At 47.6% G+C, this 125,301-nt stretch overlaps 2 protein-coding genes across 2 annotated transcripts; one reads left to right on the forward strand and one right to left on the reverse strand.

Moving 5' to 3' along the window:
* Positions 1–242: 242 nt before the first annotated feature.
* Positions 243–25,982, forward strand: LOC104140438 (zinc finger protein 850-like). Its single transcript, XM_068934604.1, has 5 exons — positions 243–570; positions 2,527–4,733; positions 7,948–8,000; positions 8,690–8,796; positions 19,991–25,982. The coding sequence occupies exons 2-5, from the start codon at positions 2,852–2,854 to the stop codon at positions 22,530–22,532; spliced, it is 4,584 nt and encodes a 1,527-aa protein (XP_068790705.1). The 5' UTR covers positions 243–570; positions 2,527–2,851; the 3' UTR covers positions 22,533–25,982.
* A 7,807-nt stretch (positions 25,983–33,789) lies between these two features.
* Positions 33,790–66,006, reverse strand: GARS1 (glycyl-tRNA synthetase 1). Its single transcript, XM_068934150.1, has 17 exons — positions 65,796–66,006; positions 59,509–59,610; positions 56,395–56,497; positions 55,121–55,262; positions 53,778–53,866; positions 52,157–52,233; positions 50,039–50,184; positions 48,848–48,997; positions 47,067–47,229; positions 46,103–46,267; positions 43,347–43,454; positions 42,655–42,800; positions 40,307–40,392; positions 37,803–37,912; positions 36,296–36,389; positions 35,487–35,677; positions 33,790–34,136 (listed from the first exon to the last, which is right to left on the reverse strand). The coding sequence occupies exons 1-17, from the start codon at positions 65,976–65,978 to the stop codon at positions 34,011–34,013; spliced, it is 2,181 nt and encodes a 726-aa protein (XP_068790251.1). The 5' UTR covers positions 65,979–66,006; the 3' UTR covers positions 33,790–34,010.
* Between the last annotated feature and the right edge of the window lie 59,295 nt (positions 66,007–125,301).

Here is a 125,301-nt window from a genome sequence, read left to right on the forward strand (position 1 = left end):
TGAGTCCCAGACACACAGAGCCCAGGAGGAAAGAAGGGTGATTGTAGCACTGCAAGCTTTTTTCCTTCCTGCAGCAAAAAAACAATGCTCTCAGCAAGGATCAGACAGAACTAGCCTAATCCTGTCCAACTGGCATCCAGGGCAGCGAGGGCACGATCGGGGACCAAGGTTTCTCAGGAGAACTACAATTCCCAGAAGGCAGTGCGAGTTTGGGACCCTTCCAGCTTCCCACAAATATAGCAGCGCAGAAGAAAGACGCGTCAGGGAGAATTTCCCTTCCTCTCCTTCCCTGCAAGCCTAGGAACACCATCGCGGTTGTGTGAAAACGCATTTTGGCAGCACAAATCAAGAGCATCTTCTCCATCCTCCCCCTGCTCGTTCAACCTTTGCTCTTTGTCTTTGTTTCGCTTCACCCTTCCTCCGGTAGCTCTCACTGCACTGGCCACAGACTTCCTTTAGGTCAGCTCAGCTGCCGTTACAACACAACTTGCAACCCAGTCGCAAACACTGTAGTGCTGCTGACTCCCCAGGAGGAGAGAAATGCCTTCCAGAGATTAATGGCTCACTCAGGTAAGATGCTTCCAGCCAACCTCTTGTCTATTTGTCCAGCTTAGCTGAAATAAAGAAAAGGCAACTCCCTGAGACCTTACTCTGCCCTTGATTCAAACCCTGAGTCTGGGAGATTGCAGAGTTGGGAGTGAAAGCAGGATTTGAAACTGTAGGATCCGGATGCTAAAAAATAAAGGAAGAAAGCAGGGAGGAATTTCTTCTTCTACAATGATCTGTGGTCCTTTTGCCAAAACTCAGAGGGAGTTTAAAAGCTGCCGTGAATTTCCTGGCAGGCAAGTTGTTTCCTCTAAGAGATGGGTCTGAGCACCCAGTGTGCGGAGACAAGCCGTGATACGTTCGCAGCAAACCTGTCACCAGCCTACCCACCTGCGACTGCTTCTGAGAGTGTCACTCAGAAAGCAGCCAGATTTGGCAGAAAGATCCATGGCAGGGAGGCTACCGCTGCAAGCTGCTCAGAGGGTTAATTACCTTCCTCTATACAAATACGCTTTTGAACTTTTCTTTCAAGCCTAGCTGATGTTAAGGCTTTGTTGACTTAAAACCCATTGCTAGTGTCAGCTGTCTGACCCCTGGGAGGTGGTCTCAGTGCTCCTCAGGGTCTCCCCTCTGCTAGCAAACACTAGACCAAGATCCTGCTCCAAGCGTACGTGCTTCATCTCTCCTGACTCAGTAAAGCTTTGCAGGTAGATTTTTTCTCTGTGATTTTTCTGTAACAATATGGCAAGTTTAGCTGGGAGAGCAGCACCACTGTGCTTCAGTGATGGCTCTTACTGGCTTCGGTGGGAATCCAGATGGGTTAGCTGAAGGGGGAACACAAGCAGAACGAGTTCGAAATAGCTTTCCCTATCTTTATCTTCATTTTCCCCTCTGACCCTTGTTATCTGAGGAGTGCATTGCTGTAAATTCTGTGTCATAGCATTATTTAGATATTTAGATAGCTACACAGCTTCTTATTTACAGTTTTCCAAATCACCCATCCCACTAAGAACCACATCTCTCACCCCTGAGCCAGGCACATCCCCATCTTCCCAAACACCTATACCTTAGCGACAGGCTCTCCAGGGACTCAGCTTCTCAGCCACAGCCTCCCCCACAGCCAAGAACCCCAGTGAAGATCTCACTGGCAACCCGTATCATTGCTGACAGCTTGTCCTGTAACTGGTGTTTTTTGGCAGCAGCCTCTTCAGCCATGACAGCCTCCCCAGCCGTGTATATCCTGTGCTGATGGGCACCTTGCACATCCAAATGTTTCTCCTCTCAGTCTTTTAGGCTCCTTCCTCATGGGAATTCACAGCCTTGATAGGAGATGGTGTTTGTGCTGCTCACGTGTCTGATGTGACACAATGTTTTATTAATGGAAAATATGGGTCCCAGACTATTGGTTCAATCTGCTGTGACCAGGACAAAGTTACTTAAGCTTCCCGTGCTTCAGTTCTCCAGCTGCAAAAGGAGGACATCACTGACATGCCATTCCCTGCGCAAGGAGGTCTGACAACACAAAGCCGCACATCCCAGTTTTGCAAGGGGTGCCAAGGTTGTTTTTCTTCTAGGTTTGGAAAATTTTGGCTGCTCCACAGTCACTTCTCAGAAATGGGACTAGTTGCAACAGTCATTGCAAAGTGCATTAACTAATTAGCTTGTTAACTTATAAATCTTCTCAGTAGAAGGACTGTAAAAGCATAGGCAGTTATGCTGAAGGTAAGTCACTGGAGGAGCAACAGTACGGCCAAAACCTCAGTGTCGTTGCAGGTCTGAGTACATTACAGATTCTCCCTGTAGCCAGGAGAAATTAATCTGTTCCAACTCTCTCTGTTGGAGTCCCCCTTAGACTGCGACTTCAAAAGTCTCAGGTTCAGTCTCCCACATAGCAGCCAAGGTGCCACGCAGTGTACTCACACCATGCATGATGCTAGTGGAGAAGAAATAATGCCTTAATTTGCTCTTTGTTTTTTGCAGTCCAACAATCCAAGTTTCCATGATTGCCTGGGAAACTTCTCCAGGAGGGTAGAGAAAGCAGGAGATGGAGTTATAAACATTATGCCTGCAGCTAAGATAAAAGGTGACCGAGAAATGAGGAAGACCAGACACTCCTGGAGCACAGTAGCACCACCTTTTTCCTATGGGGAGTAAAGTGCATCCATTAAAGTACACTTTGATGTGTGACTGCTGAGGGTTTTTATATCCTCCCAGACAGTCCATCCCCATAACACTGTGGCTTTTTCGTACCTGCTGGCTGCTTGGCACCTTCATCATACACTGCTAGGCCCAGGGCACTGCTGTCATGAAGGACTTGGTTAAGCGCATGGTGTTGAAGATGCACTCGTGTCTGGAGTGTGGTAAATCCTTCAGCAAGAAGGGAAACCTGAAGAGACACCAGAGGATCCACACAGCAGAGGAGCTCTTCACTTGTGGGGAGTGTGGGAGGCGCTTCACAACCCGGGGCCACCTCACAACCCACCAGAGCATCCACACAGGAGAGAGGCCCTTCCGCTGCGGGGAGTGCGGGCGCTGCTTCCGCCTGGAGATATGCCTGGCCGCCCACCAGAAGACGCACACCAAGGGTGGGCCCTACCTTTGCGCCCACTGCGGGAAGAGCCTGAGCACTAAGATATACTTCAACATCCACATGCGGACTCACACGGAGAAGAGACCATTTGCCTGCACAGAGTGTGGGAAGAGCTTTGTGAAGAAGGGGACTCTCACTGCACACAAGGAGATCCACAAGCGGGAGAAGCCCTTCAAATGCCCTGATTGCAGCAGGTGCTTCGGGCAAAGTGCCATGCTGCTGGCACACCAGAAGATACACCTCCGCGGGGGGCCCTTCATTTGTACCGAGTGCGGGAAGAGTTTGAGCACCAAGCGGTACTTCAACGTCCACCAGAGGAACCATGTTAAGCAAAAGCCACTTGAGGGACACATCAAAGGTATGCCTCCCCGGATCGTTCAGCTTAAAGAAGAGCCTGACTTGGCCTTCAAATTGGAAGAGAATGTGTTGGAGAACATGTCTTGTGATGGAGATAGAGCTCAGGGGTATAGTATACGCAGAAACTCATCTGATCCAAAGAGCCCTCCTTGGAAAACCCAGATGAAGGAAGAATCAGAACCAGCCATTGAAGGTGAAGTAAACATTACTGCAATAGCCTGCCAAAAACTCTGTATCAAAGAAGAGCCACCAGAAAACCTAGACTATGGAAAGCTCTTTGATCCAAAGATCCCACTGACGGCTTTATGTGGAAGTCAGGTTAAAAAGGAAGGAGATGCTGATATGCAGCATGAGCGGGAAGTCCCCACGGTCGGCAACCAAGTGCTCCAGGTGAAGGAAGAACTACAGGAGAGCACTGAATATGGGATCCACTCTGGGCAGAAGACAAGCCTCAGTGCCATTCAGAGGATCCAAATTAAAGAAGAAGCTGGTGTGGAGGCCAACCACAAGGAAAGCCAGAGCCCAAAGAGGAAGCAGAAGAAATATCATCAGCCTGCTAAAGAAGGGCTGCTGAAGAACCAGCAGAAATCCGAGCCCAAGAAAGGTCCCTCAGCAAAGGGAGTTCACAAAGGTGAACGGATATTCCCTTGTCCTGAGTGCGGGAAGATTTTCAATCAGAAATCAAACCTGACCAGACACCGGAAGATCCACACGAGCGAGGGGCCGTACAAGTGCAGTGAGTGCGGGGAAAGCTTCCGCATGAACAGGAAACTGATCCGACACCAGCGACTCCACGTGAGTGAGCCGTTCAAATGCACTGAGTGTGGGAAGAGCTTCACCCAGCGATCGAATCTGGTTCGGCATCAGAGGATCCATACCAAGGAGGAGCCCTACCAGTGCCCTGAGTGCGAGAAGACCTTCAACCAGAAGGCCAATCTCTTCCGTCACCAAACAATCCACATTCGTATGGGACCTTGCAAATGCACCAAGTGTGGGAAATGCTTCCCCCAGAGGCGGCACCTCATTAAACACCAGCTGCTCCACTCTCGAGGTGGGGCCTACAAGTGTGGGGTGTGTGGGAAACGCTATCGGCTGAAGAAGTACCTGAGAAGGCATCAGAAAATCCACATGCGGGAAGGAACTGCCCCCTACATGAAATGGGGGGACGCCACAAGGGGCAGTAGCAGTCCCCACCACGCCGAACAGAGAGTGCTGGTCCCTGCGAAGAGCGAAGATGAGAGTTGATCTGTCCTGGCCCCCGTGCCTGGAGGAAAGTCCTTTGGAGAAGGGGGATGGGAGCAAACTCTGCTGGCCTTACATGTGCAGAACTTCTGATGGGATTTAACCTGAGTGAGGTAGCAGGTGCAGAGCACTGCTGGAAACCAGTCTTCTGCCACTGTTTTCTGAGGATCACCTGCAGGGTATCTTTTGTTCAGAGAGCTCTTGAAGATGGAGGGATCCTGGTAAAAAGATGCCTGTCTCTCTAAAGCATGTGGAAGGTGTGGTTACCAAAATTGTCTTGTGTGGGCAAAATGTAGTCAAGAGGACTGGAAAGTATCTATTTTGATTATATCACAGTGTTTCTGAGAAAGCTGGAGAGAGCCTATCCCATCTAGGAGAGGGTTTAAAGTAAGGGCCCCCTCTCTTCTTCCCCCCTCCTGTAGCTGTAATTCACACCTTGCTCTCACTAAGCTAACAGACCTGAATTGCAAGTCAACCTGGTAATACAGATTTGGGAGAAATAGCTGCCAGCCAGTGGGCCCAGGGCTCTAAGCCTTGAATGCCCCAGACCAGGCTCCCAAATTGGTTTAAGCCAAGTCCCTAAAAGTAAGTTATGCAAAATCAATGACTGTTTTCCAAAGCTAGCCAAGAAGCCAGCAGATTATATTCTGCCTTGTACGCCTACAGCCCCACTGCCTGGGTGCAAATGAGAATGGCTTTTCTTAGCATCAAGGAGTTTCACATCTCTCATGTCTCAGGGACTGCCTTTGCCACCATGAGTCCCAACGTCATCAGTGACTTCACCAGTTTGGAGTAACGACTGAACACTGGTGCGATTCTCAACTACCTGCTCTACTTGCCTTTTACTGTGAAGCTGGGTTTTGACTTTACTGGGCATTATTTATGGAATTCAAAACAAGCAACGGGAATAGCTGAAAAGAGCTTCAGGCTTTATGGACTAGACCAGAAGACCAGAAACTCTTTTCCTGCTGAGATGTTTTCCCATTCTCTTGCTGGTGTGAAGGGGACTGTGCAGCTCCTCAAAAGCGTGGACAGTTCAATGGTCTTTATTGCTCACTGCTAATGTTTTTGTTTGAGTGTTCCCTGGTAAGAGGGATCTTTATGTCTTGAAAGTCTCTGGTGAAGCAGAGCTGTGGAGGGAGTCCGGGATCTCCTGAGTTACTCTCAAAGACTTCTCTGCAACATTGCTATGTAACCATCAGAACATTGCAGAACAAAGCCAGATATTAGGGTTCTGCATGTTTCTGTAATATGTAGAATACAAGAGACAAGGGGAGAAGCATGGTGAAACAGGGGATCTGCCTCTCTGCTTTGTACAGAAAAGGAAACCCCATCCCCATGCCCCAAGGCACACATGGCCTACTTCTGCCAGGGCATGTTCAAAATGTGTCCTCTTGGAGGCATCTGAAAGTCACAGACATGGCTTTGGGCAACTACCTGCTGTGACACTTCAGACCTGAACTTCTTTGCACCGTCTACTCTGGAGCAGGCAAGTTATCTCTGCAGGCAGGGAAAGTGAGGCATGAAGCGAGAGGAGAGAACAGGACAAATTATACTTAAGCTTTGCCTTTACCAACAGCATGGGCACAATTATGTTGAGCAGTTTTGTTGTGATAACTCAAGCCTAATGCTGAGGACGACTGCCAAAGCCTAAAAGCACAGTAATTTTGGTGTTTAGACTCCCTTAGCTTTCAAAATAGTCTGTATGTAACAGGCAGCTCCACAAGGTGATTTCAAATGCCAAAGCAAGCTCTGAGTCAACCTCTGAAGGAGCCTATCTCTGTCCAAGGTCTATCCAAGCCCTTACCTATGAACCTTAGCCAAATTGATTGATATGAAACCCCCTGTCAAATCCCTCTGGCCAGGTGGAGACTCATCTCTGAGGAGGAGAAGGCAGATATACAAGGGAAAATAACAACTTTAGGACATGGTAGGGGAGCTCCAAGGGATATCCTTGTTAGAAGAATGGGTTTGGGCAAAATATGGTGGTTAGGTGCTTTACTGCAAGGTTAGTAAACTGTCTTCCTCTGGAGAAATATGTCTGAGCCCAGCCAGAAAAGCAAAACAACCTCTACTGGGCTTGCTGAGGGGTAGAGGTACAACAGAGCCCTTCAGTGGGAAGAATGTAATCATCAGATGGATGGGATTTGTTTCCTTTGTGTTAGCCTAGTTTAGTGCAATTGAGGTTTTTACCAGGAAGAGGTAGTGGTATCAGAGGTCTGCCAGTTGTATTATTGTTTACTTTCACATAGACAGGACAGTGAGTCAGTGAGTTAGTAGCTTTCCTGCACATCATTGGACGTTGCACCATTGACCATTGACTATGGTCTGTGTGGGTATCCCAGCTTCTGGGGAAAATCAGGGCTGAGCTCAATAAAGTAAGTATTTAAAGAACAAAAGTAGAGCGTCTTTTCTGTTGTTTTTTTTTTTTTTTCCTTTCATCTGTTATCACTGAGAGAACCTCATTACTTTCTACCTGGAATGCAACAGGTAAATAATGTCAGAATGAGATGCATATTATATGCAGCAGCAACCAGATGCACCTGGTTGGTGAAGAGCCCTCTTGGCTTTCCTGACTGTATTGACCAGCTCTCCACTGACTTTGCTACATATAGACTGTGGGGCTCCATTCAGTGGCATTCAGTACCATGCAAAGATACCTAAGGTATCTGCACAGGGCTGGCAGATATTGGCACAGGCCTTACGGGAGACCTTGGCCTTTGTGGATGAGCAACTGCAGGCCAGGTCAGACACCTTAGGGTGTTTCAAATGAAAGTGGACCCCATGGTGTGGGAAACTGAACCGAACCTCTAAACGGAGGTGTCTATCTGTGAGCTGAACTCCACGCTCAGTGTCCCATCCCTGGGAGCACAATGCTTGAAGTAGGAAGAGGGTCTTCCTATTAACATCCTCTCTTGAGTACTGCCAGGATCTGCCAGGCAGTGGAACATCACACTGCGGCTTCCTCAAACAACCCTCCAAAGATATGATTCGCAGGCAGATCAGGCTGCCAAGCCTGGTGTCTGCTGATGATGGTCATGTTGATGATCATGACCCTGCTTCCTGAGGGAAGGAGAACTGAACAATGCCAAATCCTCACTCTCCCTTGTAGCAAAATAATCTTCATCCCCTTCTCCCTAAATCCTTTAAAATGGCTCCCAGATGATAATCTAAATTATTGCCTCATTCTCCACTGCATGGATTTTATGCAGAAAACGACAGCTCTGAGCAGCCTCAGTTATCCAGTGAAAATGATGACCAAAAGGTCTGATTTTGCCTTCAGGTCTCTACAGAAAATTCCTTGTGGTCAGGCTGAAACCAGCGGAGTTAAATCAAAATAAAAGCAGTGCTAATGGAGAGAGCTCCAAGCCCTGCTGACTTTTAAAAAGAAACTTTCCAGTGTTGCACAGTGGGTCAGATAGGCCTTGTTATCCCATTGTCATATTTCTAGCCATGCAGGATGTTTCTGCAGATTTTAGGAGGAATTTGGCTGTGGGACATTTCAGATAATCACTGAGTCATTAACTATCTCTGAATATCAGCTTAACATCATTTCTGGTTCAAGCATTCAGGATGGCCTTGCTGAAGGAGAGGGGGAGACAGGCTGTGTAATGGAGCACTTGTGCAAGAGTCTGTATTTTGTGCTAGTGATGGAAAGCATGGAGCTGATTGGTGCTCAGCCTGTTATTGTATGGTGGGAATGACAGGGTGCTTGGGGCCAGAGCAAACATCTGCTTGGACATAAGTGCCGTGGGATGTTTACTTGCCCTTTGAGAACATGACGGTTCCCGTGAGAACCTACTTGAGAATCCCAGGCTTCAGGGAGCTTGGTGTCCCCATGGATGGGGAATGAAGCACAGGAAAAGACCAGGGTGAAACTTGGTGAGATAAGAGACAGCAACAGGAGACACAGCATCATATACTCCCACAGACCCTTTGTCTGCTCACTTTCAGCTAGCAGCTTCTGTGGAGGATGAGTATTTACCTCCTGTCACCTTAGCCACCTCTCATCCCACCCAGGAGCAGTGTGGCACCACGGGATACTACCAGCAAGGGTCCAGGTGAGTGATGGGTGATCAAGCTGAACTGCCACATCAGCAAGGCTCAGCCACTGCCTCCACCTCCTGACCCTGCCTCAAAAGGGGTTTCACGTGCTGGAACAAAGCAAATGAGAGATCATCACTGAAGGAACATGTACAATATGTGCTCCTGACTAGTTCCACCTACATGTTTTCTGAATCAGGTCATTGAAAGATCTATGATCTTCTTTCCTAGTGCCAGTGTTAGCCTGAAAATAACAAAGAATAAGAGTGGCTCCTGAGATCGGGCTGGGTGAGGGGGAAAACGCTGGCCTAATCAAGCAGGAGACAACTACAACCCATTGCTATCCTCTGTAAAAGGACTGCCACTCCAAGCAGGGCATTGCAGAGACCTGCTGCTTGCTCCTTTTTCTGCCCCAAACTGATTTCTGTCTCTTTCACTTCTGTCTGGTCTCTTCCCTGGGGAGCTGCTGTTTCAAACACAACAACTTCCTCCAAGTCAACAGAGCACGCTGAAGACAGCAAACTGAAGGCAGAGGTAGGAAGCAGAGATGTGGAGTTCCTTCCCTGTCAAGTCACAGGTTTTCTCACGGAATCACAGAATCACAGAATGGCTGAGGTTGGAAGGGACCTCTGGAGATCATCTAGTCCAATCCCAGCAGGGTCCTCTAGAGCACGTTGCACAGGATTGGGTCCAGGCACATTTTGAATATCTCCAGCAAAGGAGACTCCACAACCTCCCTGGGCAACCTGTGCCAGTGCTCTGTCACCCTCACAGTCAAGAAGTTTTTCCTCAGCTTCAGACGGAACTTCCTGTGGTTCAGTTTGTGCCTGTTGCCTCTTGTCCTATCACTGGGCAACACTGAGAAGAGTCTGGCCTCATCCTCTTGACAACCTACCTCCCTTCAGATACTTGTACACATTGATGAGATCATCTCTCAGTCTTCTCTTCTCCAGGCTGAACAGGCCCAGCTCTCACAGCCTTTCCTCAGAGGAGAGAAGCTCCAGTCCCCTCATCATCTTTGTAGCCCTCCGCTGGACTCTCTCCTGGAGCGCCATGTCTCTCTTGTCCTGGGGAGCCCAGAAGTGGACACAGTACTGCAGGTGAGGCCTCCCCAGGGCTGAGTAGAGGGGCAGGATCACCTCCCTCGACCTGCTGCCAACACTCTTGCCTAATCTTGCCCAGGATCCCATTGGCCTTCTTGGCCACAAGGGCACATTGTTGGCTCAGGGTTAACTTGTTGTCCACCAGGAGTTTTTCTTGGTTAATCTTTGCATTAGAAGGAGTCAAACCTATCCTAAAACAAAATGAGTCATTCTAGGGTGAAAGTAAAAGATATTCAAAGGATTTTTTTAGGCTTTTTGTTTGTTTTCTAGGGAAAGAAGTAGAATAAAAAATTTTATTTAAGTTTACCTGGAACACACTCTTGGTTTAGACAGTAGATCAGACATGACCACATATTCATACAGGTCTACTTGAAACAAAAGACTCTTGAGACTTCCTAACTGCTGAATCAAAATGCATGAATAAATAAGGAAGATAAGTGCTTTGGATGGAAATACTAATGTGCATGTTCCTGAGAGTGTAACAAGAAGAGAAAGGATAGTGGCTATGACCAGGAATGCTGCATTCCTGTGGTTGCCTGTAACCAGAATAGAGGTCAGAACTGAAACAGGCGGTAGCACAAGCAGTCTCTCCCCTTGCCCTCCTCCCCGTCCCAAACCCTTTTAAATGGACAAAAAGTGTTGTAACTTGTAAGTAAACTGAAGCAGAGGCAGGGGCAGGGACAGAGAGGATATATGACTCTCTAGAAGTCAAACGATAATTCCATGCCAGAGTTCAGAGCTGAACCCAGGAGGCCTGATGTCTAGCTCTGTTTGGCACTTTCTACAGCAAGGCCCAGTTCCTACTCTTCATTCTACCTAGGGCAGTTCCAAAGCTTCCTCCAAAAACGATAGCTCTGAATATGCTTTTTCTCCAGCTTTGGCACTGAGGTCCAATTTCATGCCTTGACCAGCAAGTTACAGTGTGGTGTTTTGAAAAATGTAGAAGCATCATGAAGGGGATGCTAAAAATGAGAACCACACCAGGAATTGAAATGAAGAAGGAGAAGTGAGAGCTGCCTCCTCACTGATTACATCTCTGTGAAGCTGAATAAAGCTAAGAATAAATAAATACTGGCTGAAAATATGGGTAGCAACTCATTCCTTGCCAGCAAAGCACCCAGCTCTGCACATCAGCCTCATCTCCTAATAACAGCCAGGGGCCAAGAATGTGGCTGCATAGCCTCCCCAGACGCTCCAGACACACACTCATGTCAATACATCCCACATGGGAAAAAGAAGGAGGAGAGCACAACCCACCAGCAAAGCCTGTGGGGCACGCACGAAGGAAAATTAAAAAAAAAACCTTGTGTTGTGAGGAGCTACCCTCTACCAAGTCCTGAAGACACCCAGGCACATCAGTATGGTACATGTGGAAAGAGCTTCTTGAAGAAGAACAATCTCATGGCCCACCAAGAAAGGTCCAGAGGCATCCACAGGAGTGGAAGGAGATGCAATGGGAGGATTTGAAGCCCACTAGAGGCCCCAGTGCCCAGAGAGACCCAACAAGACCAAGGGGACGCCAACAGCATCACTTGCAAGGAACAAGACAAGTAAGGCTAAGGGTGTTGTATCCCTTGGTCAGGGAGATCCATGCCTTATGATACCCTTGCTGTGGTGTACCATGTGGTCTTATAGGTGCCCCTACAAGAGTAGGCTAAAAAGCTGCTCTGAAAGGTGGCCCAGGGTGCTCATCTCTACAAGAGGCTGTGCCTTCTCCTCTCCATAGTCACCTTGTGGGTGACCAGAGGGTAGCCAGAGTGAACACAGACATATAGGTCACATAAGGTCCCTGTTGGCAGCCAAAGCCACAGGGGTGGTGAAAACTAGTATATATAGGGTATAAACACCCTGCCTCTCTTCAGATCTTGAGACATGCTTCCAATTTTCCTAAATTCTGCCCCCACCCCCTGCTGCCAAAAGAGAGAGAAAAAGTTCCTTGAGATGCAATCCAGAGGATCTGACTACTGTTTTAACCTCTGAATAAGCTTCTGGAGAAACACATCCCTCTCCAGGGACCCAAAGGGAACCTGAGGGCTCAGCCTGGGCTCTCCAGCTTGGAGCTTCATCACCTCTGGGCCTCTTCTAGTCCATAGGTGGAGATAGGCACCATTGTGGGGCACTTCTGAACTGAAAGGGAGTGACTGTCCAGCAAAGCGGGCAGGAGACCTGCATGGATGAGCAAGGAACTCCTGGCAAAACTCCAACAGAAGAAGGAAGTGTACAGAATGTGGAAAAGGGGACAGGCCACTTGGGAGGAATACAGGGACATTGTCAGAGCGTGCAGGGATGCGACAAGGAAGGCTAAGGCCCAGTTGGAACTAAATCTGGCAAGGGATGTCAAGGACAACAAGAAGGCCTTCTTCAAATACATCAATAGCAAAAGGAAGACTAGGGAAAATGTGGGCCCGCTGCTGAATGGGGCAGGTGCCCTGGTGACAAAAGATACAGAGAAGGCAGAGTTATTGAATGCTGCCTTTGTTTCAGTCTTCACTGCTAAGGCCAGTCCTCAGGAATTCCAGACCTTGGAGACAAGAGAGGAAGGCTGGAGAAAGGAAGACTCTCCCTTGGTGGAGGAGGATCAGGTTAGAGATCTTTTGTCTAAACTTGACATCCATAAATCCATGGGCCCCGATGGGATGCACCCACGAGTGCTGAGGGAGCTGGCGGATGTTATCGCTAGGCCACTCTCCATCATCTTGGAAAGGTCCTGGAGATCAGGAGAGGTGCCTGAGGACTGGAAGAAAGCCAATGTCACCCCAGTCTTCCAAAAGGGCAAGAAGGAGGAGCCAGGAAACTACAGGCCTGTCAGCCTCACCTCCATCCCTGGAAAGGTGATGGAACAGCTCCTCCTGAAGGTCATCACTAAGCATCTGGAGGACAAGAAGGTGATCAGGAGTAGTCAGCATGGATTCACCAAAGGGAAATCATGCTTGACCAATCTGATAGCCTTCTCTGATGGGATGCCTGGCTGGGGAGATGAGGGGAGAGCAGTGGATGTGGTCTCCCTGGACTTGAGCAAGGCTTTGGACACTGTCTCCCATCACATCCTCCTAGGTAAGCTCAGGAAGTGTGGGCTAGACGAGTGGACGGTGAGGTGGCTTGAGAACTGGCTGGATGGCCGAGCTCAGAGGGTTGTGGTGAATGGCGCAGAGTCAAGTTGGAGGCCTGTGGCTAGTGGTGTCCCCCAGGGCTCAGTCCTGGGTCCAGTCTTGTTCAATATATTCATCAATGACCTGGAGGAAGGGACAGAGTGCACCCTCAGCAAGTTTGCTGATGATACTAAACTGGGGGGAGTGGCTGACACACCAGAAGGCTGTGCTGCCATTCAGAGGGACCTGGACAGGCTGGAGAGGTGGGCGGAGAGGAACCTCCTGAAGTTCAACAAAGGCAAGTGCAAGGTCCTGCACCTAGGCAGGAATAATCCCATGCACCAGTACAGGCTGGTAGAGGGGTTGACCTGCTGGAAAGTAGCTCTGCCGAGAAGGACCTGGGAGTGCTGGTGGACAACAAGTTAAACATGAGCCAGCAGTGTGCCCTTGTGGCCAAGAAGGCCAACGGTCTCCTGGGGTGCATTAGGCAGAGTGTTGCCAGCAGGTGGAGGGAGGTGATCCTGCCCCTCTACTCAGCCCTGGGGAGGCCTCACCTGGAGTACTGTGTCCAGTTCTGGGCTCCCCAGTACAAGAGAGATGTGGCACTCCTGGAGAGAGTCCAGCGGAGGACTACCAAGAGGATTAGAGGGCTGGAGCATCTCTCCTCTGAAGAAAGATTGCAAGAGCTGGGCCTGTTCAGCCTGGAGAAGAGAAGATTGAGAGGGGATCTCATCAACGTGTACAAGTATCTGAAGGGGGAGTGTCAAGAGGATGAGGCCAGCCTCTTCTCCGTGGTGCCCAGCAACAGGACAAGAGGCAATGGGCAGAAACTGAACCACAGGAAGTTCCATCTGAACCTGAGAAAAAACTTCTTCACTGTGAGGGTGACAGAGCATTGGAACAGGTTGCCCAGAGAGGTGGTGGAGTCTCCTTCGCTGGAGATATTCAAAAGCCGTCTGGATGTGATCCTGGGCAATATGCTCTAGGTGACCCTGCTTGAGCAGGGAGGTTGGACTAGATGATCTCCAGAGGTCCCTTCCAACCTAAACGATTCTGTGATTCTGTGATTCTGTGACTGACCGGACACGCATTGTTAGGCAAACCCCAGGTGACCAGGCAGACTGAAGAACCCTTTGCCATGTACAACAGGGACCAGGCTGCCCATCAAGCCCTGCACAGTACTGAGCACAGAGACCAGCAATTTACACTGGCCAAGCGTAACAAAAAAATCCTACCCTTGCCCAGGACCCAGTTGACTTAGTTAGGCCCACCTGTATTTTTACTGTTACATTTTGTTTTTCTTGTGTTGTAATAAAAACCAAGAGCACCTTGATCTGTACCTTATTTTCTGTGATAAAGTTCACAAAGTTTGGAAGAAAGCTGTTCCCAGATCAAAGCCAGCTACGGTGTACCCAGCCCTTGCCCCTTGTGTCTGTCCCCCCAGCAAAGTAGCTGTGTCCTTGCTGCCCAGTTGCATGGTAGGTAGCCCTTAACCCTCCTTTGCTCTTCCATCCCATCCCAGGGTGTCTTCACCTGGCCCAGACCATCTATAACATATGCTTGGTAAAAAGCATTAGAAATCTGACTGTATCCATAAAAACATCTTTGAAAATCCTGGGGTTTTCTTGGATCTGATTTAAGCCACTAGCACTGGGGCCTAGAAGTCTATATAAATTTCTGATCTACCCCTGATTATTTAGGCTGGATTAAGCAAAAATTCTGTGCTCTGATACAGGGAACAGTTTATACTCACCAGTAACTCAAACATCTGTCCCTGTTTTGGCTGCCGGTGGCCTGTACAGTTGAACTCACAGAAGAAGACTCAGCTGGAAAAGCTCTTAAAGGATTTTTTCCCCCCCAGGGTGCTTTCCACCAAGTCATCCAGCTAAACTGACTCATCCTGCTACTACACTCACTTGGTCCCATGCAAGGGAGCACATGCACAGGCAGCGGCAGAAAGTGGCAGGGAGCAGGACTTCACCTCCTGCTAAACCAGCCTAACAGTGGCATGAAGCCTCATCCACTCACAGAGGGAGCAAAGATGTCTACAAACCTGATCCTCACCAGGAAAATTTGTCAGTCAAGTGACTGGATATCACACCCCTAAGGACAAGAGAGGTGATCTGCTGGCCGAGGCATTAGATCACCAACACCAGAAACTTTCTCCTTTGCCTGAGGCTTCCCTTTTGACTAGTCAAGTGGTTTAATCAGCCCATGTCACCTCACTTCCTTAACTGAAAAAATAAAAGAGAACACAAAACCATTTACTTTGCCCTGATTTTTGTCTATCTATCTATCTTCTCTATTTTGTAACTGGAAGAATAGAAACAAAGAGAATGTGTTACGCATATTCATGGTCACTCACAAGGTCAGCTGTGAGCCAGGAATATGACATGGGGCGACCCAGAAGGTCCAATTTCCTACCCAAAGAAGCAAGAAAAAATGGAACTTTTTTTTCCACATTTTCAAAAATGGGACAATTCTTTCTGATGTATTAAGTCTCTGTAAAGGCCAGAAATAAGACAGTTCTGGTAAGAGAACCCAATTTTAGAGATGGAGATACTGAGGAAAAACTTTAGATCATGTAAAATCCCACAGGCAACCTATATCAGATGCACACCCTCATCCTTCCCTTCTGATCCCCCATGTTGTGCTTTGAAACAGTTGTGGACTCATTTCGTCTGAATAACATCAGAAGTTTTTTGGTTTGGCTTCTAAGTGATCCCTGAGAGTACATACTCAAAATCAGAAAACATGAAGAGCACAAAACATGCTACTACCCACACACAGTGAACTCCCTTTTTACAGTAATTTTCCATAAAAAACATATTTTTTAAAATAGAAGTCCTAATTCTGGAAATGCATCCCCTAAAACACTTTAACTGTACTACTTGAGGTACTTTCTGCAAAGCGCTAGTGACGAACAGCCAAACAACTTAGCTGTGTCCATATGAGTAAATTAAACAAAGTGAGGACAGTTCTCTGGCCCTGAGGGCACTGGCCTGGCTTGTGTCCATATGCTAAACTCCATGTAGAGTGGCCTCATCCAGCCTGCGCATGGAGACTCATTCTCGGCCCCAGCCAGGTCTGGACATTGTCTTAGGCTAAATGTGTTAGGTAACAACCAAGAGTTGGGGCAATCGTGCATGCTCCAGTGCCCAGGAACATAAGCAGTCACCTCGTTTGCTTCAGAGACATGACTTTGGTTTTTCCATCGCCCAGATGAGCAATGCCCAGCAGCCCCCAAATGCTCCAGGACCTGTGATATGACCCATACTGGCAGGGGTAAACATTTACTGTGGGCCTCTGCAGGCATCGGTGCTCCTGGTCATAACCAGGACCCAGTCTAGTCAAGCTCGCTAACTGCTACAAAACGTCCAGCAGCAAGCAGTCCAAGCCTCCCCAGGAGCTGGACACTCTCAGTAAGACTCATAGCCACTTTGAGGAAACAATTTCCTTGGACTAACTGGCTGGAGACCCCTCCACTGCGTCTAGCAGAGGGTGCAGATCTGGGCTCCACCACCACTCACCAAATGTCCCCTTCAGGTTATCTCATTTAATTTCCCATTTGCAAAGTGCTTTGAGATCTACACACAAAAAGGGCCATAGAAGAAGTGGATACGATCGTTTTCCCTGCTCACACAGCTCTAGTGGAGTTGGCACAAGCAGAGGGTAAAAGGACCCCACCACCGAGGGCTAAGAGATACTCTTTCAGTGGAGACTTCTAATGCAAAGCAGTGCAGTTCAATCACCTAAAAATAGTAATTAAAAAGGAGAACTAATGTAAAACAAAAGCTATTTCCAGCCCACTGCAGCATGAGCACAACATTTCCCTAAAACGATACCCAGCCACCAGAAGAAGGCAATCAACAAAGCAAAAGGGCGAGCAAGCATCCCTGCTGAGGACTACAGTTCCCAGGAGCCTGCAGCCCAGGCAGCATGTGTGCGAGAACCAGGATCTGGGCAGCCAAGCAGAGCTACCTGCAGGGATGTAAACGCTGGTGAGGGATCCCCGTGCCTATGCCCAGGAGGTTTTTGGGCAGCTATTTCCTACTCCCAAGCCACTTCCTTCCCTGACCCAGCTTCTCTTTCTCGGTCTCTCCTCCCCCTGTAGCTTTTACATCACTGACACAGACTTCCTGTGAGTCAGCACCAAGCGGACGTTGGAGAAGTAAGTGGAAGAAGATGAGCTCAAAGTAGGTAGAAATAAGAAAATTTGGCCAATGACACTTGGACACTTTCAGAGCTGTGATTGCTGAGGGAGATGGGAGACAGGTCAGTACATAGCTGAGCTGGGCTGTCGGGGGCCAGCATGGGGAGGCTCAGGGCTTAACTCCTCTGTGGCATTTGCATGTGTCCTGCAGGAAATGGCTGGAAGTTTAGGTCGCTGTTGTGAAACTGAGAGTGTTTGGAAAGATTGGCTTTCGGTGAGCAATCTTTCCTATCTGGAAAAATCTCCTTGGTTGTCTTTCTCAGGCTGAATCCTGCCTGATAGATTTTGTACGCTCCCCTGGCTGGAGGTGACCTCTGAAGTTAAGAGGTACAGCTGACCCTGCTCAGCCCGGGAGCACAAAACACAGGGGCACTGAAATTGCTAAATGCAGGGAATAAAAGCAGCAGTAGAAGCACAGGAAGGGGTGTTGGTCCTTGAAAATTTGCCGTAAAAACAATGCTTCTGGAACATCTGTCCTGCCCAGCAAGTGTCTGCAGGAGTGATGGAGGCACAGGCAGGAATGGGTTAATTACTCCAGCCTCTGCCTTGCAAGGAGGGTGTGTGTGTGTGTGTATATGTGTGGGTTTTTCCTGATGAAAGGCAGTGGAGCAACACCTGGAGTGCTGAGAACGGTGCTCACATCAATGTGTTTCACAAATGACGTCCAGGCAGCTCGGCTGACATGCAGCCACCTCTGAGGTGGAAGGGAGAAACAGCCAACTGCATAAAACAGCTCGGAGGTGGTGGGGGGAGTTTGCCTGGGGCCATCTCTAGGCTTGGAAAAGTGTCTCAGGAATCCTGGGTCTTCACAGAAAGTAAAGCAGCTTCCATTTCTCAGTCTAACTGAAGGTCCCTGAGGGAACAACATGCACAGCATCCATTATTTCTCCTGGTACCTTTGCCAGGGAGTGCTGGGAGTGCAGTGCTGGGGTGCCTGGCAGGTTGCTAGAGGTGTTACAAATGCCCTGGCAGCCAGGCAGGGTAGCCAGATTAGGGCCCTCTTTGCCCAGCCAAGGGATAGAGCAAGTGCTTCTCAGGACCCCTTGTCACTTCAGGATACTCAGGAGTCAAGGAGCACGGGGAGGCCAGGATTTTGGCCCCAGAGACCAGCTGGCCCAGGCCACCACCAGGGACCCCTTCTCATGAACTTCCCCCAGGTGAGTTCCTGGGGTTGTAAGTGCTGGGTTCTCCAGGTTCCCCTCTTTGGTTCACCTATGAGGAAGATCTATGGCAAATGGGGCTGTTCTCCACCTCGTGTGTTAGTGTCCTGGGCTTTTCACAAGGGTAGGTCACTAAAGGTGATGGTGTTGCTGTGCCTTTCATGGATCAGATGTGAGAGCCCAAAAACTGAAGGGTGCACTAGGGCAAAGTTGGTCTTTTGGCAACTCTCCGCAGGACGAGGGAAAGGTGGAGAAGGAGTTGGCTCCTTGCTGTCCTCCCCAGATACTGACAGGAGGTCTCTGTCCCTTCAGGCATCCTCCCAGCAGCCTTGCACACGCTCTAGAGTCTGCCCCAGCGTTGCACTGGGAAGTGAGGATGTCGGTGCGAGTTTCACTTCTCCCTCCAGCCTGTCCGGCTGCAGCTGTGACCCAGATGCTGCTGTCCCCTTGCCGAGGTGGACGTGACATCCCTGAGCGGTTTAATTCCCCTTTACCTCTTTGCTGGGTCAGGGCAGAGGATGAGGCCCCTCTGCAGAGTGATTGAGAGGGGTCAAGAGAGGAGCTAAGTAGCAGGATGGCAACAAAGGCAGGAACTCAGGCAGAGTTTAGCCTGTTTGGACAGAGCACAAACTATCTCGAGAAATGCATAGGCACACAGCAAGGGAAGTAAACCACAAGGGAGAGGCACAGCCAGACGAGCCTCAGATCATACTTGGGCAGTTTGGTTTCACAGCTGTGAGATTTCACTGCTGCCTGGGGGCCATAAAGCATGACGTGACGTGTCCCAGAGACAAGAAGCTGTTTGCTTGTCCCAAAAGTTTCCCCTTGCAGAGCTGGGGGAAGCCCCGTCTCTGCTTGCACACTAAACGAGACGTAGCTGATCGTAACAGCCGGTCTCAGCTTGGGACATGTCTGGCTCCATCTGAGTCTTGGGCTGCTGGAGTCGTCCTGGCTCAGTGCTGGGCTTTGCACACCACCAGGGACAAGCTGGTGTATACTGGGCACGGGCGGTTAGATGGCAGTGCAGCACTGCCTCCCATCCGCTCTGAAGATGGGTCTGGAGGTGGCCCTCAAAGAGCTGTATTTAGCTCTGGAAACGCTGGTGATCACGTGTCAGTCAGTGCTGGATATGATCCTCAGCCATTACCAGCTCCTTGTAGAAAACGAGCAGTGCTAAAGTGGTGTCATGTTCTGTTCAGAGATCAGCTTGGTAGGAACAGGCACCAAAACCCCAACTTCTTGTAATGAGGACTTGGAGATGTGGAGAAACTCCAGCCTGTGCCAGGCAATTCCAGCAATCTCCTTCTATCCCCTATTAGATTTTACAATCTCTTGGCCTTTGGTTTTACTATAATTAACCAAGTTTGGCTGGGGTTTTATTTATACTTTTCTTCTTCGCATGACACCTTACCACAGTAAATGTGGTTTGATTTTTTTTTTCCTGTTAACCTTGACAATAGCATCTGCCTTGCTCTCTTTTCAGGTTCGGGCCTCAAGAAGGGAAACGCAGACTTTCCTCTGAAGAAGAGTAAGGAAAACTAGCACTGGCGCTTCCCCACAGACACCAGCTCCGAGGAGCCCTAGCAGATAGAGGAAGCTGGAGGCAATGGGCAGGAATACCTGCAGCGAGCCATCTCCTAACAAACACTGCCTGGGCCATGGCCTCTGAGGAATGGAATGATGGAGCAGCCAGCCACGATGGCTCTGGAGCTCTTGGAGGTAGAGGATCTTCTCATCCAACCCCAGGAGAAGCTGTATGCTCGTACGATTTGTGGGGACAGTTTTACCCACAAGGCTGTCCACCAGAAATCCCACAAGGAGGAGATGGAGGCTGAAGAGTATGAGAAGGAGGGAAACACTGACCCAGTTGGGAAGCTGCAGGACCAAGAGGCCAATGGATCCAGAGAGGAGGTCAGCAGGGAAGGTCAGAGAGATCACAGGGAAGGTCAGAGAGATCAGAGGGATCCTGAGAGGAAGGAGAAGCCCCATGCCTGCACTGAGTGTGAGAAGAGCTTCAAGATGAAGGTGGACCTCACCAAGCACCTCCGGACTCACACGGGTGAGAGGCCATTCCCCTGCACTGAATGCAGCAAGAGGTTCATCACCAAATCACAGCTCAAGGAGCACCAGAGGATCCACACAGGGGAGCGGCCGTATAAGTGTCCAGACTGCGGGAAGAGCTTCACCCAGAAGTCGCAGCTCATTGTGCACCAGCGGATACACACCGGTGAGAAGCCCTACCAGTGCATCAGCTGCCAGAAGAGCTTCGTGGACAAGTCACAACTGGTGGCTCACCACCGGATCCACACAGGCGACCGCCCCTTCAAGTGTGGGGTGTGTGGCCGCGGCTTCCGGCAGAAGATCACCCTCATCAAGCACCAGCGGGTCCACAGTGCTGAGGGGGATCAGCGGGATGCCGCCAGGGTCGCTGTGGCCGAATCCACACTGGCAGGAGAGAAGATCTTCTGCTGCAGCACCTGCGGGAAGGAGTTCAAGAAGAAGTCAGTGCTGGTGACCCACCAGAGGATCCACACCGGAGAGGAGCCCTACCTCTGCGCTGCATGCGGGCAGCGCTTCCGCCAGAAGATCCACCTTGCCCGCCATCAGCGGACCCACCAGCGGCCCGTGGCCCACGTCTGCGGGACCTGTGGGGACCAGTTCGGCAGCAAGGGGGAGATGCTGCGGCACCACCAGGGCCGCCACCCCCACCAGGCCCCCCACACGTGCTCCGCCTGTGGGAAGTGCTTCAGCCAGAAGGTCGGGCTCATGGCCCACCGACGCGTCCATGAGCGGGGGCCAGGAGCTGTCGGTGGGGGCAGCAAGCCCCTCAGGGTGGCCCACACCTGCGGGCAGTGCGGCAAGACCTTCGCCAAGAAGGGCAACCTGGCCAACCATCAGCAGGCCCATGCGGAGGGCCGGGGCCACTGCTGTGGGGCCTGCGGCAAGAGCTTTACCCGGCGGGGGGAGCTGGCGAAGCACCAGCGCGTCCACACTGGGGAGAAGCCCTACGGGTGCGGGCAGTGCAGCAAGCGCTTCGCCCAGCGCACCCAGCTGGTCGCCCACCAGCGCATCCACACCGGCGAGCGACCCTACCCCTGCAGAGACTGCGGCAAGCGCTTCGGTGACAAGTCCCGCCTTGCCGTCCACCGCCGCATCCACACTGGCGAGCGCCCCTTCCCCTGTGCCACCTGTGGCAAGGGTTTCCGCCAGAAGGTCGCCCTGGTCAAGCACTGCCGCATCCATGAGCGGGGCCAGGATGAGGCCGATGGCGAGGGTGAGGGGCGGCAGAGCCCAGCTGGACCCCAGCGGCGGCTCCCCAGCAGTGAGCGGCCATTCGCCTGCGGCGAGTGTGGGAAAGGCTTTGCCCAGAAGGCCCAGCTGGCCGTCCACCGCCGCATCCACACCGGCGAGCGCCCCTTCCCCTGTGCCGACTGCCCCAAGGCCTTCAGTGACAAGTCCCGCCTGGTGGTCCACCGCCGCACCCACACTGGCGAACGCCCCTTCCCCTGCTCCGCCTGTGGCCGGGCCTTCACCCAGAAGGTGGCCCTCACCACACACCAGCGGGTCCACACGCGGGAGCACCGGCTCCCACTGGCACCCAGCCCCCCAGGCGAGGAGTGGCCCTTCCCCTGCGCCATCTGCGGGAGAGGTTTCCGCAAGGAGATTGCCCTCATCACCCACCAGCGTGTCCACACGAAGTACGAGCCCAACCGCTGTGGCAAGTGTGGCCAGGTCTTCCCTGATCGGGCCCAGCTCCGACTCCACCAGCCCTCCCACGCTGAGGACCGGCCCTTCAAGTGCGCCACGTGTGGGAAGGATTTCAAGAGGAAGGAGATCTTGGTCACCCACCAGCGGGTCCATACGGGAGAGGTGCCCTTCCAGTGTCCCCAATGTGGCAAAAGCTTCTCCCAGAAGGCCAACCTTATGAAGCACCAGCTCACTCACACCCGCAGGGGCCCATTCATCTGCTCCGAGTGCGGGCAAAGCTACACCACCATCGGCCACTTCAGGAGGCACCAGAGGAACCACCTAAAGTTGCAAAGCCCTCCCAGTGAGGGAGAGGAGCCCCCCAAGGACCTGACAACCAGCCACGTGCCAACGGAGCCTGCAGGTGGCCACAGTGGCCCCATCGTTGTGGTGAAGACAGAGGTTGACTCTGATGACTATCAAGTCCTGCAGGTCCCCTGATGGAGGGAATCAGGGTGCATGATGGAGAAAAGTTTGCACCTGCTCCTTTGGGGACAGGGATGCTGCATCCCCCCCCTGCCTACAACTCCATGCCCCACGGGCACTGCTCCCCTGGGAGCAACCATGACATCTCATGGCATTCGGAGGGAGTCAGGAATGAAAACGCGTGCTAGGATTTGGTCTTCAGCATTTAGAGAAACCCTGAATCAAGCCTCAATCAAAACAGGCTTAAAAATGTAAGAATTGGGTATGGGGAGGTATAAACATGTATTCTGGCTTCTTTTTGATTTTTGATTTAAGAGTCACCTTTTCAAGGTTTTTTTTTTTTTTTTAAACTAACAGGAGGGCTGAGAAGCTCAATTTTTAAAGCAAGAAAATGAAATCTGTGATTTCAGATCTATTCACCTGACTCCAAGAGCTGGAGCACTGAAAAACAAAACACCAAATATTGAGAGACTTGCCATCTCTGACTTCCTGGCAGGAATCAGAGCAGATCAGTGTTGTATCTAGGCCTCCAGCTGCAGACACCGGCACCACAAGACAGCAGTCACCCCACCATCCTACGGGCACATGTTCGCTGCAGGGCAGCCTGGACGTCCGCTGCCATGGGAGAATTGCACCGAGCTATAAAGGAGGACATCATTACCCTGAGGAGGACTCAGGGATGGGGGGACCCTGCTGGCACCTGGGGAATTCACACTGAAGTCATTTAATGCTCCTCATGGAGGGCAAACACCCACCCAATGTGGGCCAAATTGCAGACCCAGAGCCTCAGAGTAAGCACCGGCGCAAAGCTGATGAAGGGTTTATTTCAAACTGTTGCTGTCCCAAGGAACCTGCTTTAAAATAAACTCATGCATGGCTTGATTGCGAGTGGTAATCCTGGGGCACATTTATACAGCCACAGTTTTAGAGCAGCGTTCAGGAGGTTCCTGGACCTGTTTCTTATACCGGTCGAATATTCTTGGTTGCTATGACATAATGTGGCTCCTAAACCTGGCAAAATGCTGAGGAAATTCAGTGCAAGCCAGTTCGGCTCCTTAGCAGCTGCAGGACATGGCTAACATCACCGAGGGGCACCACCAGCTCTGGGCATCCCACAGTCCTGCTGCAGCATCCGCCAGTCGGTGCACTGAGGTGGAGGATGAAAACGAGACCATATACCGCTGTCCTCTGCATCTCACACTTACAGCCTCGACCACAGTGTGGCACCAGCAAATGGTGTTTAATTGCTCTTTCCCAGTGAGGTCACAGCCTCCCTGGTGGGGTTGTCATGCAGCGCCGCCTGTCCCGCCGTTCCCCATGCCCCTCTGAAATACTCCCTCCTTAGCACCCAGGCTTTGCCTTCGAGGCCGAGGCAAGGAGGCACAGCATCGTACCTGCACATATGTAGGTGCTGATTTGCACATGCCTTTGGAGCTCAGGAAGTTGCTTCACCCCCCTTAAAATTACCCAGGAATTTGCGGGATCAGGTTTTAAATCCCCATTGCTCTGGGGCGATTGCTCCTGCTGGATTCAGTGCGCACTTTGTGCTCCATCCCCCACCGTAGCCCCTGCTACTAGAGGCCCCATCCGTTAAATTAATATCCTTCCATTAACTACGGCAAAGAGCTCTGTTGCCATGAGGCAATGACAGGAGCTGCAAAAGTCTCAAAATGCCACCGGCTGGCTTGCAAAAACTGGGCTGGTCTGTCTTCAAACCCTGCACAGTAATCTGACGAGTCAAATGGATGGTTATACAAAATTAAAGGTCATTTTCCTTTTGGTCTTTTTTCCTCAGTAAATTTCTTCTGATTTCAGAAATGTCCTTCAAGATTTTTTGCTTTTAATCAGCTTTTTTCTGCATTGGCATCACTGATGGTAAATTCATCAGCCCTAAGTAAGTAGCCTGAAAACAGACCGTGATAACGGTATACTAACTGCTACATGAAAAGCAGAGAATCCACTCGTTCACTGAAAAGCAGGCCGTGGTGGAAGATTGCCGTTTCCTGAAAGCTTCATATCCTTTCAGGCTTGCGTTTTTTGTGTGCAAAATGTACTTGCTCCAGTAATCTTTGCACAGCTCTGCTCTGTTTCTGCAAGCTGCGGGGATGCTGAGCTAGTGTGTAGGCTCAGTCCCTGGTACCTAGTTACCATTCCTTGTCCCTTACTTGGGGATTTCCCCTCTGGAGTTGGATGGCAGCAAGGAATAAATTATCCAGCCAGCCTTTTCTTTCCTAACTGGTCCTAATTTCTTTAACTCGCATTATGGCTTGCTAATAATCCTACTGTGTATAAATGAATTTGATTTGTGGATGACTTGAAATCGGGTATGTATATCACGTGGCAAAACTTCTGCCCCTGATTAAGTGAGTGGTTTTCCAATGAGGGGGATTATGAGTGATGAGCAGCAGACGAAGCTACTAGAGCACAGATACAAGAAGAAAAGACTTTGCCTACACATCCTTCAAATAAAACTCCAGGAAGACAAATAATAGAGCCTGAACATGGCCCATTTAGACTACCCTTTGGGAAAGAGAAGAACTGTATTTGAGTTCGGATTAAGCAATTTTCCATTAACTGTCTAGAAAGGTTTGACTTCAATGAGGTGAATGCAGATGAATTCTTAATCTAACAGACTTTCAGTCTCACCTGCAAATGTTCCTAACATCAAGAATATATAACAGTTTTGGAATATATACATTTGCGTATCAGTGGCTGTGGGTCCACAGTGCTCTGCAGACAGCTGAGTCTGGCTTTATCTCATCTAAATACATTTACAACATAGATGTAAACGTCTGAGCCAGTCACCCCAGGCTCCGTTTAAAGTCAAAGAAGAGAAACAGGGACCTGGCGAGAGTGATTTATCTACCCTAGTTTAGACATCCACTCTGGGATGAGAGTCCTAGGCTTTATTGACCATACTGGGTTGATGTCTGCTGGCTCCAAAGGAAAGCTGGGGTGGACGGGCTAAGAGGAGACACCTGCCTTTGGTTCATGTGGTTATTAGTCCACATGAGCCAATCTGTGTGGGGAAAGAGCAGCAGCTGTGGGGATACCAGAAGGTGACAATGTCAAACTCTGCTGATAGTGATGGCTTTGCTTGGTCGACCTAACACCACACAAGGAGAGCGGTGCCTCAAGGTGCGTTGGCTCCCACTATGACCCAGGTCCCATCTGCCCAATAATGGCCATTGGCTTCTTGGGGGACGAAGCTGGTTCAGACATGGCATGTTTGTGGAAAGGCCAGTATAAGTCACACAGAGGGAGAGATTTGTTTCCCATGCATATTTCTTAAAACTCTGCTTGTATTTATTGCTAGACAGAAGGTATCCCTGCAGGAGATGGAGGAACTCGCGAGAGGTGCACGCACCCACTTTAAAATGTTAACATATGATCCAACGTTCTTATTTGCCTTTTTTCTCTAGATTCTTTTTTACAAAGCAAAATAAATGTAAGTTTTTTAATTTATCCTTGTCCTTCTTTTTTCAAATCACATACCAGCATACCTTTCCTGTATAGGATCCTCCAGTATGATATCCACCTCTTTCCCCTAGATTTTTTTTCCTATTTTCCATGCTTTGCAGATGATTTGCCTCTCTTTTTCTAATAAAAAGAATAAAAAGAAGAAATTATGGGGTGCACTCACTGCAGAAGTGTTCTGGCAGTGTCGAGCCTGGTTATCACAGCAGCATTGCGAAGTGCCACGTCTGGGATTCAGCTTTGCAGGTTAAAACACTGATGTTTAGGTATGCCCTTGTGATCTCGGTGGCTGAGCTCCTGCGACAGTTGGTAGTGATCCAGTGCTCAGCTGAGTTGTCCACACATGGACATCAAGTGCTTGAAGCAGGATCTTTGCGTTCAAGTCTGCTCTTACGTATCATGGTGCAAATCAGCCTGAAAAACTCAATATTAGTTATAATGCGAGTAAAACAAAGTGAGAGCTATGACAGATGATAAATCTTGTCTCTGTTTCCGGGTGTCTGGTGCATCTTGGCTCTCTCCTCCTCAGATTGTTATTTTTGTAAATGATCATGATTTTACAAGCAGACCGTCATCAATGGGGAGAAGGAGTGGCAGGACAGGAAAATGAAGAAGGGGCTTTTCTCGATAGCATTTCATTAGTGTCATAATAGGCTCTCCATCTCCAAGGTCTGGTGCAAGGATGCAAGGACTCCTAGGAACGTGTTAGATCAGGTTGAACTCACATGTTGCATCGTAAGTGTCTTAAAACCGCACTTCTCTGTGCCAGCCCAGTGTTGTGGTTCCTGGGACATGACTGTGTTCTGGCTATGTTACAAGGTGACCCTTTTTAAGAAGCGGGAGGTGGATGTGATGGAAAAGATGCTAAATGTTTATTTAATTCTCTCTCATGCAATGACCTAAGACACTGGTCCCCAGGCTTGCCTGTTCCCTTCCTATGGCTTGCCACAGATCTTCATTTAGCTAAAGCGGTGCTGGGAAATGCTCTGTGGTTTGTGACAGCGCGTGGGCCAGATGTTCGAGGACCTCTCTGAACTAGATCCAGGTCACAGGCCACGGTGATTCAATGGGGCATTTCAGTCTAACGTCTCTAAGACATTTTTGGTGCTCTCCTGCCCAACCAGGTGAACTTCTGGATTGTTTGGCCTCCACTTCCACCAATCCCCATTTTTGTTCTGCACCAAATAATCAGTTAAGAGAGCAGGCTTGCTCCTTCCCTCCCACAGATGAGCATTTGTTATTCAGAACAAAATATTACATTGCCGTGTTATTTAATCAAGTCAAAATTCATAGGCAGCATCTGTGCAGAAGATAAAATGTTTTGGGACAGTTTAGTCCTCTTCTTATCTGAGTGATTACGGTTATGTAAAGACTTTTCTTTCAAACATGGAGATGGAGTTTCATAAACGAGAGACCAAAATAGTGCCAAGTAGACAGTCATCTCTCCTTGATCTCACTGGATTAGTACAACTAATCTGTAGGTATTAGTGACCAGCAAGGTTTTGCCTGGAGGATTATTATTTCATATCTGATCTCCCACAAGAGGCAGAAAATTCAATCGGTGAGCTTTTCTTTTCATTGTTATATTTTTGCAGATGGCTTTGCAGGATCTGGAAAAGTACTGAAGGGCTTCTCATCAGAGGGGAGACAGATGACAAAGGGGAAACCAGACTGCTGCTCACATCTCTGTCTTCTGAAAATGATGCAGTTAGGAATTGCCTCTTAGAGGAATGCAAACAGTCGCAAGGCCTCAGCCAGGCCCTGCTGGGTTAGGGGAAGGGTGGTATATATTCGTCAGATGAGCAATTCAGCCTCACTACCTGCTTTTAGGGACCCATAAAGGCCCTTTCCCAACAGTATTGCTCTACCTAGCTAATACTGGAGGAAACTAAAGCTCTAAAATATGAAATTATATACCTCTGACAGCTTCAGGGTTCCTTATTCTTTGGCTCCTGTTCAGTGCTACAGCACTGCATCATGCACATAGCCCTTTTTACTAACACGAGGCCTTTGAAGAAAGAGCAGGGCTTTGCTCTGTTCCTGAGATGAAAAGCAACACAGAAAATGAATGATAAGCTTTCTTTGCTTTGGCTTTTCAGAAACAAGTGCTGAGGATTTCTCAGTTTTCTTATGAACATTTATTCAGTAAAGCTACCCCCAAAGCAGCCGCATTTCCCTCTCCTTTTATAAATGAAGACACAGGGGCCTGGTCCAAACACATAAGCAGCCCTTGTTTAATCTGATTACAAACCAATTGTCTTAAACGCTGCTCTTACCATTGCATCAATTAAAAGTGGGCATAGATGTCTTTAGCTTGTGTGGGTCAATCTATGTGCTAAATACTGGGAAAATGGAAAACCGATCATGACTTTCGTTCTTCCTTTGTCTTCCAAGTGCTCCCTGGGTACCTCACAAATCAGACAGCGGCTGTCAGAAGATGCACAGGGAAGAGAACAGCCCAAATATACAGTGATCTCTCCTCTGAATACTTTCCATTTGTAGGCGATATTGAACGTGTCACCTGCCCGTTTTATTACATGTTCCTGAGTTCTTGTATTAGCAGAGAAAGTGAGCAGTTATTTTCTGCTCACCTCCTTCATGTACTTCCTAAAAGTGGGAATGACCTTTAATGGCACATAAATCCAAGGCTAGAGCCCGTGAGACACTCGCTTAGAAAGGACCAATTGGATTTGCCAGAGCTTTTCATTTTTCATGGCTTTATGAAATGAATGAGCAATGTTCTCCCATCCACTTGCAAGGGAGATATCTGCAGATTACAGCAGAAAGCCGAGCGCTACATGATCGGCTGGGATATGAACATGGAAATGAGTGCAGCAGTGTGATGCAGAGTTAGACTGAGATTCAGCAGCCCCTGCTTATAAATACTTAACTCTCCCGAGCCAGCGCAGAAGGTGAATTGCAGGTCACAGCAAAGATAGAAATCGAAAAGGTTTAAGCTGAATTTCCAAAGTACATCTGTTAGGTCTCTCCTTGTTAGGACAAGCCCTTCGTGTTTAGCCTTCTTTATCAGCCCATCGCGTTTGGGGATTTTTGCAATAAACAGATAAGGTTTACCTCCACTGACTGCAGACATCCGTCGTGTCAACGCGGACGGCTGAACTCCTCTCCCTGGCCTCCCCCTCCGCCAGCAGAGAGAAACAGGCTGTTTTGAGGTGCCTGTTTGCAAACGTCCACTTAGGACTGAGACAAGTCATGCCCCAGGCTCCACTGATCAGAGGTTGCTCAGGAGGCTACAACTATCCTTGTTGCAAACATTGCATTTAATCAGATGGATCTCCCCCAGCTCCAAGCTGTTCATGAGCTCACTGGGGAAATCCAAACGTCAGACTTATGCCCCAGCCTGTGTGCTCCCCTGAAGATGAATTACATTTCTAAAACGTTCTTGGGACAGCTGTCAGAATTCAGTTAAAATCTGGGTGGCAGTAGCATTTTCAGCCATTGAATTAATAAAGAGCATTAGAGTAATGCCGTGCTGGAGACTGGGGGCTGTAGCACAGCTGAAAAACCTCCAAGAGTTAAAAATAAACCGCACACTTTCAGTGTCTAAACTTCTTCCTAGCACTCGCTATTTTCTGCCTGACAGCACCCTCTTCTGGGAAGCGGGTGCTGTGTGCTGACGGGTGCACCCTGTTCAGCAGCATTAGACCGTGCATCTGCTGGGCAGGCCCTGAATGCTGAGCGAGCAAAGGGCAGAGCCCTTGCAGGGTGAATTTAAGAGTGGCAATAGACAGCTTCTTCCAAGCTTTTTTTTTTTTTTTTTTTACTTTTTTGTTTGTTTTTCTGCAAACCCCGTCAAAGCAGTTTGAAGATTGCTGGAGGATCCAGTGCCAGTCAAAGTCACAGCACCCGGCTATTTGGCACCTGCTGGCAGATGGGTGCAGCTCTCAGCAACCAGGAGTCAGCAAAAATACCAGTCAAATAACTACTCTGCATTGCCAAAGCAGCAGGACCAGTGCGGTGAAAACAGTCTTGAATGTCTTTCTTAACCATGTCCTCTGACATGCCCCAGCTTTTTTTATTTGTTTATTTAAATTCTTGAGATACAGGTGAGTGAGCATCTTTTTTGCAAATCACGTACACATTAGTCAGGACAAGACCACATATGTTTAGCTGGCTACATCTCATGATAACACAGGCTATGAACTAAGGAACGGCAATGAGAAGCCCTGCTTCCTCGGGGTGCTGGGTAGGGCCCAGGGCAGTTGTCTCCTTGCTTCCAGTACTGCACAGTCGGCATCTGTCTGGTAGAGCTCCAAATTTCATCTCCTCCAAAAATGTTCTCATCCTTTGCCCAGCTCTCTGAAATGGCAGGAGCACCTAACTTGTGGCTAGCGGTGGTCAGGCCTCCACTTGAACTAATTTAATAGTGCAGCTGATTCCAGGACTTATATTCGTTTCTTAAACAAGAAGATTTATAACTACAAACCACAGAAGGGGCTTACCTGCGTGAAGACAAGCAGAGAAGTCAAGACACAATTTGCTGTCTAGTTTCTGGTGATGGTTTCCCAGTTGCGGCTCCAAACTTGCATCTATTCTTGCATTAAGGAAATTGTACTGCCGCATTTGCTGGCAGTGATCATTAGCTTCTGATGCTTGTGACAGAGCATCGATTGCCATGGGGCTGCTGGCAGATAGGAAAGACAAATTTTAGTCTGATGGCAAAAGGATTCGTCAGTAGGTGTAGCGGATTTCGTCCTCCAGTGTTTAAGAAGGGCTGTGAGTCTACACGCCATACTGACACTGTGGGCTATGGGCTGACGTTTGGACACAACTTTGAATGGAGCAGGATGTGGCTCATGAAGGGTGAAGGTTGGTGGCCAGCAAAGCACCACAGCTGGGAAACCCCCTGTCTGCCCAGGACTGACCTGCAACAGTTCCCCCAGCTTTTCTCATCCCTCTCCTGCTGAGACAGGAGCAATGAAAAAATTTAATTAGAGGTGTGCATGAGGGTTAATTACCTTTTTCAAGAAAGCTGGAAAGATGGAAAGCAGCAGGAGACAAAGAACTGACCCCTGACTGCAACTGCTGCTTGAAAGGCAATGGTGGGCGGGGGGAATGCATGGGAGTGACTGGGTCTGACTTTGGGTTTTCTAGTCCATGTTTCCCTCCAAGTAATAACTAGGCTTCGTTAATTACATTAAGCTCTGTGCATCTTGGAACATTTGCCAAAGATGGTAACTCTCATTAACCCCAGAACAGGGGAAACTGCAGCTAGAAAAGCCTTCTAGCACAGATCCATATTGACGACTTCCACCATCACTTCGAAGGTACCGGGGGCAACGGTGTGGTGGGAGACACAAAAGCATAAGGATCCAGCAAGCGTGGACGCATGTAGTGAGGACAGGATCTGCCCATGGCCAAAGAAACACCCTGGTGTGTTCACCCTGCTTGAGGCCAACCTCCCCTTTCCGTTAGACCCTTTTAAGCACTGGACAATAAAACTGCCAAACTCAAAGATGCAGTTTGGGGAGGGAAGGAGGGAGGAAAAAGACGTTTGAAAGCAGTGACAGTTCCAAATAAAGCATCGCTTCTCAAGGCTAAACAAGACAAACAGCTGCCGTTCACCTCTGCTGCTCTGCCCGGCTGTGTCTGAATGCCCCCCGTCACCACCAGTGTGAATTCATGCAAACAAGCCCAGCAAAACAAACCAAAGGAAAAAGTGAATTATGGAGATGGATCCATTAGGTGAATGACCCCCTTCACTTCAAGTGCCTTTCTTTGCCCCCTCCCTCTCCAGTGCCCCTGAACCATCCACTTCTGCAGAAGTTTAACTAAAAGTAAAGGAAATTACTCAGAAACATTCACTAATTACTGTTTGCCTGCCAGTCTGGAGAAGGTAGCAGCAGCTAGCACGGAGAAAGCGGTTTCCTGCCACATAGATCAGTCTGTTTTCCAGCATCCCCTTTTGTATTCCTTTTTAAAAACCCTTTCCTTGTTGAACCTCAGACCTGCTTACGCAAGGGTCTAACACAGCTAAAGCTGCTCTGAATAGGCTTATGCACCTGTGGCTAACAGTGCCAGGAGTGGCAGACACCTCCTCTACCCCAGGCCTCGCGTTGACATCAGGCCTCAGATTTATTTACGAGGGAACAATCAGCAAGTGCAGGCAGGTGACTTGCAACCTGCAACGAAGCTGCTCAGGTCAGAATTTAGCTATGCTGAACGCTTTCCACGCAAACATCAACTCTGCTTCTCCACCCCGCGAACATGGGGACGTTATGAGACTATCTGATCAGACCTTCTCAAGAGCAAGGTATTTTCTTCATATCTAATACTCTGCAACGCAGAGACACTTTTTATTAGTAGTATTTTAGCCATTAGCTCCTGGGCTAGCATCCGATTTCATAGCACAGCATAGTTTCCAGTCTGTTTAGAGAAAATGACTCTTGCAAATGTTCAAAAACTTCAGCCGATGGAACAACTTCTGGCTTGGCTCCCTCTGCAACCAGGCAATAGCTCTGTGGTCAAGCAGAAAGTAACATAAATTACTACCCTGTAGGCTACTGCCCTGTAGGAGTCACTCCTGGGAGACAGCCCACAAGCACATGGAAAGGAGAGGTCATGGCAGAAGGCTGCTTGAAGCAGCACCATGCCTGCTCTCCCAGCCCAGGACATGACGAACAGTAACAGACCTCCAGTCAGCAACATCCAAGCACAGGAGTCACAGAGCAAGGCAAAGGCTGTGAATAGGCTGCTAATACATCAGACACAAGCTGAAGCATCTGGGGAGAGCACAGGGTTTAGGTGCAACATATGGCACATATGGCATGGAGGTCCCAGTGCTGGTTGTACCATGATATCCAGTCTTCGAGGTTCAGAGAAGCAGATCTCTCCAAAATCACAACAGCAGCCTGAATGTCATGAGTTTGCATTGCGACTGTTTGCATTCCTCTAAGAGGCAATTCCTAACTGCATCATTTTCAGAAGACAGAGATGTGAGCAGCAGTCATACAATTACCAGTGAGGGCAGCAGGGAACCAGGCAGTTCAGAAGCCCCTCTCCGGCTCAAGCAGCACTAAGTCACACTCCCAAGTACTTTCTGTCAACAGCTGCAAGGGCTGGGTGCTTCCCTAGCCTCTGAAACAGAGCTTTCACGCTCAGAGATGGAAAATCCTGCAATGCCAGTATCAGAGCCCTCTCCAAGGGCTTGAGGCCCTCTGAGCAGGCTGAGAAGAAATGACAAAAGTGCTGTTCCCAACTCCAGCCAGTTCCTGCAGCAGGGTACTCTGACAGCACACAGGTTTGAATTCTTCCAGTGCCCAGGGAAGGCAAAGCATACCGGGTTCCTTTCCCTCCCGTTTAGGGCTTTCCTCTGGATTCAGTCCTTGCTGGCCAGGAGACAGTTACTGGGAAAAAAAAAAAGCGACCCTGCCAGGGCTCCTCCTCTCCACACTCATAGCTGCTCACTCCCTCAGCCAAGCAAACCAACCATGCGAAACAAGAGCGAGAGTTGGGAGAGAGAGTGGAAAGTCCTGTTCCTTCTCCTGCGTTCAAATACTCCTAATACTGCAGAAAGAGGAATTAAAGACCAGCAGGCAAAAGAAAGCACTAAACCTATGTCTTACTGTAGGTGATTGAGCCGCTAAGCAACAGTGAGAGGAGAAAGGACCCCCGAACCATCTCTTCAAGAACATGAGGCCAAGAAACTAGCACTATCTGAACCCAGGTCATAGGTTCTGCCTTCTTGAGGGGTTGTAATAACCAGTCACAGCCAGCAGGAAGAAAGATGTTTCTGGAGAAAGTACAAGGCTGCATGAACGCAGAGAAGCAGACATATATAATAGCATTTTTATTCATAACACCTTTAACTTTGACTGCAATTATTTCAGTTTTTTAAGTTCAATTCGGGCAGCAATTGAGAAAAAAAAACAAAAACAAATAGTCCCTGTGTGCACAAATAATGCAGCTTTGAATAATACATGATAAGTTTATTTCATATTAACATGAACAGTAAAAAGTGGACATTTGATGGGGTTTTACGTCAGGTCCTTTTCTTTATTCCTCTATTGTGTCCTTTTTGCCAGTCTCTTGTCCCTCAAACTGTGGATACTTTGCCTCAACGTCAGCCCAAGTTAGATAACCATTCGCCAGGTCACGAATGATGGCAGGAAGTTCAGAGATCTGCAGACAAAGTCACAAAGACATATGTAACAAGAGGCCATCAAAATCAAGTTGTCCTGGTGGATACTTAGGAACACGGGTAATTTTTACAGCAGCAACAGTTCAGGTGACAAGATCACATCTCTCTGCAAGATCCCTTATTTGGGAAGAAAAAGCATTAACTAATACGACATCTTAAAACAGCCTGTATCATTTCAGCAAAGGCTGCTCAGTTATTCAGGGGTGACCCACTGCAAAAATGCAACTGTCACTGTGATGGAGCACAGCTAGGTTGATCCTTCATAATATCACATTACAGTTTTGCAAGGGAAGTTAATAAACACATCCAAAAGATTCTGCAAGCCAGGATTTAGCCAGACCCCCTTTACTGTAAGACTAGAAGGGAAAGAGTTGCCAATTGCTTTTTCTTTGCTACTAATAGTGCACTGCCATGGTGGAAAGGGTCAACTAGAGAAACTAGGAAACTCACAGAAAACCAAGGAAGACAAAGGCTGGTCTCTACTATCGCAGCAAAAGGTCATCCAGGTGATACACAGACTGAGGGGTGCGCACAGGAACTGGTTCTACCTGTTACACTGAACTGATTCCACAGCCAGCTAGGTAGCCCCAAACAATACAGGTGCTTCTGAACAGAGAAGAGCTAGAACAACCCAGCCTCGCGGATCAGCACCCACTCCTGCTTCTACAGGAACCAAAATGGGTTCCTAGTGGGAGCCAGGGAAGGGCATAACAGAGGTGCCAAGACTGCACGCCCACTGCTCTGAGCAGGTTTTGCTCACAGGGAATGAGACCACCACAGGGCAACCTGTCATTCGAGTCTCTGCATTATGGCTATCCTAGCAGGGCGCGCTTAGGACAGGCACGGCTTTAGGGCAATGGTTCCCAAACTTTACGGGTAAATGGGTAAATGGCAAGAAGCAAGCGCTGAGAAGTCGTTTGTCCTGTGCTCTGTCAGACAGACTGTAACAGCCACAGTTCTGAATCTGCAGGCACCAGGCAGACACAGCCAAGCAACTGCATTTACTCAGCAACCTTCACTGGAAAAGTGGCACTCTGAAAACAGTGCGATCAGCTCAAGGAATGGCTTTCATGTAAGAATACCACCTCTGCATCCCACGGAAATTAAAGTCTCTTCTCACTTCAGCAGCAGGGCCAGCATCTTCTGTTTGACCAATATCTCTTCCCTGGGGATTTCTGCGAACAGCTGAACTGCCCATGAGAGCTGAGGGCAGCTCCCACAGAGACCAGAGCTGTTGCTGGATCAGCCAAAGCAGCTGAAGCTTCCCCCCACCAACCCTAGGGAATAGGCTTGGCACCATCAGCGGCGAGACCCGTCCGCTGGCTCTTTACCTCAGCTCTTATCTGGCGCATGGAGTCGCGGTCCCTCAGGGTGGCGGTGTGAGGTGTCCGGTTAACTGTGTCAAAGTCAATCGTGATCCCGAAGGCCACGCCGACTTCGTCGGTCCTAGCATAGCGCCGGCCGATGGACCCGGAGGAATCATCCACCTTGTGAGAGATGCCGTTCCTGGTGAGTGCTTCGGCTGCAAAAAGTGGGGAGGGGAGAATCACCAGGACTCATTACGAACTCAGGAGGCAGCACGATCCCAGAGGCCTCCCATATCCTCACGGCACTAAGACAGCTCTCCTCAGGCAGCAAAGGCCACTGTCTGACACGTAGTCAGTGTTCCTACCCTTTATGCGTTCACTTCTATACGGTTATTATCGGGAATTTTGATAGAATGCTTGGATGCTCAGCAGGTCTAGGACTGATTCAAAAATTAGGCGACCGCTAAGAGCTAAGGGAACTGAGGGAGGTAGACCCTTCAAAAATTAATAAATGAAGCATTGCTTTTGACAGCCTCTCTCAGGCTGAAGGGAAAGTTTCTTTTTTAAATGAAAGTAAAAAAGTAAATGGTTTTTATACTGCAATCCAACACAGCAGAGAGCAGGGAGCTGGTTTTTTTCTGGCTAAGCTGGAGAGTTTGATACATAAGCAAAGCTGACTAATTTTAACTAACTTAACTGTTTCAGTTTGATGCCTCTCTTCTTCACATGAGAGCCATGTGATCCCAATGCTGCTGTCTTCCTATTGTACTGAGGAAGAAACTTATCCTTCCAGTGCACATTCCCACAGGACCCACTTACTGTTTCTCACTTACATAATTCCTTGACAAAAGGCATGAATTCCTGATTCTGGCTCAGAGGAAGGACAGAGCACTTGAACGGTGCTACGACAGCTGGGAAGCTGAAGAACTAAAGAAAAAAAAAAAAAGAACAAATAAATTCAAGTTTAACAGTTAGGCCAGACTCTTAGGTTAAAATACGCTCAGATTGAGCTCAGTCTGCAGGCAGGGTGACTGCACCAGTGGAGTAGCTGACCTTCTGTAAACCTTTAGCACACAGGGCTCCAGCAGTAACACCTCACACAGCTGAAGCAAGATTCATTTACTCCAGCTGTACTCTACAGCCCCTTCACTCCTCCCAGCCAAACGTTACATCTCACCGACAGAGAGGTTTGCCAGAGCCCTCCCTGGAAAAGTGAGCTTCGTTTGAATAACAGGAAAATGAAGGGTAGACAGGACTTTTTAAGAGATTTTATAAACACTTTAGAGAGAAGAGTTCTTACAATTGTACTGTCATCCCCTGCTTGATGCCAACAGGGACCTAGCAAATGCAGGAAGTTTATGAAGTTCACAAATGCTTTCAGAACCCTCCTCACCAGACAGAGGAAAACACACACAGAAAACCCACAAGAAACAAAAGTGCCATAAGGGGAAAAACATTCCTTCCTGGCCTTTACAATCAGCAAGGCATATAAGGGTGCAGAAGTAACGCAAATTAGATGTACCACAATACGGAGCAGCTCAGGCTCCACACAAAGTAAAAGGGTACTAGAAGAGAGAGAAAGAGAAAAAGCTCACCGTCCAATATGCTAGCAGTTTGTGATTGAAAGTCAAATGTATCCTAACTGTGAGCTCCTGAATCCTGTCACCCAATCATAACTGTATCACACCCCGCAGCAGCCACAGATATGAGGGAGCAATATTATTTTTACTTTCTGTAAACAATCCAGCAGCCAGAAAGAATGAACAGGAACCAGCATGAAGTTCACAGCCAGCTTCCCATGGGCCACCATCAATGGTTCGGAGGGGCCCTGGGTGGATTAGCCTGGTGGTCTATACATAACACACGTTTCCCTCCAACGCCTGCTACAGTGGAACATTAGGCCAACATTTTGGGGGTGCTCAGAATCAGAGAAGGTTTAATGGGGTGGGGGAGGAGGGGGGCACTGAGGAAACAGTCCATTTGGCTGCACAGAACTATGGCTCCAGGGCAAGCAGCAAAAAGGGAGGAAATAAAACACTGAAGAGATGCTTTCCTCCAAGTGACAGGACATCGCCAAGCGTGAAACCAGGAGGAGGAATTTCCTGCCCCTTTGCAAGCGATACAGTAAGAGCCTCATGTGCACACAAGCCCAGAATGCTCTCAGTGCACATGTATAACTGACACGTACATTGGCAAGAACAACAGTTCAACAGCCCGCCTGCGTTTTCCCATCTCTACTGTGTATTGTGTGGTCTTATTTTAGCTTGTCCTCTGGATGTCAGGAAAAGTCAAATGTTTGCAGCTGGTTTTAAGCCGAGGCCCAGCCACTGGAAAGCTCACCGTTCTCTGCTCATCTCCTTCTCGGATTTGGAATGTGTGTTCAAACACTGTGTACATGATCCTCCCAATACCAAATGAGGGTTCAATTACATTCGGGATGATTTCTTCCACTGAAACACAAGAGAGCCCACATCACTGTTAAAGATGAATTTATATATTTATACAAAAAACAAAAACAAACAAAAAAAAAACCCCTATGCTTACAAAAGTTGCCCTTCTGCTCAGAAGTTCTGGATTTAATGTAGCTGAGCACACATAAAGAAAAGGTTGAAATATTTGTATTTAAAGCAGAAATGTTTTAAGAGGGGGTTTTGGACTTAGTCCATGTACAGACTATATCTAGGCTGTAAATAACAAGCTGGGGCCTCTTCCCTGGCCCTGACAGCAAAAAGCAGAGCACAACTTGCATCCACACAGATAAACCCTCTTCCAGAGTTCAGAACAGGGAGGCTTCACCCACAGTGTTCATTAGGAATGGTCCCTGCTCCATGCCAAGCCACAAACTAGGCCCAGGCATTGTCTGGCAGAGTGCTATTTGGCATGAATGGAAACTGTGCCAGGGAACAGGCTAACAATTAAACAGCCTGGATGATCGCTGGGTAACGCTCAAGCCTTGCCCGCTTCAGTTTAATAGACAGATCCAGCCTCTGTGTCCAGCTGCGTAAGCAGAAAAGCATGGAGCTGCAGGCCCAACCCAAATTCCACCCAAGACTCCCTCTGCGTTCTTGAGTGAGTCATTCAGCTACCTGCTGCAATGGTGTTCCCCTCCTCATTCTCTCCCTCCGCCAACATACCAATCACAGGGGGAAAGAACGAGCATCAGCCAGTTAGTTTGCAAAACTCTCAGATGTGACGTGCTACCTTACTATATACCCGTCACTCTCTACAGTCTTTGCCACAAATCTGTCAAAGAGGCCTTTTCCTCCTTCTCCCCTCCTAGTATGACAGGAGCACACTGGACAGCTGCCCTGCTCAGCAGACAGTGCAGCTTTTTGGAAAAAGCTCACACAACAACCAGAGGTGCAAAAGTTACAGACATCAGCTGCTGTTGAAAAATCAAGGGAGGAATCCAGCTCTCCAGCTCTGCACCCTGACTTGCCTGCCATTCTATGTGCCTAGAGAGCCAATCCTCCTCAATTAAAGTTACCCCCCAAATTAGGTGCTTATTTCCAAAGGGATAATCTTATTTGTGTACTGCCAGTTTTCAAACACTAGTTTGAAAAAAACATCCACTGAAAACCAGAGGATGCAGAGCAGTAAATTGGATGAGCACTGCTATGCCAATACTTTCACAGCAACAAACTTTTACTTTGCACTGCTAAGGCAGGGCCACAAATCTTTCAATGCAAAGGGACAAGAGAGAGAGAATCCATAACCTTTGCCTCCTAGTGGAGCGAGCAGCCAAACTGCTTACTTGTACAAATTTAAAGTAAAACCAGCAACTGGGTTCTGCTTGCTGGCCATCTACGACACTACAGTACCAGTTTCAACTCTGAGCCCTTCTGTGAAGCTGTGATGAGGCAAAGCCTGACACAGCCTCAGCATGTGCGGACTGAAAGACACCTGGACATTTCAATGACACAGCTGCAAGAACAAATACAGTCTGTATATGCCATGAGTTGCCCTATTCTTCCCTAAGAGCATTTATCATGTTCCCAGCCTGGGGCAGGATGATCCACTAGTTGATCCACTAGTTACAGTATGAATGGGGGAAAAAAATCTACCTTAGCCTCCAGCTCTGTCAAAGATTTCCCAAATGACCTTGGGTGAGGCTCTTAGAGTTCACTGGAAAGAGAAGACTTCTTTGAGGAATGAGAACTTGTGCATTTTGGAAAATTCACCTTCAAGTCCCATTTCCCAAATCAGGACAAAAGCTCTGTAGAGAGGCAGGGAACTCTGGCAGTCCCCGATTGAAACTGATGTGATTACTGAACGCCAGAGGAACGGACTGGACTTGTCAGCTTAAAGAGTCTGGTCAGCACAGCAGCCCAGGGAGCTGGCTGATGCATGAAGCCCTGGCTCCACGCATTAGGGTCAAAATGGGAGCTTGGAGTACAGAGATCTGCCCCAGCAACAGGCTCTGCTCCAGCCCATTTGCTGCATTGCAAAAGGCTTCAAAAAATCGAGCTCTCAAAGGTGATGCACCCTCTCCAGCTTCTCCATCACCCACAGCAGCTGGTTCTTAGCACAGCATGGGATCTTACAAATCCCAGAATATGTAACTGAAGCAGCATGAATACTAAGGAGCCTATTAAAGAGGTTACTGAACAAACTAGGCAAGAAGCATGCAGGCAGGCCTGCATCAATAGTCACTGAAATCCAACTGCTGTGCAAAGCTTTATAATTTTGGTAAATTGCTGAATTTCAAGGAAATAACATTTGGCGTTTTTCCTGTGCCACAGTACAACAGTACAATGCAACTAATATAGTCCACATTTAAAGTGTATCCTGATCTGCCGCCTCTTATCTTTGATGATCAAACAACAAAAAAGATAAAAATTTACCATGTAATGTTTTCTGAAATCTCTTCACAGTAACCATGTCCTTTGTTAATTTAAAAGTTTTCCCTTCAGTTTCAACAGTGAATTCCCTGCAAAGGAAAACAAGTGATTTAAAAGCTACAGCAGTAAACAAACATGTTATATTTCATAAATTGCATCAGTTGTTGACTTTAAGAGTGGGATGATAGAAGCCAGGGCAAACCTCAAAGATCAAAAGGAAGAAACATGTGGCACATCCATGAAAAGAAGTTTACATTAATAATAAAATTACTACATAAAAATTAAAAGTAACAATTTTCATAATCACAGTGAACTTAGATGTGGTTAACAGCCTGAAGCAAACTCAATTAGGAAAAGGAAGAGTCTCAGAATGAGGTATACACACCAAAAGGAAAGAAAAAGGGGAAAAAAAAAAAAAAAAAATCAAAGCACATGAAACAGGCATTTGCGGCAGACCGTACATCTCATCCAACGCACAGACTTCTTATGAAAACTCTGTTGTCAGAAAGTACCCTACGTTTTCACAGGTTCCAAAGAGAGGGGAGAATAAATATATCAGCACGTTTTCTAAATGAGTGGGGGTGTAGTCTTTTTTTTTTTTTGCTTATTTCTAGAGCTTTTGATATTATTTATCATCCTCTAACTTCTATCTCCTGTTCCTTTATTAACTTACAACTGACACAGACTCCTTGCCCAGGAGAACTGAAGCCATATTGACATATCTCATTTATGGGAAGCGAATGCCTTTATTAAGAGTCCTAACAGAAAATTGCTGCTGTGGCATAAATCCAAGTTCTTTGCATAATGGATTTACACAAACTTTATCACACAAAAGGCAGGTCTAACACACTGATACACGCACTTAGCCAAATCAGCAATGGTACTCTTCCTCACTGAAGCACTTAGGTGCGTACAACGCAAGAAATTGTGTGTTTAGCACTTGGACCCTATACCAAAAGAACTGAGGTTTATAAAGGCTTCACTATGAACATAGCTGTAACAAGATGCTGAATTTAAACAGCAGCCACCATTTGCAGTCCACTAGCAATTCAAACCTGGCATGCTGATTAAATTTTATCCCTTGAATCATTTCAGGGGGATTCTGGAAGAACGAGGTTCACTTTCTTCCAGTTTTGATTTGTGCACAGTCACTACACCCTGCAATAGTTTCCCTCCCTATTTGGAATGCTTCTGCCTTTTCTGCACTTTCACATTCAGAGAGATGTAAAAGCAACAGATCTTAGCTCAGGAAAAAGAGGTAAATGTTACCTTTATACAATGTATTAATTGCCCCTACATGTTGTACCATTTCAAGCAGCACGGTAGCAATTGTTTTTATTTATTTTTTTGCAAAGAGCCTAGCTAAACTTAAGGATCTGTTGCTTAATTAGGCTGGGAAGGAATCCTAGATCCTCAGCCTGTATACCTAATTAAATACTTTTCTGTCCATGATCTCCAAGTCATGTTGTGCTATTCAACGCTCACAGCCCTGAATTCAGTTTCCGCTTGCACAAATTAACCTTTTAAAATTGAAGTAGTCATAACCTATTGGTGACCTACCAGATATGAGTAATTTCCAGGTTAATGAGTCTAACCTAAGGAACTTCAGGTTTTGGTGGTTTTCCTTTCAAAGAAATGGGGTTTATTTTTCAAATGACTGCACTTCCCATTAGCTCTTCCCGTAACATAAAGCTGTTGGCCAGCTTCAGCCAAAGTCGACAACTGTTGAGATCTCTTAACGTTTTATATTCCTACATATGTCATGAATACAGGCAGATACTTACAGGAAAGATGCACAAACTGGTGTCTGGAAGAAGGAAACACTGTAACAAGCGCTACAGTATATCACTATCACTAAACACTGGAGAATACATATCCAAGCACTGGTTTCTATATAACTTGTTCTTAAGTTCCATCACTCGCAGAACTATTTGTTTTACTTTAAAATAAACTTCAAAACCATCTGCTAGCCCCGGTCAACTCTGAAACCATGCCTGGGAAACCGGTAAACACTTTCATCATTGAAAACACCTTTTCACTGAAGTCTGTGTCTTCTACGGATTAATAGCACTAAAGCTAGCTTGCCAATAAACGCCAGAACTTCATTCACACGCAAATAAACATACGTTTGAATACTATGGATGCAAATCTGATGTTTGCACCTAACTGTATGCTGATGGATGACCAGCAATGACTTGGTGGAAGGGACAGCATTAAAACATTGCAGATGATCCATCTGGCCTATTGTCATGAGAACGGTGGTTTCAGGAGGGTCAGATAAATCAAAGCAGCACTTTGGGAACCCTTCTCAGAAGTGGCAGAGAAGGCCACCAGGCACGTAGCCAGCTCACCCTTTCTCATTCAGCAGCTGCTCCATCTCCGTGATGTAACACTCATCACACATGGAAAGGTATTCCATCACCACTTTTGCATCCTTCTTATAAGCTTTGCCAATGGCTCCCTTATTTGCCTCAAACTGAACAATGTTGACTGTTTTGTATGAGGCAGTTAAGGAGTTTGAGATCACAGAATGCAGAGCCTGGTTCTTTCGGTATGTCAAAGTTAACTGCTACCCAACACAAAGAACATCTTCTCTACTACTTCTGGCTTCAGGAACTTCCCTCCAAGAGGGGGAAAGAAAGAACAAAAAGTACTGAGGGGCAGAAGGTCACAAATTCTGAAAGCATCTATTTTTTTAGATGCAGCTAGCAGAACCATGGAATGACATGGAGTAACTTGGGGTAGTAACTCCACAGTCATATTTAAACTATGCTTTACAGTCAAAACAGAGTACAGCATTAAGTCAGAAAACCAAGCAGGACAGTACTTCTCCTCATGCTTTACTTTGCCCATCTGAGGAAAATTACCCACATGCTCTATTCTTTGCAGGCTCTCCCCAAAAGTCATGCTGACCTGTAGCTCAAGGTTTTCCTGTTCAAATGGACAGAACTTAACTTTAGAAAGAGCTGCACAGCCCTTCCGGACATCTCACTAACAAACCACATTTCACTTGAAGAGAATCTGGTTTATTTTGAAAGGATATGGGTTCTTTGAGAGGCTTCTCAGCTATAAGAGGAACTTTGGTGGCTCGGGCATGGCAGGAGAGGTCATAGCAGGAACGATCAGCACAGCCAACGATCTCAATCCAACCCTGAAAAAACAAAAGCGAAAGCCTTCACCAAATCCCTTCTTCTTTGTCCACTTAACCATCAAATATGTTTATCTGCCCTTAAGCCCTCCACCCTCCCTGCTCCCATGACTATTTTTTCTACATAATTAGCTCTGTTACAATAAGCAGCCCTCACTTACTAGTTGCTCCTTCATTTGAATGATTTCATTTGTTTCCAGAGGAAATGATCAGTTATCTAACCAGTGCCTGTGTTCAGGGCCAGGTTTTCCACATGAGCTGGCAGAACATAGCACTGTGCCAACAGCTTGGGGCTGGGACCACAGCACAGAGTCCTATCACTCATATCCTGTAGGCATACGAAGACATCATGCCTTTAGGGCTCCATCTCTCCACAAGCATGGAGCAGATAGCTGACAACTAGCCACATCAGAATGGCCAAAAGCCTGAAGCTGATAAATAAGACACAGATAACATGCAAGGGAACCACTTCTTTCAGCATGTCAGCATATATGGCAAGGAAGAATCTCAAAACAACAGTCATGCACACACCACTGATGAAGCCTTCCGACACGTGTTACAAACACAGCCACTATCTGGATTTTCTAAAATGCAATCCCATATAAGAAAAGACACATCAGATGCTTTCCCTATTCACTCTCTCACAGCAGCATAGATATACAGGCAGCCAGAACCTGTTTATATGGTATTCTGGATGGCGGTGATATAACAGGGTATGACGAAGGATATGTGAACAGAAGAGATCGCTATGCTTGAAAAACCATGCTGTTCCAGAATGTCCTGAGGAATTTTTAATTAAAGGGTACTAGAGTTATTTCTCAGAAAACACAGAATTAAAGAGATTTTAGTAACTTTATAGAATGGATTTAAAACTGTTAAGAGCTGCTACCTCGTTACTGCTGAGTGCTGCAAGTTGGTGTAAACATTTTTGATCAGAGTTAAGTGACAAACCAAAGACTAAATCTAGCTCACAAGGTGGTTTTGTTAGGCCCCTAGAATTGCTGTCTCTGCTTCTGGGGTAAGTTGTCAGACGGATTGCTCTGCAAGTGCTGTACTGATCCATGACAAGGCTTGCAAAGTTTATTAATTGTATTTACATGGTGCAGCCCACACAAGGCTTGCCTATTTTGGCCTGGCTCCCAAACAGCTGGCTGGGAGAAGAAGTTATGAGCCCATGGAAGTCAGCTATCTTATTTTCAGAGGAAGGCATTCCTTCACTCATTTCTACAGGGCTTTTCTATATGAAGACAAATCACTTCTCCAAGTCGCAGGACTGTTTTTTTTGTTTTTTTTTTTCTTTTTGGTAATCTTAATTGTGGTAGAACTTTACCAGCTGCTATTACTCTGACTAGTTGTAATGGAACATGAATAGAGAGCTAAGCCTGTTTCTGCTACTTAAAAGAAAAAAAAAAAAAAAAAAAAGAAAAGAAATCAGACAGACAGCAGATGTTTCAGCCACCCACAACCTCTTTACCGCTAGGTCTCAGAAAGTTCCTCCTATTAATAAGGCTGCCTGAACCATCTGAAGCCTTGACCTGCGCTCTGTGTGGACACCTCTGGGTTGAGCACACTCCCAGTTTGGCTTTACTGACTTTGAAAGGGACCTTGTCTGGGGTCTAAGCACACAAGGGTCTCCACAGTGTCACAGTCTAACCCCAGAGACCTCAGCAGAATCCCTTTAGTCTTTCAGTCCTTTACTGGAATTGACTGTAACTGATATTTTCTGAAGTCTGTGCATACCCCAAACCTCTTCAAAAAGTTAAATCAAGCACAACATGTGCTTTACTCTACATGAATGAATTATGAGTGAATGCAGGAGCAAAGTCCCCTCCCTTTTTTTTTTTTTTTTTTTTTTTTTTTTTAAAAACTCTGACTCTAGCCAAAACATTAGATTCTATACCCTTGCAGGGTGGAATGACTTCCTCTGTTCATGTTGCTAAGGCTAGTTACCATGCCTTCTAAGACACTTATTTTCCAACTGTCATCCCAACTTTTACAAACTTGGCTGGGATTTCCTGAAGAGGCTGAAAGCTTTCCAAAAGAATCTAAAACTAGTCTAAGAGTCTGCCTTGCCCCTAACTACATTCTTCAAAATCCATTCAACAAGAGAAGAGAAAGGCAGAGCACCCAACAAGGCCTGAACTGGAAAGGTCTTAATGACTCAGCAGGCAGCAGGAAAATAAATATTCTGGGAAAATCCTTCTCCCAGCATCAGCTGACTGAGCAGGTAGGAGTGAACCCTCATTTCTCATGGTTTAGAAATAGGAAAGGAAGAGCTAGCATTCTAGCAGGAACAAAGCTACCCTCCAGTAAAACAGATGCCTTCCAGTTATAGTCACTGTAACAGCAGTGGCGAAGGATGAGGACTAGCCTTCCTTTAATTCCAGATGAAATGCAACTAGCGTGAAGTCTATGAACAAGCACATAAGCTTAATAAAAGCCCACTGCAGGGAGATGAACTATTCCCTTAAAGTCGTCATTAATTCAAAATATCTCCACCACAGTGTGTTCATACTAGCATGGCGCTGAACAGAAATATCAGAATGATCAATACCAGTTATAAAAAACCCAAGAAATAAAGCAGTGTCCCTTCCTGCACTATCAACAGATCTGACAGGAAGTGCTATTTGGTGCTTCGCCTTGCCACTTACATATGAAGTTTTGGACTCTGCATCCCAGCAGTCACAGGCATAATGAGCCATCTCATTCTCCATGTGCTGTCGGAAGCGCAGCTTGTCTGGGGACACACCAACCTTTGTAAGGAAGAGGTAGATTCTGCCAATGAAGTAACCGAGAACGGAGTTATTGATCACACCCTGGAAGGAGAACAAGGAGGAAGAAAAACCACGGAGACATTACTTTCCACAGGAGTAAAGGCATGATTTGCCATAGCTCTGCAGACCGCCTGGCACATTGCAGCCAGAACTTCTTATAGATGCTTGTGATAAACTGCTATGCCCTATAGGAAACTCACTATCACATCTTTTCAAATTAACCTAGTGCTGTCGTCAGCATCTCCATCTGAAAAAAAAACAGTAAGTTATTGTAACTCTAGGACTCATCGCAAACTGTCCCTAAATATCTTCTACTTGAAGATACCTGCTGTACCCAACAGCACTGTCATTAGTATCAAAATGGTGCAAAAGTAATTCCAGTTATGGCCCAGGGCCCCACAACAGCTCTTCCCTACAGTTTACAATCCCTATGCAATGTATCTCCCCCCTCCCCAGCAAACCTCATTCATCATTTCAACGCATGGAGCATCAGAGATAGAAACCCCAACACATAAACCATATATTGATGGGGATAGGCAACACAGCATCAGGTTCCAAGTCACTGCTGGCCTTTTGGCAGGCATTAGATTTACTTACCATTCCTTTCCCATAAGATGGGTGTGAAGCTTAACCTCTAAAGGCTAACCTAGCACTATCTGCAGACTTTTGCAGTTGATAGTAAGGGTCTGGCTTGGGTCTCAGTTACACTGATTCACCAGAGGGCACTGACTCCAAAATCTAGGAGCAAACGCCAGTTTGCACTGACACAACAGGGCGTAATTTAACTTTGAGAACAATACTCAAAAGATCAAGCTCCATAGGCTTGCAAAAGGAACATTACCTGTTGGACAGCATCTCCAAGCCGCATTACGTGGGCAGACTGCCCGCTGACCTGGGCCTTGGAAGAATACAGGAGGATGTTGAGATCTGCCACGTTCTGAAACTTTGGGTGATTTTTCTCGCTAGGATCCACAAAGTGCTCAATTTCTGCCATGGTGAATTCCCTAGGGGGAACACATACATGCATGTGTATGAAATAATTTACGGGTCAACCATAACCCCGTTAACAAATGATTATGCTTTCGCCTCTCACAGCAAGCCAGCCACTTAAAAAACATAAGCAAATGCACAGTAACATGAACAAGAACAGTAACATGAACAAGAACATGAAATGGAACATGAGCTAATCTTAACACTGGATTTATTTTCATCTTCAGATTCCTAATAAAACTTCCTAAAAGTTCATTTAAAGATCTCTGGACCTTGGATATCACTGCTCTGAGTCAGAGCAGAAAATACCACCTTTGGAAATGTTCAAGTCTTCTTCCAGTCTATCGTGGTCCCCTTATTAGATGCGTGGGTTTCCTATAGTGTCAAGGGAGAGTAATCCCCTGACTGATGAATTCAGTAGCCTGAACTCATAGCAGAGGTAACTAGAACGGTCAGATGATGTGATAATTTCTTACAGCTAATCGTACACCTACATCCAGAAGTGGTATACGTTCTGTTTCATGAATTTGTCTTTAATAAATCTATACTCACACACTGAGTCTTCTCTTCACACTTGAAATCGCTTTACAGTGAATTAGCCTGTTTTCAAAAATCTTTTAAAAAAAGCTCTGTACAATCATTAGCTTTAAGTCACAGGCATCAGGATGTAATTTGCTATGATAGCATAATAGCACACTCTCCTATAAATGTGCCACAAGCATGTAATTTATATTTGACTGGAAATGTATTTCCATGACAAAACTTCCTCATTTCCAGATGTGCAAGAGAGAATAGGAAGACCGAGAAAATTCCAAAGAGCTCCCTTAGTGCCAGCAATGCCACTGCCTCTCAGTGACATTTATCAGCTACCAAGTCTACAACACACACTGCCTGCGTGTACAACAGAACCCCCTGACCGTGCAGGGGAGCTCTCATTCCAAATTATACACAGAGAGACGTCTGCTCAGAATGATTTAGTTTAAATACAGAGATTACCTTTAATGAAGTGCAATAATCACTTTTACCCTGAGATAGCTTTGAAAATAATTCTCAGTAATAACCCTGAGCCCTCCCGCTTGACTGATACTGGGACAAATACACATGTCTCAAGTCAAGTTATCTCCTCACTTCCTCTTTGGAATAACCTGCAGAACTGCGACAAGGAAATACTGCTGCAAGGTCAATCAGGTTTTGATTCCAGATTCCAGTCTTAAAGTAAGTAGTGCAAATGTAATTAAACAAGCAAAGCTGCATGCCCTGTAGATAAAACAGCATTACCCTCAATTTGACTGGTTTAGTTTATAGTGGAAGCCAAGTTTTGTTAGCCAGATTGTGTTTAATCTAGGCATTTCTAACAGTACAGCTACTTCAGAGACCCTGTGTCTCCTCCGCTAGGTTTAGGCGGAACTCTATAGTGAAAATCTTAACTAAATGAGCTCTTTGCCTATGAAACCTGAGATGCACTAAGCATGTTATCAGTAGCCCTTTAAAACACATCAGAAACCTGTGAGAGAACAGCACTGAAGAGAAACAATCATATACAAATACTGGAACAAAAGGGCATTGCTACCCGTTGCAAAGTATAAACGATCACTTGCCAGACGTTCTGCTGAAAGGGGAAATTTGTAGTACCTGACTCTGATGAGGCCAGAGCGGGGCGAGATCTCATTTCTGAAGGAGTTTCCAATCTGGGCAGCAGCAAAAGGCAGTTTGCCTTGGTTGAATTCCAGAAGACGTTTGAAGTTGAGGAATATTCCCTGTGCAGTTTCGGGCCTCAGATAGCTGAAAGGAGGGGGGGGGAGGAATAGCAAAGCAAATCAGTGGGGAAAGCAGTGAAAGGAAAATAAACAAAGTTGCTACAAAACTTAAAGCTACCTCTTTTATCTCTAGTCTTTTAACTCCAGAAACAAAGCACCAAAGCAACAGTGCTGGGGGGGTGGGGTGAGGGGGGAATAGCTGCAGCCCAAACACAGTACCCCACAGGATATTTCCAAAAGCAAACTGAATGACTTATCTGTGTTTCAAGAACGCGAAAAGGTATTTGAGTGAAATGTGATGGCCAGCGACATCAAGGAGGTCAGACGGGATGTACCGTCTTTGCTTTTCCTACTCTGGCCTGGGCTGTGCCAGACTGCTTGCAGATATGGACTTTGCAAGCAAATCATTATTACAGTGCTACTATTACACGATGAGACTGTAAAGTGGTTTTAGTGCAAGGCCGTTACAACCCCTATAGTGATTTGAGACTCCCACAGAGAATATTATCTACACAGACTACTTCATGTACTGCACTGGAGGGCATAAGGTATCAGAGACGTATGCCATCCCAGAGCATAAGCGAGTGTCATACCCCCAGGTTTTCAGCAGGACTGGAGATGCGTGCTGTTCAGTTTTACCTTTAGAGACTCCAGCCTCAACATTCTCAAACAATAACAACAAACGCCTTGCAAATGATGTTACCACTGGCTCGCCCCAAGTAGCCTCATCCTGAAACAGGCACCACCCTCTACTGCCATAAGATCACTGACAACTGGGGACCCAATGCTAACTGACTGTACAGAAAGACCAACTCCAACCAGCAAGATCCAAGCTGTGATCCACATAATCTGGCTGCTTCAGGTGGTTCTGTGACTCTGCACAGCTCCTTGTTCCTCCTACCTTTCACCAAGAGTACAAGGAATGCCAGACAAGACTGGGATTGAAAGGCAGGGATAGGGCTGCTCAAGAGGAAATTGCATATTTCAGTTCTATTAAGACCTCATTTTTAATTCTGAGTGATCTCTGAAAAAGGGAGAGTGTGAGCAGAATGAGATTTGTACCCACCCAGGCATGTTTCCTCCAGGTCCAATAGAGGTCTTGAACATCAGATTGAAAGAAACGGGAGGGGACAGGTCATTCCCAGTGATAGGCGATTTCACATTGTAGTTCACAAAGAGATCTGCAAGTTCTTGCTGGCCGTAATTGTCCAGCTAATATCAAAACACAGGAGGATTAGTTTAATTACTAGATAAGATAACAGAAACAAATTACGTCCTCTTCATCTTCTACTGAGCATGACCCAGAAGTCTGCAGCATCACCCCAAAAATGCTATTTTCTGCTAATCTAATTTTTCAAGTAAGCTAAAATTTGAACCAATGATGGAAGAATATACTTTGGAAATCTGCAAACCTCTTTGAGCAATGTGGGTCTATGACTCAGCCATACTGCAGTCTTCTGAAGCCTGAAGACCTGACAGAAACGCAAGCACTGAGCATGAAGGGGGGCGTGAAGCAGAAGAAAAGTCACTGGAGCTGCATCACCACCCACAAATAGTTTATTTTGAAGCTTCAACTAAAATATCGGAAGAAGTGTGTTGAGAAGGAAAAAGCTGCAGCACTGAGAAAGAAGAAAGTCAGCTAAAAATTCTGCAGTGCTTTGTCTGCATTCGTTGCTCTTCCTTCCGCTGCATGAAGCGCAGTATACTCCAAGCTATGCATCAGATGCTCTCTCTAGAGCTGCTCTACATCTTTCTCAGAGAGAACAGATCTGCACCAGAGAGGTTCTTGGTGAAAGAACTTTCATTTTCTCTGAAAACAATTTGATAACAACTTTCACAAGCGGGGTGGCATCAGCTGCTTCCAGGACACCACCTTCTCCTTTCTCTGGAGGATGAGAATGAAACAGTAGGAGATTCACAAATCTAACTGAAAGCTAGCTGCACAAGAACAGTGATTTATAGAACTATTTTGTGTGTTTACATACATTTAAATGTGCATGTGCAAAATACTGGTAATTTCTAAATTTAAGTGCCAGAAAGAAGCTATACTAGACAGTACAGCCATGATTTAACACTCTGGTTCATAATTAAATGAGATGCTTCTAGCTCTAATTGCCATGATCCTTCAAATATCAGAGAAGCCTCAAAACGGGAGATAAAAATAACCTATTAATAGAGAGATTCCCCTGACAGATGGTCAAAGTTCAGAACTGCAGTGTGGAAAAGCTAATGACAGTTGCTCAGTGAAGCAATACACCGGGGGAAAAAAAAATGTTGCTCTTTCTGGAAGGAGCCGTCCGCTTTATGCATTGCTCTGGAAGCGCTTATCCTAGAAGTCACGAGAACGAACATTTAAAACAACGTAAGAAAAACAAATAACAAACAAAAGGCAAATGCCTCCACAGCAGCTCAGGAATGTTAGCCTGGAGCCCTGACTATTTTCAGAGTAAATAAAGGAAAATTTGTACAGGGTGTTAGAGACAGAGCTTCAATTGCTTCAAAGCCAGTTCACCTTTAAAATATACTCATTCAGTGCTAAGGTGGTTCAGAAAAACCCTGCCAAGATTCACCGGTCTGCTCCTTTGCATCACACTCATGCAGCCAGGCTTTGGAATGCTAAAGAGGGGATTCAGAGGAAATAGGCTTTTTGCCAGGTATGGAGCAGAGCAAGGCAGATCAGCTCCAAGCACAGAGCTTCAGCCTTAGCAATCCAACGTTCAAGAGACTCATATCCCCCCAAAATAGCAGAAGGGAGATGTGGTTAACCAGTAAGTTTCCAGTACTTAGGAGCATATACAGCCCTACGTGCATCTCTAAGGTACAGACTTTTGAGCGAAGACCAGCAATACCATCAGCTTTGACAACGGCTTGATCCCTCTCATCCCCACAAACAATGACCTTCAGGAAAATGGGACCCCAATAACTAGATTAAGGAGAAGGGTACACAGAGAGGACACTTCAGAACTTTTACACCTAATCCTATAGGATTATTATAGGTTCTCCAGGTCTGCTTGGAGAACCTACTACCTAGGAAGTCAGCAATAAATATGGGAAGTGCACAGTTAGACAACTATTGTGCTCCATCCCTAGAGACACGGAGAGGATGCTGCTACTGGACTCAGTGTATTACACTTCTGTGGCACACACTTCCTTCAAGAAGTCACCTCCCCAAGCAAGCACATACCTGTATTAGAACATTTTCCATTTCTGCCTTTTTCTCTGCTGTGCACTTCTTGTCAGACATAAGCTTTTGCAGGTGAGCTGTGAGCGAGAAAAATACATAGTCAGTTTATACTGCAATCTCAGCCTGTCAGTTTATACTGACCCTAACTTCAAGCTGGATGAACCAGAAGCATTATCCAGCAGAAAAATAAGTATACGCTCCCAAAAGACAGCATTTTCATTAGGACAGCTCTTTTTTCTGTTGTCTATCAGGTAATCCCACTCATGTCACTGGGAAAACAATGATTTACAAAGGCGGAGCTGCACTAGTTTCCCGTACCATTCTGCCATAAGGAAAACAGCAGACCCTTGCCTAGCTTCTTCCCGAGACAAAACTCATTCCAGCAAACCCAAGCAATGGCTTTGTAGTCCCTTTCTCATTATTTTCTTTCCAAGTAAACTGGAGATTAAAAGCACACTCTCATCCCAAACCAGCAAGGCTAATTTTATCCAAACGCATTCACACATACTGATTTGGTATAGCAGAGCTAGACTGCCTTTTCACTTTAAAGCGCAACATCCTCCACAAGATATAAAGGCGGACAGCGAGGCCAAGACTTCCACTTCTATTCAAACAAAGCAGTTCAACTTTTTAAGAGTCAGTAACAGCAGATGGCCGTTCATTGCTGACAGGGCTGCAGAAGAAGGGGCATAGGCAGGCTTGGTATGATGCTGTTCAGTGTGCAAAGTACAGGAAGGCTAAGTTACTTTATTTTGTTTTTTAATAAAAGGAAAATTCAAATTGGATATTATGAAAACAGTTTTATGCTAACACAGATTGTTCTACATACTTTATTTCCAAGGAAAAGGCTAGAAATCTAGGCAGCACGACTGGAACAATCCTCCTTCTCACAATGGAGCTGATGAACACGGAAAAGGTCTCTAACAGGTTTCTTATTTCTAGGATTCCTTCCTGTGACTTTCCTTCTTCTTTAATCAAAATTTAATCAATAACCAGAAAGAAGTGTGTGGACTTTGTGAACCTAAGAAATGCCTAAAGCTTACTGAGCATTCCAAACATCAACTGAGTTCCAGGCTATACAGCAAGGTTAGCAGCTGCCCTATATTGGATTCTTGCATAGGGAAAATGTGGTTTGTCTCCTTGTATCTTCAATAAACCTTTTTTCAGTTCTAAACAAAAAGTAACTGAAACAGTAAATCACTTCTCTGTTCTGAACAAAAAAAAAAAAAGAAAACCCAAAACACAAGCAAAATAAGTCTGAATAAGTCTGTAGCATGGCAGAGAACACCACCTTTGTTATACAGGGAATCTTCAGCTTATACAACACAATACTCTTCTACGGCATGCAGACACAGGCCTTTTTGTAGAAAAAGGACTCAACTATGTTATCTCTAGAGATCCTGTACCTCATTTAAGACACTAACACACCATTTAGGTGAGACTGAGAACTTACAGTCTTTGGTATGGAGAAGAAGTCATGATTAATGAACTATAAACATGAACATGATAGACTAGCTACACCAACTGGCCTATTCCTTCCTTGAGAAAGACACTGTTCCCACGCTCGCACCACTGATGGGACATCTCCAAACCCATCTCAGCCTTGAAATAAAACCCACACCTTTTAAGAGATGATCGGCACGAAAACATTCCCCATTTTTCACATCTTTCACCATGAAGTCAGCAAACTTGTCTACATGGCCAGAAGTCCTAGAAAAGACAACACAAAAAAGGAACATGAAAGCTGCCATGGACAGCCCAAAGTGCTGTGTGAGCCCAGCACACAGATCAGTTTTGAACAGACATTCACACACTCCACACCCAAACTGCAGGCGCACTCGTGCTTCAGGTACGGATCTGCACTGAACAGTACCATCCCACAGAAACAATGCAATCTGTGAGCAGGCTATCAGTACCGCTCAATCTTAAAATGAGCCAGCAAGATGGCACTTATTGCTTTCAGACACCATATTGTGATTGAAGCAAGACATGGATGAGACATTTGTGATGAGTACGCAACTCTCGCTATTTTGCATCAGTGACCCCTAAAAGCTTCCAATGGTTGTGCCATGACCCATACAAAGTAACGGGGTTAACTCAGATTTTCATTACCAAAGCTCCTGACGTGCTTAAGCTTCTTCACTGTGAGGGTAGTTGAGCACTCACAGAGAGTTTAGAGTCTCCATCCTTGCAGATACTGAAAAGCTGACTGGAAACGGTCCTACGCAACCTGCTATAGCTGACCCTGCTTGAGCAGGGAGGTTGGACCAGATTATCTTCAGAGGTTCCTTCCAACCCCAACTATTCTCATTCTGTGACGTTTGGCAAACTTTTTGGTAGACCTAGCAGAGATAGGAGGAAACAAAAGGCTCCAGAGTCTGAACTATGCTCTCACCCTTCAAGATGGTCCATCCAGGTCAGGGCTGAAACAAACTGACAGGACTGGGCAAGCAGGACTGGTCTTGCTGCTTAGCCTCTCTATTTGGGCTGCCGAGAAAAGGAGGACTTCAATCCCCAGGCCTACAGAAGCATTACTTGCATTCAGACTTTAATTGACACATTGCATATTGCCATCCTCCCACAGAGGAGAGAAGGATGGTCAAACAGTCTGGTCACTGGCCTAAAGACCTGCCTAAATTGAGGACACCTGGGTCGTGCATCTAATCTTTTTTCTGGTTTCCTTCATCTGTTTAAAAAAAGGGATAATGGCATTTTCTTACCTATTGGGACTGCTAGGAGACATTAGACTCTCAGACACACCAGTCCCACTGCTCTCACTGACTTATGGGAACAACAGCTTTTCCCACTGACCTGTGTGCTGACATCTAATTATTTTCCACTACAACAGGATATGAAATTGGGTCACCTCCTCTCAAGTTCCCTGAAGGTAATTTTACAAAAGACTGTAAAAAACAACTATAACCAGAAGTGACTTGCTGCAGGAAAAAAAAGACCCATATTTACTTCAGAACTGGCTCTGGTGTGAGCATGGTACAGTCAATCTCCAGGATTTGCTCCTCTTGTATAAAGTGCTGTCTCCATGCCTGGATGATGTTGTTCTTCAAAGCACATCCCACAGGCCCAAAGTCATACAGACCGCTGACACCTGCGGGGAGAAAAAAAAATATATATATATATATGGTAGGTGAGAGATCATATGAACATGCACCATTTGGAGGAAATACCTCCCAGTTCAGTCTTCCCACCACTTGGTTTAAGTTTGAGGTCATTTTCTGAGCATAAACTGCTTTGTGCTAAACTGAATAAGGAGTGTGGCTCACTATAGAGTGTTTTTTATATAAAGACCCATGCCATAAAGGCTGAAAGTAAACACTATGAAGCATCTAGATGGACACTACCTTACATTATTCAGTACAGTTTTGCTGCAGAGTACACTGGGGCCTCGAATAGTGGTAAAAGCTGAAAGTGATAAACGCATGCATTCTACAACTGCACAAACCACACGCCCTTCTCTGATGGATTATATTTTGTGACCAGTTTCATTGCAAAAACCTATTTGAAGGAGGAATCTGAATACAGAAGAGATTATAATGCATACTCCAGAGGGATATTTTATTGTCACCAATAAAATGTGTCTGCCAATCACCAGTTTAGACACAAAAATGAAAAAGAAAAAAGAAGCCAATAAAACAACCCAAAATATTTATTTTACTACCATAGTTTAAAAAAAGAGCCGTAACCGTCCAGGTACCGTGCTACCTCCTGAGGAGCCTCAAATCAGCTCTCTGAAGAGGTTTACCAGTCACATTTGTTCACCTGTTCAGTAAGGTTCACTGACAAAGTTCATTAAGGTAACAGGTTCTGAAGTTTGCAGTAGTTTTGAGTAATGTTGTCTTGCTGAATAAAGCCCAAATAAAGATGATGAACAAGGTGTAAGCAAGCTGATCAGCTCCTTAATGAAAGGGCACCCTACCCCACCCTGCAAAGCAACCATCTTCTGCAGCTTAAGGCTCACAACTTAACTCCATTCATTTGCATTCAGAAAACAAAAGGCAAAATTTGAGCCCTTCCACCTGCCCTAGGTTTTCCTCTTAAGGAGGGGGAAACCTTCGAGAGGCTTACATGCTCAAGCAGGAGAAATGTTAAAGCCAACTTTTAAAAAGTCCTCTCATGTTGCGTTAACATAACATCCAGAGGATACAGCATTTCACACACTGCTAGAAAGACTAGAACATCATCCTAAAGGCATTAAAATTTAAACTTCTTCAAATCTGTACCTCCATAAATTGAAAAAGCTTGATCATAGAAAAATCTCCTTTTCAGGGTGTCTTCCATTTTAATTCTGTCCACAATGTCATCTTTGGGCTGTAAGGCTAGCTCCTGTAAGTAAAGCAAACCAAAAACCATCACAACTTTCAGTTTCTGGTAGTGGACAAATCCTCCTCATTCACCATTATGAGTCAAAAGCCTGTAAAGACCATTTTGAAGCAAAGTTATCCTGCCAACATGTTCATTTTCAAGAGGGAAGGTCACACTGAGATTCACGGGCTCAATTATGAACACGATCACCCGAACGCAGCGCTTCAGACACTGGAGGTGAACTCATCTGCCCTTACTTTCAGACACCTAAGCCTGAGCGAGTCATCCTCAGTGCCCTTTACAATTAGTAGGGAGAAATGGCAACTTCCAAAGGGATTCTTCTGATCTATTTCTGTCTCTTGACGATAAAAGGAGTTGAAAGTGACTCTGTCAGACTACAGATATCTAAGTTTTGGTATATTTGCATCTTTTCAATCCTTCATTTCAGAAACATTTTAATTTGGTTATCAGGAGAATAGCATCTTTCTTGTTCTCTGCCAAAGGTACGTCTTTAGCTACTTACACAAAGAATGCCTATATACAAAATGTAGGACTCTCCTACCATCTGAGAGACGTTATAGTTACAGAGTGCCTAAATGCACTGACTGAATTCTAAGAAAATGTTTTACAGCAGGCTCACTGCTATTTTATCCAAAATCCTGTTAGGCAGAGCAATTACAGATACACATCTATTGGTTTACCACAGGAGGGCCTAGACAATAACGGTTTTACATAAAAACATTATTTCACCATTAGGTTTCAGTAATTGTTGGTACGTATTCGACAAAAGCAATGCAGACAGAACAATTGTTTTTGACTCCACATTCAGCATCTGAGGGACTATTTACGTGATCTGGACTTCTGCAGCCAACCCCGTTAGTAAAGCCAACAGACGTGAAGGGAGATTTTCTTCAACACAGACATTTTAACAACTGAAACAGGGTTAAATCAGTAGGTTCAACAAGTGAACTCAGATCTTCCAAAGTGGATAATACCATCATTTTGAACAGCCTTTCGTAACTAAAAGTATTGTAAGACCAATATTTTCAAACCTTTTTTTTAAGGCATCTAGAGCAGCACACAAATAAACATGGCCTGCATTGAACCTCTGCAGCTTCCTCTAACATAGGCCAAAAGGTAAGTATGCATGAGAGACAGAGAGCATGCACAAAAAGGGAATGATTCTGTTTGACACGCACTGCCCAAAGGTGTAGGATCACATTTCACAGTCGCCAGGGTTTCTAACAGAAAGGATAGCTGTTGCCAAAAGAGAGACAGGAAGGTGACAGTGACATTGTCCAATTTTGAACTGGAAAGGAGAAACGGCCAGTAGTCTAGGGGGAACTGGAAAGGGCAAGGATAGTTCCAGAGCTCCTACTACCTACAGAGAACTGCTAATAAACTGACTGTTGCAGAAGTCAAAGGGATAGTCTCCTCCATCTGCCTTCAAAGAGCCAGGAAAGCCTGCGGTAGCCTTCAAGGGGAGAAGGACCCAGTACAGGAGCTGACTTATCTACTGACTTAAGAACAGATAGGGCTTGAGGACAAAGCCAAGGAATCTTAAGCACAAAACCGCTCTGCACTGTTCAAGGCTTCAAGATCAGAGCCACTCTGCTATGTTTAAGTAGGAATCATAGGGCTTGAAAAGTGTATCTGCAGCTGCTAAAGCTAATGAGCATTTGCACTCCTGCATTCTGCAAAAGTTGCAAGCATTGATGGAAACACGGTCAGGAAGGATTGACTATACTGGAGCACCGCACTCACAAGCACAGATGCTGCTTTTGCAAGGTCATTCTTGCACTAACAGGGATACAGCCCACACAAATTGTGTAATTGGCAAGCACGCCTCTATGCTGCATCCTTCAGGCACTCTTCCAACAGAAAGGTGGGGCTCAAAGGAACATCAAGACTCCTAACCTGCCTCGCTGCTTCTCTCGACGTCAAGTTTCTGAGAGCTGGGAAACAGAATTGGGAAAGAGTTTAGATACTATTTACTGCAGAAAGACTTAGCCATGAATAAAGCCCAGATTTCAAAGCATAGTTCTGCGCTGAATAGTGAGTAAGTAAAAACAGCATCATCTTACTTGGGCTAGATGTATGCAAGCAGCTAGTCATAATGCTGAGCTCAGAGAGAACGCTACCTGTTCACCCCAGATGACTTTGCAGACTGAACAGGGTGAACTGGTTTCAACTCAGGAACTTACATTGTCAAGTAAGTTTCAAGCACTGGTGTAAAATCTGCTTTATTTTACTTTTTTCTGAAGACTACCACTAAAGCACAATTATAATCATTTCTTTATGAAATAAAAACTAGAAAGAACCTAGCACTTTCCTAGGTGAATCTGCAGACCTGACATTTTTTACGCTTCGGGAGTTTCTTGTAGTTTCAGTCTGTGGGTGGAAAGAAGGGGATGGAAGCCTAAAGGCTAAGGAAGTGTGTTTTTGCTTGTTTATTGATCTAGAAAGAAAATAAACTTGAAATTCCACATTTTCATTTGTGGAATGATATTTCAGGCACAGCCGCATTTAAAAAAAGGGGGTAGAATTTAAAAACATCCCTCTCCGGAAGGCGGCAACAAGCTATAGGCCATTTGAAATGTTTCCAAAACATTGATGAAATAGTAGCACCAGAAACACTTTTCTTTAGAAAAGTGTTCACTGCGAGTTTGGGAATTCAAACACTGTACAAAGAATCTGAAGATGAAACTCACTACAGCCAACAGCATTTTGCATTTCTCTCATTGCACATAGAAGGATGTTCAGAGTAAACAGAGATGGGTGACACATATACTGAATTTCACCTTTGTCTTTTAATAACCTGAATTCCGATTTATTGCTTCATTTATTGCTGATTTAATGCTGTCTAGTGTCTTGTTGGAAAGACTCCCCTTTAAATTATTTCAAAACTGAATTCCAACATGTACCTGGTTACAACTGTTTAGCCTGAATCAATACTGTAAAACAGTACTAGTTAGAGATTCCAAGGCTTTTCAGACAAAATGGTGGAACTCAAATTTAGTTTCCAGACTCACCTTGGCTTCTAGGACCCTCTTCCGAGCTTTGAGCTCTGCTACAGCTTTGTCTATATCCACTTGGGGAGCCTTCTCTTCCTTCAGCTTCTTTACCAGTTCACCCTGGAAGAAAGAGACAAAACACGTGATGTAGATTCTTTTTTGAATGCCATAGAAAAGAATTACCCTCCTTTCAGCTTCCCTGGTAATCCAAAAAAAGAGTACTTTGTCCTGCATCTCCACACCCCCTCCGCCTTCCCCCCATCCCAACCCAGGTCTCAAGAGGTTGTTTCAATTGGTAGAACCGAGAGACACTTTCTATTTTGAGAGTTAGCAGAAATGGACGTCATTAGAGAAATTAAGAAGCAACTTCCCCCCCGCACAACCAACTGTTAAATCCCTGACCTATTATTAAATCTCAGGGTGCAAATACACCCTTGTATGCACCGCTACCAGTGAAATCAATGACAACAGATTTCCACAAATCCTACTTTTCTTTGAGGATGCTTTTCTAAGTGGATTCTCAGATAGTTAATAAGGGCTTTGTGCTCTCTTTCTCAGCAGAGATATTAATAAGACTTTTTTCATCTACCCCTTTCCTTTTCTTCACAATTCATGGCTATTTTAGATCTCTATTCCTCTATCAAGTTTAGTCAAAACTGGCCAACAAGTACACAATTTACAATTTTTTCAAAGAAACTCTCCTAGAAGCTAAACATTTTTAGTCTAATGTCCAAGCAAAGATGACACTACATTACCTGTAAATACTATTACTGTTATTAAGTCCTGTCCAGCATCTTTTGAAAAGAATGTTAAAAAAAAAAAAAAAAAAAAAAGATGCCCAAATACTTCAAAGCAGCAAAACCTTGTGGAGAGCTTTGACTGAGGTCTTGACTACAGGCAATCCACCATCATCTTGCTAAGGTACCACAAAGGTCTCTTTGCCCAGCGAGGACTTTTGTCCCAGGGAAGCTGGGAGTTGGAGGCCTGTGGCTAGTGGTGTCCCCCAGGGGTCAGTCCTGGGTCCAGTCTTGTTCAATATATTCATCAATGACCTGGAGGAAGGGACAGAGGGCACCCTCAGCAAGTTTGCTGATGATACTAAACTGGGAGGAGTGGCTGACACACCAGAAGGCTGTGCTGCCATTCAGAGGGACCTGGACAGGCTGGAGAGGTGGGCGGAGAGGAACCTCCTGAAGTTCAACAAAGGCAAGTGCAAGGTCCTGCACCTAGGCAGGAATAACCCCATGCACCAGTACAGGCTGGTAGAGGGGTTGACCTGCTGGAAAGTAGCTCTGCCGAGAAGGACCTGGGAGTGCTGGTGGACAACAAGTTAAACATGAGCCAGCAGTGTGCCCTTGTGGCCAAGAAGGCCAACGGTCTCCTGGGGTGCATTAGGCAGAGTGTTGCCAGCAGGTGGAGGGAGGTGATCCTGCCCCTCTCCTCAGCCCTGGGGAGGCCTCACCTGGAGTACGTTGTCCAGTTCTGGGCTCCCCAGGACAAGAGAGATGTGGCACTCCTGGAGAGAGTCCAGCGGAGGGCTACCAAGAGGATTAGAGGGCTGGAGCACCTCTCCTATGAAGAAAGACTGCAAGAGCTGGGCCTGTTCAGCCTCGAGAAGAGAAGATTGAGAGGGGATCTCATCAACGTGTACAAGTATCTGAAGGGGGAGTGTCAAGAGGATGAGGCCAGCCTCTTCTCCGTGGTGCCCAGCAACAGGACAAGAGGCAACGGGCAGAAACTGAACCACAGGATGTTCCATCTGAACCTGAGAAAAAACTTCTTCACTGTGAGGGTGACAGAGCATTGGAACAGGTTGCCCAGAGGGGTGGTGGAGTCTCCTTCGCTGGAGATATTCAAAACCCGTCTGGATGTGATCCTGGGCAATATGCTCTAGGTGACCCTGCTTGAGCAGGGAGGTTGGACTAGATGATCTCCAGAGGTCCCTTCCAACCTAAACGATTCTGTGATTCTGTGAAGCGGGACAGGTAAGCAAGTCTGTGAAACAATTAACCCCTAAGTACCCAACAGCACGGTTTTCAGAATACGTTTTTCTGCAGCTATGACTTGCTTGGCCTTGGAGATAAATTAACAATCTCCCCTTCCATCCGCTCTTCTTTGGCCAAAACCAAGGACTACCTTGAATTACTGAGGAGGACAAAGGAGCAGCCTCAGGAAGAAAAAGCACAGGGATGTCAATGCCTTCCCAAGTAGGATGCTCTAAATTCAGCATCTTTCCTGTATCTAGCCTTTCCCCATTAAATAAAAAGAAGAAGAAAAAATTCCCCAGCCCAAACAAACTACAACACTGATCATTTCTACAACACTAGCTTCTTCAGAAATTCTGAGGTTTTCCTACATTAATATTACAGGCACTAAGCACCAATAGAGAAGAGAATACATAGGTTGCCATTCAGCAATCCAATTATAAAAGCTCGTTCCAAGTGTTTCAGAAACTCAGGGATTCAAAGGCTAACTTTACTAATAAATGGAAGACAAGTCAAAAGTGACTGCATTAAAACAAACATTCACAAACAAAAAAAAAAGAATCCTGTCAGACGCCCTAATCCTGTCGGCTACAAGAAGAGAGCAAATCTGCTGTTTCCTTCCCGTTAACTAGTTCCACTAAAACATCAAAGTTTCACTCTAGAGCTGAGGACTTGAACTGCCATTCCTGGGAAACGTGGCAGAGGGAGGGATCTGATTTTTTTTTTCTTTTAAAGTAGTAAGTCCAAATTGCCTTTGTTGAGCTAGGGGGTCAGCAGTGGAAAAAAACATCAAGGCAACAGCAAAGCAACTACTGCTGAGTCAACAGAGCTATCACCCTGCTCTTTGCTGGGCATCTAAAAGCAGCATACAGCAACTCTTTGTCCTGACCTATAAGTAAAACAGTATTCAGACATACACAATAAAAACAAAAAAACACACAACTGAAGCAAACAATTATGTTTGCTGACAGGACTCAATCTAATTAAAGCTACAAACTTGAGCCCAGCCCAGAGGAGGAGTGCACAGCAGCACTCGATGTGGCAAATTTTGCTGCAGCTTTGTCCCACAGAACAGTAAAGCAGAGGGATCCACCCCCGGATCACGGCAGCCTATTGCATCAGGCACTGCTGCAGAAAGATACACTGCTCACTTCCCTCTCCATAGATTAAGATTCCCTTAGCAGGTTTAATTAAACTGCTTCTACACTTCTCCAAGGCCTGATAGACAAGGTCCACTGTAATAAAAGATACCAGCTACCCCACTCTTCCTTACACTCTCCCTTTCCTCCTGCATAAACTTCTTACCGAATTACTATTGTAAGCTGTACATCACAACATTCGTGGTTCTAGCTATATATATATATATATATTTATATATATATTCACCTATAAACCTTTCCTTGGCTCCCCACACTTCTGTTCCAATCCCATAATCAGTTACAGAGAAGAGGGGTATTTATATTTAAAGGGAAGATTACAAGATCCCTGCTAGGGAATTTTAAAATAAATTGGCTAGTTCTAGACATCCTTTTATTTACAAGGAGCTCCCCTGCCAAGGCATTATGCTGTATAATGATTCATAATAAAACTCATTGAAATGCTAGTATAATTAGAGGACCTTAAATCCACTAATTTAATGGGAAAACACATGCACAAATCTACCAATACATGGGACACACACGTAGCTACGTGTGCAGCTGAGCATAAGACTATGGATTCAGCCACGTAAAGGAGACGTGAGGAACCCACACACAGAGATCTAGCAATAAGGGGAAATTTCAAGTGCTGTAAGCAGGCTTCATAGCCTTACACATATACAGCAAGGTGACCAAGATCTAGATTCACCTATGAAATAGAAGCAGAATTAAATCCTTCTCAGGTAAGGAGGAAACTAAAGATAGTAGCTTCGCCTGTAAATGAGACAAAAAGAGAAAGCTATATAGCCCCACCTAATAGGAGACATCTACATATTTAGACATATAAGGAGGATGAAGTGCAAAACGTACAAAGAAATGAACCTTCCTTACCGTACCAGGCAAATATGTCATTATAACAGGTTATTCTTTACCTCCAAGACCTAACACAAACTCAGCTCTAAAGAGAAGTCATCATGTGACTTTATCAGATGAGGAAACCTATATAGTGCTTTATAAAGAAAACATGAAGAGCCAACTCTGGGGCCCTAAAAGCATGACAAAGTCAGCCTTAGCTAGGAAAGAAGGGTGCATTAAACCCAGCTGAGAAGCAAAGAGGAGAGTCTAGATACCCTGACACATAGATCCAGTTCTGCAAGATACCTCTACACACCATCACTGTGGGGAGGGGAAGGGACAGTCCTGCAGGGAAGCTTGCACATGGAGCCACCTACACACTCCACACCAATCCAGCTCTCTGCAGCAGAGTAAAACCCACCCGAGAGAGGAGACACACACAAACCCACCCAAGGGAACTTACACCAGGGGAAAAAAAAAAACACAGGGCAAAACCACAGGGACCCACGGGCCAGAAGGACACCACTACAGACAGTCCAGGGTAGGGGGACACACATTTGTCCACAGCTCAAGCCCACAGGGCATGACAGTGCCCCACAGGCTTGAGCTATAGGGTCACAAGCAGGCCCTACAGGGCAGAGAAGAAACACTTCAGTTCGTCTTCAGGGGGACAGAACCACAGAGCACCTCCCACACAGGCAGGTCAGGTCCTATGGGGCAGGAAGGACCACTGCAGCCTGCCTTTGGGGACATGCCCCCAGAGACACAAGCCAGGGTACCTGCACACTGCAAGGTCACAGCCAGGCCCTGCAGGGTGGAAACGCTCTGGTGCGGGGCCCACAGGCAGATGACCCAGAGGAACGGGGACTCCTACACAGCTAGAGCACCCCCCCCCAAGCCAGGTCCTCCTCAGAGAGACCCCCCCCCACCGCAGCGGGAAAACCTCCTCAACCAGGTCTCCCTCAGGACCACCCTCCCCCACTCCTCACCCAAAGCTGGGTCCTCCTTAGAGGAACCACCCCCTCAGCAGGGCCCCCTTAGCCTGGACACCTCCCCCTCCTCAGCAAGACCCCCCCCCCAGCCTGGACATCCCCCCTCAGCAGGGTCCCCCCCTTCAGCCAGGTCTTCCTCAGAGGGACCCGTGCCAGCAGGACCCCGTGAACCTGCACACCCTCCCCCTCCCGTGGGACCCTCCCCCAGCAGGACCCCACTGAGCCTCCCTCAGTGGGGTCCCCCCCCCACCTGGACACCCTTCCCTCAGCAAGACCCCCACCTAGCAGGGCCCCCCTCAGCCTGGACACCCCCCCCCAGCAGGACCCCTCCCCAGCAGGACCCATCAGCCTGGACACCCCCTCCCCACCAGGACCCCCCCAGCCTGGACAACTGCCCCCCAAGCAGGACCCCCCCCCCCAGCCTGAACACCACCCCTCAGCAGGGCCCCCCTCCCAGCAGGACCCCCTCAGTGGTGTTCCCCCCCCCCCAAGCAGGACCCCCTCAGCCTGGACACCCCCCTCAGCGGTGTCATCCCCCCCACGCAGGACCCCCTCAGCCTGGACACCCCCCTCAGCGGTGTCATCCCCCCCACGCAGGACCCCCTCAGCCTGGACACCCCCCTCAGCGGTGTCATCCCCCCCACGCAGGACCCCCTCAGCCTAGACACCCCCCTCAGCGGTGTCCCCCCCCCACGCAGGACCCCCTCAGCCTGGACACCCCCCTCAGCGGTGTCCCCCCCCCAGCAGGACCCCCTCAGCCTAGACACCCCCCTCAGCGGTGTCCCCCCCCACGCAGGACCCCCTCAGCCTGGACACCCCCCTCAGCGGTGTCCCCCCCCCACGCAGGACCCCCTCAGCCTGGACACCCCCCTCAGCGGTGTCCCCCCCCCAAGCAGGACCCCCTCAGCCTGGACACCCCCCTCAGCAGTGTCCCCCCCCTCCCCAAGCAGGACCCCCTCAGCCTGGACACCCCCCTCAGCGGTGTCCCCCCCCCAGCAGGACCCCCTCAGCCTAGACACCCCCCTCAGCGGTGTCCCCCCCCCACGCAGGACCCCCTCAGCCTGGACACCCCCCTCAGCGGTGTCCCCCCCCCCACGCAGGACCCCCTCAGCCTGGACACCCCCCTCAGCGGGGCCCCCCCCGAGCCACGTCCCCCCCAGCGGGACGCTCCTCAGCCGGCTCCCGCACTGTCCGCCCCGTTTTTCCCTCAGCGACACCCCCACCCCGCCCCAGCCGGGTCTCCCCCCCCCCCTCCAAGCCGGGTTCACCTCAGCAAGGCCCCCCCCTCCCCCTTCCGCGGCCGAGTCGCTCCCCTCAGCCGGGCCGGGCCGGTTTACCTGGTGCCGCACCGCCTGCCGCAGAGGCGCGAGCAGCGCCTCGGCTTGCGGGCCGTCCATGGCGCTGGGTGCCGGGGGGGCGGCGGCGGCGGGCCGGGAGCGGAGCGGGGCGGCGGGCGGGCGGGCGAGGCGGCGCAGGCGGCGCAGCAGGGCGGGCAAGGCGCTACGAGGCGGCAGCGGCATGGAGAGGCGCGGCGCGCCGCCCTGCCCCCCCCCGCATGATGAAATCCCGCCCGGCGTAAAGCCGGCCCGCGCCCCGCCGCCGCACTTTCCGCACGAGCCGACGCGACGCCGGCGGCGGCAGCAGTAGCAACAGCGCGGCCGCCGCGGTGGTGGTAGCGGCAGCAGCAGCAGCGCCGCCCGCCCCGCCGCAGATTCGGCACGGCGCGGGGCGGCGAGGCGCGGCGCGGCCGCCAGGGGGCGAGCGCGGCCGCACTCCTCCTCCCTCCTCCTCCCCCCCCCCCTCCTCCCACCCGGCGTCCGCGGCGCGCGCGTCCGCGGCTGGGCTGCGCGTGCGCGGGCGGCGGCGCGAGAACCGCCCCCGGTCCGGGGCGCGCGGGGCGGAGGGGGGGCTGCTGCGGGGAGGGGGGAGCTGGTGCGGCCGTGTGCGGGGAGCGGGGAGGGATGCCTGCTGGTGCTGTGCACGGGACGGGGGAGAGAGACCTGCTGCTGCTGTGCACGGGGTGGGGGAGAGAGACCTGCTGGTGCTGTGCACGGGGTGGGGGAGAGAGACCTGCTGGTGCTGTGCACGGGGTGGGGGAGAGAGACCTGCTGCTGCTGTGCACGGGGTGGGGGAGAGAGACCTGCTGGTGCTGTGCACGGGGTGGGGGAGAGAGACCTGCTGGTGCTGTGCACGGGGTGGGGGAGAGAGACCTGCTGCTGCTGTGCACGGGGTGGGGGAGAGAGACCTGCTGGTGCTGTGCACGGGGTGGGGGAGAGAGACCTGCTGGTGCTGTGCACGGGGTGGGGGAGAGAGACCTGCTGGTGCTGTGCACGGGACGGGGGAGAGAGACCTGCTGGTGCTGTGCACGGGGTGGGGGAGAGAGACCTGCTGGTGCTGTGCGCGGGGTGGGGGAGAGAGACCTGCTGGTGCTGTGCGCGGGACGGGGGAGAGAGACCTGCTGGTGCTGTGCACGGGGTGGGGGAGAGAGACCTGCTGGTGCTGTGCGCGGGGTGGGGGAGAGAGACCTGCTGCTGCTGTGCGCGGGGTGGGGGAGAGAGACCTGCTGCTGCTGTGCACGGGGTGGGGGGGGGGGATACCTGCTGGTGCTGTGCACGGGGTGGGGGAGAGAGACCTGCTGCTGCTGTGCACGGGACGGGGGAGAGAGACCTGCTGCTGCTGTGCACGGGACGGGGGAGAGAGACCTGCTGCTGCTGTGCACGGGGTGGGGGGGGGGGGAATACCTGCTGCTGCTGTGCACGGGACGGGGGAGAGAGACCTGCTGCTGCTGTGCACGGGGTGGGGGAGGGGGGAATACCTGCTGCTGCTGTGCACGGGGTGGGGGGGGGGGAATACCTGCTGCTGCTGTGCACGGGGTGGGGGGATACCTGCTGCTGCTGTGCACGGGGTTGGGGGGGGAGATACCTGCTGCTGCTGTGCACGGGATGGGGGGGGATACCTCCTGCTGCTGTGCACAGGGTGGGGGGATGCCTGCTGCTGTTGTGCACGGGGAGGGGGGATACCTGCTGCTGCTGTGCACAGGGTTGGGGGGGGGGGGGAGAGATACCTGCTGCTGCTGTGCATGGGGTGGGGGGATACCTGCTGCTGCAGGTGTGCGGGTGGGGAATACTCGCTGCTGGCAGTGTGGGTGGGGGGATGCCCGCTGCTGCCGGTGCACTGGGGGAAACCCACTGCTGCCATGCGTGGGGGATGCCTGCTGCTGGCAGTGTGCGTTGGATACCCGCTGCTGCTGGTGCGGGGGGATACCTGCTCCTGCCGGTGCACAGGGGATACATGCTGCTTGCCAGTGCGCGGGGGGGATACCCGCTGCTGCCAGTGTGGGCAGGGGGGATGCCCACTGCTTCCGGTGCGTCAGGGAGATACCCACTGCTGCCAGTGTGCGGGGGGAGCTGCTGCTGCAGGTACACGAGGCGATACGTGCTGCTGCCGGTGCGTGAGGGGATACTCGCTGCTGCTGGAGCAATACCTGTTGCTCCCAGTACTCGGGCCCTGGGCGATGCCTGCTGCCCCAGAGCGATACCTTCTGCTCCCGGTGCTCAGGCCCCGGGCGATGCCCGGAGCAATTCCCCCTGCACCCAGTGCACAGGCCCTGGGCGATGCCTGCTGCTCCAGAGCAATACCTGCTGCCCCCAGTGCACGGGCCGTGGGCGATGCCTGCCACCCCAGAGCGATACCTGCTGCTCCCGGTGTGCAGACCCTGCACGATGCCTGCTGCCCTGGCAGTGACACCCACTGCTCCCGGTGCATAAGCTCTGGATGATGCCTGCTGCCCCTGAGTGCACAGCTCCTGGGGCAATGCCTGCTGCCCCCTAGTGGTGCAGCTGCAGCCGAGTGCATGGGCCCAAGGTGATGCCCGCTGCCCCCAGGGTGATGCCCGCTGCCCCCAGGGTGATGCCTGCTGCCCCCAGGTGCACAGGCCCTAGGCATTGCCTGCTGCCCCCAGGGTGATACCCACAGCCCCACAGGACAGCAAGGGCCCTGGCATACGCACGTGCCCTGGGGCAATGCCTGCTGTCTGCCAGGGGTGCAGAGGCCCAGGGGTGATACCCACGGCTCCCTGGAAAGCCTGTGTCCCGGGTCGTGCATGGGTCCCGGAGCCATATCTGCTGCCCCCAAGCGTGCATATGCCCCGGGGCGATGCTCGCTGCCCTGCTGCGTGCGGTGTGTGCACATCGCACGTCCCCTTCGCCTCGTTGCTGGGCCGGAGCCCCTTTCAGCCCGGGGGCCAGGCTCATCCCGTGGGCCTTCTCACCCCAAACAGGGGCCTTTGCACAACGTGGTTTAACGGGAGAAACCTCGTCCCAGCGTTGCGTTTAAACACTGCACTGAAGCTGTTTGCACAGGGTCTAAAACCCCGTTGTACGCCGGTGCCTCTCCTTCCCCGTCGCACACCTCCCAGCTGTAAAAGGGGGAAAAGGACACACTAGAAGCCGGCGGTCCTGTTATTTTTTCAATCTGCCACAGTATTTGAGCTCCAATAGCTTTGTAGCTTTTGGACTCGACAGTGTTTTGCTTTTCCCTGATCCCCGGCCCTTCTGCTGCAGCCAGCAGCCCGAACCTCGCCAGGCCGGCGCGCGCAGCGACGGGAGGGATCGCTGCCGCCGAGCCGCCCTTGCTGCTAGTGAAGGCAGCTCCTGCAGACACGAGGCCGCGTCCAGGCTCGTCTCTGCAAGCACGAACGGGCCGTCGAGCGTGGTGGGTCTTGCACAGGAGGAAAGACCACTCAGACCCGCGCCGGGCTGCAGGGCTGAGTTTTCGGTGAGAGCCGGGCACTGCTGCCAGCTGCCCTGGAAATAAAAGCCCTTCGTTGAGGATAACCCAAATACCAGTTAAAAAAAATTAAATGCCAATTAAAAAAATATGCTTCCCACCCACAGTTTCCCATTCCTTCTATCCTCATCCGCATCTCACCTTCCCTCCCTCCCTCCCTCCGGTTGAGGCAGGGAGGGCCAGAGCGTGACGTGGTTTTGGCATAATTGGAGTATTCAGCCTCATACTTTGTACCTGTCTGTGTGTTGGAGAGACAGCCTCAACCTTGTAATGAATGCATCTGAATATTTATCTACTTCTCCTGAATGGTACATTTGTTTTTCAAATACTTAATTGTTATTTTTATTTAGCTGCAAATTGCTGTTTTATTTCCCTGGCATACCTACTTGGACACTGCTCTAGTACAAGGTTAACGCTGAGTTTCTCTCTGTTCGTTCCCTCTTTTTTTATTATTTTTTATTTTTTATTTTTTATTTTTAATTAATCGAGTGCTGACGAGAGCTTCAGGACTCCGTGCTTGTCACAGGGATCTGAGATGCGAAGATAATGGAATTAGCCCTAAACAAACTGGCTCGTGCGGAGGAATCAGCCGAACTCCCGCGATGCCGCAAGGCGAGGGGAGCCCTCGGCACGTGCAAACCAGACCAGGTACGAACAGCCGCAGTGCTGAGCTCCCCCGCTGGCTGCCGCGGCGGGCACGCGGACCTGGGTGCTGTAGGACACAGATGGCCTTCAGCCTCCTCCGAGCTCCTTTTCCTCTCTGACAGCAACACATTGAATGCCCCAGGCCTCCCGAATTCCCTCCGGTGCCGGGCCGGCGGCAGTCAGGTTTGCCCCTGAAAAGCCCAGAGCTGACACCTCTGCGTCTTAGCCAGGCTAATGAACCTGGGCAGGCTGCCACGCTAACGAAGACGAGCTGCCGTTCCCCGGGGAAGCGGGTTTAGAGCCGTCTCTGGCGCGTGCTCAGCACTGCGGCATCCCTGACGGACGCCGCTGAGTCCCGCCGCTGCGGCTCGGCAGCACCCGAGTTTGCAGAGGTCCCGGCTGGCTCAGCCCCAGCTGCCTCACGAGCTCCTCCAGCCCAAAACTTGCTCAGCACGGTAGTTGTGCTGGGTGTTTTCCAGCTGCCACAACTTGCTGAGCCCAGCATCAAGGCTGCCCCATGGCCCAAGCTCGTGGACCGTGAGGACAGCCAGCCTGCAAGCTGCAGGAACTGCTGTGGGCACGGGAGAAATGGCATGAGGGGCACTGGATCTCATGGGACCAGGCACATGGGGTGACCCATCAGGTGCACCCAGCATGTGTGGAGTGCCCAAAGCCATCACCGTGCAGGAGGCATGAGACAGCAGCCTGCGGCAACTGCACCCCAAGAGCACCTGCGTAGCTGAGAAAGTCACCGCAGGGCATCCCAGCCGCTCTCGAGTAGCTCCCTGGGGTGACTGTAAACCAAAGTGACCAGCAACAGCTTGTTCACGGTGGCCAGGGAGAAGATTTACCTTTCTCAGCTGGTGCCTTGCTGCAGTGCAGAAACACCTACAAGAGGATTCACTTGTGTGTGAGCCGTGGCAGGCTCAAGCCACAAGATGTGGCCGTGGAGAACAAGGGACTTCAAAAGCTGGCCAAGAGGTCCCTGCTTTCCAGAGAGCTGGATTTCTCCAGCCTGGCTTACGGGCTGAATCTGGAGGACCAGATTCAACAGTTTTCCAAAATGTCTTTTTTTCCCCTCTACCATCCTAGATTTCCTCCTTTCCCCCTCAATAGAGATCAAACCTCAAAAAGTCAAGTGTATTTTATCTCAGCAGCAGGACTGTGCAACTGAAGTAGAGCATGGAGACGGGCCACACTCTCATAGCTGGTGCCTCAAGCAACGCATGTGGCAGAGATCAAATGTCCCCTTGTGACCCGCTGGAGCAGTTGGGCTTCACTGGGATGAGGCAGGTCACAACAGTCATGATGAAGCACTGAAGTGCCTGGCTTAGAGGGATGATGTATCAATCACTCTTCAGAGCTCGAGACAGCCCTTCCACCAAAGATGCACACCAAGAACAATAGGTTTTGCTTTCTTGAACCTTCCCCTTGGTCAAACCCTTCCTCATGCACAGGGCTGACCCCAGCCAGGGAGACATGCCCACGATCACGTGGCAACATCTCTTCTTGTAAAATAAATGTGCCTGGGACTGGTTCCTAGCGCTGAGACCAGCTGGCGTGGGACAACCTCCACCCTAAGAGCCAAAGAGTCCTCTTCCCCAAGTCTCCATCCAGCTGATGGCTGTAGCCCTTCCCCCAAAGCAAAGACGGGCTGCATCCCCTGAGGCTAAGGGGAGCAAAACCTGGTTTCCCCTTTGCAAGGCGACTGCTCAGTGCAGGCTTCACGTTAGCCGAGGCTGAGGGAAGGAGGACACAATGCAGGCAATTTGGTTTCCTGCTCCTCTGAGCTCATTGCAAGGCAGTCTGGCAAAAGCAGTCCTTGAAGAAGGACTTTAAAAAGCATTTGGCAAGTCACGTGGCTGGCTGAAAGCACCCTCATAGCAAGACTGAACAGTAAGACCTGGCCTTGTAAATAAATCCTTAATGACACATTTGACTACCCATGTTCCAGGTTTTCATGATGATTTAAGTTAGAGTCAACTTGAACTTTTACAGTCATGTTGTTTTCTTAGATAAAGGAACAAAAAGGAAAAAAAAAAAAGAGAAAAAAGGAAAGAAAAAGAGGCTGGACACATTTCCTGTACAAGGTTAGAAGATAGTGAACTTTCCTATGGACTTGCCAAAGACAGTAAGAGTGCGCTTTAGGGCTGTCTGGTCACAAGGCAAATTGCTAGATTCCTGTTAGATGGTGCAGGAATGGAGGAGAACTGGGCAGCATTTTTAGCAAGCCCAGGGCTGCAAGCAAAATGCGCTCTGAGCAAACAGGAATGGCGGAAGTGGGTTGCAGCCAGGATTACCCGGGTCAGTCAGACCCCAGCTCCCAGCTGATTTCAGTGGGAAACATTAAATATTTCTAGGAATCTAGACCAGACACATCAAGAATAATATCTGAGCTAAAATTAAAGCTTTCTATCCTGACGGATGCCGCCCTGGGGGGTGGGAAGGCAATGCTGGCTGCCAGCTGCGGGACTGGACTCTCCATGGGGCGACGGTATGGCCATGGGCCACAGAAGCAGGCAGGTGAGCATCCAGCACCAGCACTCCAAGGCATATCATCTGCCCCGATGTCTGGATGAGGTAACAGCTCACATTTGCACATTTACCTTCACTCCCCTCAAGACCCAGCTTTACCTCTCTTTAGATCTGCCTAAGCAAACGGCATTCCTCTTTGCATTCGATGGGTACCCTCAAGCGGGGAGATTGAGAACATCCAAGTCTGGTCTTCATTCTGGAGCCCTCTGCAAAGGGACCTCGTGGGGCAATGGGACCTCGTGGGGTCTCAATGCTCCCTCACACAACAGAGGTTGAAATCTCTATCCATATTTCCTCCAGGCCACTACCATCCTCCGTGCAGTCGCAGTCCCTGTAGGACACAGGCTGCCAGGGATGCTGGTACAGGTCCACCCACGTGCTGGCAGTGGGGTTAGGGATGGAAATGCCATACACAGCTTGCCGTGCGCTCGTCCAGTGCCTCCTTGAGGTGAGGCATTGCTTTCTCCCTGTGATGCCCCATGGAGGGGCTCTGCACTGCTCTGGCCACGAGGTTCAGGTTTGGAAGGAAAGGTCTGTCCATTAAGGTGTCCTCACCTCTACTTGAACGTCTCCCTGTCTGGCCAGCGTGAGGGCCACCTCTGTTTGTCCTGCCCCCCGTTTTTCCTGCCAGCGGATTTGGGAGCAAGACTGTGCCTCCCCCAACCAGCAGCAATTTTAACATTGATAATGGTAGGGCTACGATGGGGCCCTTTACTCCTCTGTCCCTGTCTCTCTGTTTAAAGGTGAACACTGCCAGGAGGCCATGGAGATGGGAGATATCCAGGAAGGGAAGGCAAGAAGCAGCACCTGAACCGGCGGATGCGGAGAGGATGATGAGGGAGAGAGTGTCGGCTGGGAGAAGGGCAGGATTTTCCACAGAGGCTTTGAGGAAAGGCAGAGGGGTTAAGGAGACAGAGGGTTCCTGCTCCCTTTTTCTGCATCCCCAGCTCCGTTGCATTCATGGGTGCAGAAGAAGGGTTAGCAGCCAGGTGGGAGCTGGAAGGCCACAAAACAAGAGGCAGGAGAGAGGCAGCAGCATGTGGGGCTGCAGGTGATGGGAAGGGATGGAGAGGAGGGCAAAGCCATGCGCTGGCAGGGGAGGGAATTGCTTTTAAGGGAGGAAAAGGGAGGAAAAATCCTCTAGTGGCCAAGCGAGCTGGAACGAAACAGAAGTGGAGGGAGGGGGAAAGGAGTCAGTGTGGGAAGGGAAAAAAAAAAGGGGGGAGAAACACTCAGGAATACACAACCTCTCCGTTCAGCCTGAATTGTAGGTTAGCAAACATTGCCAAGTACATTTCTGCTCCGCTGCGCTTACGGCTCAGTGCATTTTTCTGGCGGTTGTACAGTACGTGCTCCTCATCTCGGGAGAAAAGCCAACAGAGAGGGCCCTGCACTTCAGCAGGGAGCCTGGGGAACGGGGAAAAATCCTCCGAAACGCCTCAAAACAGAAACCAATCCCCTGGCGTGCCCTCAGCCAGGTGGGATCGACGCTGAAAACGGGGGGGCTGTTGGGGTCTTGGGTGTTGTTGTCTTTGAGCTCGGCTTGGCTTTTGGGGTTTTTTTATATCTGCCCGGATTATGTAACGTTGGCCACAACAGGCCCCCGCTCAGATGCCGCTAGATGGCAGGCGGCCTCCTTCGCTGCTGCCTGTTTTTCTCTCTCGCCGACGTTACTCTCTTCCCTTCCCTCCAGCCTTTCCCCGCAACGGGGCCTCTCCGTTTTCCAGCATTCCTGCTGGTTTTTTTGGAAGGCGCAGCGTGGGCCAGCGTTTCCGTGCCGGGATGCCTTGCAAAACCGAGGGGCACCGAAACTAAACCAGAAAGCCATTTTGCAACTCCAACGGAGACGATGCTCCTTCGAGGCTTCGCCGCCCCCGTGCTACCTTTCCCCGAGACAAAATCCTCCCTTTTCCTTCCTTCCCGCCTCCGTTTTTGGGTGGTTTTTTTCTCTCTCTCTCTCTCCCAGAAAATCCTGGTGCTGCCTGCTTTTCTCTAGCTTCTCGTTCCAAGCCTCAGAGGTAGCAAAGTCAGTCAGACAGATTCATCCCTCAAGAGCACGAGCAAAGCCACAGTGATGTGCACACGAGGTTCAGGATGATTTCCTGGAGTCAGCACTGGCGGATTTTTAGGCTGGCAGTGAACTAAGCTGGGCCTGGGGCAAGAGGCAAGTGGGGCAAATGGCCTGACCTGACTTCCCTTTGCAGAGCCAAAGTTTCCTTAGCCTCCGAAAGAGAGTGTCTGCATCCCACCTGCCTCTGGGAAACGGCCCCCCATGCCATGCCTAGGCATTTTCCCAGGGAGAAATTTAGCCCCATCCAAACCCATGACACAAAGCTTGTAAATGTCTGCAAATGACCATGGGACAGTGCTCAAATCCATGCCTAGGCCCTACTTTCATTTCTTAAAGTTTGCTGCGGCAACCGTCTCTGCTCCTTTCAGTGCTTTCCTCATCCTAGGACCTCTTCAAAGGGTTATGTTTGTCCATCCTTGGGCCACGCCAAGCCATGGAGAGCCCTTCAGGACAGCTCATCTGGACCTGGTTGAGGTCCCCGAGTTCCCTCAGGGAGCAAGTCCTGGGGTGACCTCTCCAAGCCATGGAGGAGTCGCATCCAAAGGGGCAGGAGTCCCTGAAAAGGGAACCACAGGAGGGTTGGTGAGCTGAAGGGTGAAGAAGGACGCCTTGAGGTCCTTGGGGTGCCAAAGGACTGCTGTTTTCTCCTGCCCTGGATTTACCTGACGAGGGTGATCCCTGGGCCAGGCTTTGGGGTGACAAAGCAGGAGAGAAGGGTGCTTCCAGGCAGGACTTCATCCTCAGAGGCCTTTCTGGCCCCATACAGTGTTGTCTCCCGTCAAGTCACAGGCAGCGGCGCTGTTCCCTGCATCAGGAGACAAGGCATGACCCACGTGCCTCTGTTATGGGTCTGTCTTGGAGGTTACGGCTCTTCGCACTGCCCGACAGCCAGGTTTTTCATCCCATCGCTAACACAGGACGCTCTGCGTATTATTGAAACGTGCCCCCTCCTGGGACAGGGCTTTTTTTAGACTTAAATAGGAAGCAAAAACCTCACCCTGAGCTTCCTCTAGGGTTTGGTTCTTCCTAGAGGTTTCTCCTTTCCGGAAATTTCTTTTCTGTACCCCTGGCCCTGATCCAGCCACACACTTAAGCACATGCTTAGCTTCAAATAGTGTATCCTCTTGCACTCACATAACTGCTTTCTTGCTTTGAGGCCCTTGCCCCGTCTTGCCTTGGGAAAGCTCGCGCTCCTCCACGCTCCCTCTTTGAGCTGATGGGTTTCCCCTGCCCTTGCTGCCCACAGGGTGAGCTAACAGCAGTGGCTCGATCCTGCTTCAGCCTCTCTGCTCTCCTTACCAGAGAACGGTCAGGCAATGCTTAAATTGCCGAGGGTGCCAGTGAATTTTATACTGGCTGAGATGGCCAAGAAAAATGCTGTTTTCCATCACCGTCGGGGACTCAACGACTTGCCCCCGCATCAGTTTATCCCCCAGTACCCATTTTCCAGGAACTGGGCAGAGACCAATAGTTCATTTTGGCATCAAAGAAGTCTGATTCATTCAGTCATACGACCTACAGTCGATAGGCTCTGTAGCTTGGACCCAGGTGGTCTCCCAGGTTTGACTGTGCAAGATAGAAATTTCTGACAGAAATGCTGGTTGGTCTCCCAACCCCTCCTCTGTCATGAATTTAAATTCTGCAAGCCCTCATGCAGGGAGTTCAAATGCATATTGATTAAGGGCCCTCTATGGATGCCTCGCAAAGCATACTAAAAATAATTTAAAACTTGCATTCCGGTATTAATGACTTGTCTCTGGCACTTTTCAGTGACTCGGATTTGACTTTTAATTGAAACGCTTTAGTTAAGAGAAATTCCTTCAACCAGAAAAGATGAAGTGCCCCTTCAGGTGTGCACCATGTAGGAACGGTGCCCAAGGGTAATTGCAAGAGCGGAGATTGAAGCAAGGCTCACCCAGCTGCTGCTTTAGGTATGAAGCACAGGGATAAATCATGCCCTGTAGAAATCTCTTTGCAGTCTCGCATGCCAGCTGTTACAACCCCACAGGCAACTACAGCTTTGGTCTCATCTCATGTGAGTCTGTGGAGCGGAGCGGTGTCTCCTCTTCCCCAGTGGCACTGTGACAACCACCAGAAACTGGTCCTCTCTTCCCTCACGGACAGCAGTGACCAAACCAATACCACCTGGCTTTCCAACAGGACGTATCCTCACCTAGACAAAAGAGGTTTCAGTGAAGTGTAATTGCGCCGACCAGGTGTTCAAACACCTCACTGGGAGATGTTTAAGCACAGTGAAGTGCTCCACAGAGGGATCGTCTGGGTTGCCTTCACCATGAGAGCCCACCGACGAGCTCACGGGCAGACCCTGCGACGCATGCTGCTTTATCTGCACCATCACCCTTCAGCTGTTTATAACCTTTTGATCTCAAGCTTCCCAAATTGGCAAAGCAGCCGTGGCACTCCAGCTGGAGCCTGGCGAGGAGCCATTGTCCTTCCGGTGGGTGTTCATACGTTCTCCTCTGAGAAGACATTTATTTTGCCTTCCTCTCCAGGCACCACCGATTTGAGCGCCGGGGGCTGCATAATGAACATTTTGCTGCGGCAGTATGACACAGTTCAAGGCAACCACATGGAAAAGTTTAATAGCCTCCCTCAGCAGGGCAGTAGCTTTACTGCTCACACAGCACTCAGAAAATGGTGACATCTCTGCATCTGTGACGTTCTTGCACTCCACTTCTACACCTGACATCTTCAATTCATATATATGACCCGAACAGCAAGAGCCAATTATTGTTGTCTACTGGGTTGTACATCTCATGCCTCCTTAGTCATGTTCTCTTCTGCCTCGACGTCTGATCCCAGCTGGGTTGTTCGTAGCCTTGAAGATCTGGTCAGAAAGGGCAGCCCGGCTTGAAAGCAGAGAAAACAAGTCATTTTAGAGAGCTAGCAGCAGGAGATGGCACCTCGAGGCTACCAGGGTTAGCATGGTGCAGCTTGGTTGAGACTGCAGCTTATTTAATGTTTTCTGGCTCTGTGGTGGCCCTTGCAGCAGACTGGAATCTATATTCTATTTTGGTGGAAAAGCACACAGTCTTGCAAGTTGTGGAGACTTATTTAACTGCTACCCTTCTGCTCCAAGGACGTAACCTTTAGCACGGCATACAAGGGGTGTCTTTGCAGTCCCTTTGTCTCCAAGGAAAGGTCAGGCCATAATAAGCACTAGGCCCCAGGTGGGTGGTGCAACGTCTGATCCAGTGCTCAGCCCATCAGGGTCAATGTCTATGTGGAAAGCTTGTACCATGGCAGTCTTCACTCTCTGCGAACAAACAGACAATGGCATCATCTGATAATGTGGTACCTTTCCTGAACACTTAAGCAAATCAGTATTTTCCATCCAGGACACTGCAGGTCATTGTATGTCAGTCAGTGCCTTCACCATTGCAAGTGGGCCCAGAGCCAGGCAAGGAGGACTTCAAGACCACAGGGATTTCCAGGCTTTCGCATGACTCCCTGCTGTACTGAGTTGGCACAGAACAAGCTTTCCCTCTGAGTCACCTCGAAGGACTGTGGTGACTCTAGCAGGATAAAAGAGAGCCACCACATGCATCAGAGGGGACATCTCTGACTGTGAGCATTAGAAAAGAAGCCCACAGACAGTTTTGGTTAAAAAAAAAAAGCTTTCCTAAATCGGCTGATTGCATGCTAATCGATCATTTGATTTTTTACGACTGCGCTGAAATCATAAACCAGCTAGTTTCTAAAGTATTTCTCTCCACCCCAAGTAGCTTTCCTATAGGTCTCATCAATGCCGCCAGAGTCACCCTCCTCTTCCCCAGGTACTGAGCTGACAAGTCCAGGCCATCGTGTGTGCAGTACAGCAGTGCTTAGTACATTCGAGGTCCTGATCCTGACAGGAGCCACAGAACTAGTGAATAACCATTATCCCCACACAAGGATTTATAGAGAAAATATACTACCAGGTGCTACAATTTTATCTTCGGAGCCATGTCTGAAGCTGATAGAAATAAGTGCTGGTTTAATTTCACTTCCCAGGAGGCTCCATGTCTCTTTTCCTCATGGGTGGTAAAAATACTGCTTGTGCCATAATGGCATTTTACAGGGCAATTGAATTAGCCTGTGTTCCCAAAGCTTTTCTGTTGATTTTACCTTGTGAGTCACACAATAATCGGCTTCACTCTTCAGGTCAAATGCCTAGCTGAAAAATATGGCTTTCCTCAAACAGCAAAGGAAACATTTGCCCATGGAAGTTGGAAATCAGAAACAGGGTGTAAACTAAAGCTTGGGAGCCCAGTCCATGGCCCAGCCCAACCTGATATATCCAAAGAGGAGCTTGCTGGAGGCTGCCCAGACTTCCCAAGTAACTTTTTCATGCTCACAGATAGATCTGCACATAGCCTTCATGAAAGAGCCCTAAACAAGTCCTGCCCTGCTCTCCTTCTCAGGCTCCAGTGCTTACAGATGACAGCAGCATTACTACAGAGCTATCCACTGGCAATAAGTTATGATTAAAGATGCTTGTTATTTATAATAAATAGAGCATTCAGAGGGAAAAGTCCAAGTTACTCCTCTAATTGTGTCCGAGGGTGGCTGTGTGACCGAGGACAGCCTCCCCTTCAGTACCACAGCAGTATACATCATCTTCATAACACTCCTGAAGTTCAGCAGCTTCATCTGCTTTTGCTTGAAGTGAGTTAAAGAGTTTTCCTGTTAAGGAGAAAACAAGACTCTGGCCTTTTTTCTTTTTCTCTTTTTTTTTTTTTAGGTGACGTTTGCTCTTCTGCACAAGAATTGAAGATGCTAGTGTTAACCTTTGCAGAGATAGTGCATGTTATGTTCCTGTCATGCATCTAATCTTCTGCAGCTCAACAGGATGCTTAGGGAGGGAGGAATATGACAGTCAACTCATTAGTACTGCCTCTCTTTTAAGCCTGACTTGGCTGGAAGAGAGGCTTTGTTAGTGCTGCTCTCCCTAGCCCTTGACGAGGGCTATTCACCACTTCCAGGGTAGCCACTCTAGCAGTCAGTGCTCTGATCACCTCCCCTCTCAGAAATGCATACCCACAGGCCAGGGTGCTGCATTCCCTCTTCCTGTTAGGGTACCCAGCATCAAAACCAAAGCTCTCTGTCACCATTTGGATGTTTCTGCCCACTCCCGCAATATCTAGGAGTCAGTGCAGGACACAGAACTACCCAAATAGCTTGGTGGATCGTGCCCCATATGTTAGGAGAATTGAGGGGGTGACACACATCTCAGAGCAAGAGGGGAAGGAGTGGGCAATGTCTCATGGCATGTGCCCCCCATAGCCGTTCTAGGAAGGCTATATGAGGACTCAGCTAATATTTGAAGCGAGGGTGTTGGTATCTTCTCAGAGCTGCGGCACAACCAGGCACTAAGTGAACTTCCATGCAACCTGGCAGTTGAACCCGAGCAAAGGCCAAATGCTTTAGTCTGTACATGATGGGAAAGGTAGGTGCGTGGTCAGCCCAATATCCCATTAGGATTTCCCACAGGACCTAGCTTGGGCAGCTCTTGCCAGCATCTTGATCACGAATTCCTCTTTGGCTTAGAAGGGCTTTCTGGAGAAGCGGAGAATCCAGGCTGGGCATGACAGTAAGCTACCAGAAAGGAGATGCTCTTCCTTGGCATTCAGGAGATGCCATTTTTTGGTATCTCCCTTTGCTGGCGGTAGTGGAGCTGTACATTCACTTGCTGATGATATGCGACCTTTCCAGTAAAATTCCCCAAGCTCCTCTGCGTTGCAGAGAACATAGGTCATGCTGCAGACAGCTCAGTCACCTAGCCCTCCTAGAGCTCTTTCCCCTATAGATCTGAAGATATCACACAAAGGAAGCAAGTGGCTTTATTCACACTGCACAGGTGAGGGAGGGGTCGCACAGGGGCCAGCAATGGTGTGGGCAGATGGGGTGTTTTAATTCTGCTCAGAGTAATTCTCTCTTCCTGTCCTTAAATGTATTCTCCCTGCTGTAACCACTAATGGAAACGTCGGAGGAAAACGTTCAGGGAAATGTCATGGTATGAACCACAATGGTCCAGCCTTCTCTTTCCCGGTGACTAGATGGCGACTTGAGAATGTCTCCCTCACAGATCACGCAGCAGTGGCTTGTTGGTCACTGCCAGTCCCAGGAGTGGTTGACTGGCTTCACTTTCTGTCTTTGGTGCAGCCCTCATCTCCTTCAGTCCACAGCAGGAAAGGTGGTAGGCTGGATGGAAATGTCCTGCAGGTGAAGGGTTGGACCAGTCTGCAGAATGTCAGCGATGGCGAACAGCAGGCAACAAAAATTGATCTTTTCCTCATATTGATTTTAAGATTTTTCCAATGTCTAGCAAAAGTATTCTGAGTGGATAGATATCTTTTTTGGGCTGTATTATTATAAACTAGGTTCCTTCAGAACTCAAACCTGCATACAGAACAACATTTTGCTAAAGAATCTCACCATCCTAATGATCTGAGAGAAAGTACTCAATCCAGACACTCCCCACGACTTAGGACAATTCGGAAGCTGGAAGTGAATGCTGTAGCTTGAGCTCATCTTTAATGATCTGGAGTTTGTTCACATTAAAATCAAACAATCAGAATGAAATGTCCTACCAGCACAGTCTATATAAGTCATTACTATGTTGGTTTCTCTCCTAGGCTACAGCAACATCAATGAATAAAAAAAGACTTTGGATCCAGTGGAAGAAAGCAAGGAGGAGATATCAAAAGTATTGGGCAAATGTTCTCCAAGGGACATGATAACTGTAGCAGCTTGCCGTCACTCTATGAGAAAAATTGAGTGAAAACACTGAGTTATAACTCATTGAAAATGTGAATTTAATGTGTTGAACTGTTGTAGCATCTGGAGTTTCCCATGAGTATGACCACATCCTCCTTAAATCGAGCAAGCCTTTAAAAGTGAACCACAAAGGAAACAGAGAACTGATTTATTTAGGGAGAAAGAAAAGCTTTTGTTTTCTGTTATTTTACAGAATGTCATTCTAACAGAGCTCTCCTTCTTCTGGGACCTATGCTACGTGAACAGATCCTTGTTGTCCCAAAAGACTTATCTCCGTCTCCCATCTTTCAGACATATCCGAGTCTCCTGTCTTTAAGACAAGATAATAAAGCTTTTCTGACCCTCCAGAGTCGAGGACAAGTTAATAAATACTTGTGTTATGGCAGCGCTAGTGCTTCTCAATAGCCAGGTAGAATAAGGAAGCCATATGTCACCTGCTGTTCTCTCTTCAAACTAGTGCCAGGCCACATCAGGGTATTTTCTTTGATTTTCCATTCCTCAGCCTCTAACAGCACCTGCATGAAGCCCATATCTGTAGTTGTTTAAGGAAAGGGATCGCACACATTTACATCATTTGGGGGTCTGAGTCCCATGGGAAACCAAGTTTTGATTCTTAACTCACACCATAATCAGGTAAGTCATTGAGAGCAAATTTTAGCATTACGTGGTGGTACAAAGCTGGTGGAGATCTGATGTGTTCCCATAATTCCATGGCCAGGCTTTTCTGCCACATCAAGAGCACATGCTGTCATGTTCGTGGTGACCAGCAGTCTAGTCATGCTACAGGTGATCACATCTGGCACTGCAGTATTCCCTGGTGCGCCAGGACACGTGAGTGCTCTTGCATGGTGGCGAAGTCTGTGGAAGGCATTTCCTTTGAGGGTAGGCTGATGTTTCTGAGGTCAGCCATTGCCCTAGCAAAAGCCTCAGAAAAACCAACAAGCCACTGCCGGGAAACCATTGCATTGCCAGGGCACAGCATCATTTCCACAGCTTCACTTCACAGATGCCATCTTCAGCAATATAGGAACAGTAATCCCTGAAGTGGCCTTTTCCCAGGAGTCAGGATGATAAACACTGATTCTTTGGATCGGGAATGGCTATCGGGAATGGCAGAATCGGCCAGAATTTTTCCTAGATGATGATGAATCAAAGCTGGCAAACTACTGGCTCTTGCCTTGCATGGTGTCTAGTCCAGGAGAACAGAGAGGACTGGTGGCAGAGGTTCAGGCTGTAAATGTAGGAGGAGGGAGGGCCTTGACGACAGGAAGGCGAAACTCAGGGAGACGTGTGATGAGCTTACCCTAGACTGGGCGAGGCAGAAGACCAAAACATGAATCAGCCACCGAGCACCGAAACGAGACTAGTCTTGGTCATTTGAAGTTGGCAGCCACTCACTCACCTCACTGCCAGTCAGTCCAACGCAAGCTGGACAGGATGTGCCTGGCAAAGAGCCTGCTGCAGTTGATTAGATCACCATGCTGCAGTTGCTGCCTGAAACCCTTCCTATATACCCCTTTGTGCACTGGCTTATGCAACAATTCACCAGCTCCGTAACACATCTCCCAAATGTCTTCTGATTCCTCCTAAACAGCTACAGGACAGCAATGGTGTGTGCACTTGGTTAGCGTAAAGGAAGATGAAGCATTATGATGAGCATCTCTTCTGTACCAAGATCTTTTTTTGTTTTGCCCTCAGAAATGTTTGTAAGAGCAAGTACTGGAGGAATGACTCGTAATGGAGGAGAATCAAAAGCACTAAGGGCTCCTGTAGCTCTCTCACCACCCTATGGGAACCAGGAAGGATAAACTTTGAGTCATGACAAACTGCTTGCTCACAGAACTGTGGGATACCTGATCTCCCTGAACACAGTAATATTTCAGGGAATCCCTGGCCATACTCTGCTGTGATACATCTATCCTAGAAGAGTGCTCAAGACACCTCTCTGTGGTAGGGGTAAGATACTCCAATGGTGCCAGAATACCCCCTAATGTCCTTGCTCTTCAAGTAGACTAACCATGGCCCCATGCTCCTCCAAGTCTCTAGATCTACCCTGGAGAACATGGGCAGAGATGAAACAGCAACGTGATTCCTAGCCAACGGGGTTAACCAGTGATCAAGTGGAGAGGTGGCCAGGAGGGACAGCTAGCTGAATCCAAGCAAGCCAGGCATCTCTGCCTGATTCCTAATGGGAAAATTGCAGATATCAAGAAAAAGATCTCCATGCAAGTCTTGTCTTATTGCTCCACAGGGGCTGGCCTAGGCCTCTTGCTTAGATTTTCCAGCTCTGCCTCGTTGTTGTTCTGTGTAGGTGAGTCAAGTTGCTTAAGAGTCAGTGCGTGGGATGCTTATCCAGTGAGTTTCATAGGAAAGAGCATGGGCAAAGGCAGCTCCACCATGAATCTGAGCAGAGAGACCGCCAATCATGGATATTGGTTATGAAAAGCATGGAAAAAATGTCAGTAGGTCAGTGAAGGTCTGGTGAGCATCCAGCAGAACAGGACAAAACACAAGCCAGCTGATAGGGAATCACAGAGAGATCTAAAGACTCGGAGTATAGAAAGAAGAAAGATAGCCAGAGGGCTTGGGAATGTGTCTGGGCTGGCTGCAGGACATCCCAGCAGGTAGGTTAACAGAGCAGCACAGAAATTTCGTGATGGAAAATCTTTTGAACAAAAGTGATCCAATAGAGTCACTTTATCCTAGGTTAAAGGTCTGGTTCCCGTTGCCCTAGTATTTAGATCTGGCCCTAAAATTTGAATTGAATTAATGCACTGTCTGATGATGACCTTAGGTGTTTTGAATATCTCACATATATTCTACAGCATAATTGGTCTAAAACGTGTATTCCTGGTTCTATTGGCTTTAGAGATCCAGGGTCTAAGTCAGATCTCATAGTTTTTGTAACCTGCTTATTTACACTGCTTTAAGAGAGGTGAGAATCAAGCCTCTAGATTTGGTGGTGCCTTTCACTGCATTCTTCTTTTAGTCTTTTCCTGTCTTTTCAGTCCTATCCATGACAGGGGAAGCACTGTTCTTTCTATGCTCCTTGTATCTGTTTGGAGCAGTCATAGAGAAAGTGACAATTAGGAAATAAAGAACCTTCAGTATCTGCTTTGGCAGGGACAGGACATCTTGTTGCTGAGCACTGCCTAATGAAACCAGAAAATGCCCTTCTGGGTCAAACACAGAGATATTGCTGCGTTATATTCTTGGATCTGCCTGAGGTATCATGGTGAGAGTTTGCACTGTCACACTACGGAATGGATAACAATCCAAGATGGTAATATTAAAGACAAGCAATATGCATTTCAAGACATTCACTTGCAATTCAGAAAATAATGCTGATTAGAAGCAAATGGCCAAGGCCAGGTACTTATTATTTGGGAGATCAAGTAACTATCTGGGGCAGAGTAACAGATTAAACTTCGGCCTTCCTGGATTACTATTCTTTGCCAAAATGATTAAAGGTTGCTAAGCAATGTCAGCCTATTTCCCCCAAATTGAAGGAGCATAATAAAAATGAATGAATTCACAGTAGTTGAACTGAACTTATATCAAGCACAAATATACTTAATCATTACTAATGACAATTCCTGTGCCTCTAAGCATGCTGGGCACCTGAAAGATATAATGAAAGCCAAGATTTTTTCTTCATGTCAGGTGGAAGGCTTCTGGATCTCTTTCTCAGGCATTGTCTGGCAATTATAAGGCCCTGGTTCAGTGGCCAGGGCTGTTGCTAATTGCTGTCTCAAGCCCCTTTTCCGTCCTCTCCAAATCTAGGAAAAATGAAATCTAATCTCAGAGAATCCAGTGACTTCCTCCACCTCAAATGATAAAACAGAGAAACTTATCAAAGCACAACTTTATAGAAGGGAAGGAAGGCAGAGTGGTAAAAAAGAGAAAGTAGCTAAAGAAGCCCCATTTTCTCAAGGATCCCATGCAATAGCGTAACTCTCCTCGTTTCTGTGAGCCAGCCACCACCCCCCTCCTATCCACACACCACCTTCACATATTGGTGGGACCTCCACCCCATTGCCCAGTGTAGGGTCCAGGGTCTCCCTAGAGGTCCCACTGACTTGCCACATACGCTGTTTGCTAGCCGCTCAGTGGAGCTCGCAGCCTGCTCCTCCACTTCTCTAAGCATCTGGCTCACCGCTCTGCTCGGTCTCCTCTTGGCCCTGCTAGCCACATCTCTCATCCCCACAGGACACATGCTAGTGCCTTCCACTTCTCCACTAGTATAGAGGGGATCCAAAAGCAGGATTTCCCACAAAAGGGGAAATTTCCCAAAGAGACTCTTGTGACAGCAGAGCTTCAGGACAGAGTCGCAGGAGGAATCCAGGCAGAGCGCCAGGACCTGCCTGTGGATGTGACGCAACAAACAGGGTATTAAGTGACGGAGGGGCTGGGATGAGAGAGGTGAACCTGAAATTATTCCCTATCATGACTTGCAGAGACGGAAAAAGGAATCTGAGGTGCACAGCAGAAAACTACCATCACCACAGACACCATCAATGCTTGCTGAAGGTTCACCTACCCCCTCTGGGTGGGGATCAGCTGGGAGTGGAGACAGTGAGTAACATGGGGCTGGTCTCTGTACTCCTCCGCAGCAGCCAAACTCAGTGCAGTTTATCCCTCCAGATTTCCTAGTATTTGTTCTCTTATTCTGGGAAGAGGAGAGAGCTGTAAGAGGCCCATTTCACAGGGATGTTTAGAGAAAGGAAAGTCCATTGTGTGAAAGAATTTGGTATTTCAGAGTTTGTTTTCCATCTGACACAGAACAAAACACAGCCGTGTCAACCCCCGCCATAAGGCAAAACAGAACAAAAAAACTGTGGTGTTCAGTTTGGATATAATCACTAGAAGTGCTTCTCTTTGCTTTTGGCTTTTCAATCTCAGAAGAACTGCTGCTATTGCAGTAAGAAAGAAAGAAAGAAAGGAAAGAAAGAAAAAGAAAGCAGAGAAAAAAGAAAAAAGAAAAGAAAAGAAAAGAAAAGAAAAGAAAAGAAAAGAAAAGAAAAGAAAAGAGAAACAAGAAACAAAATCCACATCAAAACAGATAATGAGAGTCTTTCACTCCACCAGAGTCCAAACAGGCTTCAAGCACCGTTTATTGTTCCCAGCAATAAAACCAGGAAAAGTCACTGACCAGGCACAGTGCTTTTGGTCAGACTCTGAGACTTCACATATAGAGCTCCAAGCCCAGCTTTCCCAGCCTCCTTGATGGCTCTTGGTGGGTCACTGTCTGTCCTCATGTTTTCCATCCTTGTGATGGTGGTATCTTGTGGGTACTAGAGCTTGAATGAGTTTCCCCCATGGGCCCTTTCAGGGTGCTGATGCCTTCTCCAGAGCCAGAGAGCAGCTGTCCACCAGCTCGCTCCGTAAACGTTTCCCAAGCGTTTGGCATCGCGCCTGAGAACCGTTCACTGCTCTCTTTTCATTCGCGTTAATTCACTGCATTTCCTTCCGTGCTCCTTGGGAGGAACAGAAGGAGAGCTTGTTCCAGTGCACAAGCCCCATTCGCTGGAGCAAGGGGTGGAAAAGAGGGAGCGAGGCAAAGGGGCATCTCCCACCCCTCCGTGGCCCCACGTGCCGAGTGCGTGCTCTTTCCCAGAAAATACGGTAAAGCGTTCGACCTAAAAATGTAAGTCTGATCTCATGACACAGGGTGGCCTGCATTCCTCACCTCTGACATAACCCGCTGGGAGTGTGCTCGCAGAAAAACACAAACAAGATGTACTCGCTGGCTGACGGGAGAGCCAGGCGGCTGGCAGATGTGCTTTATAGTAAGAGTAGCCCGCGCGCAGCCCCCGAGGCTTTGCAGCTCCTTCCAGGCGCAGCCCAGCCCCTCCCGCGCAGGATGAAACCACAGCGCTCGCTGCAAGAACAGCGTGTTCCTCTTTTTCCCCAGCCAGGCAATGCATAGGCGCGTGCTCCGTCCTCCTCGTATACGTGCGCCGGCGTGAGCGGTCCCCTTTGCCATCTGCTGCTCCCACCTCCTGCCAGTCCCTCTCCCCACCGACTCTCTGGGGAGAAAGGAGAGATGAGGAGCTGGGAGCTGGGGGTGGTGGGACGGTAACATGCTGGTGTTTTCCTATCATCCAGGGGGAAAGCTGAGTTTCCCCAGGGATTTTGCTGGCAAATGTCTGAGGGCGTTCTTAATGACCTCTGGTGCTTTTTCAGTTGGTTGGTGGTTGTTTTTTTTTGCTTAATTTTTATTCCCTTTTACATGTTAATCTGCCTGAGACAGACTCAGTCCTGGGTCTGTCTTGGCTGTGGCTGATATAGTCCAGTGAGGCAGACAACCAGAGGGTGAAGGCGGCAGGAGATGCTCTGGAAAGGGTCTCCAGGAGGTGATGCAGACTTTCAGGCTGACTGCGAACGTGCTGAAGCAGTGGGTTACCAGGCCTGCAGGTCCCTGGGGGAAATGCTCGGGGACTGCTCCAGCACAATCTGTGCCAGTCAATGAAACCCCTTGACCTCAGGCTTGCAGAACCTGGCCTTGCAGCCTTCTGCCTGCACCAGCAAACCGCTCCATCCCCTGCCTCCTCTTCCTGCTGTTCTCAGCAGCTCTGCAGTAATGCCAGCGGGCTGCAGGGCATACCTGGACCCCTTCGCTCTGGATGCATCATGCCTTGATGCTATCTCTGCCCCAAAGAGCTTCTACAAAGTGTTGGTTGCTAAAGGGCTGTGATTTCTCTCATTATCCAGATGGAGCACTGGAATTAAATGATTTACCTGAGATCGCACACAGAATCCAGGCAGGGTAAAGTCTGAACCCCACTGCCATAAACACGAGGCTGACTTTCCTCCTAGGAAGAGCCGAGCCTTCCTGCAAGTATGGCCTTGTACCAAGTACACAGCAGATCCTGCAGAGCACTAAGAACACCCAGGACCTGCGCTGAGCTGCCCTCCGGTTTTACCCAGCAACACCACACCACTTGTTTACTTTCTTTTGCAGATGCCCTAAACCTTGACAATGACCTGTTTTTCTTTCCATTGCGCAAAGCTTCTTTCCTAGAAAGAGGCTTGGTAACACTCAGTCCAACCAGCTGAGCTCTCCTCGGTGTGAGTATATACAAGCAAATGTTAAATGACTGGCAGGTGTAGCTTAGCTTAAACACACCCAAACACACATGCAGATGAGTTTGGAGTCTTGGTCAGGTGTTGCCTGAAGCTATCCTGTGAGACTGCCAGCCTAGTTTGCAAGAGAATCAGATTTTAAAAATTCTCAAAATCTCCCCTTCCTCCGCAATGCTTCCAAGCGTTCAGGACTGCTATAGGTTGGTTTGCAAGAGAAAACAAGAAAGGCTAATTCAATCTTGCTTCTTCATAAAGAGTGCACACAAAGTTGGTCCAGAGTCAAGATCAAGTAGAAGGAGAGCTCCTTCGCTCACAGGTCCGAGCCTCTTTCAGCTGGTTCCTTGCCCTGTGATTCTCCATCCCTTCCTTTTCTCTCAAGGAGGTCTCTTGCTGTACTTTGGCTGTTTGTAGCTTAGGGCAGCCTCCTTCTCAAGACTCCGAATAGTGATCAGAGAAAATTTCTTTTTTTCTCTGCCTCTAATCTTCAGCCTGACATTTTAAGGTAACCAAAAGTCAGTGTAGGTTTATTTTAAAGTGCCAGGCTGCAACCTGAAGCTAGAGATTTAAATTCAGTCTAATAAGCTCCTGTTGGCCAGCTGAGAGCACAGGTTAGAAATTAATCCAACAGCAGCAGATGATCTAAATTAAACACTTACCGTTTACCCACAACTGCTCCTTCCTGTGCCCCTCAGCACTTGCAGCCTAGCTCTGCACCTAACCGTGCCCTAGCCTGGATGGATGAGCTGATCTACAGCAAAACAAAACACACTAAAAGAAAGCCCAACATGTTATGGACAGGCCTCGGTTGTGAAACAGCTCATATGCCCACTAACACCTACACACACGCATGTGCACACACATTTTTCCAACAGTTGCAGTCAGCAGACGTCAGATCCCTGCCTGTGGCTCCTCATGTCTCAGTTGTCTTGTCATGCGGGAGCATGACTGCTATTCATGTTCATCCTGCGGGGATGCTGCTGGTGACCCAGTTCAACCCCAAGTGCTGGCAGAACATCACTGTTAATTGCCGTTCCTGTTGCATCAGCACCTGGAAACCACTGTGGTCAAGTAGCACCCTCCTGGGTCGGAGAGAGCAAGGACCAGGTCCCTGCCATGAGATATGCAGAGCTGACAAGAGATGACAAATGTGGTTTGGCCACAAATGGAGACCAAGGAAACCGTTTGTCAGTGACAGCCTTAGTTGTAGAGGCTGAGCTTCCTCCAGCGAGGATAGAGATGACTGCAGGTAAAACACCTTTCCAGCAAGTAGCTGCAGCTCTGGAGGGGTCCCAAGGAGAGCAGCCAGACACAGGGCAGATAAAGGAGCTAACGTCATCAGCTGATGCTGAACAGCAACCTCAGCTTCTCCACTGCTTAAACTGCTGTCGGCTAGAGTGAGAATCGTGGAGCTGTAGTAATGCTCAGACCTGTTTGCAGCAAAAGTGTGGGCATCAAAGTGCAGGAAATGGGCGTGGGGGAACCTATCTTTTCCTGATTACACAGCCGAAGGCCAGGTTTCAGGCAGGAAAATGAGCAGGATCACAATAGCCCTCTTTGGCACCCCCATGATAAGTGGGAAGAGCCCGGAGGGAGATGCGCGAAGGCATGAACAAGAGCGGGACTATGTCAGGAATTGCAGCATAGCTTTGCCGTACCATGGGAAGCAGGGACGCTCTTATCCCCCGTTCAAACCAGTCTGAGATGATACAGTGACTGGAGACACTAGGATAGGTAATAGACCCCCTTGCTTATTGGGAATCCACGTGACTGGTGTTTAGAGGAAAAAGTGATCCCATAAGTGACCTGGCCTTCCCTGGTGTAAGACTTAAGGCTGAACCCCTATGGGGGTTCTCTCATGTCAAATAAAAATCAAAGGTCTCCTCTCTCTCTCACTCTCTCACCTCCCCCACACACCTGGCTGGCTAGTTGCACATACCTTGTAGACTTCAGGTCCCCAGGACTGCAAAAGTACCTCAGAAGTGGTTGAAAGTGATGAAAGGAGGAAAGATGCCGCTAGCGACATAATGAGGGGGATGCTATGCTACAGAGCAACTCCAAAGCAGCCTCGCAGGTCACAGAAGGCCCCAGAGACTGTTCCAGGTCTTCACACCCCTGCTTGTAGCTTCACATAACAGAAATGCGTACTGTGGTGTACTTTTGCCCCTCCATCAGCTGGAGCTACTCAAGAGAACCAGCCTGCAATGTAGCCAGAGGCCTATTACAGAAGAAAAGGTCTAGTTACACCAAAAAAAATAAAACCCCAACCAAACAAAAAAACCCATATGAGAGAGCTGCAAGCATCAGACCCACAGGTTTAATGGATGTCAGCGCACAAAAAGGCTGTACAGGTGCCTTCTTCCATCCCTGGTCTCTCTGTTGGAATTAGGGGGGAGGAATTAATTTCCCTAGTAGTTCTGAAAGAAATCACTTGGGGTTTTCCCATCGCTTAGGGCAAAACTTGGAGAGGGGAACAGGCAAGTATGGCATTAGCAGGGAATCTAACATGCTGCCAGTGCAAATGCTGTTCTTCAAACCCCTGCTGTGCCAAGTGCTGCGGAAACATATCAGAAAACACAAAGTTCCTGTACTGGGGTGCTTCCAAACAAAGGATGGAAATGACACTGAGCATAGCGTTCACAGGATGAATCTCTTTCCCATCCCTTTCCACCCTGTGACCAGGCCTGCATCTGACTCCTTTGTGGCACTGAGTCATGGTGAGTTCTAGCTCTCTGATGCCTCCTGCCTGGACCAGCTAGGGCCAAGCAGAGCAGCCCTGCTCCTCTCCTGTGAACCCCATCCTCCATCCCGTGACTTAGGGCCAAGTGTCTCACATGCGGCTAGAGGAGAAAGTTTAATATGCTTGGAGGAGGGAGCAGCCTTCAGGATGGGTTGGGTGGAATTATTTGACCTATTTCAGCTGACTCCTTTAGGACAAGAGGAGTTGTGCCCTGAAAGGGCCTCCACTGTCTGTAAAGAGAGTGTGGGGTGGCTAACCCAGGGGTAGAGACTTACCATGGGAGCCAGAAGGAAGGAGAGAGGAGTCCTAGCCTCTGTACTGAGGCTTGCTGTAGGAGAAGGCATCCAAGCTCATGCACACACTATAGCCACACAAGCAGCCTTCACAAGGATCATTCTTCATCTCCCCAGAGATTCCAAGCCCTTTTTACATTAAATCATAGCTCATCCTGCTGTTACAATATTCGCTGACCTCAGCATACCAGCAGCCATGAAACGTGAAAGCGACCATCAGATTTACAGCTGGAACTGACAGAAGTCATAAACCAACACTCAGCTGTGAGCAAGTCAACTGGCCACAATGCAAAGCACATTCTCATTTTACCATTATGTCCTGGTGTGTAACGCTTACAGCACCGCGGCAGACCCACAGCCCCAGGGACTTGCAGCTGTGACAGTGTGACTTTGCAAGCTTCCCTACTGGCAGACCAGCGAAGCTTCAAACAACTTCTCGGCATCAGGCCACTTCTGTAGGATCCTAAGAGTGGAGACACACCCACAGCCAGCTTAATCAAGACATTCTCTGCAGTGGGATGCTGGAGTGAGTCTGCAGCTCAGATTTTGCTAGTCCTCAAGCACAAGCCCTCATGTACAGAACAGTGGGTGTATGTGAAAAGCCTGCAGTTTTCAAAGTTATGTAATTTGTAATCTGTACCAGCTTCCATGCTAGCCTCCCCTCTGACTATCCCTGTAATAAAATATGCACAGTGGGATCCTGGTAATTTTCAGACAGGTATGCACAAGGACCAGGGGAAAATGTGGCTATGATACATGGGTGCTAGAGGTAGGACACAAACCTGCTCCTTGCAGTACCCACTAATTTTTCTCCCTGAAATTCTTCCCTGAAAAATACCACGATCCTTATGTTGATTACATAAGCCCTGATGGAAAAACCCAAGGAGTAGAAAGGCCCCTGACTAGAGCTGTTCTTTGAGCTTCGATAGCCCTGCAAATAATTCTTCTTGGTTTGCAAATGAGTTTTAGCTGTGGCACTAGGCTGAGATGATATGAAATACAAGTGGTATCCAAGAGAGTGTTATCCAGTCTTGGTATTTTTTTGCCTGCTTCTAAATGTGCATTGAATACAAACAAGGATGGAGCTGCCTGATGGCTATGCTTGCCTATACGTAGGTTATTGGGCACATGGGATTTTCCATGCCTCTGAACTACTAGGAATAAATGCAGTCTTGCCAGATACTAAGCACCTTTGGGCATCTTTACTGTGAGCAGGATCAAGCCCCTGAGCTCCAGGAATGCAGTGGAGCGCTACTTTTTTTCCCATTGCAAGCTAAAATGAACCATCTCTCATCTTCTCTGTGGGAAAAATGGAGATGGTTATGTTCCCTGTAAGTCTTCTTCAGTTTGCCGACTCAGTCTCCCAATGCACAAGCAGTTTAGATGCACTTTTTTTTCTGTCCAGAGTCACGAGCCCCCAAAAGTTGCCTCCAAAATCAGGGGACTTCCTATTAGACAAATGTCTTGGCCTAGCAATCTGGGCCGTGTGGTGATGCACTTTGCCGGGGCCGGAAGAGTCAATCAGCTGGGTGAATTAGATGTAAACTCTCCAGGTCTTGAAGGAAAAGCAGCTGCGTTCATCATTCGGAGCCACTGCCAACCACCATGTCATGCTGACTGCCAGTGGGCTGTACCACATTGTCACCTATTTTTCCTACTCAGTGTGCTACATACTATCCCTTTATCCATATTGATGAACATCCTGTCCACACAGTCCACATCCTGAGACAGGAACTAAAATTTGGGTGATATAAGCAAACGGGCTAGGAAGCTGGCAGATACCTTTAGCCCTGAAACAGCACTACTTTCTCTCCAGTTTCATCAGTTTTCTCCATCTTAAAGCCAAAGAGCTTGGAGTCAAGCAAGTAGGGGAACACCAATGTTAGCATTAAACAAAAAAAAAAAAAAGCCTTCATTTGAGCACCCAAAAGACACAAAAAACAGAGGTAAATAAAACATATTCAAGAGTTATTATTTTACTGTTATTTCTCAGACACCTGGCTCATGACATCAGGCTGCTTGAGGATGGTGATGCTGCTGCCTCACAGGGACCTGGGCCACACCACAGCCGGCTTGTCAGTCCCTGCTGAAGGAGGGAAACAGGCCTCCCCCAGCCCACCGATCTTCACTGCTCAGCGCCAGCCCCCTCAAAGGCAACCCACGACACTACCTGGCCTTTGAAAGTTATTGCTGCGCTCAACAGGGACAGCAGAGCACTAACTTTTCAGGCAGCTCTTAGATACTGGTGTCCTATCTTGGTTTTAGGAGAGTCCCTCTGGGAACAGATAGTGCAGTGCATCTCACCATCCTGAACATGCCAGACCCAGTAGCTTCTCGTGGGACTTCTCAAGGACCTTTGGTCCCAACCCTGCGGGTGTGGGTGTAATGAAGGGCGCAGCCACTGGGTTATTGCCTGGTTTCCTGTAGCGCGTAGAGTTTCCTCCAGGTGTGGGGGAGTCCGTCTGTGTGGGTGACAAAACTGTCATGCAGACCTGCTCATGGTGGTGGTACTAGCTTCTCCAGACACAAAGGATCACCACAGATTTCCCCACCTTCTGCTCCAGGTGCGCCAGTGTGTTTCTTTGATCTTACTTTCTCCAAGACAAACACAGAGCAGCATATATAAAACGCTGCTCTGAATACACTTCTTCCTCTGGGGAGAGAACACACACCGTGACAGATGTTCATTAAAGTACTCCTGGAAAATATTAGGTAGCAAAGCGCCGAGTACAGCAGAAGAGCCCTCTAGAACAGAATGGCATTGAGTTCAGCATCAAGACATCCTGACCTGCCTGTCACCAAGGTAAAAGAAGTACATAATATCCATTTTAACCACCTTCCCAATTGTTGATCTGAACTGGAGAAGTGTTGAAAGACCTCCGCCTTCATCAGCTTTCGTTGGCTATGCGTTCCTTTCACAGACTGAAAGGCTGACCTCAGAAATAGTATCCATGGAAAACTGAAAAACACTATTGTGTAGTGTAAATAGCTTATACCTGGAAATGCTCTTTCCATGGTTGTGTCTATAGGCCTAGACTTAAGATCAGATTACCCTGGTTTAACAAATTGTGGTATATCAGCTGATCCATGGTAAGTAACCACGTTCACACAAGAAAATGAGAGTAATGCAGTTTCTCCTAACTTTCTGCCTCAGTTTCCTAAATCATCTCCCCTAAACCAGTAAATCTCAGCTGCAGACAGCCCCCAAATAAAAAGCCATCCACAGGAACAGAGATCACATCATCAAGTTCCGTTGCCTTTTAGATGGGACTCGATATCTTTCCAAGACTGCCAATGATTGTCTCACAGGGCAGGATGGATTCCTCCAAACTCCTTCTCCATTCCTGGTCGCAGAACACTGAGGGAGAAAGGTTTATTGTCACTGCACAGGAACCTGCAATATTTGTGCATGAACTGAAACCCTAAGCTTTGCCTCCATACCAAGTTTAATGTTTCCTTTCACATTCGCTTCTAGCTAAAGCAAGCAAGATAGAGAACACATCCCTGTTGAGAGTTGATGCTGAACAGAAAAGTCTCATTATCCTCTCCTCCATCAGGCAGGAAGGACCTTCAGGGTGAAGCTGGAAGGTCATATATTTCATTGCTATATCTTTTTTTTCTGCAGAACTGCAACCCTTTGCTTTCCAAGGCTGTTGAACCAGCCCCTCTAGGCTCACTTAGAAGATATTACAAACTTGCTGCCATCCACAGGTTTGTCTGATGAAGAAAAGTCAGCCGGCAAGCTGCTGCACAGTTTGTGCATTTGAAGATCTATTCAGATTTACTGGAGCACAGGAAACCAGCATAGTGACATGAGCCCAGGACAAAAAGAGTGGCACTGGAAAGGTCTATCTTTTTTTTTTTTTATTTTTCATTCTGATTTCCTCTTTCTAAAATCAAAAGCTCTGACAGCTTCTTTTTTTTTTTTTTTTTTCACAAGGTTTTTTTCAGAGTAGTAAGCATGCAGCAGTTTGTACAAGAATCAATGGGGTTTGTGCGGTTAATTGATCCAGGAAAGGACTGCTGTGGATAACAAGGCAGAAATTCTTCAGCACCTGTGAGGAAAATTGCATGGCCAGCATCATCATGTTCAAATAGTAACTGAGTATCTAAACCTCCTATATGGTGCTAAAAATCTACCCCAGCCATCAAAGGACCTGGGATTTATGACATGGAGGAGACCTGGAGCCAGCAGTTCTGCCACCCTGGGCTTGCTTGTGCCAGATGTGATGTAGGGAGCTGGAAAACCTCAGGTAATCACTTGGACCGTGTTCAGGCCATTTCCTATGGAGTTTGCTACAGTCATAAACATCCATGGGGCTGAGGGGGGGCGACAGATCTGAGCTGCATCATCCAGAACAGCAGTGGACTTGGTGTGCTGTGCAGCCAGTAGGGAGCTGCAGGGCCGTGTTCAAATAAGCCTAACTGAGATGTTACTTTTACTTCTTCCCCCTCATGGTTTACAGAGCTATGGGTCTGGCAGCCCTATACAAACGGAAATGACCATGATTTCCTTGATAACAGTAAATTAAAGTGTATAATGAGCTCCACAGATGATGTTTTGAGGAGAACCCCTGGTTCTGCAATACCGTATCAGGTGGATAAACCTCTCACAGACCTACATGGTGACCTGTTTTCCCTGATCACAGTCCCAGCAGTTGGGAAATTGCAAAAAGAGCCCCATAGAGAAACATCCTAAGCCGTTTGCAACAAAATAAGGCAATTAAGAAACAGAAACAATTCCAAACAAAGTGCTACAAAGACGTGATGGTATTGTTCGTTTTGCCTGGACCTGAGCCCAGGGCCTATAACTAGATCTGTTGTATATCTACACCTTCAAAGCCGGAGCCTGGGCTGTGTGACTATATACAGGAGCTATCATACGGTGAGAGCTTTCCTGGACCCACTGGAAAAATCTGAATACTTTCTTCTCATGGAATCTGTCATGACTGTCAAGATGCCAGGAGACATGCCAGACCTAGACCCTGGGCCAAAATAGCAATGTAGGCATGCCCAGAAAGGAGAGCTGGCACAAGTTATTATATGAAGTGAGATATGTGAAGCCTTAGACAAATAGCTTGGTAATCACAGAGGCAGGTTGGGCTTGGCAGAGATCAGAGCCTGTCTGCTCATCAAGAAAAGTACAGGCAAAGCTTTATCAGCTTAGAGAACGATTGGAGCTCTTAGAGAGAGCTCAGGAGAGCTTCATGGGGTTGGACTCAGATAAATGTCCCAGAAAGACTGATATAAAGGTCTCACTGATGTACCAGTGAGGCCACAAACACATTTTCAGAAGAGGTTTTCCCAGAAAACGGTTTCCCATTCCCCAAATACTGTATTCCCAGTGATGAGTCTCATTTCATGATAAGGTTCAGGATCAGAAGTAACTAAAGAAGGAGTGTGCACCTTGCTCGTGTTGACCTGGAAGGTTGAGCCTCAAAGGATGAAGGAGGACAATTCAGCCCCCACAGCTGGGGGTAGCTATGGTGGAGTGAGTCAGCAAGAGAGACCGTGGATGCATTGCACAAATGATTGCACCTAATTAGCTCAGGCAAGATGGGGATATATTTCCAAAGAGTGAAAGTTTCTGTAGTTTGTTACCAGTGCTCGTGGCCATCCAGTCCCCTGCTGAACGTTTTTGATCAAAGTCTTTCCAGGCTGATCTATTTTCAGCCCTACCCACTCAATACCTTGATTGCTACACAGCTCTTTTAGCTGCTCTTAGGTAAACATGCTGTCGTTCCTTGGCATTTTGCCTCGCTAAGCCCAAAAATACAAGTTGCACAGAAAATAAGAGAAGCTGTTCTCCTTCGCCAGGAAAAATGATGCTATTTCTGAAATAAACTGTTTTTTATGCACCTCACTGGCCATAGACATATACACATATGTATAAATATACTTGACCTGCAGGTCTAGCTGTTGGCATCACATTTTCCAATACAAACAGAGAGGGAATAATATATATATATAAACCCCGACACACCTTCTGTCCAGTCTATGTCTGAATGCAGAGTCTGGGTTTTGCTGATACTGCCTCCCATTAAAACAGGTTTGTATACAGTGGCTTCAGCTCCACTGGCTCCAGAGCTCAAATTGGTGGAATTGTGGGCCATTCTGGAGAGCAGCTTCTGCCGTGGATGTCCTTCAGGAGGGAAACCACCATGCCATCCTCTCCCACACTGCTCAGCCCTGCAGTCATCAAGCAAGTGACAGTTCAGCCATCAGCATACTCTTTGATCATCCTGCTCTTGGGCTTGTAGGCACGGTTTTAGGAGGTCACAGAGTGTTTCCCGAGAGCAAACAAGCAGGAACTGTTTGGGATAGTTTTTTCCACTCCTGCGTCAAGGGCCTAGGACTCTGTGATGCTTATACTCTCACTTGTTCTTCTCCTGAGGCATACATTAGTTTATGATTTGCAGTCTTCTGAATACCATATCTTTTATTACCAGGCACTGGGAGGTATTTGCATCTCATGGTGAAGTGGCAAGTACAGAACACGTGCTCTGGGGAGCCCTTCTGAGCTAGACAACCATAACTTCACTGCTGCTGTCTTTGAGAGCCAGGTCGGCCAACGTTATCCCTTCCCGGTTCACGCTGCTGGTTCTGCTACAAGCTGAGATAGCTTCACGCTAGGTGAAGCGCTGCATAGGAAGCGTTTCCCAGGTCCCTCACTCAGCCAGTATCCCTGGGACTGATCCAGAGCAGGCTTGAGCAAATCAGAGCCAGAGCTCAGTCCACAGCAGACCTTGTTTTGAGCAATGACAGTGATCTTGAAGTCATTTTTTCAAATTTTCCCTCAGTAAGTAAACACGTGGAAGCCAACAACAGATGGAGCATTACATGGAGTTATGCGGATCAGAGAAGACTTCAGAGTCCCTGATAGTCTCAGGAAGAAATAAGTTCAATGAAGGCTTTTGAAAGATTTTTCTGAGATGGAGAAAGAAAGTGAAAAATACTCGAGTGAATTGCTTCCTCTGTGATATGAAGCTGAAAGTTTTGATTTTGTAGAAGAAAAACATGGCTGAATGACAAAGAAAGACAAAAGCTCCTGGGTGGGAAAGCTAACACTTTTTTGACTCAGTACTAGATCATGCAAGCAAAAGTATGCCAAACTGACAACAAAACAGGCAGGAGTAAAGTAGGCAAATGCAAAACAAAGCCAGATTTTATATGACTTGAGCAGATTGAACTGATGTGACAAAGAATAAGAAGAGCTTATTCAGTAGTTTATATAGTACTTTCGGGAGTCTAGAGTAACAAACAAGAGGAATTCACATGAGTGGGGTGTTACAATAATGGGTCATTATCTGTTTAGGGAAAAGGAAGGGAGGGAAGGGAATGAAGACACCTATTAATAAAAAAAGTACTATCCATTCAAGATTTATTGATAGTTCAGAGCCAGAGAGTCTTTCGTGCCTTTGCATCTTTGTGCTAACATTACCCAAGAGTGGGTGGTGGTGGGGATCTGTTATGAGCCACTGAATTCAAGCAGAGAAGAGCTCCAATCTTAAACATACAGGAATGAAAAGATGGTTAATAGAGACTTCAGTCTGAGAAACCTGCATTCTAGTAGTAGAATAGCATTAGCATTTCTAAAAACACAGCTGGTAATTTCTGAAAACACAGTGTGCACTGAAAATGAAATAATTTGGTTTAGGACCTCAGTATAGTGGATGCGGATGAATTCAACGCTGGACTAAAAATTAATGGTTGCCTCGGGATCGCTGTTTACTAGTTAGTGACATTCAAATAAAGGGCACTCCCATCTGGTCATGGAGAGAGCAGCGATTCTGCAAAATAAAAAAAAAAAAAAAGGCAAATAAAAATAAAGTGGTAAACAGCAGGCCATGAAATCACCCAAGAGGAGGGTCAGAAAGGACTGTTTTTGTTTTGGAAATGGAGAGCTGCGTCGGTATAAGGGGATGCAGAGGTAAGGATAGTCCATGCACGGTGTTAGTGAAACAGGTACTGCAAAAGTTCCAGTTAAAAATAATAATGGGAAGCTGGGAATGCTGAGTCACAAAAATAATCTGAGAGCTGGAGCTAATTCATCACAGGGAGAAGCATAACGAACACAAGCAAAAATTGGGAGTGGACTTGCCAAGAGGAGAGGACACAAGGCTGCCTAATCTAGTGGAGAAAAACCTAACAGTAGCAAAGGGCTGGAAAGGTGAGATCCAGATGAATTTACCTAAGAAATGAGGCATAGTTTAACAGGAATGATGACAAATTATTAGGACACACTCTCAAGGGCAGGTGCCTGCTTTCAAATCAAGGCTACCCCCCTGGGAAGCAGAGCTTTAGGCCAGTAGTCAGGAATCCCAGACAGGTAACTGGCTATCTTTAATAGTCTGTGAATGATCAGACTAGCTAGGGATTTTCCTGGCTCCGGACTTTGTGCATCTCTACTCACGTTGTGTGAGACATGCTGGAAGCACTGGGCAATTTAGTTATCTGCAGCTCTGGATGCTGGGCAAATATTTGTCTTATCATGTTTTTAATGTGCCCATCTCAGTGATAGCTAAATGTCAACCACAAAATAAAGCAACACCATCTGGGAAAGACCCTGCTCTCTGCCACGTGTTGTTGTGTATTTGGAGGTTTTTGCAGTATGTCAGCCTCATGGCCCCACAGTGACAGTATCGTAGGGAGAGGGACACAGAGAAACCCTGTCTTTCCAAGGGAATCAGAGGAAGCATGGTAGAGGCTGATATCTGAGGGGAGTTTGGGGCATTTTGGCCACTGTGGCTGCTGTTCCAGTCCATGGAGCATTAGTATTGGATACACTAATATGTAATGGGATATATACAATGGGACATAATAGGAACGGTCAGACCAAGGTCCCCAAATTTGCACCATCCTCTCTCCCTCTTGCTCATAGTCGCTCTGTTGTTTCTAACACCAGATTGTTCTCTGGTGTTTCAAGCTGAGTTTTCCTTCAGCCGACGGAGTGTTTCCCTGGCCAGAAGGGGCTGCTTTGGGGGAGCCGGAGGCTCTGCCTGCTGGCTCTGCTGCTGCTATGACATTTTTAATGACCAGGAGGTCACACAGCCAGAAGAAAACAAAAGCAGCAACCATCCTAAAGCATGCAGCAGCCCACAGAGCTTCTTCTGAGAAAGAAAAACACAGGCAGTACCTTTAAGATCACATTTTGCTTCACACTATTTTCCTTCTAGTTCCTGTATAATATAGCTCCCTTCCCTTCCCTCCCCTCCCCTCCCTTTCCCCCTTCCCCCCTTCTTCTCTCCTCTCCTTCAGTGTTTGTGTTATAGCAAGGAGGGGGAGAGGCAGTTCTGGGAAAGGGCTGGAGGTGGGGGGTGTGCGTGTGTGAAGGAAACCAGAATGGCAAAGAGCTTCAGAGAGGTGCAGCAGGGATGAAATCTCTGGTGCATCTGTTTCTCTCCCGGCTGGCTGCAAAGTCCCCTTTTCTCAAGCCAAGGGAATCGTAATGCTCTAGGGAGGAGAGGAGAATCTATAGAGACAATCTGGGACATTGCAAAAAAGAAAGCAAATTTGGCTGGAACTGTTTGTAAAAACCTAACGCTGTAAGGAAGACTGAGACCCTGCCATAGGACTCTTGGGCTTGGATTGAAAGTGCAGAGAAAGATATTCACTGTCTGCTGAAATCATTCCAATCCTTGCTTGCTCCATCCCGTTCATGATCCTTAAAGTAATGTGTAATAAATCAGGTTGGAAGGGACCTCAGGAGGCCATCTGGTGCAACCTTCTACTTAAAGAAGGAAATCACCAGGGACTCGTTGTTTGGTGGGTTTCCCCTCACAGCTGGTGAGAACTAATATATGGCTGTTCTCTCTATTAATAATTGTATCTGTGGTTTCAGCCCAAGGCTGCTGCACTTAAACCTGTACAGACAAACCTGGTCCTGACACCTCGCAGTCGCTGTCAAATTTTGCAGACTTAGGAGACTTCAAGACAGGGTATATCATGAGCCATTCTTGCGTCCAACCGGAGGGATCCCTGCTGTTCAAGCAGAAAGGGTAAGCTTCGTTCAGGCAGAGTTAAAGGAGACTCAAAACCCACTGTGCATGGCTCAAGTAGAAATATGGGGGGAACAGAGCCCTTCACTGAGTGGCTGTCACTAAAAGTCAGCCCTTAAGAATGTGGGCATGGCATCCACATCACCTATCTTCAAACACCTGCAGTGTAGATCTCTTCAACCACGCTCAACCTCATTCAGAGTTATTAGAGAGAAAGAACTACTTCCAGGGCACGATTTCTCTGACCATGGACACATTTTCCCAGCTGTTGACAAAGAAGAGACTCTAGACCTCTGCAGACATAGAGACAGGCTTTCTAGGGCTCCACCCCAGGTAACAAGTGAGCAAAGAGATGAATGAGGAACTAGGAGATTAAAAAGGCAGGAGATTGTATAGTCCTCCCAGTCAGCAGTCAGGACAACATGGAGAAGCACGGCCAAAGACTCTACCAAGGGCTCCTAGAAGGTGGTGTTTCAGGCTGTTTGTGACTTTCCATGTCACATACCAGCCTGTTCAATGGGCCAGCTTTCCTGACTTCGCTACCTCTGCCTTGAAGCTTCCTCCTCAGGGTTAATATTTATTCTGTCTCCTAGTTTCCTAACTCAAACTACACATTTTTCTCCTTCTGTCCTGGACTACTTTATCCTCAACTCCTGCTTTGATTTAAAAATAGTTTAAAAATACCTCCAAGTATATATGATCTGTTCGCAGCATCCTTTGATTCAGAATATCTTTTGTTGTTGCAACTTCTGTCCACATTACCTTCCTCTTCCTTTGCCTTCTCTTATATTTTCTCCTTTTGACATACTTTCTCTTGGAAAGGGCTCTTATTTGCAACTACTTGAAATAAGAAGGGGGAAAAGTGTTTTGTAGGGTTTTACTGTTTTTTGATTTTTTTTTTTTCTCTAGAGTATTTGGAAAGGTTTGCAGTGGTTGTTGCCCTTTAAAACTTTAATGATAAATCTCAATACTGAAGCTTTCCATCTTGTTTTTTTTTTTTTTCCTCAGAAAAAAGAAGAGGAAGGGAAACCTGAAGAAGCAGTGAAATTTTGTTTTGCAGCTCTGTTGTGTAAAGAAACAATGATTTACCAGCACTTTTACTTTCAGAAGGGAAGGTTTTATGTGATCTTCAGGGACTGTTTCACTTTAGATGAAGAAGAATAGAAGTAAAATCTCTGCTAGAGCACAATGTGCATATCGCTTCCATTACAGGCTATGACAGCTCAGAGGATAACAAGTCATGCACAGGCCTGTTTCTTAGCAGTAGAGCAAGGTATTGCTTTAGCATCAAGAGTACTCTAAATTCAGGTCCATACTCCACATCTTCCTTTGCTAAGTGTAACAAAGACTGTAGGCTACTGGGAAGGAAGCAAGTATTTATCTCTGTAAAAAATCGAAGAAAGCTGTAGAGATATATAAATATTGAATAATAACCACTAAATGACCTTTCACACTGATGTTCACTCTTTACCCTTCTTGCATCCTTCCTCTAGAAGCCACATACCAGCAGAGAGAGAAAGCGAGGTTCAGGTCTTCCAAGTCTGCAACCTAGGACCTCACTCCTCTGCTTCCCAGGCTTGTGTGAGGATGCTCTTCCCAGTGCCTGACCCATCCCTATGCTGTAAATAGAAAGACTTCCACCAGTTTCAGCAGACGCTGGACAAGCTCTGTGGCTAACTACGAGAAATAGCAAGAAACTGGGAGAGATGTGCTGCAGCTGGCACTGGAAGCCTGCCAGAAGCTGCCAGATGATTATGGCCATTGCCTTGAGGCAAGCAGAGTTCATTATATTACTCCCTGAATATAAAGGAGATGGAGATAGCTAGACAATGGCTCCAGCTTTTGAAACCCTAACTGTCCTCTCACTCGGAGGGTACTTAGGCTGTGGTTTCGAAGAAATCTCATGAACTCACAGAAAACAGAATTGCAACAGCTGGAGGATAGGAAAGATATTTCCTAATATAGTGGACCAGATGATCTCCAGAGGTCCCTTCCAACCTAAACCATTCTGTGATATTTCACTGTGCCTAAAGTGGTACCAGATATCTGTGACAAGCAGCAGAACTCCACCTCTGAGTGTGAATGTGACGAAGCGCTGGAGTCACCACAGGGTCCCATGCATAGGCATTGAGGGCTGATCCTCTGCTCCTCTCAAGAATCCTGAGGACACAGGTCTTGTGTCTGCTACATGTCTCCTCAGGGTGTCTAAAAGTACTAGATGCCTACCTGTGGGCAGATGAATGGACCTCCTAGTAAATAGCCTGCAGAGCTATTTGTCTCACCCATATCCAGCCAGCTGAATAGCTCTCTAGACCCCATTGACCGTAGCAACTAGATCCTCATGGACTACACTAGGATCTGGGGCACCTGGTTCCCAGGTGGATACCTACATTTAGGTGTCTTAATCTTGCTTAAACTTAACTGGAGTGTTTAGGTCATGCTAGCTGAGGAAGGAGTGACTATTTACAGGAGTGTTGGAAGCTATGGGACGCTACCAACTTACAAACAGCCTCCAAATTTGAATCTTCCTAGGCTCAGCATGTCTGCTCAAGTGTATGATTTAATAATGACACTAAGCTGTACCCCATTGGCCTCAGGGGACACTCATCTCAGCCAGACAGGGTGACTATTTCAGTCATTGCTGAGCTGACAGCGGCTGTGAAGAAGTTTCCTGATCTATGGCCCTTGGAGAGATAACCTGGATGAGATAATACGCACAAACAGCAACCCAATCTCTACTTTCCGGAGGGAGATGAGGAAGCAGGAGGTGGCACAGGAGGAGCCAAGGATAGAAAACCACCTGAGAACCCCAGGCAAGGGCACCCATAATTCACAGGAGGCAACTAGAGAAGCAACACCCTTGGTTACATCAGTGAAACTGTGTCTAATCTCCAGCAGCACTGTACAAGCTACACTCGGCCTGACCCAAAGCCCATTGGAGCAAATAGGGAGAGAGTTGCTTCCAGAACAGCCTGGATGGGATGCCGTCAATGGGAAAGGCAAGAAAGGCTGTGACAAATCTGCCAAACCTTTCTCTGAGAAAAAGTAAATGCCAAGCAGTTCTTGTTCCCTACCCTGTTCCCATCCCCTCCTTCTGGGAAATCTGCTCCCAAGAAAAACTCCAATAGCTTTGGAATGGGCCTTCTGGAGGGACACCCGACCTAACTGCAAGGCAGTAAGTGCTCTGTTGGATGTCTGTGCTGGGGATGCAGTGTGTGGCTAGGTTCAATTAAAGTGTTTCACAGCAGTGACACCAACAGGGATCAGAGGCACAAGAAACAGGCTGACCTATTCGCAGACAAATTAGTCTTATAAATAAAATGAATGTGTGCAGGACAAACACTGAGCCTGTCAACCAAGCAACCCATGCTTGAGTGCTGAGCAGCAGTGGGAAATATTTTACCGGGAAATAAAGTCTTAAACGCCATTCTCCACGCATGGGTGGGGGCAGCGAGGCTTTTCGTCAGAGCGCTCTTGCCCGTTGGCCCTCCCTGCTGCCTGCTCCTGCATATTGATTCATGGCTGAATGGGAACTTTCAGTTCCCTTTGGCCACTTCAGAGTCTGTGACTGATGCCCTCCAGGACAGAGTCTGATTTTAGCTCTGCCAGCACCCACTTGGAAGGAGGTGGAGAGCAAAGCTCAGAGCTGTAAGAACGTAACCGATGGCCCCACAGTGTAACCAGGGAGGGCTAGGCTGCAAGAGGCCGGGTGACCAGTCGCACGGAGCAGTTTCCTGGGTCTCTGTCGCTCTATCTTCTCTTCACTTGTGCCATTAGCATGGGGTTGGAGGGGACAACATTTCCCAGACATGTTTTTTCCAACTCCATCCTCTCTCATCCTTCCCTCCTTGGCAGGAATCAGCAGGAAATGAAGCTGGGAATATCTGCCGCCTTCTCATCAGGTTGGCTCGTCCTTCAAAGGCCTCAGTCCCTCCCATGCTTTCTGAGGACCTGGAGACTGGGGCTATCCAACAGGGCCCGTCCCACTCAGGCCCCAACGTCCTGAAACCACAGCAGAGGCCAGGTGTGTATAAGAGAAGCTCTGCTGATGTTTCTAACCCCAGTAGACATTTAATGGCACTTACACCGGCACTAATTGCATCTTAACATTTTCCCTCTGTATTTTGGCATTTATTCTGGAACGGCTCCTCCCTGGAGTCATTTTTTTCCTCAGCTTTAAAACAACAACAATAACACCACAGCGCTTACTTTCCCTTGGCTGTTTCCCTCATTATTATAACTCCGCCATTCTGCTCCTGTGCAGTCAGCAAAGGAGTTCAATCAGGCTGATGAGTAAAAGTGCATAATTTTATGGCTGCATATCAACTGCCTGTTATTAAACTAATCAATCAGCTTCAGTGCAGCTACTAGTGCAGCACAGGAGAGGGCAAGGGGAAAGAATTACCGTGCTGTTGTTTTTCCAAAAGGACAAAAAAACCCTCTAATTTGGCCAACAAAATTCTTCAGCTTGCTCTCCTTTGCAGGAAGAAATGACTGGAGTGAGTTACAGAGTAGGTGACTCGCAGCAAGGTATCAGGGGAGTTTGCACTGCCCTTCCACTCACCTACAGCATTAAGCCATAACGCTCAGCAATTGCCATGCTTCAGAGCCCAGAGAAGTCATCAGGTGCGCTCTCATCAGATTCACTGCTCTCTGGACTGGGGCCTCCTCTCAGCTGAGAGCTGAAGAACTCACAGCACTTTGGACAGGCTTTAGTGAAAGATGTTTTAGCTGCCTGATCCTGTAAGTAGGGTTCTGAGTTTTGTCTTTAGCTCCCTGCACAGGGAAGATTTCATGAAATAGGGAGTGGGATTATCTTCAAGTAAACTGTTTGAAGTAGTCGGAAAAAAGCACGAACTTTGGCTAAACCCTGCCTTAGGTATCCTAATATTCAGGAGGATGTTAAACACCTCAAACTGGGACCTGAAGCAATGACCACATTGAACAAAAAGTCAGGCTGGATAATTTTGGTTGATCTCTTTCTCCAGGAAGGGCAGCTGAAGGCTATCAAGGTAAGGAACCTCTATCCGCACCTTGGGGAGAGCATGGGTGATGGCCTCTGGTGGATGTAGGTGCTACTCGTCCTGCTCTGCTGAAGGACAGACAGGGAGAGGAAGCCCAGGGTTTCCAGATGTGGCTGACAGAGTGTGGATTTGCACCCCTAGGGAGGTAGTGCTTAAGGAGTGGGGCAACATTAGGGGATCTGGAAGAAAGACGGTGAACAATGGTACAAGTACCTTCACAAAAGGGACTACTTCTCTCAATGACCTGCTATAGATGCCTAAGACCTCCTCCAGGAAAGCACCTAGGCATGTGTTTAAGTAAATCACAGGTTAATTCCACTGACGCCAGTAAGATTATATCACATACCCATTTTTGCTGCGTAGAGCCCGTTTGGCCTAATGATAAGAAGCCATGGAAGAAGTTAGGGAGCTGATTTCCAGCGGTCTTATCCCCAGCACCAGTTTCCCCTAAAGGGCTGTGGTGAGAGGTGTGGGTTGGCAGAAGTAAAGAAAAGAAAGATGAACATTTTTCTAGAAAGAAAGGCGCCTTCATCATTTATTCACTATAAATAAGCACAATCTGACTTCACCATCCTGATCGGGGCACAACACGCAGGCCAAGGTCCACTTCTGAAAGCTGTTGAGGGCACCGTATGTTCTCTATGTCCTGAAGGCCAGGACAAATGAGGGATTATATTGCCCCAAGGGAAATCTAGGCTGCACATCAGGCAATACTTTACTTTATAGTGGAAAGTGCATCCAGTCACTAGGACAAATTGCCAGGGTATTGTGGAGGTCTTTTAGAGGAAGCTTTAGGTGTTACTTCTTCCTTAGCAACATCTCTTCGATCTGGTCGGGTTTGAGGCCATGGGTATGTGGGATGGCTTTTGAGGTCCCTCACAGGTCTGATTTAATGGGAGCAAACAGCCTATCTTCCCCTGCCTTCCAAGAGAAGGAGGAAAAAGACTGTTTTTACCGTAGTAATGAAATAAAAAAGAGACACTGCATTACTTGGGAAAGAAAAAGGAGGCACTTTCCAGCTTCCCATGGGCAGAAGGACAAGACTTGTGAGGACACCTATTTCCATCTCTCCAGTCCCAGAGAAGCCACTTCTGCCTCATCCCCCTCTCCTTGGACTCCCTCTTCCTCTCTTTGCCAGTCTCGCCTGGCCAGTGTTATAAACACTTCCCCTGAAATATGTGTAAAGCACACAGTGAAGCAGGGCTTTGGGACTCAGATCAGGCCACCAGGGTTTTTTGTGTCAATAAACGTGAACAGTGAGAAGGGAGGGAGGGAGGGACCAAAGAAGAAAGGAAGGAAAGACAGACAAGAAGGAAGGAAGGGAACAAAGGGAAGGAGGAAGGGAGGGAGGAAGGAGAAGGGGAAGGAAGGACAGAGGGACGGCAGGATGGAAGGATGGGAGGACAGAAGGAAGGAAGGAAAGCAAGGGAGGGAGAGAGGAAGAGAAGGAGAAAGTGAGGAAAGGATAGGAGAGAGGGAGTCAAGGACAGACAGACTACTTACTCCCTCTCTTTGGCGTCTTCCACTGTGTCTGGCACAACTTGTGCTTGCCTCCCTCAGCCACATTCCCTCTACCTCTCAAAGATATGTTGAAAATGTCAGATTGGAGAGAAACAGAGCAAGCAAGGATCTATGCACTGTAGCCTGCCTGCGCTGCAAGGTTTTTGGCTAGAGGTTTGTCCTCAGACCCAAAGAGGAAGGGAAGGATGCCCTTAGCCAGCCAGAGCATCCTTCCTGGGTTAACTGAAGCCATTCACTTACGCGGATTAACTTGCACTGACTCCTTCTTGTCTTATTATTTATCATTTGCTTTAGCGTAACATCTACAGGTGCAGGCTGCTCTGGGCTGGACGCTGTGCAAGCGCGTATAAATACGGCCCAGGCACTCGAGCCCGTGGGCTGACCAAGAGTAACTCCCCACAGCCCCGGCCCCACAGGGCAGGACAGACAGCCCTCCAAGCCGCCTCACGCCATCCTGCCGGCCAGGGCTTGGCAGCGGGGGCTGCTGAGTCTGACAGCTGACGTCCGAACAAGCCCGTTTCCTCCAGCTGCTGCCAAGCAATTTGCAGAGCACTTTTCAAAATGAATTTTCTGGAAAATAAATTAAAGGAGGGGTTTTACATCACACTGCCTGGTGGAGCGGCAGCAGACAGCCCAACCGGCACTCTGCTGCACTGACGAATCCTGCCTTTATTTTTGAGCTCTGCCACACGCACCACATTGCTCTCAGCTGCTGCTGCTGCTTGGGAATTTGCAGCTAGCCATCTAAATATACTGTAACAATAAGCTGATCAAAGCGGCTAAATATTATTGTCTGCTCTCTGATGGGTGGTGCGGAATATGGTCTCCTGGAAACCTCTGGTTGCTTGGCTTTTACCCTGTGCAAAACCACAGACAGACAAAATCGAAGGAAGAAAAAAAAGAGAGAGAGAGAGACTTTCAGTGGGTGTTAAGGCAGCACAGCTGAGGTCTCAGCAGGCAGGAAATTCCAGTCGCAGCAGTTAGAGCACATGGAAGGAGGCAGGCGGGCAGGCAGGCGGTGGTGGGGAAGGAGGGGGACAGGACAGGGTCCCTGCTGTGAAACGCTCCTCTGGCTCCAGCAAATCGTCTGGGCTCCACCCCCAGCTCTGTCACATCCTCTCTGTGCAGCCTTGGGCACCTTTCCGCAAGGAAATTTGGTATCAGCCATTTCCACCCATCACCTGTGACTGCTCACAAAAAAAGCAGGCTGAGCTTCTTCAGGAGAACCAGATATCCCCGATCCTTCACCTGTGTCTCTACCAGAAAATGGGGCTGGGGTAGGTACTGGTCTTGGGTCCAACCCTAACCCTCCATGCCCCCGTGGGGCAGACAGACCGCAATGGCCCATGTCTTCGCCGGTGCAAAACCTTCAGCCAGTGATGCTCCCAGATAAATCTTCACTCAGGTGAGCCTATTGGCGCTGTCATGGAAAACAAGAACTGCTGCAAACGAGTAGTCATAAATAATCATGCTGGCTATTTTGAAAAGCTTTTATACTTTGCACAGGAGATTCGAGCAAGTGCTGGTTTCACACAGAAGACTACTCCTTTTTGAAGGTTTGGTTGGGTGATGCCGTTAGGAGAGGACCTGCGGCATCTCGTCCCCGCGATAGCCAGTCCCCTGCCACGAGCAGCTCAAGGGTCTGTCAGGCGAAGGGACTAGACAGAGCAGCAGCTACAGCAGCAACTTTTGATCATGTATCTTCCTGCCATCAGCTGCTGGTGTGACGCTGGGCAAGTCACTTAATCTGGCCTGTGTCGATTCTCCAAAGCAAAATGGGGAAAAAAGCAATTTGCACAGACATTATGATTTTAAAACTGCTAAAAGATGACGAGCTTCTCCAGTATCATGGGGAAGAAGTTCTATAAATGGATGAAATAGAAAAATGCAAATAACTTTTTCATAATAAAAACCTAAACTCCTATACCCGGGGCTCTACTTGTGCATTTAACAAGGCTCTTGTGAGAGGCTTCTTGTTTCTGTTTTCCATTCAAGCTGGGAATACCCTGCCTGCTATTTATAGAAAGATTTTCTTATCTTTTTTTCCTAGTTCCTCCTTCTCACTGCCCAGTATCCTAACTGTGGATTAACGACATAAAAGCAAAAACCTCCCCTTCTCCTTTAATTTCTTCAACTTGCCTTTCAATCCAGCCTGGGGAAAAGCAAAAAACTTCTGCAAGGTGAGATCCAGCCCTGGCAGGGTACCCAAGCGCTGCCACGGAGCAAGGGCTCGCCGCACTGTAGTTCAACCTGTAGCCACATATTTCCTTTGCTCCCTATTTATCAGTGTTCTGGTATAATAGGCAAATGGTTTTAAAAAGCTGCGATTTGGCAATGATAAAACTTTTTTTTTTTTTTTTTCCTGAGCGTGAATGATTCTGGAGGACCACCTCCAGCAGCTTTATGCATTTCTTCTATTTTGAAAGATATTTTCAGATCCTCATTTTGAATGTAGAATGATCATTGCATTGGGCCATGTAGCCCATTTCCAGGCCTTCACAGAACAACAACATGCAAGGCCTGTTCTCAGTGTGAATCTTTAATTTCGCTTGCCTTCAAACAGAAACATTCACCATTGCGTCCAGTGGTCTGAGCCAAAGGAGTAACCTTTAGAAAATAAAAGCAGACCCAACTGAGGTTAGTGGAAAGGAGTAAAAGCAAGGGTGGTGAAATGTAAGCTGAGAGAAAGTGTGGAGTAAGAAAAATGTGAAGAGCAAATAGCTAGTGAATGCTAAGATAACCACAAAGCAGCAGCCCCTTTTTTATGAATGGCAAGAAAATAGAGAGCTGGTAAAATCTGCAAGCAGTAAAAAAATGAGGTTCATGATAAGAAACAGTGGATACAACCGTGTTGTGCAGGCAGGTGCTGATTGCTGAAGAGGATATTTATGAATAACTTATTTTAATGCAGCCAAATGAAAAGTCAGACATTTTGGAACAAGGAATGTAGGTCACACCATGAAATGGGGGGGATACATCCTGGAAACCAGTGACTCAAAACAGAATTGAATGGTGCTGGTAGATAATCACTCGAGTATGAACTCCCAGCGACGCCTCAGCCAAGAAGGTTAGAGTAATCCTTGGCTGCACCGCTGGCGAATATGAAGTGGGAGTGCTGAAGCGATATTATCTCTGTAAACAGCATTAGCAAGATCATTTCTGAAAAGTTATGTCTAGTTCCAATGTCCGCATGTCCAAAAAAATGTTAAAAAAACAGAAGAGATCTGGAGTAATCCTGCCAGAATGATTACAAGCTTCGAAAGCCTGCTTCAGAGTGAAAAAAAAAAAAAAAAATCCAAGAAAAAATGAAGCGACTTAATTCTAGGTCACCAACATCTACCCAGGTATACATGCTGGAAACAACATCAAGGAAAAGTATAATGAAATGCAGTCATGAGAAACTCAGATTGAATCCAGGTGAGAGATCTGTGCCAGTGAGAGTATTTAATCACTGACCAAACTTATTGAGGGAGATGGTAGATTGTCTGCTTGACTGCAGCTTTTAAAACAAAACTGGACATCTTTTTAAACTCTTTTCTCTATTCAAATCGAAGTTACAGAGTTGCAGCAGTGGTTACCAGATGGCAATGGAGGTTCTCGGGTTTCGTATAAATGATTGTAATGATCACTGCTAGTCATTCTTAGAGCAGTGGTTCTTGAAGAGAACTGCATAAAGCACTAATTTACAATAAAAATATTTGCATTTCACATAGAGCATGTGGAACAACCTGCATCCAGTCCTTAGTCACTATTCACTGCTTTGCACCAATCCATAGACCCTTCCAAGCAGTGGGGAAGGATCTGTGCTCAGTGTCAGTCCACACAGCAGAACCAGTCATACTGAGGTCACCAAGCCCAGATGACAATCCAATACAGTTAAAGCTTGCCAGGTTCGGGCATCAATTGTTCACCATGGAGCAAGGTGGCTAAGATCATGTCTGACTGCCTTTGACTTAGCAGCTTGCTGACCGCTTCTTTACAGGAGACAGTGGAGCTAGGTTTTGATGCAAGTCTGATGCAAAGCTTGAGGCTGTGCTACTGGCGTCATCAGGAGATGCGGGAATCGGTCTGTCACCACCATCCCAGGTAAATGCAAGAGCTAGTGCTGTAGGTCATCATTCTCGGGAGACGTGGTGGGAGTGGGTAAATCATAGCCCACATAGTCGTTTTGCGCATTGAACAGAAGGCTGACTGAGGGAGGCTTTTCTTAGATTACTCAGCCAAAGAGGTAGCAACCAAGGTAATTGGGCACAAAAGCTCTTTTTTTGCTAACTGTTAAAAAACATAGAGTAAAACAGATGGATCAAAAGCTTGTTGACATCAATGGAGATCTTTCCAAACGACTTTGGTGGGGTTTTGGCACAGGTACGTGTGCTCTTGGATATCAGCAGGCTGATCTCTACAGCAAATGAAATGGCCCCTGGATGTCACTGCTGTGCTACAGTAGAGCAGCAAAAGAGATTTATTCTATGGGATGTAAGGAAGATGGAGTTAAGACCCAGAGAGAAGGCCTGGATAAGTTGGAACATTGGCTCAGGCCTTTGGTCTGCCTCCAGCACAGATTGCAAACGACTGCAAGTTATCATCTGACAGCTGCTCCGTTATGGCTCCCATCCATTTCCTACTGCACAAGTGTATACATCACAACCCGTGCTGTCGTCAAGCCTGCATGGTCAAATGGGCCTTGGCTGCTGATATTTCTGTAGTTGCTTCTCCTTCTTCTTTCAACCTCCTCCCTCTTACAGGGGAAAAAAAAAAAAATATATATATATATATATATACACACACATATACATATATATGTATTTATACCTCCACCTTGAATTTAAATTATCTCAGTATAAACTCTGACCCTTATGGTTGCGCAGAAAACTTAGGAAACCAATTCAGTGATGTCTCCTTCCATTTGCACATCTTAATGTGATCTTAATTTGCACATCTTAATGCTGCTAATCTTAGCAGATTGATGACAATGAAACCTAATGATGACTTTTGAACACATCATTTTTATCAAAAATGTGCATGGGCTTCGATTTGATGGAAGACCTTCAGATGAGTTGCTTGCTCCTGGGAAGGCACAGAAGTGGATTGGGGTGGGGGAAATTCCTCCCGTTCCCCCGGCAATAATTCTTACAAGGGAACTCTGTGCAGTCAGCACAAGAATTTGTGGGAAATGAAAACTGATAGGATGGAATACAATAGTGTTAATTTAATCTCAAAATAAGCAAGACCAGGAAGAGTGGGCTGATTGCATCACTCACTTTCCTGTTGACTGCACTAAAAACCTTTAATTTCGCTCTGAAATTTCTGCTGAATTCTTGTCCACTGCACTAAAGTGAAATAGCCTTGCTTCAGAATTGAATTTCACTTTTCAAGCAAGTTTGCTGGAAATTGTACCCAGCAGACTGCTGGCATTTGTTTGAACAGCTCAGTTTAGGATGAAGTGGCCCTGGAGCCTGGGACATCCTGTTATCTTGAAAAGCGACTCTTCCAGGTAAGAAAAAAAGACAAAGCCATGGGAGATGTAGGATTTCTCTCACCTGACTTCACAGATCCACAATGCATACATTTCCAGCAGAGCCAGTCACCCCAGGCTCCCTTTATAGTCAGCAGAGAGAAGCAGCCACTTTCAGGGCATGATTCATCTGCCCTGTTTTAGACATCTGTGCTGGGATATGACGGATTGCTGCAGGACTCCAATGCCTGCACAGCTAGGGCCCCCATCCAGTTGCCCCCAGATATTGTGTACTGCTCTCAGAGATGTCTCAGGTACCCCTTGCCTCCAGCTGCTGCTCCTGTGAGGATCCTCTCCAGACCTGGGGTCACCTGTTACGTGGACATCTCCAGTACCCTGGCGGGTCTGCACGCGTACTGGATGCCTGTAAGGCACTCACACAGCTGAATCCCATCCTGAATCGCTAGAAAGTCTGAAGGACCCCAGAAAACTAGATATCTACTCTCTATATATCTATATATCTACTCTCTATATATCTATCAGCAGTCTGATGAGTGTCACTGTTGGAGCCTAAATTGTCACATACGACTGCAGATTTTGGCTGCCTGTCTCCAAGGAGATCAAATTTCCAAAGGGCTGTGAATCTGCCCTGAAAAACAAGGACCCTGCATGGCTCCTTGTTTTGACCTTACTGATGTTGTGGCCCCTAAAATCTCTGAGGTTTGGTTGTCACCTGATCTTGATCATGAGTTCTCCAAGAGGGTAAAGATTATGTTTAGAGTTGATAGGGAGAGGTATGTGCCTGCCTGTCCCCCCTGGGTCTTAATCCTATTTAGGCCAAGGTGAGGCTGTTACTTCAATGCGTTGGTGCTTCATTCTGTGTTGAGACTCCAGGAAAAGTTTAGAAATATCCTGGCCTATTTCATGTTGATGCTCAAATCATATCACTTGGCAAAGCTCAAAGGAGAGGAAGATGTAGCATTTTGTAGAGGGAAAAATATCACTAACACGATTGTTTGGCTCTAAATGTGCCATAGGTCCAAACTCACCCATGTACTGTTCTGTGGTAACTAATTTTTATAAATTCACCCCAGGCTGCACTCTATTGTGTGGATTTTGCTAGACCACCAGGTACCACCCTTTTTCAGGCTTCAGTACATACTCCCTAATGAAGCTGCAGCATGCTCTGGCCCATCTCTTATGGGTTTCCAATCACCCTCTTCTGTTCCTTCCTGCCCCTAGTTCTTTGGCTTCCCAGCCACACTGAAACCCAAACGAAAATAGAGAAACCCCAGGCAACCACACACACTCTCTCTGAGCCCTTCTGCCCTAAAATGTGGGGTGCCTGCACCACTGCTCTCTCTGGACCTCTCACTGCTGGCAGGAACACCAGCCAGGTCTTCTCCCCCAGCTACGAGTTCACAGGTCCCTCTAAGTGTCCTGTCCCACCTGTGCAGGTCCTCCTTCAGCCCAGGTGCTTCTGAAAACCCACCGCACATCCTACACCCTGAGGTAGGCTCGTCTGTCAGTTCACTGGTGCCACACGTCCCCTGATCCACAGTCTGGGAATGGATCACAGAGGGGAAGACGCAGAGGTAGGGCGTGAGCTTTTTCAATGGTCGTCTCCTCCTGTGGCAGGACCGTTAATTAGGGTGTAGTTATATTTCAGTTGCTATGCAAACACCCGCTCGTTTTGCTTTTCAATATGTAATTATCACTAAATCATCGAGGTGGAGGTTTAACTACCTAATCCATTTACTTTCTTTGCCCATCGGTGTTCCCACTGCATCAGCTGTTGGAATCCGAGTGTATGGAGGAGGCCGTATGCATGCTGCGATCACGTTTTGAGTGCTGCAGGTCTGTGAATAACTAGGTGTCAGAGGAGATAAGCATAGTCAAACACAATTAAGTGTACTAACATAAAAAAATAGTCCTACTCAAAAACACAACCTATTTTTCCGTTACAAAAGCAACAGGTAGCGGAGCCAGAACGCACTCCGGCCTGAATTCGCCCTGCTAACAAAGCACGAATGCAGCATTTCATCTTAAGAACAGACTAAGCAGTGGTCAGCGATCCCCAGCCGTTGGAGCACGGACAATGGGAGGTCAGATCCCCCCGAGGCCATGTTAGCCACGAGAGAGTGCTTCCCTACAGGAGACAGGGTAATCCATCACTCGCATCAGGCTGTGCCCATCTGGGCTATCTGTGGGGCTTGAACGTGCAGCTCCCACAAGCCTCCACTGAGCACATTAATAGTGATGTCCCTTGCCTTGGGGCTAAGACAGTGGAGCTAAATAATTAACTTTTGTGGTGAGCGAGGCAGTGGACAATGACAAAGGTTCCCTTAACCCAGCCCGCTCAGCCTTCATCTTCTCGCTCCAGGAGGGTCTCAGGTTTGTCTATGTGTAAATCATTAACACAGAGATGACGACCATGCATCTGCAGCAGAGTTCCTAGGTTACTGAGGGCCAATAAAACATTGTCTCATGCCCTGTGTATGTCTTCCTCTAGCAGCGCTTTTACATGGCATCTACCATAGCAATTATTTTTGCTACATAGACACATGTTGCGCTGGCATCAAACCACTGACTCAGAGCTGAACGAGCTCCAAAGCCCATTAACAACCTCTGGAGTCATGCAGCCTCCCTGCTGACTGCCTTTTACGATTCCTTAAATTGTCAGCTAACAAGATGGCGGGGACAAAGTCAGTTTAATGATGCTCTCTCATCATTAGCAAGGCCCAATTAGCAGGGAAGCCTAATGAATCCTCAAAAGCAAGCTTGCTAATTTAAATACAGATAATTCACAGCACCAGTTTAGTGCTTAAACAAAGATTTCAATAGCCTTTCTCTGTGCCAGTAATATGGACACAAACCTGATCGATCTTCATGAATTACAATGGATCGGACTCTTCTGCGTGTTTGTGAAGAATTCGACACAAATTAATCTGCAGCAGCAAATATTGAAGTAAAGCTCCAATTAAAAAACAGCCAAATTTTAACAATCCTTTGTCAGATTATCATATGAGAGGCAGGAAAAAGACAGCACGAGAGAGAGAGACCAAAGCACAGCTTTAAAATTTATTATCTTTTTTTTTTTACCCTGAAACAATATTTCTTTTTCCTCTCAGGCATGTGACCAGGTTGTTTTACCAACCATTTCCAGCATCTCAAAAGCACTCAGGATCACAAGGCAATGGGACTTGGAGTTCAGACTTTCAGCTGAACTCTAGAAGTTAATGGGCCAGGCAGCTTGCATTGGTGGGAAACATTCCTGGAGAAAATATCTTGACAAAAGAAAAAAAAAAAAAGCCAAGCAGTGACAAACGGCTATGTGGAGCCTGAAAAAGAGGAAATTAAGAGTGAGACAGGGAGAAAAACCAAGACAGTGGAAAGGAAATAATAGCAATGGGAGGAAAAGACAGGCAAATAGCAATGGGAGGAAAAGACAGACACATAAATACATACATTTATTTTATATACGTATCTATGTTTAATAGAAAACACGATAAAAACAGTCATCCGGGCATAGGGGTTGCAGAAGCAGCTGTTGTTTTAGAAAGATTTATCACAGAGTGGAGTTGAGCAGCTTGAAACTTGCAGGAGGAAAAAAGAGGACAAGAAGAAGCTGATTTGATGAAATAATTATGAGCAAAAGAATGTGACAAAGAAGAGTAGACAGGGCTATACAGCTGGTAGGCAAATGAAAGGGCTGAGCAGATCATCCTGAAAAGGATGGAGATTTTAGCTCTGTTTTCTTCAGCACTTCACTCCTCTCACCTGCACACCTCTCTGAGTGCTGCAAGTAGCTTTTGCCCCGCATCTCTTGTGCTCAGATTGACAGGCATGTCCCACCAAAGTGCTCCAAGCCTTAGGAGGACAGCAGCTGTTTCAGATAGTTCATTTTAAAGATATCTTGGCTATTTTGAGTTAGACTGCGCTCTTTTGGCTCAGTGCTCAGCCCCATCTGCTTTCCAGTACCATCTGGACTGCCATGCTCTCCTTCCCCTTTCCAGCCACCCCATTGCTGCTCCGTTGAGGCTGCGCAGGTACTGAAGAGCTCCCTAAGCCCCCACTGGGGAGCACAGGACGGAGAGAGTGCAGCTCTTGAGCTGTGGGTTGAGACCGTTTGGGATGAAACGCCTGTTGCCCCGGGAGGTGGTCATCGTTTGTCTCATGGAGCCCCACCAAGGACACAGCTCAGCTTTTGATTTCCCTTCAGCTGAGGGAAGCCAGGGATGTCCTTCATTGCTCACCTCTGGTGAATGATTCATCAAAGAGGGAAGGTCCGGGGTTTTCTTGGTTGCTCACACTCAACTTTGAGAGTGGCTGGATGGGCACAGCCAAGCGCAGGATAGAGGATTGCCCCTACTAGCCATAGCGAGCATGTCAAGAACAGGTTAACCTTGACATAGAAGGATGATTCTGTTCCTAAACACAAACAGCTAATGCTTTTGGGAAGCTCCAGAGCATTCAAAATGGGGCTGGCAGATCTGACATGGGACCTGCAGGAGACCCATGCCTTTCTGGACCCAGCTGGAAGCCAGATGGGACACCCTGGACCATCTCAAATGGCACCAGACATGTAGGTCAGGGGTATGCATGACTCTAGCTCACATGTAGACACTTACTACTGTAGACACCTAGAGCTAAATGACTTAAGCTAGCTAGCTGAATTGCACCCCACATCTCCAGAAGGTTAGAGCACTCCACAGAGAAGTAAAGAATAACCTTCCTCAGCAGCTTTGCTGAGCTTGAACAGTCAAAAGTAAGAGCCAGTCCCCACTCCCACTCTACGTCCTTCAGCAAAAGAGACTGAGATGTTAAATAAATAAATAAATGCAACCTCCTATTAGCATCTATACTTGGACTATCCAGAGGTCACTTTTGCAGTTTTTTAGTTGCAAATGGAAAGCGGTGTTTCTCACATCCTTATAGGACTCCTAGGCCTGGAGATCTAGAAAAATATTGGAGAATGAAATTGTGGCCTTCACGGAAATTAAAGGTAAAATTTCCATTGACTTCAAGGGACCACCATTGACTTCCTCGCACCACCAGAAGTATGGCTAAAAATAAAATCATGAAAAATGGTAGGGCCAAGTTACAACATGTAACCTAGACTTGCCCCACAGCCAAGCCACAAAAGCTCTCTTTTGGAGCCTTGGACTTCAAGAAAGCTTTTTTTCTCCTTCCAGAGACAGTCATTTTCAGTGACTTCATTGCTACTTTGTTGATTTTGTCAGCAGCTCAGCGTGGAGGTCTCTGGATTGGATTTACTCCATGCGGTAGCACAGATGTGTAAAAAATGTCAGACCTTTGCAGGGTGAGCTGAGTTCTCCCCAAAAGTGAAGGCCTCTCATTTTCTCTAGAGATACGTGTATCCTTGCCCATTTGGAAAGCTTTCAGTTTGTCAGAGGAGCACTAAATAAGGTTATGCTAGCATTACCAGCACCGCGAACAGTGATATATTGTCACCACAAGAGCGTAACTTCATCAAATTTCGTTTTGTAAAGAAATGTTTCTATGAATGAGCATCTCCAGTGATCCCCTGCCCTAGGGAATCTCCTTTGAAAAGGTTGGTTACGTAATAGAGGTGAATAGCATATTAATTGCCAATATTTTTTATATGCCCTTAATTTTAAAATATATATGATAATCTAATTAAAATTAAGCTTTCTGCTTTTCAGTAGTTGTTGTAAAGTCTTCTTGGTCTGCGAGCAGAGAGCCGACACTGAACTTCAGTATCTTGGCATGTGATTTATCAGTAGAGGCACTCAGATATGGAAACTGGGACTTTGATCTTTTCATGAGAAATGGTTTCCCCATCTGTAAAGCAGGAGCATTTCTAGCAGCTACTTCATAACTATGTAATAGCTATAAAGCATGAAATGAGTCTGAATAACTACTGAGAAGGTGGGATTTTCCTCTAATCAATTAACTTTTGAAAGCCCTCATCCTACAGCAGCTCTTTTAGCACCGATCCACAAATGGGATGGCTCATGCAAAAAAAGAACATACTTTTTTTTCCACAAGTCTTGATATCATGATGGATCTTCTTTTCCAGTTAATTTGGAAAAAACTTATATTTCTGTGTAGGTGTTTGGCATTACCAAGACTAAGACCATTGCATCATTTTTTTCCTCTGATGATCTGTGTTTAATAACATCAAGACAAATCTGGTCTTAGGGCAAATCGCTTGATGCAAGTAGAGACAAAGTCTTTGATCCGTGAACCTTCTCCTCTTTAAGAATAGCTACACCAAGCTTCCTTAGTCTACTGAAATGGGAGCTAAGATGGAATACAGCTGTTGTCTGCAGATTCATCACAGAGGTAAACATGAGAGATTAAGTAGTGTAAAATTAAAGGCAAATGAACTGAAAGTGAGTCAATGAAATCTAGTAGTCACAAGAAGATTTCTGACTATCACAGCAGTGATGTTACAGGACAGTCTCCCAGGAAGCAAGAAGGGGTCAAGAAAGCTTTATTAATCTAACATAGAGCCTAATTGACTCTGTAAGTCCCTTCCAGTTCCACACTCTTCTGTTCGTCCATTGCTGGCTTCTCTGGAGGTTGGCGAATTAAACACAGCGATGTGGGTCACCTTCACCGTGCCCTAGTCCTCTCTCTAGATCCAGCTCTTGCAGAGGGAGCTGTCTGCTCCAGCTAGCCCCAGGGAATGAACTCGTCTGAGCACTGGATGTTTCAGCGCATGGGGAAGCAGGAGCCTGGCAGTACTGCTGCCAGTAGCTTATCTCACCTGTTGGACAGGTCTTCTCCTTTCCTGTCCTTGCACTGCTTCCTGAACTCAGAAGCGGCTTTGGCCACTGAACAGCAAAAAAGGGAGAAAATCCCAAAGGAATCCAAGGAAGCAGAAGAAAGAGATTGAATAGGAGGGCATAAGTCACTGAGAACCTTAACATCCCCTGGGAGGGTTTCTACATGCTCTGAGGGACCGCAAGGCTGGACAGATTTGGCAGGGACAACTGCTACAGCAGGGCTGGCCAGGGAAGAACCAACTCAGTTTCTTGTGCTACACCCCAAAATGTTGGGACAGTCCTCTAGAAGCAATGATACACTTTACTGTCGGCACCCCCATATCTACACATTTCTTCCTCCCATCAGCTTCAGCATTTCTTCCCTAGAGGCACATATTGCCCCTCTATTCAGAGGGTGGTCCTGCATCTTTTAGACCCATAGCCCCTCACATCAACAATATCACCTCTAAAGCTGATCGTGCCAGTGAAAGCGATCAGAGATGCTCTTTGAAGAGTCGGCAGAATTTTTCTTTGCAAATTCCCAGCTGCATTTTCCTGCTAACCTTGCATTCCTGAGGATGCAAAGTGAGATGGGAACGTATGTACAGCAAACGTGTTACCCATCGCACCAGCTACTCTCACAGCCAGGAAAATATTTCCTGAGAGTTTCCTCCCTCAAGAATGCCAAAAATCAAACCAGTTTTTCCGCCTGGAACTTCCAAATACTCTCTGCGTTGTTCCTGACTGTGTAGAAAGCTCACGCTTCACCCTGCAGTTCACAAGAGTCTGGCATGCCTGATATATATCGTAGTAACACTACCATCATCGTCACTACTGCAATTGTTATTATTTAATCCCTGCTCACATTATGGCAGTTCTCCTAGGTCTCAACTCAGACGGAAGCTGCTGGCATTAGCAGATGCACAAAGCAAGTATAAATAACAGGTAGTAACCAACAAATTAAAAGTCCTCTGCATGACCCACCCACTCCCATCACTCCCTACATTCTAGTATTTGGAGAAGAAACCAACATCTTGTTCTGTGTTCCTGACACAAGGTGCACAGCAATGGGTATTGAAGAGATGCTGGTTCTTCAGCTTCTGTTGGCAAGTTTCTCCACCCTCTACTGGGGGGAGCATGGAAAAATCATATGTGTGAACCTGGTGAGGGCTGGGGGCAAGGGGAACCCGAACCAGTTGCTGAGGCTGGATTTCCAGGCAGAGCACAGACAACAAGCAGCGTCAGGAGAAATTGCAGGAGCCCTCGGAGATAAATCTCCACTCTTGCTCTGATTCTCTCACTCCTAAGCTGTGGTAGCACTTTGTGTTCCCAACGTGAGCTCTGCCCAAATCAGAAGCCCTCACAGGTCCCTGTTCCCTGAAGGATCTTGGTGATGCTAAGACAAGGAAGGCAAAGAAAGTGCAGATGTGCTGTGGGAAAGTTTTGCTGACAGGCTGGACCACCAGAGCTGGGTTAACAAACCCGCCTCAGGGACATCCAGGTTAGATCAACTCACACGACTGTCCCCAGGGCGTATTCAGAATCATAATAGTGTCAGCAGTATTACTATCTCTCAAAATCCAATCCGTGGTTAATTATTATTTGTTAGCAATAATATTATCATTATGACTGTAGGAACATATATGATTAATTATTCATTTTCATTAATTAAATACTTAATGATATAATGGTTTAAATTGAGCCATGGCTTTGCAAGCACTTAAAGCTTGTATAAACCACTGCCAGCACTGAAAGTAGCTCATATCCCCACCAAGGTCTGCCCATTTGCTCCTGGCCTGATCTTGCCTCTTTCCTTGTGCCGGCCCGGGAGCTTTCGTGGCCACACCAGGAACAGAATCAGAGAAATGATTTGTGACAAAGCCAGTCTGCTCGGGCTTGCCACAACGTTGTCCCGTCATTAGCCATCACCGAGCCCTTCGTCTTGGATCAGTGCACTCCTCACTGCCTGCTTTTGATGTGCAAAGTCATGCAAATTGAAAATAAGACAAGATTGCCAAAAATGATGTGGGATGATTTTGTTCCAGGTGCACAGCTAGAGCTACCACAACATCCTCCACAGCCTGCATGGCATCAGGTGAGGAACAGTGCACGCCGGTTCCTGCACAGGCCAGATGCGCTTTCAGAGGGTTAAGGTTGGTGAGGGAATTCACTCCGTCAAACTAACAGGAGGGCCTGTAACATCACACATTTTTACCTTACACCTGGGCAAGCCAGGACACGCCACGTGAATAAATTAGACAGTGAAGCCAAAGGACCCAGCAGTTGTCACAGTGGAGACAGGACAGCCACATCCTGCTGACTTCATCTGCTGCTCCTGTGCTAAGCCTCTCCCGAGATTTAGAGGCTCAAATCTGCTGCAAATCTGCTGCTTAAGCATAGCAGTGTTGTTGAGCTGCCATTGGGGAACTGCAACATCCATGTCAATCTGATGCAGGACCTGCAGGAGCTCTGCGACATTCTGGAGGGACAGATGGAGGCCGGGAGAGAGAGCTCAGAGCAACTCAGCAACATGAGATTGGCAGGGAGGGGAGCAGTAGCGGCGGGTAACTGTATCCTACTCTTTATGTCCAGGTCTAGAGCTGAAACTTAGGGGCTTGAAGATGCTATAGTTTATATGCCAAAGAGATTAGAAGCAGGTGGGAATTAATTCAGCTATAATATCACCCTATTCTTCCATCTCTCTGCATATCATAGAGGAACTTGGGTTCACTTAGGACAAAAGGCAATTATCTGGCACCGGCTGAAGATTGAAAGCTGATTTCAGGACCCCTCTTTGTACCTCTTCAGCATTGGATTTCTATGCTCCCAGCATCAATCTGGGGATCACACCATCTGTGCACTGAGCACCTCTGCTGTGTCCTGGGTTCCAGGCTTCCAGCTGTTGTTGGGTATTGATTTCTGTTCAGTATTGCACAAAATGCCATACCAAGTCAAGGTGGTCTATCAGGTAGACATAGCTGAAGAACAACAGGTTTTTTTTAAAGACAGTAGTATAGAAAGGTTTGACCTGCTTGTTACTCTGTGCTAACAGATTTAGCTCTTCCGCCTCTGTGATCAAGCAGCCTTTGATAATTGACTTCCGTGCGGGGCTCAGACTCACACATCTGAACACACAGTAAAATGCCTTAATGTCTTCGTACCTGCAGCTTCTACTGACTTTATCAGACGACCTCGTTCTTTTATCATAGCTCGTCCCACACTCCCTATGGGGCTAATTTCGCTGTCATTGACCGTAAAGCAAAATTAAACTGAGGAACTCCTTGCTGCATGACAGTGTGGATGTGAAAAGTTTACATGCATTCAAAATAACATTGGACTAATTAATGAAAGAGAAAAGTGAAGTTATTAAACATAGAAACAGCACTTCTAGAAATCTGAGAACCACAACATAAGACTCAGGACTCATATTTGAGGGAATACCGCTGTTTGCCCTGTTCTCATGCTCTTCTTGAGGCATCCACCCTTGATCTCTTGTGGGACACAGGAGCTGAGCTAGATGGGCAATTGGACTGATGTATGTGGACACTCTTCATTCTCAGCTGATGTTAGCAGGTGTCATTTTGTAAAGGGCCTTAGCTTGCAACAAACCACTGAATTCCTTTGAAGTCAATGCGACTTCAGGGTGCAAGAAGCAGCCTCGAGGCACAACCAACCTCCTCTTTCATGTATCTATGCTATCTGGATAGCATGAACCACTGTACTGGAGAGCTAGAAATGCACCAAGACAGAAAGTGTCATTGCATATGGGTTGATGTCAATTAACTCTAGGAATGTTCTGAATAAATTAAATTATGCTGCAATCTGAAGCTAAACTGATCCTTGATTAAAAGATAAGATATTTTTTAATCCTCTGATGATTTAAAGAATAGAATAATAAAGTATAAGAACCACAGTCTCCCTCCTCAATAGCTAACAGTTTCGCAGTTAACGCCCTGAGCAACCTTTAAGGTTGTCCCCTGTTTTAGTGCTTCTTTGAGCAGGGGGTTGGACCAAGTGACCTCCAGAGATCTCTTCCAACAAAAATTTTTTTATGAATCTGTGATTCTGCTATGTTGCTCCCTGTATAGTGAGCCTGACTTTGGGTCCTACAAGACAGGGATCAGGATTTGCTTTAGAAACTTCAGCAATGTGCAACAGTTGTGTGAGGAAGCATGATGCAATGCTTCAATAAAAACTCTTAAATATTTCCTTCTTTATTGCTGTTACTCACCCCAGAGAACAGTAGGTAGTATATACCTAGTACCTTGACAGTGACCTCCACATGCAGAGCAGTCCAAGACTAGCAGTTTCTGGCTCTGTTTACAGCTGGCCACGAGAAGCTGGAAACCTGTATGTTACCAGCCCCCAGGAAATGCTCAGATATACAGACAAAACCCTTATTCCAATCACTATAGAAAAAACCCGGATCCTACATCGCTCGAGTTCTGATTTGTCTCATTTTTTACTAGGACCACACCCTGTTTGGAGATCACATAGCGCAAAGGGATACCTTATGGCTAAGTAATACCCTGCAGGTAAACATAAATCCCTACAAGAAGTCAGGAAGGAAAGACTTATATAGGCACAATCTAGCCCATGAGAATCTGTGGGGTTTGAGGCTGGAAAGAACGAAATTTCCAGCCTGATAATTTCTTGCCATGATTTAGTACCACTATAACCTCATTCACTTCACCTGAGCAACTCCTCCTTTATGTCATTTATGTGAGCAAAGAATAAGGCTGAATGGAATCATTTTCCCTTGACAGTCCCAATACGGCCTGTCTTTTTGTTGACACAAATTCAGATCTTTTTTCCTCATTATTAAAATGATTCTGTTCAGTCAAGGCCTCTTAGAGGATGTTCTGCTGCAGTACATTAAAGCACATATTTTAAAACATTCCCACAAAGCCTAAAGCACAGCTACGGTCTGTAACCGGGTCTGATTTTTTTGCTTCTAAGCACTAATTTGAGAAAGGCGTAACATCTTGGATATCAGCAGACATGCTCCTGATTTACGCTGGTGCAAACAAGTAAAGAACCATGCCTACCCCTTTATGGTTCATCAGTTGGAAAGCCTGCAGGTTTTGTTGCTTTAACATGAGAATTAAGGCTGCTGCGGGACACTGACTTGGACTCTTGCCTCAGCGAAGGTCCT

Source organism: Struthio camelus, chromosome 2, assembly GCF_040807025.1.
Source record: "Struthio camelus isolate bStrCam1 chromosome 2, bStrCam1.hap1, whole genome shotgun sequence".
NCBI lineage: Eukaryota > Metazoa > Chordata > Aves > Struthioniformes > Struthionidae > Struthio > Struthio camelus.

Excerpts from the sequence above, each read along its gene's own strand:
- GARS1 (XM_068934150.1), bottom strand. The coding sequence starts at position 65,978 with ATGCCGCTGCCGCCTCGTAGCGCCTTGCCCGCCCTGCTGCGCCGCCTG. Across the intron at positions 59,611-65,795 it reads GGCAGGCGGTGCGGCACCAG|GGTGAACTGGTAAAGAAGCT; the intron begins GTAAACCGGCCC and ends TCTTTCTTCCAG. Across the intron at positions 35,678-36,295 it reads GCCTTTTGTCAAGGAATTAT|CCGAAGCACTCACCAGGAAC; the intron begins GTAAGTGAGAAA and ends CACTTTTTGCAG.
- LOC104140438 (XM_068934604.1), top strand. The coding sequence starts at position 2,852 with ATGAAGGACTTGGTTAAGCGCATGGTGTTGAAGATGCACTCGTGTCTG. Across the intron at positions 4,734-7,947 it reads TGCGAAGAGCGAAGATGAGA|AAAACGACAGCTCTGAGCAG; the intron begins GTTGATCTGTCC and ends GATTTTATGCAG. Across the intron at positions 8,797-19,990 it reads TACTACCAGCAAGGGTCCAG|ACTGCCTGGGCCATGGCCTC; the intron begins GTGAGTGATGGG and ends CTCCTAACAAAC.